The 119,256-nt window shown below is 39.5% G+C and overlaps 6 protein-coding genes, 1 long non-coding RNA gene and 1 pseudogene across 16 annotated transcripts; 7 read left to right on the plus strand and 1 right to left on the minus strand.

Moving 5' to 3' along the window:
- Window positions 1-11,854: 11,854 nt before the first annotated feature.
- On the plus strand, window positions 11,855-29,150 carry LOC147327174 (uncharacterized). 6 transcript variants are annotated; one of them, XR_015129822.1, is made up of 5 exons: window positions 11,855-13,892; window positions 15,286-15,365; window positions 16,541-16,680; window positions 24,256-28,627; window positions 28,852-29,150. XR_015129822.1 is itself a non-coding variant. In XM_086294808.1 (2 exons), exons 1-2 carry the CDS (start codon window positions 22,925-22,927, stop codon window positions 24,294-24,296), a joined length of 786 nt encoding a protein of 261 aa, XP_086150934.1. In that variant the 3' UTR covers window positions 24,297-24,378. The 6 variants fall into 6 exon arrangements, 1 of the variants encoding a protein (XP_086150934.1); XR_015129821.1 differs by having other exon boundaries at window positions 24,256-28,118; XR_015129824.1 differs by having other exon boundaries at window positions 28,014-28,118.
- Window positions 29,151-33,722: 4,572 nt separating this feature from the next.
- Window positions 33,723-35,859, plus strand: LOC147327175 (polymeric immunoglobulin receptor-like). Its single transcript, XM_086297367.1, has 4 exons — window positions 33,723-33,816; window positions 34,893-35,216; window positions 35,371-35,691; window positions 35,852-35,859. The coding sequence occupies exons 1-4, from the start codon at window positions 33,723-33,725 to the stop codon at window positions 35,857-35,859; spliced, it is 747 nt and encodes a 248-aa protein (XP_086153493.1).
- Window positions 35,860-38,365: 2,506 nt separating this feature from the next.
- Window positions 38,366-42,629, plus strand: LOC147327176 (B-cell receptor CD22-like). Its single transcript, XM_086294817.1, has 7 exons — window positions 38,366-38,594; window positions 38,697-38,930; window positions 39,114-39,374; window positions 39,652-39,912; window positions 42,118-42,199; window positions 42,279-42,339; window positions 42,417-42,629. The coding sequence occupies exons 1-7, from the start codon at window positions 38,375-38,377 to the stop codon at window positions 42,558-42,560; spliced, it is 1,263 nt and encodes a 420-aa protein (XP_086150943.1). The 5' UTR covers window positions 38,366-38,374; the 3' UTR covers window positions 42,561-42,629.
- A 12,559-nt stretch (window positions 42,630-55,188) lies between these two features.
- Window positions 55,189-70,139, plus strand: LOC147327177 (sialoadhesin-like). 4 transcript variants are annotated; one of them, XM_086294812.1, is made up of 13 exons: window positions 55,189-55,656; window positions 56,690-56,790; window positions 57,044-57,261; window positions 57,349-57,550; window positions 58,445-58,801; window positions 58,921-59,142; window positions 59,419-59,769; window positions 59,870-60,103; window positions 60,287-60,547; window positions 60,825-61,085; window positions 66,155-66,236; window positions 66,316-66,376; window positions 66,454-70,139. In XM_086294812.1, exons 4-13 carry the CDS (start codon window positions 57,463-57,465, stop codon window positions 66,595-66,597), a joined length of 2,061 nt encoding a protein of 686 aa, XP_086150938.1. In that variant the 5' UTR covers window positions 55,189-55,656; window positions 56,690-56,790; window positions 57,044-57,261; window positions 57,349-57,462; the 3' UTR covers window positions 66,598-70,139. The 4 variants fall into 4 exon arrangements, with proteins under 4 accessions (XP_086150938.1, XP_086150937.1, XP_086150936.1 ...); XM_086294811.1 differs by having other exon boundaries at window positions 57,051-57,261; XM_086294810.1 differs by having other exon boundaries at window positions 56,690-57,261.
- A 5,863-nt stretch (window positions 70,140-76,002) lies between these two features.
- LOC147327178 (B-cell receptor CD22-like) lies at window positions 76,003-83,060 on the plus strand. 2 transcript variants are annotated; one of them, XM_086294815.1, is made up of 9 exons: window positions 76,003-76,315; window positions 76,461-77,624; window positions 77,729-77,962; window positions 78,155-78,415; window positions 78,688-78,948; window positions 79,226-79,486; window positions 81,691-81,772; window positions 81,852-81,912; window positions 81,992-83,060. In XM_086294815.1, exons 2-9 carry the CDS (start codon window positions 77,405-77,407, stop codon window positions 82,133-82,135), a joined length of 1,524 nt encoding a protein of 507 aa, XP_086150941.1. In that variant the 5' UTR covers window positions 76,003-76,315; window positions 76,461-77,404; the 3' UTR covers window positions 82,136-83,060. The 2 variants fall into 2 exon arrangements, with proteins under 2 accessions (XP_086150941.1, XP_086150942.1); XM_086294816.1 differs by having other exon boundaries at window positions 76,003-77,624.
- Window positions 83,061-88,772: 5,712 nt separating this feature from the next.
- On the plus strand, window positions 88,773-96,665 carry LOC147327179 (B-cell receptor CD22-like; the record flags this gene model as incomplete). Its single annotated transcript, XM_086297368.1, has 8 exons — window positions 88,773-88,794; window positions 90,654-90,971; window positions 91,117-91,437; window positions 94,393-94,725; window positions 94,828-95,061; window positions 95,245-95,505; window positions 95,778-96,038; window positions 96,316-96,665. Coding segments are annotated over 8 exons (2,100 nt in total), but the record flags the coding sequence as incomplete, so codon positions are not given.
- Window positions 96,666-97,795: 1,130 nt separating this feature from the next.
- Window positions 97,796-98,456, plus strand: LOC147327180 (uncharacterized). Its single transcript, XR_015129831.1, has 3 exons — window positions 97,796-97,819; window positions 97,899-97,959; window positions 98,037-98,456. It is a non-coding gene; the product is annotated as an uncharacterized LOC147327180 (long non-coding RNA).
- Window positions 98,457-109,638: 11,182 nt separating this feature from the next.
- On the minus strand, window positions 109,639-111,268 carry LOC147327181 (zinc finger BED domain-containing protein 4-like; annotated as a pseudogene).
- Window positions 111,269-119,256: the final 7,988 nt, after the last annotated feature.

A 119,256-nucleotide genomic window follows, 5' to 3' on the forward strand; every position in this document is an offset into this window, starting at 1 on the left:
GGACCTGGCAGAAATATATAGAAATACTATGATTAAGCATAAATACTACATTTAGTAGAAATACTATGTTTTAGCACAAATACTATAAAAAGCAGAAATACTATAATTTAGCAGAAATACTATATTAAGCACAAATCCTATAAAAAGCAGAAATAGGATGATTAAGCATAAACACTACATTTAGTAGAAATACTATGTTTGAGCAAAAATCCTATAAAAAGCAGAAATACTATATTAGGCACAAATCCCATAAAAAGCAGAAATAGTATGATTAAGCATAAATACTACATTTAGTAGAAATACTATGTTTTAGCACAAATAGTATAAAAAGCGGAAATATTGTAATTTAGCAGAAATACTATATTAGGCACAAATCTTATAAAATAGCAGAAATAGTATTATTTAGCACAATAGTAATAAGTTAAACAGAAAAATTGGAAAAGCAAAATGGACAGCTGAAAAAATGCTGAACATGCTGAGGGTCCCTCAAATATACTTGTTAAATGAAAAAATCAGCAAAAAAATGCACAGGGAGAGAGAAGTAAGTTTCTAGGTCAGCCTGGGAGCTGCTGAATTTGAATCCACCAATCAGAGAGCCTATGTACTTTTTCCCGCCAAAACATGTGCCTCTTTTTACACACGCAGCACAGAGAGGCACAGGATTATTGCAGCCTATTTCTCATAGTGAGGACTCCCTTCAAACAAATGACCATAATTTCCAAACCGTAGGGGCTAGAGCGGTCATTCTTACACCGTTTTGTTCAGAAGAGATGGGGGAATCTTCCAGTGTTTACAATTTATCATTAAAATATGAATTATTAAAGATATTTGACTTGTAATGCACCATAACTGAGTAGAGCGAAGCAAAAACTGCCTTGACTTGCCCTCAAACAACGCTTTCTAACTCGAAATCTATTTGGAGTATCGATATCATTCTTTCACCGTAAGAGACAGCAGGCTCTGGTGAACAATCATGGAAATTTTCAGGTCTCTGTGGAAATCCAACAAAAAGTTATGACGAGAGAAAAAAGTGGTTCATTTCCACAGTTTGAAATCTGAAGAAATCTGAGCGAAGGACGAATTTCCTACCCTCAAACAAGTCCAACTCATTTCAGAACGGTAATAGGTGAGAAAGAAATTCTTGAATTGTGAGCGTCAGGGGTGTCTGAAGATATTCGGGGACAAGCCTCATGTCTTAACTTTGCTTCGTTAAGGAGATATGACGATTCGAATATGCCTCTCATTACAGAAATCCAGCGGTGATTTTGAACAAGCTCTCCATTCACTTTATATGGAGAGTTTTCTGACCTTGTGTTAGTCTGAGGAGATTTGCAAAAATTCTATAAATCCCACAACAATGATGGTGACATTTTCTGAAAGCCAGCAAAAATACCTACGTTTTGATGTATAATTTGTGGAAGTTGAGTGAAAATTGAGCAAGTAGCAGGAAGTTGTTCGGACATGAAGTGAAAATTGCAAAACCTTCAGTGGCACACTGGAAGCCAAGAGCATAGCAACCATAACAACACATGTATTTTGTGAAAAATCACAATTTTGCAACTCAAAACTTTAAGAGGCATAAAAGTAAAACAGTAAAAGATTTGAAAAAGCTGAATCATACCTGAATAGCCCAATAATTTGTGAACATTTTAAAGTTTGAATGGTTGTTCTAGGTGAAAATATGAGGAAGTAGTTAAGTTTCAAAAACAAGCAAATTTTAGCAGAATTGCTGAAGTTTCCCATTCATTTCAATGGGACAAATTAAAGGAAAAAAGTGGAATATTTTAAAAAGTATAATAGTTAAAAATAGCAAAAATCGTAGCGTAAATTAGCAGAAATAGCAGAATAGTTTAAAATTTGAACGGTGAAAATCGGCTGAAAATTGTGGAAGTAGTTAAGTGCCAAAAAGTGTACGGAAGCAACTAGAATAATAACTAGAAAAATTTGCATTTCCTGCGAAAATGCAGTGTGGATGCTTAAAGCTGAAGCTGTATGCAAAAAGTAGCTGAAAAAGCTGAAAAGTTGCAGAAATTGTAAAAACTTTGCAGAAGCAAAAGAAGTTTGCTAAAATGGAATAACTTAGCAGAACTGCAATATCTTAGAGGAAACATAATACTTGGCAGAAATACAATAGCATAGCAGAATTTAGCAGAAATATTGTAACTTACCAGAAACATAACTTCTCAAAAATACAAGAATTTAGGAGAAATAGTATAAGATAACAGAAAGAATATATTTAGCCAAAAATACTTAAACATTACAGAAACACTATGATTTAGAAAAATAGTACAACAGAGCAGAAATATTGTGATTTACCAGAGACACTGTGATGAACTATGAATATTGTAATTTTAAATTAAGACTATGTTTTAGCACAAATATTATAATTTGGCAGAAATACTATAATTTAGCAGAAATACTATATTAAGCACAAATCCTATAAAAAGCAGAAATGGTATGATTAAGCATAAATACTACATTTAGTAGAAATACTTTGTTTTAGCACAAATCCCATAAAAAGCAGAAATACTGTACTATGATTTAGTAGAAAGACTATAATTAATCAGAAATACTAAATTTAGCAGAAATACTATATTAAGCACAAATCCTATGAAAAGCAGAAATAGTATGATTAAGCATAAATACTACATTTAGCAGAAATACTATATTAAGCACAAATCTTATAAAAAGCAGAAATACTATATTAAGCACAAATCCTATAAAAGCAGAAATAGTATATTAAGCACAAATCTTATAAAATAGCAGAAATAGTGTGATTTAGCACAATAGTAATAAGTTAAACAGAAAAATTGGAAAAGCAAAATGGACAGCTGAAAAAATGCTGAACATGCTGAGGTTCCCTCAAATATACTTGTTAAATGACAAAAATCAGCAAAAAAATTTATGACTGCCACACAATTACAAATATGTACACATGAGGAAACACACATGCACAGAGAGACACACACACAAGATCCAATTCAGTCAACCAGTCTAAATATATTGAATTTGAATCTTACAATGGGATCATCCCATTAAAAGGCTTTCTCTCTCTCTCTCTCTCTCTCTCTCTCTCTGTCACACACACACACACACACACACACACACACACACACACACACACACACAGGGAGAGAGAAGTAAGTTTCTAGGTCAGCCTGGGAGCTGGTGAATTTGAATCCACCAATCAGAGAGGCTGTGCACTTTTCCCCACCAAAACAGGTGCATCTGTTTACACACGCAGCAGCACAGAGAGACACAGGATTTTTGCAGTCTATTTCTCATAGTGACGACTCCCCTCAAACAAATGACCGTAATTTCCTAACCGTAGGGGCTAGAACGGTCATTCTTACACCGTTTTGTTCAGAAGAGATGGGGGAATCTTCAAGTGTTGACAATTTATCATTAAAATATGAATTTTTAGAGATATATGACATGGATGACTTGTTGACTTAGAAGCCACGAATTCCCCAATATGCAAATTTGAATGTCTGAGACCACATATGTGATTGGCTGGCTGGGAAGCCGTGCAGGCCCTGATTTGTGGATTTGAATTCCTCAGCCCTCAGATATGATTGGCTGGCTTAGAAGCCACGAAGGCCCCAATATGCAAATTTGAATGCCTCAGGACACTTATTTGATTGGCTGGGAAACTGTGCAGGCCCTGATTTGAAAATTTGAATGTCTAAGTCCTCACAGAGGATTGGCTGCCTGGGGACCTGGCAGAAATATATAGAAATACTATTATTAAGCATAAATACTACATTTAGTAGAAATACAATGTTTTAGCACAAATACTATAAAAAGAAGAAAAACTATAATTTAGCAGAAATACTATATTAAGCACAAATCCTATAAAAAGCAGAAATACTATAATTTAGAACAAATAGTATAAAAAGCAGAAATACTATAATTTAGCAGAAATACTATGTTAGGCACAAATCCTATAAAAAGCAGAAATACTATAATTTAGCAGAAATACTATGTTAGGCACAAATCCTATAAAAAGCAGAAATACTATAATTTAGCAGAAATACTATATTAGGCATAAATCCTATGAAAAGCAGAAATAGTATGATTTAGCAGAAATACTGTATTTAGCACAAGTGCCGAAAAGTACCAGAAATACTATGAATTAGCAGAATAGTAATAACTTATTGAAACACAAATGCACAGAGGGACACACAAACACAGGCTCTAATCCAGTCAACCAGTCTAACTATGTTCAATTTAAATCCTACAATGACATGCTGCCAAATAAGGGCAGGGTCCTCTCTCTCCCACTAAACACACACACACACACACACACACACACACACACACACAGGGAGAGAGGACTAAGTTTCTAGGTCAGCCTGGGAGCTGCTGAATTTGAATCCACCAATCAGAGAGGCTGTTTACGTTTTCCCGCCAAAACAGGTGCATCTTTTTACACACGCAGCACAGAGACATAGACCTGCTTCTTTCAGTTTATTTCACATAGTGAGGATTCCCCTCAAACAAATGACCATAATTTCCTAACCATAGGGGCTAGAGCGGTCATTCTTACACCGTTTTGTTCAGAAGAGATGGGGGAATCTTCAAGTGTTGACAATTTATCATTAAAATATGAAATTTTAGAGATATATGACATGGATGACTTGTTGACTTAGAAGCCACGAATTCCCCAATATGCAAATTTGAATACCTGGAGCCCACATACATGATTGGCTGGCTGGGAAGCTGTGCAGGCCCTGATTTGTGGATTTGAATTCCTCAGCCCTCAGATATGATTGGCTGGCTTAGAAGCCATGAAGGCCCCAATATGCAAATTTGAATGCTTCAGGACACATATATGATTGGCTGGGAAACCGTGCAGGCCCTGATTTGAAAATTTGAATGTCTAAGTCCTCACAGAGGATTGGCTGCCTGGGGACCTGGCAGAAATATATAGAAATATATAGAAATACTATTATTAAGCATAAATACTACATTTAGTAGAAATACTATGTTTTAGCACAAATACTATAAAAAGCAGAAATACTATAATTTAGCAGAAATACTATATTAAGCACAAATCCTATAAAAAGCAGAAATAGGATGATTAAGCATAAACACTACATTTAGTAGAAATATTATGTTTGAGCAAAAATCGTATAAAAAGCAGAAATACTATATTAGGCACAAATCCCATAAAAAGCAGAAATAGTATGATTAAGCATAAATACTACATTTAGTAGAAATACTATGTTTTAGCACAAATAGTATAAAAAGCAGAAATACTGTAATTTAGCAGAAATACTATATTAGGCACAAATCTTATAAAATAGCAGAAATAGTATGATTTAGCACAATAGTAATCAGTTAAACAGAAAAATTGGAAAAGCAAAATGGACAGCTGAAAAAATGCTGAACATGCTGAGGGTCCCTCAAATATACTTGTTAAATGAAAAAATCAGCAAAAAAATGCACAGGGAGAGAGAAGTAAGTTTCTAGGTCAGCCTGGGAGCTGCTGAATTTGAATCCACCAATCAGAGAGCCTGTGTACTTTTTCCCGCCAAAACATGTGCCTCTTTTTACACACGCAGCACAGAGAGGCACAGGATTATTGCAGCCTATTTCTCATAGTGAGGACTCCCCTCAAACAAATGACCATAATTCCCAAACCGTAGGGGCTAGAGCGGTCATTCTTACACCGTTTTGTTCAGAAGAGATGGGGGAATCTTCCAGTGTTTACAATTTATCATTAAAATATGAATTATTAAAGATATTTGACTTCTAATGCACCATAACTGAGTAGAGCGAAGCAAAAACTGCCTTGACTTGCCCTCAAACAATGCTTTGTAACTCGAAATCTATTTGGAGTATCGATATCATTCTTTCACCGTAAGAGACAGCAGGCTTTGGTGAACAGTCATGGAAATTTTCAGGTCTCTGTGGAAATCCAAAAAAAAATTATGACGAGAGAAAAAAGTGGTTCATTTCCAGAGTTTTAAATCTGAAGAAATCTGAGCGAAGGACGAATTTCCTACCCTCAAACAAGTCCAACTCATTTCAGAACGGTAATAGGTGAGAAAGAAATTCTTGAATTGTGAGCGTCAGGGGTGTCTGAAGATATTCGGGGACAAGCCTCATGTCTTAAAGTCGCTTCGTTAAGGAGATATGACGATTCGAATATGCCTCTCATTACAAAAATCCAGCGATGATTTTGAACAAGCTCTCCATTGACTTTATATGGAGAGTTTTGAGACCTTGTGTTGGTCTGAGGAGATTTGCAAAAATTCTATAAATCCCACAACAATGATAGTGACATTTTCTGAAAGCCAGCAAAAATACCTACGTTTTGATGTATAATTTGTGGAAGTTGAGTGAAAATTGAGCAAGTAGCAAACAGTTGTTCGGACATGAAGTGAAAATTGCAAAACCTTCAGTGGCACACTGGAAGCCAAGAGCATAGCAACCATAACAACGCATGTATTTTGTGAAAAATCACAATTTTGCAACTCAAAACTTTAAGAGGCATAAAAGTAAAACAGTAAAACATTTGAAAAAGCTGAATCATACCTGAATAGCCCAATAATTTGTGAACATTTTAAAGTTTGAATGGTTGTTCTAGGTGAAAATATGAGGAAGTAGTTAAGTTTCAAAAACAAGCAAATTTTAGCAGAATTGCAGAAGTTTCCCATTCATTTCAATGGGACAAATTAAAGGAAAAAAGCTTAATATTTTAAAAAGTATAATAGTTAAAAATAGCAAAAATCGTAGCGTAAATTAGCAGAAATAGCAGAATAGTTTAAAATTTGAACGGTGAAAATCGGCTGAAAATTGTGGAAGTAGTTAAGTGCCAAAAAGTGTACGGAAGCAACTAGAATAATAATAATAATAATAACTAGAAAAATTTGCATTTCCTGCGAAAATGCAGTGTGGATGCTTAAAGCTGAAGCTGTATGCAAAAAGTAGCTGAAAAAGCTGAAAAGTTGCAGAAATTGTAAAAACTTTGCAGAAGCAAAAGAAGTTTGCTAAAATGGAATAACTTAGCAGAACTGCAATATCTTAGAGGAAACATAATACTTGGCAGAAATACAATAGCATAGCAGAATTTAGCAGAAATATTGTAACTTACCAGAAACATGATAACTTCTCAAAAATACAAGAATTTAGGAGAAATAGTATAAGATAACAGAAAGAATATATTTAGCCAAAAATACTTAAACATTACAGAAACACTATGATTTAGAAAAATAGTACAACAGAGCAGAAATATTGTGATTTACCAGAGACACTGTGATGAACTATGAATATTGTAATTTTAAATTGAGACTATGTTTTAGCACAAATATTATAATTTGGCAGAAATACTATAATTTAGCAGAAATACTATATTAAGCACAAATCCTATAAAAAGCAGAAATGGCATGATTAAGCACAAATACTACATTTAGTAGAAATACTTTGTTTTAGCACAAATCCCATAAAAAGCAGAAATACTGTACTATGATTTAGTAGAAAAACTATAATTAATCAGAAATACTAAATTTAGCAGAAATACTATATTAAGCACAAATACTATGAAAAGCAGAAATAGTATATTAAGCACAAATCTTATAAAATAGCAGAAATGCTATGATTTAGCACAATAGTAATAAGTTAAACAGAAAAATTGGAAAAGCAAAATGGACAGCTGAAAAAATGCTGAACATGCTGAGGGTCCCTCAAATATACTTGTTAAATGACAAAAATCTGCAAAAAAATTTATTACAGCCACACAATCACAAATATGTACACATGAGGAAACACACATGCACATAGAGACCCACACACAAGATCCAATTCAGTCAACCAGTCTAAATATATTGAATTTAAATCTTAGAATGAGATCATCCCATTAAAAGCCTCTCTCTCTCTCTCTCTCTCTCTCTCTCTCTCTCTCTCTCTCTGTCACAGACACACACACACACACACACACACACACACACACACACACACACACACAGGGAGAGAGGACTAAGTTTCTAGGTCAGCCTGGGAGCTGCTGAATTTGAATCCACCAATCAGAGAGCCTGTGCACTTTCCCCCACCAAAACAGGTGCATCTGTTTACACACGCAGCAGCACAGAGAGACACAGGATTTTTGCAGTCTATTTCTCATAGTGACGACTCCCTCAAACAAATGACCGTAATTTCCTAACCGTAGGGGCTAGAACGGTCATTCTTACACCGTTTTGTTCAGAAGAGGTGGGGGAATCTTCAAGTGTTGACAATTTAATATTAAAATATGAATTTTTAGAGATATATGACATGGATGACTTGTTGACTTAGAAGCCACGAATTCCCCAATATGCAAATTTGAATGCCTGAGACCACATATGTGATTGGCTGGCTGGGAAGCCGTGCAGGCCCTGATTTGTGGATTTGAATTCCTCAGCCCTCAGATATGATTGGCTGGCTTAGAAGCCACGAAGGCCCCAATATGCAAATTTGAATGCCTCAGGACACTTATTTGATTGGCTGGGAAACTGTGCAGGCCCTGATTTGAAAATTTGAATGTCTCAGTCCTCACAGAGGATTGGCTGCCTGGGGACCTGGCAGAAATATATAGAAATACTATTATTAAGCATAAATACTACATTTAGTAGAAATACTATGTTTTAGCACAAATATTATAAAAAGAAGAAAAACTATAATTTAGCAGAAATACTATATTAAGCACAAATCCTATAAAAAGCAGAAATACTATAATTTAGCAGAAATACTATGTTAGGCACAAATCCTATAAAAAGCAGAAATACTATATTAGGCATAAATCCTATGAAAAGCAGAAATAGTATGATTTAGCAGAAATACTGTATTTAGCACAAGTACCGAAAAGTACCAGAAATACTATGATTTAGCAGAATAGTAATAACTTATTGAAACACAAATGCACAGAGGGACACACAAACACAGGCTCTAATCCAGTCAACCAGTCTAACTATGTTCAATTTAAATCCTACAATGACATGCTGTCAAATAAGGGCAGGGTCCTCTCTCTCCCACTAAACACACACACACACACACACACACACACACACACACACACACACACACACACACACACACACAGGGAGAGAGGACTAAGTTTCTAGGTCAGCCTGGGAGCTGCTGAATTTGAATCCACCAATCAGAGAGGCTGTTTACGTTTTCCCGCCAAAACAGGTGCATCTTTTTACACACGCAGCACAGAGACATAGACCTGCTTCTTTCAGTTTATTTCACATAGTGAGGATTCCCCTCAAACAAATGACCATAATTTCCTAACCATAGGGGCTAGAGCGGTCATTCTTACACCGTTTTGTTCAGAAGAGATGGGGGAATCTTCAAGTGTTGACAATTTATCATTAAAATATGAATTTTTAGAGATATATGACATGGATGACTTGTTGACTTAGAAGCCACGAATTCCCCAATATGCAAATTTGAATACCTGGAGCCCACATACATGATTGGCTGGCTGGGAAGCTGTGCAGGCCCTGATTTGTGGATTTGAATTCCTCAGCCCTCAGATATGATTGGCTGGCTTAGAAGCCATGAAGGCCCCAATATGCAAATTTGAATGCCTCAGGACACGTATATGATTGGCTGGGAAGCCGTGCAGGCCCTGATTTGAAAATTTGAATTTCTCAGTCCTCACAGAGGATTGGCTGCCTGGGGACCTGGCAGAAATATATAGAAATACTATGATTAAGCATAAATACTACATTTAGTAGAAATACTATGTTTTAGCACAAATACTATAAAAAGCAGAAATACTATAATTTAGCAGAAATACTATATTAAGCACAAATCCTATAAAAAGCAGAAATAGGATGATTAAGCATAAACACTACATTTAGTAGAAATACTATGTTTGAGCAAAAATCCTATAAAAAGCAGAAATACTATATTAGGCACAAATCCCATAAAAAGCAGAAATAGTATGATTAAGCATAAATACTACATTTAGTAGAAATACTATGTTTTAGCACAAATAGTATAAAAAGCAGAAATATTGTAATTTAGCAGAAATTCTATATTAGGCACAAATCTTATAAAATAGCAGAAATAGTATTATTTAGCACAATAGTAATAAGTTAAACAGAAAAATTGGAAAAGCAAAATGGACAGCTGAAAAAATGCTGAACATGCTGAGGGTCCCTCAAATATACTTGTTAAATGAAAAAATCAGCAAAAAAATGCACAGGGAGAGAGAAGTAAGTTTCTAGGTCAGCCTGGGAGCTGCTGAATTTGAATCCACCAATCAGAGAGCCTGTGTACTTTTTCCCGCCAAAACATGTGCCTCTTTTTACACACGCAGCACAGAGAGGCACAGGATTATTGCAGCCTATTTCTCATAGTGAGAACTCCCCTCAAACAAATGACCATAATTTCCAAACCGTAGGGGCTAGAGCGGTCATTCTTACACCGTTTTGTTCAGAAGAGATGGGGGAATCTTCCAGTGTTTACAATTTATCATTAAAATATGAATTATTAAAGATATTTGACTTCTAATGCACCATAACTGAGTAGAGCGAAGCAAAAACTGCCTTGACTTGCCCTCAAACAACGCTTTGTGACTTGAAATCTATTTGGAGTATCGATATCATTCTTTCACCGTAAGAGACAGCAGGCTTTGGTGAACAATCATGGAAATTTTCAGGTCTCTGTGGAAATCCAACAAAAAGTTATGACGAGAGAAAAAAGTGGTTCATTTCCACAGTTTGAAATCTGAAGAAATCTGAGCGAAGGACGAATTTCCTACCCTCAAACAAGTCCAACTCATTTCAGAACGGTAATAGGTGAGAAAGAAATTCTTGAATTGTGAGCGTCAGGGGTGTCTGAAGATATTCGGGGACAAGCCTCATGTCTTAACTTTGCTTCGTTAAGGAGATATGACGATTCGAATATGCCTCTCATTACAGAAATCCAGCGGTGATTTTGAACAAGCTCTCCATTCACTTTATATGGAGAGTTTTCTGACCTTGTGTTAGTCTGAGGAGATTTGCAAAAATTCTATAAATCCCACAACAATGATGGTGACATTTTCTGAAAGCCAGCAAAAATACCTACGTTTTGATGTATAATTTGTGGAAGTTGAGTGAAAATTGAGCAAGTAGCAGGAAGTTGTTCGGACATGAAGTGAAAATTGCAAAACCTTCAGTGGCACACTGGAAGCCAAGAGCATAGCAACCATAACAACACATGTATTTTGTGAAAAATCACAATTTTGCAACTCAAAACTTTAAGAGGCATAAAAGTAAAACAGTAAAAGATTTGAAAAAGCTGAATCATACCTGAATAGCCCAATAATTTGTGAACATTTTAAAGTTTGAATGGTTGTTCTAGGTGAAAATATGAGGAAGTAGTTAAGTTTCAAAAACAAGCAAATTTTAGCAGAATTGCAGAAGTTTCCCATTCATTTCAATGGGACAAATTAAAGGAAAAAAGTGGAATATTTTAAAAAGTATAATAGTTAAAAATAGCAAAAATCGTAGCGTAAATTAGCAGAAATAGCTGAATAGTTTAAAATTTGAACGGTGAAAATCGGCTGAAAATTGTGGAAGTAGTTAAGTGCCAAAAAGTGTACGGAAGCAACTAGAATAATAATAATAATAATAATAATAAAGAATAAAGAGAAACAGGAACTCAATAGTGTGGATGCTTAAAGCATCCACACAATAATAAAGAATAAAGAGAAACAGGAACTCAATAGTGTGGATGCTTAAAGCATCCACACAATAATAAAGTATAAAGAATAAAGAGAAACAGGAACTCAATAGTGTGGATGCTTAAAGCATCCACACAATAAAGAGAAACAGGAACTCAATAGTGTGGATGCTTAAAGCATCCACACAATAAAGTATAAAGAACTAGAAAAAATTGCATTTCCTGCGAAAATGCTGTGTGGATGCCTTACGCTGAAGATTTCTGCTGAAAAAAGCAGAAAAAGTTGAAAAAACAAAAAACATTGCCCTGAGCGAGATTCGAACCTGGCCTTTCTGATCTATAGGCGGCGTCTCACCTTACTGGACCAAACTGATTCTTACAAAGAAGAGGTGGAGAGACTGACAATTCTGGTGAAATTAGCAGAAGCTGCTTAGTATTGTGCTAATAAGAGGTGAAAAGGCTAAACATTTAGCAGAAAAGAGGTGAATCAGAAGAAGTTCTGCTGAAAAGAGGTAAAGAAGCAAAAAGATGAGTTGAAAAGAGGTGTAGAAGTGCTTGCTGAAGATGGCTGTATGTGTAATGACACACTGGAGAGTGTCAAGAAAGCAGAGCGCATGCAAGCAGGGAACATGTGTAGCAACTGTCACAGGTAGGATTCGAAACTCTGCCCCCGGGTCTCACGGCAGCTGCCCTACCCTCTGAGCCAAATGAGTTCTGGTCTCAAGCAAATATATGATGAGAGAGAAAATGTGCACTGTGGAGCAGAAGCTCAAATTAGCAGAAAAGAGGTGAAGAGGAAGAACTTTGTTGTGAAATGAGGTAAAGAAACTGAAATTTGTGCTTAAAACAAGTGAAAAAGCTGAACTCTGAAATCCTGCTAAAACAGTAGTAGAGGCTGATATTTTTCAGCTACTCACTGAGCCAAACTGGTTCTCACGTAACTGAAAAAAGGTGGAAAAGCTTAAAATTCTAATGAAAACAGCAGAAGAGGCTAAGTGCACTGTGGAGCAGGAGCTCTAATTAGCAGAAAAGAGGTGAAGAGGAATAATTTCTGCTGAAAAGAGGTAAAGAAGCAAAAAGCCGAGTTGAAAAGAAGTGTAGAAGCAGAAGTGCTTGCTGAAGATGGCTGTATGTGTAATGACACACTGGAGAGTGTCAAGAAAGCAGAGCGCATGCAAGCAGTGAACATGTGTAGCAGCTGTCACAGGTAGGATTCGAACCTCTGCCACCGGGTCTCACGACAGATGCCCTACCCTCTGAGCCAAATGAGTTCTGGTCACAAGCAAAGATATGATGAGAGGGAAAATGTGCACTGTGGAGCAGCAGCTCAAATTAGCAGAAAAGAGGTGAAGAGGAAGAACTTTGTTGTGAAATGAGGTAAAGAAACTGAAATTTGTGCTTAAAACAAGTGAAAAAGCTGAACTCTGAAATCCTGCTAAAACAGCAGAAGAGGCTGATATTTTTCAGCTACTCATTGAGCCAAACTGGTTCTCACGTAACTGAAAAAAGGTGGAAAAGCTTAAAATTCTAATGAAAACAGCAGAAGAGGCTGAGTGCACTGTGGAACAGAAGCTCAAATTAGCAGAAAAGAGGTGAAAACAGCAGAAGAGGGTGAGATTTGTGCTGATAAGAGGTGAAACTGCGGAACCAATCAGAGGTACTGCTTCTGTCTGCTTCATCAGGCTGTGTACTTGTATGTATTTCTGCCATAGACTGTTAACCAGAATCTGAGGTCCATATTAGAAAAGCTGCTAAAATCATTAAACTTTGCAGAATTGTAATAAATTATCAATATGAATTACCGGTCTGTGATAGTGTATAAATTTGTAGTTAAAAAAAAAACATGTGGGCCAAGGTGGAATCGAACCCACGACCTCTGGTCTGAAGAGCGGTGTCATTACCAATCGCGCCACCTCTAAGGGGGCGGGCGCTTTGAAAAAAAGGGTGATGAGGAGTCAGAATTAGATCGCGGTGAGACGCGAAAAACGCCGTTTTTTGGAGTTACAAAACGTCGTGTAACTCAAAAACTAGGTGGGATAGAAGCATAATTCTTGCACTGGGTGAATCAGCGGACTTTGGTGTACTTTGACTGCGATTTACATAGCTCTTTGTATCTCCGTCGCGGAGATATGACGAGAGAAGAAACGGCTTCATTTTCGGAATTTGAAAAATGAGAGGAGGACAGATTTCCACCCCTCAAACAAGTCTAACTCATCTCAGAACGGTAATAGGTGAGAAAATAATTCTTGAATTGTGAGTGTCAGGAGTGTCTGAAGATATACAGGGACAAGCCTCATGTCTTAACTTTGCTTCGTTAAGGAGATATGACGATTTGAAAATGCCTTCAGTTTCAGTATTTCAGCTCTGAGTTTCACAACCTCCCCATAGACTTTGAATGGGGAGTTTTTAGACCATGTGTCACTTCGAGGCAAATTGTGAAAAAAACGTAACTCTCACAATAATTATAGTGACACTGTCTTAAAGCCAGCAAAAATACCTACGTTTTGATGTATAATTTGTGGAAGTTGAGTGGAAATTGAGCGAGTAGCAAGGAGTTGTTCAGACATGAAGAGAAAATTCAGAACGGACGAGTGTGCAGTGGGAGTTAATTGCATAGCAACCATAGCAACACATGTATTTTCTGAAAAATCACAAAGTTGTAACTGAAAACTTAAAGAGTCATTACATGAAAACGGTAACAGATATGAAAAAGCTGAATCACACAGGAATAGCCCAATCATCTGAGAACGTTTTAAAGTTTGAATGGAGTTTCTAGGTGAAAGTATGAGGAAGTAGTTAAGTTTCAAAGACAAGCAAGTTTTAGCAGAATTGTAGAAGTTTCCCATTCATTTCAATGGGACAAATTAAAGGAAAAAAGTGTAATATTTTAAAAAGTATAATAGTAATAAGTACCAAAAGATATAGCAGTCGAAAGCAGAAATAGCAGAACAGTTTAGAGTTTGAATGGTAAAAATCGGCTGAAAACTGAGGGAGTAGTTAAGCGGCAAAGAAACGGAGCAACTAGAATAATAAAGGATAAAGAATAAAGAGAAACAGGATCTCAATAGTGTGGATGCCTACGGCATCCACCCAATAAAGAGAAACAGGAACTCAATAGTGTGGATGCTTAAAGCATCCACACAAATACACACATAAACATTACAAGACATAAAAACAAGTCAAAGATATTTGCGACAAACAGACCTCAGTGTGACGCATGGTCAGGCTCCCTCTGCTGCACTTATGGACGCACAGGGTACCCCTCTCGCGTCGGGAATTGACGTGAAGGGTCCTCCGATTGAAGAGATTGCCGCGGAAGTGCCTTTTGTCGGTATATTTAGACATTTTCCAAATCACATTGTAGTGACGTATACAGAACACAATAAATTATATAATGTAAACAACTACCTGAAAAACAGGTAGAACGATACTTTTGTATGGTTTATTGCATTTACGGAGGGAGTGATGTATGCTGGGTAATGGCACAGCTAGCTACTGGGTGACTTTATTCACCCGCTTAGGCTGTTATCAGTCCATACAATGGGCGTTATTAGCACAAATCAATCCCATAGATATGGGCCATCTCCTGCTAGATTGTTCAGAAGGTTGTTCTCATCCATCCAGATGGAGGATCACTAACAGGAGCGTGGGAAGACTCCAGAATCCACTCTGGCTGCAAATCGGTGGATATACAGTGTTTACAGGTAAGACCATTTAAACGGACAGCATTTATAGAATGACTATTAAAAGTCAGCGAGTGTCAGTAATGTTAATGTGGTTATGTTAGTAATACACAGAGTGCTAATATAACAGCTTTAAGATGCATTTGTAGATATCATTACGTGTTTTACCGTCTTTATGGTGCTAGCTTAAAGTTACGGTGTAAACGTTAGCTTATATTGGAGTAAAGCTGTTACTGGTTAAACGATGTTAGCACAGAAATATTAGCTTCTGTCATAACTGATGAAGTTACTAGTTAATAAAGTTTCCAGTAAAGTGATTAATCGCAGCCACAGATTGACAGCAAATATCTCGATTAGCTTCAGTGCATCTGTAATAAATATGTGCAAGTTTCAGTGCTTCGTTTAAACTGTATGATACTTATACTGACCCAGGGTCAGTGTAAAATACAATCCTAGCTGTGTGAACAAAGCCTGGCTCCTTTAATCCTGCATGACAAACCTCAGGATGCAGGCTATTATTACTCTTTCCTGCTGGCACACCTGTCACACCTGAGAGTCAGCTAGAAACTTAGTGACGTGGACATCATGCAAAGTGTTGTTAAAGACTAGTGGTTAAACATATGCCATTTTATGACCAGTAGTCAAGGTAGTAAATTAGCTTAACAGCTGCAGGCCATATATTATCCTTTAGTTCTAATGGTGTGCTATGTATGTAGTTTAGTCTCTATTATACTCTTGAATAAAAGAAACATAATCATTTGTAGTTCATTAGACAAAATGTGCATTACTCTGTATCCTTGATCAGCTGTGAATGTCTGACACTGTTTTCTTGAGAATGTTTTACTGCTGAATCATGTGAAGAAGGCCATAAGAGGGAGACTAGGTGTCTGGGCAGAAGAGATAAAACCACATTCTTTACCCCCCTTCCAGTTTCACACAGAAAGACAGGGAGGCAAGGTCAGGAGCCAGGCTCACTAAGAATTAGAAAAACATGTGAAGATGCAGCTTTTATGACAAAGAGGGGGGCTGGGATTAGCTATAAAAGTCTGTGAAAGTTGCCACCATTTTGAGACATGCTGTCGAACCTCTGCAGGCATCTCTCCCGTCCGGACGTTGTAATGCTCTTATTGTGAATTGTACCGAAATAAATGATTGTTGATTGAGCATATATACACCGAGTATTGTCCTTCCTTCAGCCCAAAGATTCAAAGAACTGCGTGTTTTCAACAACTTGGTGCCGTGTGACCCGGATCTTTGGTGTGCTGAGGAGGTGCAGATTTGGCCTTTGGTGAGATCGTGGGGCGAGGCGAACGGAAGACCGGTCTAACAACAAAAGGTAAGCACAGCCTGTTGTATTATACCAAATGTGCATATTGGGCTTTCCAAATTAATCTGTTCGCTGAGTCACATGTATTTTCACAGTAAATTTGTCGGTGTCTGGTTTTTGGCGCAAGATACTAACAACATAAGTTGAGGCTGAATTCCAGTGTGTTAAATAAACTGCTTCTACCGAGATACTAATAACATACTACGTTGGTCTAGATTGCAGTAATCTGCTTCTACCGAGATACTAATAACATACTACGTTGGACTAGATGCAGCCACTTTACCTTCCACATTTAATTTTGTCTAATACTGGCTTCTGTAGCAATAATACATTAGAATTTATTCTGAAGACGCGGCCATTAGTTCAGTACATTGAAGTCGAGGTTTGAAGTTTGTTTATGGTGTCGGTTACGTCCTGGCTCTTGCCGGCTATGAAATAGAAGTTGATTTAAGGAAAAGCAGATGCTGGCTTCACGGTGCGGTTAAACACTGGCAACGCGAGAGCGAAACACGTCCGTAGGTTTGGTTTATGATACGGCCGTGTTCCGGTGATGCGGCCGTGAAGTGCAGTAGTGGTTGGTGCTAATTTTAGTACATTGAACAGAGGCTTGACGGTGGTTTGTGGCGTCAGTCGAGTTTTTTTTTTTAAGGGCTGCGGTCATAAAACAAAGTAAAATTTTACTTGCCAAGAAGTACATAGAGCAAAACCTGGTTTATGATGTCTGGTATAACTTCGGGGATGCAAGCATCACGTTTATGATGCGACTTTGCCCCGTGGTGGCGGTCATAAGCGCAGAGAAAAGGGTATTTTGGTCTATGGTGCAGTGTGCTTTAAGAAGATCTAATAGTTGAGCTCAGAGGTTTCTGTGTAAAATTCCCGCTGAGGAAAAGTGTTGTGTGTGAGTGTCAAAGCGCGCTCTGGGTGAGAGAGTGTGTGTGAAGCTGCGAGGCGCGCTCTGGGTGCTGTCTTGTGGGTAAAGTGCGCACTGAGTGAGAGTGTGAGTGAGGCGCGCTCTGAGTGTGTTTTTGTGTGGAGTGTGAAGCGTGAACACAGTGACAGTGACGGTTAATGTGTTTGATTAGGAGGACATTAGAGCAAATACACATTTTAGGATCAAAGGTTGATGCCTAGTGTACCTGTGGAACATTTGCCTATGGAGTAGCGACCCTCCTGTCCGTGGACGCGTGGCCAGGACCGGCGTTGTCCGGGTGCTGAGGTGGTGACTTGGGGAGGTGAGGGCCCCCGCATAGCCACGGAAATAACACTGGAACGGCCGTGTAATCACTGGTTCACATTTATTTCCGGACTAGAACAAGACACATTTTGCGAACAAACGTTGAGTCTAGATTTAGTAAAGAAATATAAAAAGGTTGAATTCCTCGTTTCAGTGGTTGAAATTGTTGTGTGCCTGTCCCCTGACGAGTGTGAAATTAGAATAAAGAGGGAATTCGGAGCCACATAGAGATAGACGGGCATAATTGGGTGTGTTACTCTGTGGTGTAAACATTTAAAAGTATTAAAAATATAAAAAAAGGAGTGAAAGGGTGAGAAGTGTGTGGTGGTGTGAATATGTCGGGTCTTAAATCTGACATAGAAAGAGGAGAAATGCAGGGTGAGTGGAAAACTGTTGATGAGCAGGTGAAGGAGTTGTTGCGGGCGCTGAGGGTCATGCGACCTGGCAGCGTGGGTGAGAAAAAATCAAAGACTGCAGCTGTAGCAGCGAAAGTCAAAAAGTTGTGTGATAAGGAAGGAGTGAGAGGAGAAACAAGAAGTTCGTTGGCAAAATTACTTCTGGGAATAGCACAGAAGCTCCAGGAAGAAGAACAGGACATTAGTACACAGTTAGAGGAGGCTGCTTTTTGGAACAGGCGCAGATTAGGGAAAAAGTTGCAGGAAATTCAGGAGGAGAAAGCCCGTGTAACAAGGTGGGCTGTGACATGCCAGGGGGTGGAGCACTGGATGAGGGAGAGAAGGGAGGAGCCTGAGAAGCTGATGCTGCCGGCTTCTCCGGTGAAGTCATCGCTCACTGGCTTTCCCCCTCCCTATCAGGCCCCCGCCCCCCTCTACCCTGTGCTGAGGGTGGAGCAGGGCTGTCTCTCTAGTGAAAATGGCCAAGTTTTAGAAGTGACAGGAGGCTATGTAGATTGTGATATATCTAAAGAGCCCAAACGACCTACTCCACCCCCGAGGGGTGAAAGAATAAAGCAAAGCTCCACTTTTGTTAATGAAGAGGGAGCTTGTGGCGGAGTGCAGACACCGCCCATGAAACAGTCTCCCCAGCAGGCAGAGTCTGAAGAAGAGCGGGCTGTGCGGCTGCTTGAAACAGCTATAATAACTCTAGAGCAGCGTCATCAAATTTCTGAGGATGAGGCATGTAGTGGAGTAGTTGTTGCACCACAGGTTGAGAAAGGTGAGGTGTGCGGGCCCGATGGGGACGCATACGAGGGCTGGTTATCAGGCACACTGGATGATAATACACCAGTAAGTGTCTGGGAAAAGCAGAAATTAGATGCAGTGCCGGAGCTAGAAGAGGCCTTTTACAATAGAGCAGCTAGAGAAAAAGCAGGAAGAGGCAGAGTAGTTAAACCCAAACTTCCAAACAAACCACACCCCATGACACGTCGGAGCCAGGATGATAGGGACACTTTGTCTCTGCCGGGATCATTCCCCCTGGTGGTGACCGCTGGGGGTCACATGAAATACAAGCCATACGGGGTGGGTGATGTAACTGCATTGATTGAGTTATTACCTCCTATTATAGACGGAGGTGCGGGGTGGTTGAGAGAATTTGATAGAGCAACAACAGGTGTTCAACTGGCCCTAGGTGATTTCAGAGCTGTGGTGGCCAGATGTGTTAAAGGCACAGCACTGGATGACATAGAAAAAATAGCAGGTACAGCATTGATGGCTGATAGCACCCCGTTTTGCCGTGTTGTGAATGAAATATCTCATGCATTACGTGAAAAATATCCCACTCCAAATGCTGCTAAGATTTTGAAGTTGTTGTGGAAGCCTGATCAAACTCCAAGGGAGTACATAGAACAGGCTAAAGCCACATGGGCCCTTAACACTGGCCAGCATCCTGGTAGAGAGGGGATGCAACAATTGTGGTTTAGAGACGCTGTGTTAAAAGGTGTGCCCGAAAAGGTCAGAGTGGCCATGACTGATAATCCCGACATGGAGGGAGCGGAGTCTCACGTGTGGGAGAAACATCTGGTGCATCGCCTGCAGACAGCTCATGATGAGGTTATGGCTAAGAATGAGGATGCAGATAACATGAAAGAACAATTGTTGAAATTACAGCTGGGTGAAGCGAGGCTAAAAGCACAGGAGAAGAAAAAGGAGGAAAAAATAGCAAAAGTAATGGTAGCTCAAGGTTTCCAGCAAATGGGGACTGATGTTGATCCTAATGCATTGCCAGTAGACACACCGGGACCCGCGCGAGGCACAAATTGGGGTGGCCGTGGGGTCGGTAGAGGAAATTGGGGCTCACGTGGTGGTCAACGGGGAGGAGGCGGCGGCATGGGCAGGCAAAGGGGTGCGCCAAGAGGAGGTTTATATGTGCCAGGGACTGTGTGCTTCAACTGTGGTCAGACTGGACATTGGTTTCGAGAGTGCCCAGAACCACCTCAGCCGTTCAGCAACAACATGCCACGTTCAGCCAGAAGGGGGCGTGGACAATGGTCGGCCCCCAACTCACAGATGGCTCCACCAGGCCAGTATTCAGTGGAATACTGGCAGCAGGGACAATACTGACACACCCCACAGAGAGGCCTGGAAATAGGGGGAGGGGCAGACCCCCTGTTGCCACTGAGGGTTCATGGACGTAACCTGCCCTTTTTAGTGGACACAGGAGCAACGTATTCCACCATTCGTACGGCTCCTGACGACATCCCACTCACAGACACAAAAATCAGTGTTATCGGCTTCTCTGGGGTAACCATGACTTTGCCAGTGACCGTCCCTCTAAAGACGGAGTTAGGACGCCAGTCCTTAACACATTCATACATGATTTCATCACAAGTTCCAGTTAATCTGTTGGGCAGGGACCTGCTCATTAAGCTGGGAGCTACTATCATGTGTGGAGCTGATGGATTGACAGTGACTTTGAGAGATGGCACACAGCTGTCCTGTTTGCAATCAGGAATGAGAGGACAGTGGCTGTTATCTGAGGATTGTGAACGTACAGCGCAGATTTACTGGGCGCGACTGACCACATCAGATGGAATTCTGGCACAGTACCAACTCTGGCGTCCCTGGATAATGTCCATGTCTGTTTACTCTCCCTTGCGTGACCCCTACCACGTGACCTTGTTTTATGATCGCGAACGCACTGAGTGCTTTGAGGAATTGTTTAATGAGTGTTTAGATGAGACAACTTGGGAGCTTAACTCTCAGGACATTTATGTTGGTACAGCTGGAGTGGCAGCGTTTGTTCCACTCCCTGAAGATAAAATGAGTTGGTATAGAATGGGGGATGAAGCGGTTCCCCATGTGTCTTTGGCAGTACACGAGGGTCATCAAGCAAAAGATTTAGGCCCCATGGTGAGAACAGCCACAAGGGCCACAGATTGGCAACAAACACAACTCACTGATGTCTCATACTCACCCAGTTGTAAAACATATCGAATTTCTGTGACTGCTACTGATCAGAGTGTGTTAGAGCACAAATTTTTAAAGCGCACACATGGCAGGGAGAAATCTGATCACGAGGAAGCTGTTAAAGGCTTAACAGAACTCCCAGACACTCTGTGGTCTAAAGGTCCAACTGATGTGGGTTTAACATTTTGTTCACCCATCACATTTGAGTTAAAGGATGACACCCCTATTTGGCGTTCACAATACAGACACAGTCCAGAGGCAGATAATGGGATTGCAGAAACTATTTCAGGGCTCCTACAGGTGGGTGTGCTGGAGTCGTCTTCCTCTGCGTGGAACACTCCGATCCTCCCAGTTGAAAAGTCAGGCACGGGCAAGTATCGCATGGCACATGACCTTAGGGCAATAAACGCTGTCCTTAAGACACAAACAGTACCTGTACCAAACCCCTACACAGCTCTGACTAATTTATCTCCAGATCAGCGGTGGTTCACATGCATAGATTTGGCAAATGCTTTCTTTTGTCTCCCTCTGCATCCATCTTTAAGAGATATTTTTTCATTCACTTACAGGGGCCAGCAGCTGCGTTACACACGGCTGCCGCAGGGTTTTGCCCTTTCACCTGGCATTTTCAATCAGGTACTAAAAAATGCTCTTTCTCCATGTGTTTTACCTGAAGGATGCACACTGATCCAATATGTGGACGATTTGCTGATTGCCGCTAAAACAGCTGATGCTTGTTTTCAAGCGACACTGACGGTGCTTCGCCAGCTGGCTAAAACAGGCTTTAAAGTAAGTAGAGAAAAACTCCAACTTGTCAGAACTGAAGTTACATTTCTAGGTCGTGTGGTGGCGATGCAGACGGTGGGCATGTTGGCGTCCCAGAGGGAAACAATTATGTCACACCCCCAGCCACGTACAGTTAAAGAAATGTTGTCATTTCTTGGGCTCACAGGTTACAGCAGACACTACATTCCTGACTATGTGGGCAAAACCAAACCTCTGAGGGATTTGGTAAGAGAGCACGGCATGAGAGATCTCACAGCTAATCTCAACTGGACCACTGAAGCTGAAATGCGGTTCATTGAATTAAAGCAGGCCCTGTCTCGTGCAGCAGATTTGGCAATCCCCGATTATAACTCTGATTTCTCAGTTGATGTTTCTGAAACAAATGGAGTAGTAAATGGTGTGTTGTTTCAGAAAAAAGGGGGAAAGAGACAAGTACTGATGTATATCAGCATTGGCCTGGATAACACAGAAAAAAGACACCCCATGTGCACACAACATGCAGCAGGGGTAGCAAAAATAATTCAGAAAGTGGCTCACATTGTAAGAGGGCACCCACTGAAAGTGCTCACAACACACAGTGTGGTGGCCTATGTGAACTCACAGGCATTTACAATGACCCCATTGAGACAACAGAGACTGACTAAGATTCTGGAGTCTCCAAACTTGACCTTCACACATGAAGGGATTAACATGGCAGATCAAATGGGGGGGGGGAACACCTCATGATTGTACACAAATAGTAGAGGTTGAAGAGAAAGTAAGATCTGATTTGAGAGCAGAACCGGTGAGTGAGGCAGATGATTACTTTACAGATGGATGTTGTTTTAGAGATCCGAGTGAAGGATTGAAAACAGGCTATGCAGTGATGAAAGGAGTTGGAGAACAGCTGCTGGTGGAGAAATCAGGAACATTAGAAGGGCCTCAGTCAGCACAGAGAGCAGAGCTTATTGCAGTGATAGAAGCTCTGAGATTAGGGAAAGGAAAAAGAGTTAACATTTATACTGACTCAGCATATGTTTTCGGAGCAGCACATGTGGAGTTGGGGCAAAGGAGAAGGGCTGGATTCAGAACAGCCACAAATAAACCGATCAAACATGAGGAGGAAATGAGACAGCTGGAGGACGCTCTGAAAGAGCCTCTGGAGGTCGCTATCATAAAGTGTAAAGGGCATGACGACTCTGACACTTGGGTGGCGAAAGGAAACAGAGCAGCCGACGAGGAAGCAAAACGGGCGGCAGGCTATAAGGAAGGAAAACAAATGGTAAGTATGGGTATGGAATGGGGAGACCTGCCAGCCCAAAAGAGAGAGGACATCGAAAAGGCGCAAGGAGGAGCCTCACCCGAGGAAAAGGCGGTGTGGCAGGAAAGAGGGGCTGTACAATCAGAAGGATTGTGGAGAGGGCCCGACGGGCGACCAGTGCTCGCAGCAGGAGTGGCCCAGGAGAAAATCAAAGAAGCTCATGGGTTAGGTCATGTGGGAGTGGCCCAGATGGAAAGGGATTTGTGTCATTGGTGGCATCCCTACATGAAAAACCTGGTAAGGGAACATGTGAGAGCCTGCCTGATTTGTGGACAACACAATCCGAAGCCCACCGTGAAACCAGAAATGGGTAAGTTTCCTTTGCCAGAAAGACCAGGCCAGGAAATTGTGATTGATTACACTGACATGATAACCGCCGTTCGAGGGTGTAGATATCTGTTGGTGTGTGTGGATGGACTGACTGGTTGGCCAGAGGCGTGGCCTACCCGCAGAGAGGATAGCAAAACAGTGATCAAATGTCTGGTGAATTATTATGTCCCTTGGCATGGATTCCCAGAGAAAGTAAGATCAGATAATGGCACTCACTTTAAAAATCGAGATCTCGCTGAGGTGGAATGTATGTTGGGGTTGCAACATAGATATGGTACAGTTTACCATCCACAGTCTCAGGGAAAAGTGGAGAGAATGAACCAAAATCTTAAAAACAAATTGGCAAAAATCTGTGCACAGACTAACATGAATTGGGTTGATGCTCTTCCCATAGCCTTAATGAGTGTAAGGTGCGCCGTTAATCAGCGCACTGGGTTCACTCCATATGAGCTGCTGACAGGAAGACAATTTCCAGGCCCTGCAGCAGGTGTAAGAGAATTAAGAGAGGAAGTAAAAGTGTCTGAACATGTTAAACAGTTTAAAGCACTAAAAGCTCTTGTCTCTAGTTTCACTACGCAGGTGGGAGATCCAACAGGAAAGGAGGTGACCACGCCAGAGGCGAAGTGGGTGTGGCTGAAGGTGTATAAGCGAAAGTGGGACGAGCCCAGGTGGACAGGACCTTTCGAGGTGACCACTCGAACCTCTCACGCGGTCCAGCTGAGGGGCAAAGGCGACACCTGGTACCACTGGAGCCAGTGTGCAGCGGCGGAGGAGCCTAGGCGATCGGAGAGGCTCTTGGCGAAAAAGGGGGACACGGCTGTGACCCCAAAAAACACAGATCTTAGTATAGAAGGGGCAGAATAATACCCTGATCTGTGTAACGACCAAAGGGTAGTCCACCCCTGAGGTTGAAGAAAGAAGTCGAGAATCACCCGACGAGAAGATAGTATTAGCTACAGTAAAATTAAATTTAAAAGTGCCATAGGCCTAAAGCTATAGTCTACAAGTTATTAGCGAGTATTAAAATGGGGGAGGAAAAGTCTAATGCAAAAATAAAGCTACTGGAGAACTGGAAACTGATGGGAGTGTTAGCTATGATCACTATTGGTGTGCTAACTACTGTTTTTCTGTTGTGTGAGTTGCCCAGTTACAGAACTCATCCACCTCCTCTTCCTCTCGCGGACCCTGAGGCGACCAGCTCTGAGCGCGATGTAGGTGAGAAACCAGATCCTTGTTTGGAGTATTATGGAGGCATAGAGGTGGATTACGTTAGAGGATCCACCACAGCCTTCACTTTTGATCTGTGTTCCGTGATAGACTGTGGAAAGGATCAGACCAGTTGGCGCGGGTACGAAGTGTGGACATGTCATGACATAAGATTCACAAATGCTTGTCTTGTAGGTAAACCCACCGCCACGGGGTACACCCCGTGTGAGGAGTGGGACATGGTGACCGGTTACACCCTCCCAGGATGGGATACACGGGGCCGTTGGGAGGGGTTTGCAATCCAGCGTGATTTCAGTAACACACAAAATCCACTTACAATGTCTATTGGTGGGTGGCAGGTTACACCGCAGCGGTACAGGAAAGAAGATAAAGTGTTTTATTTAGTGTTAGGAGTAGATGTATTTGGGAAAGACCCGAGGGGCGTAATAAAGATAAACTTTAAAGATCCATCCTGTAAATTACCCAGCCACAACGCCACATTAAGCTGTAATTTATCCAGCAGCGACACCGCATCAACCAAAGCCCCACCTTCCGTGTCTAAGGTAACAAAAATGGACTACACAAAGTGGAAACCCCGACAGCTGATGTCTCGTGCCACAGGCTATGTGGACAGCAACCTGTGGTTGGACTGGCTGATTGAAACTACAAAAGAGCAAAAGGTGTCTGATTGTGTGGCATGCGCTACAGCACGCCCACGTTTATTTATTGAACCGGCACCTCTGTATCCAGAGGACCCCTGGGGTTTTGATTGCATGCTCCGACTTACTCGGAGAGCAGTAAATTCAGGAAAATGTGCTCCATTATCTGCTTTATTTCCCCCAATAGATAATAACACCATTCCCGGACCATTCACACCTAGGAAAGCTAATTATACTTGTTTCAATTTTACTGCAGATGATCCCGGAGAGCAGGAGTATGACGCTGGAGAGATCCCGGCTGATTGGTGTGAGGCCACATTTCCAGGAAGAGGAGAGGCAGCGCGTGCGGGCGCCACGGTCGTGGGTACTTGGGCTCGAGCCGGTTTGTACTATTATTGTGGAGGTGGGAGTCTGCATGTGCGAATACCAAATGAAGCGGTTGGTGTTTGTGCCATGGTCAGACTAGGAGCGCCTCTGCTGATAATAGGGGGTAAGGATAATTCTGAGAGGGTAGAGGGACATGCGCGACGACCACCTAGGCGCAGACGTCAAGGGTGGCCTAAAGGATCATCTTGGTCGTTTGATTTAACTGTTAATTCACCCACATATATAGATTCTATCGGTGTTCCGCGTGGCGTTCCAAATGAGTTTAAATTAGTAGATCAGATAGCAGCCGGTTTTGAAAACATCCCAGTACTTTCTGCCTTGTTTCCCGTCACCCCCAACAAAAACGTAGATAGAATTAACTATGTGCACTATAACGTTCTCCGACTGTCAAATTTGACCCGTGATGCAATTCAGGGTTTAGCAGAACAAGTAGGTCCAACCTCTCTGATGGCAGTGCAGAACCGGATGGCGCTGGATATGGTTCTGGCTGAAAAAGGAGGGGTTTGTGAAATGTTTGGACAAATGTGTTGTACTTTTATTCCCAATAATACAGCTCCGGATGGCTCTGTAACTCGAGCACTGGAGGGGCTACGGACTCTGGCCCATAATATGCATGAACATTCAGGTATCGACAATCCGCTGGAGGAATGGATGACTTCTGTTTTTGGGCAATGGAAGGGATTTGTTATGTCAATTTTGGTCTCACTGTCTGTTTTCACTGCTGTCTTAACCACATGTGGTTGTTGTTTGATCCCATGCCTCAGAGCTCTAGTAGTTCGTCTTATTGACAGGGCCGTAACCTCAGGGCCGGAGGGCCGGGGGGTCATGATGCCTCTGTTAAAGGATGATCCTGAGGAATGGAGAGACGTGGACCTTGTGACCCTGGAATGCGTCTTGTAAGTGATCTCTTTGAGAAAAGAGATCAAAGGGGGTGTTGTTAAAGACTAGTGGTTAAACATATGCCATTTTATGACCAGTAGTCAAGGTAGTAAATTAGCTTAACAGCTGCAGGCCATATATTATCCTTTAGTTCTAATGGTGTGCTATGTATGTAGTTTAGTCTCTATTATACTCTTGAATAAAAGAAACATAATCATTTGTAGTTCATTAGACAAAATGTGCATTACTCTGTATCCTTGATCAGCTGTGAATGTCTGACACTGTTTTCTTGAGAATGTTTTACTGCTGAATCATGTGAAGAAGGCCATAAGAGGGAGACTAGGTGTCTGGGCAGAAGAGATAAAACCACATTCTTTACCCCCCTTCCAGTTTCACACAGAAAGACAGGGAGGCAAGGTCAGGAGCCAGGCTCACTAAGAATTAGAAAAACATGTGAAGATGCAGCTTTTATGACAAAGAGGGGGGCTGGGATTAGCTATAAAAGTCTGTGAAAGTTGCCACCATTTTGAGACATGCTGTCGAACCTCTGCAGGCATCTCTCCCGTCCGGACGTTGTAATGCTCTTATTGTGAATTGTACCGAAATAAATGATTGTTGATTGAGCATATATACACCGAGTATTGTCCTTCCTTCAGCCCAAAGATTCAAAGAACTGCGTGTTTTCAACAAAAGACTGCCAGACTCTGTAATACTGCAAATGATCAGTGACTCGGGTTATCACTAAACTTTAAACAGTACCTCTGTGTCTCTGTGTGCTGAACATTTAGGATTGAGTCAGGCTGCATTGACTGTGGGACTTTAATGTGTTAAAAGCAGGTTGAAGACGGCTCAGAAACATTTGAAGATTAAAATTTAGCATTATGGCTGCTGGTGGTTTGTAAAGCCTCTACTCAGCTGTATTTTTGTTACTAATTTATGTTTGTTGTTGTTTAACACAGATTTCAGAAGAGCAAATATGCTTAATAGTTTAACTAGATTTCATTTGTCAGTGTGGGACTGCTGAGTCACCGGAAGAACTCATTTGATTCATTCTCCACATGATGTTCATTTACAGAAATGTTTCACAGGAACTGATTTCTCCCAAAGGGTGAACTAGTGTGTTTCCATAGATTACCTCTGTATGAATGTACTTCTTAAATGAAGGCAAGTGTTTGTCCTTTTTTGTTCCTCAGGTACAGTACGTGATATCAAGGGCAGGCGGTCAACACTGGGGGTAGACAAGAAGCAGACGTACTTCCAAGAGGGAGCTGCAGTGAGGACACAGCCAGGTCACTGAGGTCAGAGATCAGAATCTGAAACAGCTCAGGTTTATATTTTAGAGGTTATAAAAAATCAAAATGTATTATTTAAAGAAACCTTTAAATAATAGTCATAATTATGATTATTACAAGAAATATCAAACATTTAAGTGGATTTTCTGTTACACATATTGTGTTAGCCCTGCGATAAACTGGCAGCCTGTCTTTGTCCTGTATCAGCTGGGATAGGCTTCATCCTCCCGCAACCCTGAATTGGATACATTGTATTCCAATTATGTAATCTGATCATTTACAAACTCAAGGTATCTAATCAAAATGTAAGTAATAATTATAAAATGGGAAAGCAGAAATAAGTGTGACATAAATGTAAATGTGTGAGCTGACATAGAGGACAGCTACATGTAGTCTGAAAAACCTTTGTTGTCAAGTTTGCAGGTATATCAGCACGAGACATTCTTACATAGAAGAGACATTAAAGTCTCTAACTCAGCGAAGCATTATTGGTCCCGTCTGTTTGGATAAATATAGTAAGTTGATGTATGTCCATTTATTGACACATTTCCTTAAGTGCTTATCCAGCTCAGGATCACAGTGGAGCTGCAGCTGGATATGTTCAGTAAATAAACCTTCCAAAAGTTAACAATAAACCTGCATCCATGTACGTTGTTGTCCACAGGATGAGAAAATCAAACTGGAAGACTGTGGAACATGTTAATAAATGTTTGTGTGTTTATGCCTGTGTCTTTCACAGGAGGCGCTGGAAGGTTTCCCTAATAGTTCCTGGTGAATCAAAGCAGAACCATAAAGGTTGCTGGACTGCATGATGGCCTTACCCCTGAGCAGTCATCCTGTTAAAGGAGGAACCAGTTAGAAGCTGTTTTCTTTTTTTTTTTAAATGACATCAGAAACAGCAGTATGCGACATTACGTGATGGCAGAGCTTCAGTTCATCCTTTGTCATTTTTTTTTTTTTTTTTTTTTTTTTTTTTAATAAATAGGACAGGGGGAATGAATGAGAGAAAGAGGGGGAGAGAAAGAAAGAAAACCAAAGGGGAGAAGAGACGGTGAGAAGGGGGGGGGAAGAGAGAGAAAAAAAAAAAGAACTCCTGGGTCACCTGTATGGAGAAAAAAAACAAAAAAACAAAAAAAACAAACAGAGGAGACAGCAAACAACAAAGAGCAACATAATAATAGAGAAAACAAAGCACCATCACAATAAACTAGCTAGTCATAGATATCAATATTTACTAAATAATAAACGATATTGTGCAGCACGCAAGACAGACAGCGCACAGTGTGCTTTGAGGCAGCAGCCAAGAAAGCTTTAGTCCGCGTCTGTGAATACCCATGTGTGCATACCTGTGTGGATCAGCATGCTTGCATTCCAAAGGTTTCTCCATGTAATGATCTGCTAGGGAGTGTGGGGGGGCCACAGCCCCGTCCTCCAGGGTGTGAAGCGGGTATGGAGGAGATCAAAACTCCAGACATCCAGAGGCCCCCAGAACACAAGAGACCATGGAAGACCAACAGAGGGGCAGCCGCGCCACTGTTCCAGTAAGAGCTGAGGAGAGTCCCAGATGAGGGCTCGCCCAGCAGCCGCGGAGCAGAAGTCAGGGGGAGTTGCAGTGACGCGCCCGTGAGCTCCGCCGGCCCCCAGCTGTGCCTGAGTGACCGAGCCCCAGGCCGAGAGGCCGGGGGCACCCCACCTCCAAAGGGGCCCGAGCGAGCCCCAGGCCCCAGGCCCCGACAAGCGGCCGCCAAGGAGTGAGCCGGTGTGTACCCGGACGCCCACCCCCAGACACAAAGAACCACCAACACACCGACACCTGAGGGAGTCCGCCACCGGCAGGGGAAGTGGTGGTGGGTGGAGATAGGCCTCCAAACCTTGGAGGGCCTGAGGTGTCCCCAGAGAGGTGGCGTCTGATACCCAACCTGACATATAGACACAGACATACAGGCACACACAGACACAAACATCCATTCCCACCCTCATGCTCTCATATGCACTCACTCCACACTCAACCAACGTGGAGACAGACATAAAGAGACGCTGTACACACAATCACACTCCCCAAGCGTACTCTACAAACCGGGTCTAGGTACCCTTGCCCCTGGAGGGGGGAATTGCACCCAGACCCAGGTGGTGTTACCCTTTTCCCTGCGGTGGGGAGAGGCAGACCACCCCGACTCCGCAGCAGCAGGGAGGCCCCACACCCCAGACCGCAGTCGGACGGCCAACTCCTCCTACTAGCCCTCCCGCTCCAGCAGGCCGCAGAGAATGGGGGTGGGAGAAGACTCCAAACCTCCCTCCACCCGCTCATTGTAGTGTTGATGCATATGTGTTCTAAGGTGCAATTAAAACCCAGGAGGGCATGGAGCTACCTGCCAAGGAGCAGCAGGTAAGCGCATAGTCCCTCCTGCTAGCCCTCAATGACTAAGTGTATTTAAAATTGAGAGGTGGGCAACGACGTCAGGGGTGAGAAGCTGTTTTCAAAGTAGCTGAGCAGATTTCATCTCAAGTAAGCAATTAACTGTTTGTTCGTTTGTTCTGCCACTTAAAGAGCATTCAAGGATGTCTTTTGAGTGTCCAGTTGAATTAATTCTACTGGCTCTCATGGTCATTTGTTATTATAGACATATTTTTCATCTTCATCCAGCTATTTAGTAAATTCTATCTATTTAGTAATATCCGTCAGCTATAAAATGTAATATAAATATAAAAATATCTAAATATCTCCTGTCCTTTATGTTTTAATGATGTAAGTCTGTTATCATGTTACATTAGCATTCCTCACATATCAATGAGATGCTGTACAGTACAATCCTACTGACACAGCAGAGGGATAACGACGGCTATTCAACATCGTTACACGACACATTCGAGCTGCATGACACAGACAAAGTGACTAAATCATCTTTTTGTGGTTTGTTGTCTTCAAACCAGCAGACAAAGCCGATGGCAGAAGATGTGAGAGAAGAACTTCAGGCCGTGGACTGAAAAGGTATTTTTTTCTTGTTATCAAAAGACATTTGGAGTGACGGCTTCTACAACTGGTTGTGCTAAAGTAAAGCTTACAGTCTAAGAAATCACAGTGTTGATGTTCAGCACAAAGAGAAAAGCTCACTTGTTTGAATTTATTTACAATCATAGTTTTATAAATTCTGACTGTAAACAGCTTTTACAGCTTTGATATTGTTTGACACTCGATATCAGGTTTAATTTAAAGGTTTCTGTGTCCCAATGAGCCATTTACACTGATCAGTGTCAGTTTAACTGTAACACATCCATTATTTAGATCCAGCAGAGAAATAACTGAATGTAAAAAATGGCAGCCCTCAGGCAGGTTTATAGAGATATATGCATGCATTATGAAATTTATGCATCCCAGATAATTGTTATTCATCTAGTCATGGCAGACCCACCTCTTCCTCCCAAGTTAACTGCAACCCAAAAGAACTAGTGGGGCTATTTACACACTCACAACCAGTGTGGGGTAAAAAGAGCCACCAAAAAGCTGTCAGCCACAGATGTGCTATAAGAGTTAGAAACTCTACTTATGGAGAAACTTTCTAAGTCTAACAGAGGACAGGTACTCCTGCCCAAATAACATGATATAACCCCACATACAGCCCAGCCATAAAGTGAACCAAGTCATTTAGTTAAAGACAGCATGGGACCAAATGCATGTAACCAGCCTGCATCAACCTGACATTTCTTCCTCCTGAATTAAATGAATGAATGGATGAAAGTTAAATGACTACAAACCTAAAGCCACTAGTTCCCACACTGGAGCTCCCTGACACTGTGTGTTAACCGTATTTAGCTTGTATCAACAGTTGTAACAGGCCAAGCCACCTGAGACACTGCATTGAATTTGTTCCTGTCTTAATGATTTCAGCTGACTGGTTTCAGCTCAGATGTTCCGCTTTTTCATTTCAGTAGATCAAAGCAGCTCGTGCTCCTTCTGCTTCCAATTTAGAAGAAGAAGAAGGCGAAGGCTTCAGCAAAGTGGCGTTCATGGTCTCAGTGAACAGTCACGGTCACACACTGCATGTGGTTTTAAAAGCAACATGTCTGTTCACCACAACAATGGAGATGTGTAATATTAGTGCAGCTACGGTTTGTTTTTGAACATCAGTTCTGTTTTCTACTTTGATCACTTAGACCAAAAAAGTGTTGTTTTCAGATTCTTTCTTTTAAATCTATAAAGCACCTGCTCATTTTTTTTTATCACAATTAGTTTCACATAAATGTTAGTGTTTCCTTTATGATCTTTTAATGCTTACACTACACTGTACATGTCTACATTAGAGACATTTCTGTTACCTGTTTCTGTTGACTCAGAGTTGTGAAATGTTCTTTTATTTGATGCACAATATGAAGTTCATAATTTTCTTACTAATAAAATTCTAATGACAAACATGAACAGCTGTGCTTATTTCTGAGACATGAGTTTTTGAATGTGTTCATATTTAGACAGTGTGCATCTGTCTGCTGAAACTGTAATGGTGAACCTGAGGTGATGGTCAACAGAAGGCAAATATATATCAATATAAAACAATATTGAAGTAATGTCTTTACCCTCTGCAGCGTGTGGACGCAATCACCTTATTCACTGTAGTAAACATGCACCGCTAGCTCACGTGACTGACTGTCTCCATGGTTACATCGTATATTATTAGCTATGTAAACAGCTTCCATAGATACCGCCATAGCTCTCTGCAGCTGTAACACTTAAACACTTTGCAAATCATTTCACGTTTTTGATAGTTATGAAGACAGAATATGTTTTTAAGGTCATGCTAGGCGGTTGCTATGGTGGTTGCTGTGGACTTGGGTGGACCGCGTCCGATTCCTGTTATTAGCTGTCCGCCGTAGGAAGGCTGCGTTCCATTTACAAGTAGTGACAGTCTGCCGTAACTCGAACTCAAACCCCGCTTTCTTTAATTAAAGGCCTTTTATAGCCGTTCATGACACGCACACACACACATAAAGCACTTTGCCTCACCATGAGAATGCAAGTTTACCTAACCTAACCTTAAAGTATCTGATATAGGATAGAAAAATGAAGCAACCAGAGATTTAATGATGAAGACTCTGGGTTCTGTAGTTCACGTTTTACAGTCCTGAATGACTCTTTGCATATGATTTATTGAAGAGGACTTTAGAATGCACTTTACATTTAGACTGTTGCTGTTTCATTTTTTACATTGTTGCAGTGTTATGTCATGAATAAGGTTCACCTGCTGGGGGTTTGATGGATCAGCTGGACAATACAGTCAAAGACAGACTTCATTCATCATATGCAAGAATCCTAGTTGGATTTTTGTTGTCACTCGTGTTTTTGAACCAAATATTGAAAACAATTCTGACAGACTGGATACCTGGTCAGGGTGTACATTACCTTGTACTCAAGCATCCCAGGACAGAGCCCTGCCCCACCATGAGCCTGGGTGGATACGTGGTTATAATATAAAAGGACCGATACTGAATATGAATATTTCATGAAAATTGAATTATAATACAAATTAGTAATAAGGGTTTCTCTGCGCCCTTATCTACCCCATACTCAAAGAGCTGCGGGCAGAGAGGGTGACAGGAGAGGATGGCACTGAAGAGAAGATGCTCGGTTTCTGGAGTCTCCTGGTCCTGTCAGTAGGATGCATCTGCTGTGTCTTCTCGTGGATGCTCACCTACCTTGACTCGTTCCAGCCTGGTATGGATTTCCCAACACTGCGGACAGTGGCCCACGTCAGAGACGTTTAATATTGATTACATGTGTCTGAATTGCTAACCCTAACCCTAGCTCAACAGACCACAATGCCCTGGACTGTCAGTATTATTACATGCTGTGAACATAAGTACCTTTGATCACAGTTTAAAAGAGAAGGAATATTGAAAAAAAGATCAACATTGTGATATTATTTCTTCCAAACTGACCAGAAACATGCTTGTCATACTCTCACAGCAAAGGATCAGACTCACTGTGCATGACAGCTCGGGCCAATGATGTCTGTTAGATTGTCAGTTGTTTAGTGCTTCTGTACAGTTAGGGTCACCGTCTCTATTTCAGAATAATTAATATGCGGAAAACACAAAGTTGATTGTCTTCCAATATTCTAGCATAATTAAAAAACTTTGACTTTGTAAGTACATATTATTAGTCCTAATGCCAGCATGATTCTTCATAACTCCTGCTTTGAAATACTGAACTTTAAAATTGACCTGATGAAAGATAATTCACAGTGGCACTCTGTCAGGATCATTCTGACTGTAAGATCACTGTATTAATCTGAATCCTTCTGAAATGTGCTGTGAATGAATGCTGATGCAACTCACTGTGGGAAAGCTGTTAATAAAATGAATCTGTGACACATGCAACACGTTCACAGAGGAAGAGGACACAAAGGGAGGACACGCAGAGGCTGTGTTGAAGTCAGAAATCCAAATCTTTATTAAAAAACAGGCGGCGGTAACAAACAGGAAGACAAGCAGTCCATCAAACAGTCTACAGGGTCAAACATTCAGAGAATTCAAACAGCAGTAAAAAATAACCGGACACTGAAAAACTTAAAGCAATGTGTGACGCAATAAAAGGAAGCAGCGCAGTATATTCACTGAATTATCATCAATTACAAAAGAGAAAAACAACGATTTCTAAGGATTATTTTCTTAAATGCAGTTAGAGTGTGGCTGGTAAAGATGGAAATACACAACAGATCATATTTTTTCTTTCTTATGATTTGCTTTGAGAACGAGCTGGCTATTCACAGTGAAAATCTTGTCCAACAGGTACAGCTGGGTCTTCCAGCATTTGGGTTGTACGTGAAGGAGAGGATCTTTCACTTTATAATCTTTTCACTGTGTCTGGAAACACAAAGTTCTTCTGCAAGGAAAAATGTGAGCGAGCAGAAAACATCCTCATTAAAACAGATGAAACCACAGCTCAGAGCGGCAGATACAGCATTAAATACAAAGATGCAGCTTCAGGAAGAGGAAGCCTGACTTTTACCATCACAAATATGAGAAAGTCTGACTCAGGAATGTACCGGTTTGGTTTGGGTAAATCTTCAGCTCCAGATTCATACTCAGACTTTGAGGTCAGAGTTTCAAATGGTGAGTTTCTACTAAAAGTTACTAAAGTCAAAATTGGGAAACCAATCACCTACTCTCATACCTCCATAAACTCTCAGGCCAAATACAGTCCTATTTAAACTCAGTCACTTTATGTATTTATTATATAATTCATGGATGTTCATCTATTTAACAGAAATTGCTAAAAACTCTAGAGTCTCCCGTGCACAGAGTGAGGGAGAAGAAATCTCATTTCCATGTGCCACTGCTGTCCAGGCACAGAGGAAGTTCCTTTGTAAGAATCCATGTGAGAAAGAAGGAAATATCTTCATTGACACAACTAATGACAAAGTTCAGAATGGCAGGTACAGCATTGAATACACAAAAGGATCTGGGTTTGAACTTCTAGCAACCATCAGACATCTGACCAAGTCTGACACGGGACAGTACAGGTGTGGTTATGGGGACCCTTTATCTCCTGATTCATATGACACTGAAATTATTTTGGTTGTAGATGGTAAGTTTCTTTTCATAATAATAACAATTCTTGATATGTTCATCCTATAGCTTGTTGTTAAAATCTTGCAAATTAGGGATTAGATTAAAATTCATAGTAAAAGATGCCAGTCTTTCTACAATTCTCTCTGTTTTGTCCTTTTTCTGCCCGTCCTTTCCAGCACTGTAGCAATCAGAATTATTGTTTGAAGACCAGGAAAAATGCCCAACAGATTTATTTTACCAAGTGGACCATCCTGGCTTTTGATATACTGGTAGATGGTCAGGTGGCCAGGAGAGGAAAGAGGTGCAGTGCTTTCCCTGCACCTGTAAATTGTTATTATAATTTTTTAATTATGATTAAAATAATCCCACTATTGTCCTCTCTCACCTATTCACAGACATTTGGGACATTATTGGACACAATATTCATTGTAATTGGGTCTTTTTCAGTTACGTTGTTAAATATATATGCCCCCCTGGAAGCGATATTTATTTCTTTAAGAAAATTATAGACATGATGGTTACAGAGACAGTAGGTTTTCTAATTGGTGGAGGAGATTTAAATATACATCTATAACCAAAGCTAGATATTTCCAATAGAAAAGCACAGAATACCAAAACATTAATTAAGAATATAAATACATTGATGAAGGAGGTGGGACTAATTGATATATGGAGAAACTTGCATTATACCTATTTTTCCTCACCGCACTTGTTATACACAAGAATAAATTATTTTATTACCTTTGGGGAAAATAAAGATAGAATAAACACTTGTGAAATTGGAGCAATAGACTTAAGCGACCATGCACCAGTATACCTGTCCATTGATTTAAACCTGCAACCAAAACTCAATAATTGGAAATTAAATTCAAGCTTACTGAATGATCCACACTTCAAAGAACAAATTAAGAAAGAGATTCACTTCTATATGGAAACGAATGATAATGGTGAGGTGTCTCCTCCTATTCTGTGGGATACTTTAAAAGCTGTCCTGAGAGGGAAAATTATAGCAATATAAGCAATTATAAAAAAAAAGATGAGAAATAAAAAATTAGAAGAGCTGCAAAATAAGTTAGAAGAATTAGAGAAAAGGCATAAAAGAAAAACAACACAGGATATATTGGAGGAAATCATCAAAACAAGAAATGAAATAAATGATTTGACTACATATGAAATTAAATTTTTTTTTATGTTTCTTAAACAAAGGTATTACGAGGGAGGATCTAAAGCAATGAATGTTTTAGCCTGGAAACTAAAAAAGTAAATAGCAGATAATACAGTTCACAAAATTAAACATCCAGTGACAAAATTAATAAAAAATAAACTAGGAGAAGTTCAGAGTGCATTTGAAACATTTTATAAGACTCTTTATGCTAATAAGACAGAGAGTAGTATAGTTGAAATGAACAGTTTTTTAGACTCTCTCGATTTACCAGTACTGAATGAAGAACAGAATAAAACTTCGATTGAAGATATAACAGAAAAGGAACTAAGAAGAGCAATAAGGAGCTAAAAGAAGAATTAATACCAGTGATGCTTCTCACACTGAATTGGGTCTTAAAGAAGGCTCAAGTACCTTTTAGCTGGAAAGAAGCAATTATCTCTGCTATCCCAAAAGAAAACAAGATAAATTAGAATGTGTGTCATATAGACCAATATCTGTTCTTAATACAGATCATAAGCTGTTTATATCTATCATGGCTAGACGATTACAAAAGTTCTTACCTAGTCTAATTCATAATGATCAAACAGGTTTTATTCGAGAGCGCCAAATACAAGATAATGTACGGCGGACACTACAAATTATTAACCATATTCGACAGAATAAAGTAGAAGCAATGGTAATCAGTATCGATTCAGCATTCGATTCAGTTAATTGGAACTTTCTTTATGGAGTCTTGCATAGATTTGGCTTGCATGAAATAATAATTAAGACAATACAGGCACTTTATGATAACCCTACGGCAAGGATTAAAATTAATGGCTACCTATCAAATAGTATTAAGCTGCAAAGAGGAACAAGGCAGGGCTGTGCGTGCTCACCATTATTATTCACGTTATATCTGGAACCATTGGCTCACTATATATGGCAAAACAAAGAAGTAGAAGGTATTAATATCCATGAGAAGGAGCATAAATTATGGAGTGCCAGGACTGCCATAATGCATTAATTAAATACACCATTAAATAATTAATTAAATGTGGCAATAATTAATTAAAATTGGAATTAATTAATTAAATAAATAGTTATGACACATGTAATTAATTAATTAATTAATTCCTTTTCTATTTTTCTTTCTTTTTTTCATTTTTCTGTTTTTCTTCTTTCATTCCTTTTGTATGGATATTTTAGTTAGAAATAAGACCCCAAGTAATTGGGTCTTTTTCAGTTTAAACCTTTTGCAAACATATATGAGATTCTTGACAGGTTCCAGTCACACTTTAAAGAACAGTATTATGCTGTATTCTGTCTTGTTCTCTATGAAACATGTCTAAATGGAATCTTAGAAATTGAATTCAGATCTATGAAAGTGAATATAAATAAGTCTGCTTTTTGATTTTTCTATAATGGGCTCTGTGTTACAGTGGTGACTTACACTTCTACTCAGGTCTGTGCTTTCAAAGGATCAACAGCAGAAATACACTCCAAATTCAGATACCTATCGACTATAAATGACATAAAGACAAGAATCCAGAAAATGTTCTGGTTTACTACAGTCAAAGATAATGAGCCTGTGGACCTGAAAACAGATCCAGAGTATTCAGGTCGAGTTCAGTATCAGTGTGAAAACAATGACTGCACTCTGAGAATCTCAGACCTGAGAGAGAGCGACTCAGCTGAGTACAAGTTCATGCTCATAACAAACGATCCAGGAGGGAAATATACTGGATCACCTGGAGTCACTTTGACTGTTACAGGTAAAAAATATTTGACTGGAATTCACGTTAAACATTTCCATGTGTATTTGTGCAGATGTTGAGATATTTCTGATATAATGTCATTGTTTTTTTTACTCCCAGATCCACAGCTCCAGGTACATGTGAGGAGATCAACAGTAAACTCTTATTCTAACTGGACAGAGCTGACATGTCACAACAACTGTCAGCTACCCGATCAATCTTCCTACATCTGGTACAGGAATGGACACAAACTTTCATCAGACGAACAATATTTACAGCTGAACACATTTGATTCTGCAGACCGTTTTTACTGCGCTGTGAAAGGATATGAGATATTCCCTTCTCCAACAGTGTGTGAGTTCACTACTTTTTGTTTCATTAAGAGAATTATATTTAATTTTTCTTTATTTACGTGAATGTGTCTGTATGTTAGTTTTAGTCAGAGGCCTTTCTTTTGGGAGGTTTACAATGTTTTCTTTTTAGAATATAAATTTCTAAAATTTGGTTTTGTTGTCATTCTTATGTTTCCTCCTCCAGATGCTCCAAAGCTTCCCTCTGTGTCAGTGAGTCCCTCTGCTGAGATAGTGGAGGGCAGTTCAGTCACTCTGACCTGTAGCAGTGATGCTAACCCAGCAGCTAACTACACCTGGTACAAGGAGGATGTCATCAACCCTCTCAGTTACCAAAACCAACATGTTTTCAGCTCCATCCTGCCCTCTGACTCTGGAAAGTATTACTGTACAGCTGATAATGACCTGGGACAAAAGAGATCTGAAAGCAGGACTATTGATGTGAAATGTGAGTAAAATACATTTATAAGCTTTAAATTCTTTGTTCTCAGTTGAACAGTTAACATCAACTTTAGAGATAAGACTTAATTCATCATCATGAAGAGTGAAAACAGATTTACTGCACAATCATGTCTGTTTATTACAATATAAGGAAGTTTGACAAGGAAATAAGTAAGGTTTCTGAATGTTACCTTTTATAATTTTTGTAGTGTTGTGAGAAACCTGCAAAGACTTGAGTATATTTATAACCAACCATGTTGTCATTGTCCTTATTTCTCCTCCAGATGCTCCAAAGCTTCCCTCTGTGTCAGTGAGTCCCTCTGCTGAGATAGTGGAGGGCAGTTCAGTCACTCTGACCTGTAGCAGTGATGCTAACCCAGCAGCTAACTACACCTGGTACAAGGAGGATGAAAATTTACCAAAAGCATTTGGACAGAACTTCACCGTCACCAAGTTCAGACCTGAACACAGTGGGCGTTATTACTGTGAAGCACAGAACAAGCTGGGACGTCATAACTCCACCTTACAGCAGACCATTGTGCCAGGTAATCATTTATATTTACATACTGGATACACTCAGAAAGGAGTGCAGTCAAAAAGTCAGGCACAATCTACATTCATGCACTATGGCTAATTATTGGATGGCACTAGAATTTATAATAACAGATCACTGTCAAAATACCTCAGCACAGATAAAACTGTATTGCTACCTAAATGTACACATGTACAAGTATTTATTTTGCCAAAATGTTTCCTCTTCAGTGTTGTATGGACTCATAGTGCTGCTACAGATAATTAAACCAGAGCTGATTTTAAAAACTTTGCTCTTTTGAATCTACACTAATCCACCATCATCTTTAAAAGCATATGTTTGTATGGTGCCTGTCCTGTGAGGGCCAAATATCTCAAAATAATCATTAATGAGTTCAGAAAACCAGGCCTGCAACTTGATTTACAAAGATAATTTAAATATATTAAAAAGAAAATACCAGCTGCACCTGTAACTGTTCAACTTGCCTGTGTGGTTAAACAGAATATGGCAGGAGTCCCACTGTCTGCTGTCAAGGCTTTCCTTATTCATGTGCTAAAGAGTCCTAAGAATCAACATTGTAACTTATCTATCACGATGACAAGAACCATGTTTATTGCTAATGCTAGTCCTGTTTCCATGCAAAAAGCAGATTGTAACTGATCTCAGAATACTGAAAGCAGAGCCAGTGACATTTTAACCTCCTGTTAAAAACCAGGGATTTATCCATAATGCCCATGTGCACCCAGCCAGATAAAGCTGCAGGCCACTCAGCTTGAAGTGATTTTTAATCGAATGCAGACGAGGCTATGAAATTAAGATGTGCTACAGTTTTCAGTGGAATAAGGGGGCGCGCCCAGTTAACCCTGTTTTCAGAGACAATAGCCAACTGCTGCCACTGTAAAGAATGAATGTTTATTGTAGGCTTTTTACTTTACAGTATAAAGTGCATTTAGACAACTGAAATGAGACCTCTAAAAGTTGATTCTGTTCATCTGGACGTAGCGTTTTGTGGGAGAAATGTTTCGTCACTCATCCAGGTGACTTCTTCAGTCTCAGCTGACTGCAGGTTTCCCCAACCTTATAAACAGTACATTTGCATAATGACTGAAACCAGCCCACTGAAGGAACAATGGGCTGGGAGGTCAGTTCCTTAATCATAATTATGCAAATTCTCATGACCATTCATCAGCAACCACTGACCAAAATCAGCTTTTAGATGTCCCCCATTACTGATGTAAATCTCACAGTCTAAGAAAGCTAACCTGCCACTTTTCATATCCTCCCTGGTGAATTTGATGTGTCGGTCCACCGAGTTAATGTGATCCGTGAAATGTGGTACGTCCTGAGATTTGATTTTCACCCAGGTGTCATCCACATATCTGAACCAATGGCTTGGTGGTGTTCCAGGGTAGGATAGCAAAGCCCTCTTTTCCATTTCTTCCATGTACAAATTGACCACGATGGGTGAAACTGGTGAGCCCATGGTACACCCATGTTTCTGCCTGTAGAACTGACCCTTGAAGACACACATGAAAACACAGTTCCAAAAGCAAACACCCTTGGTCGATGCTGAGAGGGGTCCTGTTGCTGAGGTTGGTGTCATCCTGTAATCTCTTACAGACTACCTCCAACGCTTCCGGGACTGGGATGCAAGTGAAGATGTAACGTCGTAAGAGACCATGGTTTCATCTGCCTCCATAATGACATCTCTCACCTTCTCAACACAATCCAGGGTGTTCTGGATGTGGTGTACAGAGCTGCAAATCTTAATTTACATACGGGAACTGACCTCCCAGCCCATTGTTCCTTCAGTGGGCTGGTTTCAGTCATTATGCAAATGTACTGTTTATAAGATTGGGGAAACCTGCAGTCAGCTGAGACTGAAGAAGTCACCTGGATGAGTGACGAAACATTTCTCCCACAAAACGCTACGTCCAGATTAACAGAATCAACTTTTGGAGATTTACTTTCCTGGGTGATTAAGAATGCATCAAGACAAAACTGACATGAGAGAAACTTTATGATAAAACACTGTTTGAGATTAACAGAGTGAGGTCACGTTACTCTGGTGTGTTTAAGTAGATTTCTATTTTTATTTTTCACTGGAGAAGAACTTGGCTTCTGTAGCCTAAAACTCCAACACTGTTCAGGCCATACACAGGTCGAACGTTATGGAATACTCAATTAACTATTAGTGCTTTACTTTGATCTTGATCAGGAGCAAAGAAAATAAAAGCTGCTGGAGTAACTGCTGCTGTTCTCCTGTCCGTCACATCCCTCCCTGTCTTCCTTTGGATTCGGTGAGCAGATCTGTCGCATTAAACTTTTACTTTTCAGTCATTGTGTTGTTCTTTTGTTCATTATCATTTCACTCCTCAGAAAAAAGAGGAATTCCAAGGAATCATCCAAGACTGAAGGCAGAGCAGACAACAAAGAACAGGTGAAACCAGAAATATAATTGCAGTAAAAAAAATCATCATTCACCATTCTAATCTAAGATCATTTTTTTCTATGCAGTGTCTCTCTGATCAGGAGGAGCCACAGGAACAGGATGATCTTCAGTATGCCAGCATCCACTTCTCTAAAAACCAGGCAGATCCTCTCTACAGCAACAGCAGTTCAGCCCCACAGACACCTGGAGGAACAGAAAGTTACACTTAAAAACTGAAAACTATTTGAATGAAAGAGTCCAGGCAACTAATCAGTCTTCCTAGATTGTATCACATCATCTCAACGAGAATAAATGTCTTTAAGTTGTTGAACTTCATGCAGATCGTACATGATTTAATTACGCTCACCGCAGAAACATAAAATAATTTTTTTAATTACAAGTTTGACTCTTGTTAATATAAAAACCACCTACTTTCACTTTTTTGAGTTTACTGTGTTACACCGCTATTAAATCAAATTAAAAAGTACAGCCCTGTGGTGAGCAGCTCCTCACATAATACGATGAGCCTCGCTAGAAGATTCAAATGAATATCTGGGAAATGCATTGCCTGCTTTAGCGTTCTTCTTTTGTTTTTAAGCTTGTTTTTTTTCACCATCATAATATAATTTCATGCTACATACTCAGAATCAACTAATTTCTGTCTATGAACCAAAAGCCATTGATGAAGAGGATCCATCCAGACTGCACCCTGCAGTCAACAAGATGTGGTCAACAAAGCCAAAATCCCCATTAGCAGAAAGAAGCTGCATCATGGGAGGTTTGGTCTGTTCACTCAGTGAGCATCACAATTTAGCCAGCATGGTGGCTACTGGAGCTAGTTTCATTTTCACAAACCAAAATAATCTTTTGCTGCTCTTTTTCTTTCCTCATCACTTGTAGAAAAATACACGTATGTGATCAAACATGATTATCATAGTCTGTTTTCTGATGTTTGATATCCTGATGTATTATTATCATAATCACATTTATTTCAAACTGCACAAAGAAATTGACTTTTTAAAACGATTAACTTTTTAAACAAATCATTAAATAACACCTGATTTTTCAATAGCACTTCATTACTCTGATGTCTCACAGTGATATATATGGTTTATAAAACATTATTCTGCTACACCTCAACTTCTATGTGACTTTAATTTTCCGTGGTACTTTTTTTGCATCAATAAAATTGTATAATATCAGCTTATGTCATGTTAATGCTGACTGGCTATTTGATATAACAGATCCAAACAGAGCACACTGTCTGGATCTAGGTAAAATGGTGAAATGTGTTTGTTTTGAAAGAAAATTACAAAAATAACATTAAATTCCTTACAAAAAAATATAAATTATAGTGATTAACAGAAATATTCACAACAAATTCTCTGTAAAAACTCCCTTATGTATTGTCACAAACTGGGTCAAAGGGCAAAGAGAGAGTTCATAGGTACATCTTTAACTGAACTCTTTGTGTCATGATAGTCCCATACAGTAGAAGACAAATTACTAAAATCATTTAGCTACATTTATTTCTAAATTTACTGCTATATTTTGTGTTCTGTGCAAATGAACGCTGTCAAAACCACCAACACAAAGCACCAAAAAATGCCTTGAAACATAAACAACATACATTATTAAAGTGACAGAACTTCAGGTTACAAAAAGACACAATCACTAATTCGTGAGATACACGAGTCTCACAATAAATCCACACATGTTGGGATTTATCATAAAGACAACACTAAATGCATTTGTACAGCTAGCTTTCTTCATAGACAAAAATAGACACGTGTTTGGATAAGAAAAAATAACTTCACCAAACATGGTGGAGGAATTATTATGGTATGTGTGGCTGCCAGTGTTGATGATGTGACTGTGGACATAAGCAGCAGACTGAATTCTGAGTACAGGTATACACTCTCTTCTCAGATTCAGCCAAATGCTGCAAAACCAATTGGATGGTCCTTCAGATTGCAAATAGATAATGAATCAAAGCATATTACAAAACCAACAGGAGAGTTTCTCAGTATTCATCAATGGCAAAGTCACCAGCTGATCTTAACACCTAGGTGCATCCTTTTCAGTTACAGAAGACAAAACTGAAGTCAGAGAGACCCACAAAGAAACAGCTACTAAAGGTGGCTGCAAGAAAGACCAGGCAAAGTGTCTCAAGAGAGGAAACTCTTAAAGTGTTCCTGATTTTTTTTCTTTCTTTCTTTTGTTTTACTGCCCTCTAGTGATAAAATGTTAGCTTGGAGCTTTGAGTTTCATCTCTCAGTACTCTCTCTCCCTGAGTGAAAAATCCTTTAAAGAATTTGGCCATTCAAAATAAATAAACTTGTTTGTATATTGATAACAAACACCTTAAGGTCTGATTTAATTCCACAGTAAACACAGACCTTGCCCCAAATCCCCCCCTAACCAGGCTAGCCCACAGGTCACATGACCACTACTTAACTAGAAACCATGCTTTTTTTTCTTCCCCTGTCATATATAATGAGTAATACATACAAATCATTTCAGTACATAGGTATGATCCCCAATGTCCTGTTCGGAGAGCAATTACTTTCTAGCTGTCTGATTGGATTTTTGTTTTTAATAAATCAGTCTCATGATTGTGAGCCCCACCTAATGTGTAAACAAATGGAAGGCAGGCAGGGTAGTGAGGTGAGGAGACCAAAGACATTACTGCCAGGCAACCCTACATCTGATATGGCTCCCCAGTACCATTCCAGCCTTCCACTAGCACCTATAGTGGATCCTGTTGTGTCATTTGTAAGTATAATTGTCTTTATGTAGGTGAGTGCTAAGCTAGTGCTATGTAGGGCAGCAGATATCGATTGTTCAGATAAGAAATACTTATGTCTTATTAATGAGCAATAATAAAAAAAGAGAGTCTTTTAAAATGAATTGCTCATTGACTTCCATTTCAGACATTGCAATGTTTTAAATTTTAACTGGATATAATGGTTGTCAAAAACAACAACAACAACAACTAAACCCCTTTAGGTAATTTAATACCAACCATATCAATTTTTTTTAAAGAAAACCATTTTTAAAGCAAAAAAATCAAAGATCAAAGTCATTGCAATCTAAACTAAGACATAAAAATGTACATTTATCTTCTTAGACAGCTTTCTGACATTAATGAGGTAGATTAGGCATGTTCTCATTTTTATGAGTTTTTGTGAATGTGTGTGTCTGCAGGTTTAAGTGTACAAGTAAATAAAGGAGTTTGTGCCTATAACCCTTTAAAGGAGTATCTGGTGGCTGCAATGAAGAAAAGCAAGCAAACAAAAAAAATATTAACACAATTTATATAGCACACTATTTTACATTATTTTACTTTCAATCTAAAAAATGTTTGAAATGAGTCTTTTAAAATGAATTGCTCATTGACTTCCATTTCAGACATTGCAATGTTTTAAATTTTAACTGGATATAATGGTTGTCAAAAACAACAACAACAACAACAACTAAACCCCTTTAGGTAATTTAATACCAACCATATCAATTTTTTTTAAAGAAAACCATTTTTAAAGCAAAAAAATCAAAGATCAAAGTCATTGCAATCTAAACTAAGACATAAAAATGTACATTTATCTTCTTAGACAGCTTTCTGACATTAATGAGGTAGATTAGGCATGTTCTCATTTTTATGAGTTTTTGTGAATGTGTGTGTCTGCAGGTTTAAGTGTACAAGTAAATAAAGGAGTTTGTGCCTGTAACCCTTTAAAGGAGTATCTGGTGGCTGCAATGAAGAAAAGCAAGCAAACAAAAAAAATATTAACACAATTTATATAGCACACTATTTTACATTATTTTACTTTCAATCTAAAAAATGTTTGAAATGAATATGGTCTAATACACCCAAAGCCCTCCTTTAAACTCACCACTGTTTGCTGCAGGTACTGCTACAGCACTCCTACTCTGGAGTTTATCACATCAGTGCACTCCTGAACAGCGGACTTATTTTTGAACAGTAATAATAATTTTTTGCACATCAGGTCATCCTGCATACTAAGCCAACATATTGAGGTCATAGTTCTTTTGCACACATCTCTGTTTCACACTTTAATATTGTCTTCGTTTTGTCTTCATTTATTTATTTGTACTATTTGTATTTTATATGTTCTATTTCTATTGTATATATTAATTGGCATCTCTGTGGGCACAGCAAAGAAAGAATTTCATTGCACAAAAAAATCCCTTTTTTTCTTTGAATACATGACAATAAACACTTTGAATCTTGAATCTCTTGAATCGACAGAGCTGCATGTTAAACTAAGATAAGATGAACAAACAACTTCTGTTGAGAATTTTTTATAATCGAATTATTCAAATTACTCCGTGAATTGTTGCAGCCCCATGCATTAAAAGACGTGAGACAGGTGGAGGACGATCCCACTCAGTGGCAGACCGGCTGTCATCCCATCCCATTGACCCAGCACCCAAGGGAGGCCATAGCTTCAAGGAGTACAGCAAAGGGCCACATTTCAGCCTGACAGCTTGATCATCTGGATGGGGAACTCTCCAGATTGTAAGTTACCAGAATACTGGAGATGTCATAGGATCTAGTAAATATTCCAGTAAAAGCTGACGTACTGAAGCAACTTCTTTACTCAAAGAATCTGACATTTAGAAAACCGTTACTCCCTTCTTGCTTCCTCTTCTGTAGTGCTAGCCAGATTTTGCTAGAAAATTTTAAATTGGATCTATTTAAATATTACAGCTTCCCATCCCACAGCCAAATAAAGGAGATGTGGAAATTTTTTTTAGTCTGTTACAGATAAAAGATAAGTTTATTGTATTTTTTGACCGAACAGGTACTCTTATGTGTTCTGTCTTGCAATGTAAGAGACGCAGCAGCAGATTAGAATCAAGTATAGAAAGACTTTATATATTTTCTACATCACCAAATTAATACATGGATATTCCCTGGACAACGTAACACAAAGTTTGCGCTCCATTCACAGGTTTTAGCAAAGTACACATAGCAACCTCCACATATAAAACATATTCCACCAGTAGAGAATCTGTAATGCACATAAAATAAATATAAGAAACTGTCATCAATCGCAGAACAGTAACCAGACTCCTCTATGGCTCTGTGGCTGAAGAGTTCACTATATACAAAACTTACTCATCATCAAGCCAGTCTATATCTGGAAAGAAATGTTTCAATATTCACCTCTCAGACTCACCAACATGGCCACCCACTGATGGCTCCAACCCTGGCGAGCTGCTCCCCCCATCACCCTCTCTCCACATTCTCCAAGTAAGGACTGATTGAAATCTCAACAATCTGTTCACTTTTCAACATACATCAAGATTTATACACCTGAGTCACAAACCCAGAATCCCTGTGATGTCCCCATTTTTACTTTATAATGAATATTATTACTATGGAAGGAGGGTTGGACCGAGCATGACAGAGAGAAGCAGTGTAGTTTGAGATTCTTTCTTCCCTTAGAGAAATCACACAGGCTGGCGGCCTTACTGCAGACAATAATAAAAGGCACTAATTTACATGAGGAACAGATCATCATAGAGAGCAAAACGAAACAAGTCTACCACCCACAGTGAGCTGATAATCTGGAGTCCGTGCTGATCCTTTCTTAGAGCAGTTTATTGCACTGATGATTAGCAGGTGACCTGAAGAAGAGGACAGAAGGAGAGAGTGACAAATCATGTTTATTTTAAACTGGTCTGGTGTACATTAAGATTCAAGAAGTTTATTGTCATGACATCAAAACACAAGTGGTTATACAGAGCAGAGCAATGGAATTCTTACTTTAAGAGTTCCCTTCACACAACTAAATAAACATCTAACTAAAATAAAGAATAAACTTAACTCTGAGCATAGAAAATAAAAAATCAAGTAAAACAAGCACTTGTTGCTTATGTAACTATGTGTGAGTGTAGTCAGAATTTAAAGTGCAAGTAGTTATGCAACATCGTCACAGTGGTGATACCTACAGAATATGCAATATTAAAATTGTATTGTATGTATTGTATTATATTGCATATAAATGTACAAAATTTGCGAATTTACAGGTCAAAGATAATCACTGTTCAACAATAAGTCAGTGATTCAGTAGCCTGATGGCCTGTAGATAGAAACGGTCTTTTAGTCTGGTTGTCCTTGCTTTCACACTCCTGTAGCATCTGCCAGATGGCAGGACTGTGAACAGTGTGTGCTGTGGGTGGGTGATGATGCTGTGTGCCCTTTTCCTGATCTGAGTGTTGTAAATGTGGTGTAGTGGTGGGACGGGTACTCCACAGATGAGTTGTGCCATTTTAATGACACGCTGGAGAGCTTTCCTGTCCTGAGTGGTGCAGTTCCCATATCACACTATGATGGAGTTTGTCAGGATACTCTCCCCACTGGGCATCCGTAAAAGTTGCTGAGCAGTTTGGAGGTTAATCCAAATTTTCTCAGTTTCCTTTGGAAGAAGAGTCGTCTTTGAGCATTCGTGATGATCCGCTGTGTGTTATGGGTCCACGTGAGATCCTCACTGATGTGGTTGCAGAGGAATTTGAAGGTCTTCACCCCTCCACCTTTACATCCCTTTGATGTAAAGTGGGGGGTGCTGGTCTCTCCTCATCCTCGGGTTAATAATTATCTCCTTACTCTTCTCAGCATTTAAGGAGAGATTATTTTCCAGGCATCAGGACACCAGCTGAGCCAAGTCGTATCCTTCAAGCTTCAGTCTGTACTGCCTCTTGGCTTCCCTCATGGATCTACGTAGGTCATATGTGGCCTTTTTGTAACCCTCTGTGTCACCAGGGACAAATGCAGTGGAGCATGCATGCAGCATGGAACGCAGCTCACAGTTCAACCATGTTTTCTGATTTGGATACGTTTTATAAGGACTTGGTGAGGACAATATTATCAATGCATGTGCTGATGTAGCTGGTAACCACTGATGCATATTCCTCTAAATCCACAGAACAGTCCTCTCTCAAGGCAGCAGTCTTAAACAAATACCCCAGTTTGTAGCATCAAAGCAGTCCTGAATCAGTCTCTTCACTCTAAACTTTAATAATTTTACTTACTGACGGCGCTTGTTTGAGGAGCCTGCATCCTGGATAGAGGGAAACAGAAAAGTGGTCGGACTATCCAAAATGGGGGCGGGACACTGCCTTGTATGCGCCCCTTACTCTGCAGTAGACGTGGTCCAGGATGTTGTTATTCCTTGTCGGAAAGCTCACGTGTTGATGGATCTTTGGAAGCACAGTCCTGAGGTTGCAGTGATTCAAATCCGCGGCAACAACATACACGGCATCTAGGTGGGCGGTCTCGTGTTTGCTGACGACGTCGTGCAGTAGTTCACGCGCTGTGGTCCGTTTGGACCGCGGCGGTATGTAGACAGCCAACAGAAACACAGCGTTGAACTGCCTTGGTAAATAAAATGGTCTGCACTCCGAAGTCCGCACAACTGTGTTTCTCCACCGCCTTAGTGTCCACACACCATCTGTTGTTGACGTAAACGCATACACCTCCAAGGCAGATGTGCGGTCTCCGTGATGCCCCGAATGTGTCTGTAGCTGAATGCCTGAGTGTGGCGTACTTGCCGTATTTCCGTAAAAATCAGAGCACAACATTAGGCAGCGGTGGTCATGTGGCTCTAGCCTTCAGTTTAACATGTAGCTCGCCTCTCTTGTAGTGATGTGTCATAAGCAAGAGTGAACTCCCATCGAGTGAGAACAGGTGTTGTGCCAAAGTACGGTGGCTGGGAAGTGCAAAGCGCAACAAATTAAAAAACGGCAACAAATTAAAAATCCACAACAAATTAAAAAACGGCAACAAATTAAAAAACGGCAACAAATTAAAAATCCAATACAAATTAAAAAACCGCAACAAATTAAAAATCCACAACAAATTAAAAAACCGCAACAAATTAAAAATCCACAACAAATTAAAAATCCACAACAAATTAAAAAACCGCAACAAATTAAAAAACCACAACAAATTAAAAATCCGCAACAAATTAAAAAACCGCAACAAATTAAAAATCCACAACAAATTAAAAAACCGCCACAAATTAAAAATCCACAACAAATTAAAAAACCGCAACAAATTAAAAATCCACAACAAATTAAAAAACCGCCACAAATTAAAAATCCACAACAAATTAAAAAACCGCAACAAATTAAAAATCCACAACAAATTAAAAAACCGCAACAAATTAAAAATCCTTGACGGAAAGGGATTGTCTGAAATACCGGAAGTGGAGAGTGATGTCACGAGAGGGGGCGTGGCCAGAATTTTTGGTTGAGGCGCCATGTTTCTGGGCCGAACAAAGCGCTAGCGAAAGAGGAGCGAAAGTACACGGATAACACCAGCTATGGTTCGTACTTGCTGTGCAGTCGGTTGTAAAGTTAGATCGCACGACCGGCAAGGGAATAAGGTTGAAAATGGTTTATCTTTTCATTCTTTCCCCACCTGGAAGCAACATGAGGCAGCTCATGTATCGGATGTTACCAAAAGAAGGCGTCTAGTCTGGATAGCAGCTGTGAGACCAGCTGATATCCAGTTCTCTTCCTTCTCCAAATATCTGTTGGTGTGCTCCAGACATTTTCATTCCGGTAAGTTATAGATATGTTCATATCACTCTTTATCGGTCTTTTAAGTCTGACATCACTAGCCATGTCTTGGCTCAAACTCCCAAGAGCACCTGCAGGTCCATAAATCACACGATCACTGTGGCATCACTGAGTGTTGAAAAACTATCTAAAGTCTTTCATCTGTAATAAAATGATCAGCGTTCTGCTCTACCATGTGTAACAATTGAGTTTATCATCCAGGCATCCATGAAAACGAAATTAGCAGGAAGTTAGCTCGCTAGATTCCATCTAAATACAATATAGCATGTCCTAACTGAGGGATTTTGGAAACAAAGTCAAACGTACAGCTCTGCTATCACTTCCAACATAAATGAAGACAGAAAACTAAACAGCAGTGACGTTTGTAGGGTACTGAAGTTTGGCTAGCTGGTGTAAAACGATGTGCTACGTGACCGTTAGCGACACAGCTATGTTAGCATAATATAAACACTAACTTTTTCCACTTGATAAAAGTTATCGTGAGGATTCTCGGTGGTCAGGAACAAATGCTGGTGGCAGGATGCTGTAAACGGACCAAACTTCAGCCAGGAGAACAACTGAGATAATCCATCCACAAGGATGAATAGGATTAGTCATTCATATACTGCTGCATGGGCTGGGCTGTAGCTACATCGTAAGGTTTTAAAAACTGAGCTTTCAAATGATTAGTGGTGATAGAAGCAGTGGGAGGCCAACAGTGATCACTTACTGTTTTTAGGAGTTTTTTGAGATTAAATAGAAGACAATACAAAACATTAAACATGTTAACAACACAAAACCCATATTAAACGCAGACTACTTCAGGCCTGGAAGCAGGATTTGTCACGCCATCACTTAAAGACCAGATAGCCTATTAGTTTTCTTTTCGATGCACTCTGAGGTCATAGCAAATTAGAAAAAAAAAACATCCTAATGAGTGATTTTGCAGAACTACGTGCTATTTATAGACTTGCTAATTATTTGGCATTATTGCAGCAGACCAGCCAATGAAATGGATGAAACATCGTGACTGGGTTCCAGCGCTACACAAGGGACCTGCTTCAAACATACCACCATGCCAATCAGATTACTTCTTCCATGTGAGGGTGAAGAGGTGACCCTTCTGGATAAGATGGTGAAGGTTTGCTGCCGTTTTGATGAACAGTGTGGTAGTAAAACCAGGGGAAAATGAAACTTGCTCCTGTTAAATATTCTTAAGTCTTGTGCTGTATAAATAGCGGTAACTTTTCAGAAGATAAATTGAAGTAATTGATAGTAAATTAAGTAGTGTTAGTAGTGGGTGATATCGTGTAAATGCTGTCATGATTTTGTGTAAACATTTTGTCTTTTATAAACTATAAATGACATGGATTCTACATTGTAACTGATGTGATGTTCTATAATAAAAAAGAGGCAAAAATTAGTTTGTTTCTTTATTGAACTTTTGAACAGTGGTACTCAGTCAGTACATATTCAGTAAATGCAAATTATTTACATGGCAGTGCACTTCAGGCATAAATCTAGACCCTTATATAAAACATTATGGGTCATTCCCACAACCCACAGCTTTACTGTGCTCCAGCAAAGTATCCAATAGCAGTGACAACTCCTCCACAGTAGCAGGTGGGATTTTTCTTTTTTGAGGACGGCTCCTTATACCTTTCAATACGGATGGTCTGTTTATGTTTTGATCCAGAGCCGTTTTTGGGCAGCTGAAGAGGAGAAGTCTATCTTATGGCCAACCTCTGGCTGTATCTTGGTCATATTACCCAGCAAAACCCAGTATGCAGGTTCATCTGTAACAGCCCTTGTGCCACAGATCCGCATTGTTGCTTCTACTTTAAAAAGAAGAACAGCGACATGGCTGCAGGTCTCCACGACTCCGGCCATACAGGTGCAGTGGGCGGCTTCAACCTTCCCTGTGATGCTCACAATGACCCATGGCTGCAATGCTGGTTCATTCAGTCTTTGAGAGTGCAGTACCTGAAACATACAAGTTACTAGTTAATTTAAAGACATAGACTCTAATGAGCTAAGGCCAACATAAATGTGTTTTATCTACTTTCAAATCCATTTATCATAAATGTAACAAAGTGTTTAGAAAGTTAGCACATACATGTAATTTTCCATTTTTTTTATGTATCCATCTATAGAACGCTGCATGTTATATTCCAAATCTGCCTGTTCTCTTTCAGAAACCTGACTTCAGAAAATGAAACTAAAGTATGTAATCACTTTATGGAGAAAGCATAAAGTTTGACTTTAGGTGACAATTATGGACACGTAATATGATAAGGAGATTCTGCAGGTCATTAATCAATGTATTATAGTAAAAAATGTATTTTTGTGACAAAGGACAAACACGGAAGCAAGATATGTAATTAGGATTATTTCTAATAAATATAAATAAATAATTGCAATTTCTTTAACCACTGAGAATAACTAAATCCTTCAGGACAATGTCACATCAATGCACTGAACTCACTATGGCTACGTTCACACTGCAGGTCTTAATGCTCAATTCCGATTTTTTTGTCTGCTTGTTCACACTACAAATAAAATGTGACAGCAAACGTGCTCCTTTGTGAACCCTCAAAGTGGCCCACATATGCAAAAGCAGATGTCACACACAACACGCTCTGTTTAGACCCAGACCAAACAGTATTGTTTGACTGATGGCCCTTAAATATAAAGACTTGTTTCAGACTTTGCTTTAAGTTATTTTGTTATTTACATATGGCCTAATAATTATCCTTATTGCAATTTTAGAGAGGAGCGGTGCTTCAAAGGATATGCAGATTTCTGTCAGAATCTGCAGATTATACAGTATAAATAAAATGTTCATGTTGTCTTCCCAACAGTTTCACTAACATCTACACGGGATGGACACGAAGCACCGTTGTTCCTGACCACCGAGAATCCTCACGATAACTTTTATCAAGTGGAAAAAGTTAGTGTTTATATTATGCTAACATAGCTGTGTCGCTAACGGTCACGTAGCACATCGTTTTACACCAGCTAGCCAAACTTCAGTACCCTACAAACGTCACTGCTGTTTAGTTTTCTGTCTTCATTTATGTTGGAAGTGATAGCAGAGCTGTACGTTTGACTTTGTTTCCAAAATCCCTCAGTTAGGACATGCTATATTGTATTTAGATGGAATCTAGCGAGCTAACTTCCTGCTAATTTCGTTTTCATGGATGCCTGGATGATAAACTCAATTGTTACACATGGTAGAGCAGAACGCTGATCATTTTATTACAGATGAAAGACTTTAGATAGTTTTTCAACACTCAGTGATGCCACAGTGATCGTGTGATTTATGGACCTGCAGGTGCTCTTGGGAGTTTGAGCCAAGACATGGCTAGTGATGTCAGACTTAAAAGACCGATAAAGAGTGATATGAACATATCTATAACTTACCGGAATGAAAATGTCTGGAGCACACCAACAGATATTTGGAGAAGGAAGAGAACTGGATATCAGCTGGTCTCACAGCTGCTATCCAGACTAGACGCCTTCTTTTGGTAACATCCGATACATGAGCTGCCTCATGTTGCTTCCAGGTGGGGAAAGAATGAAAAGATAAACCATTTTCAACCTTATTCCCTTGCCGGTCGTGCGATCTAACTTTACAACCGACTGCACAGCAAGTACGAACCATAGCTGGTGTTATCCGTGTACTTTCGCTCCTCTTTCGCTAGCGCTTTGTTCGGCCCAGAAACATGGCGCCTCAACCAAAAATCCTGGCCACGCCCCCTCTCGTGACATCACTCTCCACTTCCGGTATTTCAGACAATCCCTTTCCGTCAAGGATTTTTAATTTGTTGCGGTTTTTTAATTTGTTGTGGATTTTTAATTTGTTGCGGTTTTTTAATTTGTTGCGGTTTTTTAATTTGTTGTGGATTTTTAATTTGTTGCGGTTTTTTAATTTGTTGTGGATTTTTAATTTGTTGAGGTTTTTTAATTTGTTGCGGTTTTTTAATTTGTTGTGGATTTTTAATTTGTTGTGGATTTTTAATTTGTTGCGGTTTTTTAATTTGTTGCGGTTTTTTAATTTGTTGTGGATTTTTAATTTGTTGCGGTTTTTTAATTTGTTGTGGATTTTTAATTTGTTGTGGTTTTTTAATTTGTTGCGGTTTTTTAATTTGTTGTGGATTTTTAATTTGTTGTGGATTTTTAATTTGTTGCGGTTTTTTAATTTGTTGTGGATTTTTAATTTGTTGCGGTTTTTTAATTTGTTGCGGTTTTTTAATTTGTTGTGGATTTTTAATTTGTTGCGTTTTTTTAATTTGTTGTGGTTTTTTAATTTGTTGCCGTTTTTTAATTTGTTGCGGTTTTTTAATTTGTTGTGGATTTTTAATTTGTTGCCGTTTTTTTATTTGTTGTGGATTTTTAATTTGTGGCCGTTTTTTAATTTGTTGCGCTTTGCACTTCCCAGCCACCGTACAGAGCTGTACGGACTCCACACTGGTGAGGCACGCTTTCTGTAGCTCTTCTCCCTGTACTAAATTATCCATAAAAATTCGGTGTATTTGTCTTTGTTAAGTATTGGCTCCTAGGGTTAAAAGCTCTCAAAGTGTTTTCAATCGCTTTGAGTGAGAAAAATGATATTTGGAACTGCGCTTTATCTGTTGTATCATCCGTTTGTGTGGAACTGACTTGTGTTAAACAGGGTGAGGAGAAGCCTGCTGCCGCTGTGTGACACTGATTTTGCTGCTGCACTCTGTTTTATAGGTATGTGTAAATGTGTAGTTTTTGTTTTATGTGTATAATGAGCTCATGTCCCGAGGCTGTGCTCTGAGCAGTATCTTCAGCCATGTTGGGAAGAGTTAAAAAGTTGTTTGAATATGTATTATGCAATTGACCTATTTTAATGGGAATTTGAATGTTATACGTTATTGTTAGTGATTCCAAAATTGTCTCTGTTTTACCCCACTGTAATATTTGATTTTGAAGTGGCGGTTGTGAAAATTATTATTTTGATAAGTTGTATTTTCTTTTATATGATGCAAGCAGAGCTGTACGGACTCCACACTGGAATAAACCCTGTTTCCAGCCAGTCCGTGTCTGTTGTCACAACGCAGTCGACCATTTCACATCTGCTACACTTACATCACTGTCATGAGACATTCTCGCAAAAAAAATCACGGTTTTAGTAACGCAGTAACGCAGCGTTCCTATGGGAAAGTAACGGTCATCTACCGTTTTTGCAATAGTAATCCTTTACTTTACTCGTTACTTGAAAAAAGTAATCGGATTTCGTTACTGCCCATCTTTGCTGAGGACAGACTGTTTGGCTGCTGAGTTAATACTTAAATGTACAGAAATATACAGTTAACAGTTGGTTTAAATAATAATGGATTGCACTCATATAGCGCTCTTTGAGACCCTCAAAGCGCTTTACAATTCCACTTTATAATTCCCCTCTGGCCTTCACCAGTAGGTGGTAGGTGAAGTGTCTTGCCCAAGGACACAACGACTGAGAGTGTCCGAGCCGGGGCTCGAATCGGCAACCTTCTGATTACAAGGCGAACTGCCAACTCTTGAGCCACGATCACCCTAAATAACAATAATAATTATTATTATTTGATGCAAAAAAAGTTTATAAGAATCATTTTATATATTTTTCCATAGCTTTACATTTGAATTTAACAGTTCAATCTTTCAAATCACAGTCGATTTATGTAAATTTAATGATATTCTAGAAGAACAGTACAAAACTGTAAAATACACAGTAAATACTTTTATATTACAATTTGTTTTACAGTGTGGTGGACAGCCACTCTGAGTACTTGAGTCCAGGGGTGTTGTGGCCTGCCGGCTGGATTTGGTAGGATCGCAACACAGAAGAAAGCTGCAGTTCAAAAGGTCTGGACTGAGCTCATGGTGAACTTTTCTGATATCCCAAAGTGTTTCTCTGCTGTACGTGACCCTTGAGTACAGGCACTGAATATTGGCCACACTCATTAGCACTCGAATAGACAATAAATACAGTTGGTGTTTTGGGCACGTCGCAAACACGTCTGCCACAATGGGCACCATGATATTTAAGTGACACTCAATGCATTCCTCTTTCTATATCTGCCTTACTCTCCCCTTACCTGGTCACTGTGTGTGTGAGTGAGTAGGTTTATCCTGGAGCTATGAGATCCTCTGAAGGGCGAGGCCATTCAAGGCCTGGTTCCCACTGGATTCCTGGCTGACTCATCAAACAAAGACTTAACTACATTACTTAAAAACCGGTTCATCTCTCCATTCCTCATGAGAGAGTTAGAGCAGGATTGTAAACATGTTCCTTATTTTGGTCCTCAGACTTGACTTTGCTTCTTCTTAAACACGGTACTGAACTTTAAGCTCTTTCAGATTAATCACATATACAGAGGGTACAGTCAGGTGTATTTTAACAGTTTCTGCTTTTACTTACAGACCTCAGGAAAAAGCCACGTTTGACAGCTCTTTGAAGACAGCTCCATTGTGGATTGTATTTAAAGGTGTTGCTGGGACTCATTTACTTCAAATACACATTATCAACCAGCAGTTATGTTTTATGGACTTGGAGAGATGACAGGAACAGCTGTAAGTTTAATTGCTGCAACCTGTGGACTTCTTGTCCTTCTCAGCTTAACAGGCAAGTCTACTTTACAGTATTTATTCTAACATCAAACAGAAGTGATACAGGAAAAATATTTATAAAACCACAATGTTTCTCTACTGCATTTTGTTCTTAAAACAGACAGTTTTATATATTATCTTTGTAGCAGTGTGGTACACTTGATGTAGGGTGATAAACTGCAAGCTTAAAATGTGCACCAATCATGGAAAAGTGATTAGCACAATCTTATTATTTGTATAGACACACACATTCTATCTCTCTCTCTCTGAGTCCATACATTCACACATACACACAGAAGTTATCTTGGATTATATTACTATTTCAACTTCAATATTTACTGGTGGAAATTATATCAAAGAAGTGTCTCCTCTGATATAATTTTAATAAAGCAAAATCTTTTAGAAAAGGAGCTGAATGTTTATATTATAATTTTTAATTATAATTGCAATAATCCCACTATTGTCCCATCTCACTTAATCACGGATATTTGGGACATTATTGGATCCAACATTCAGTCTATCATAAAAAGCAATAATCTTTCTGGTGCAGCACTTTCTTATTTTAATCAACAACAAAAATAACAAAAACAAAACAGAACAACCCCCCCAAAAACATCATGACAGCTCAGTACTCTCCGGTTTTGACCTTTAAACGCTCATCTAAAACCTTTATTTCAAAGATTTTGGAGGTGGTGGGTCTTTGTCAACTTAAACATTCTGCAGGGATATATGAGATTCTTGATGGGTTCCAGTCTGATTTTAAAGTAGTTCACAGCACAGTATGGTGTATGTTGTATAGTATCTTGTTTTCTATAAAAAAATGTCTAAATTGAATTTGGGTCTATAAAAGTGAATATAAATAAGTCCAAGTCTGTTTTCTGATTTTTTTCTAACAAGCTCTGTGTTACAGTCGTTCTGGGTCAGGATGTCTGGGGAGTGACTTACACTTCTACTCAGATCTGTGCTGTAAAAGGATCCACAGTGGAGCTACGCTGCACCTTCAGATACCCATGGACTATAAATGGAAGAAATACAAGAGTTGTCAAAAAATTCTGGTTCATCAGAGACGAAAATAATGAACCTGTGGATCTGAAAACAGAGTCAGAGTACAGAGATCGTGTTGAGTGTCAGTGTAAAAACAACGACTGCACTCTGAGAATCTCAGACCTGAGAGAGAGCGACTCAGCTGAGTACAAGTTCAGATTCATAACAAACGATCCAGGAGGGAAATATTCTGGTGTACCTGGAGTCACTTTGACAGTCACAGGTAACATGTTCATCCACTCGTTTACTATTTTAAATCCAAGTGTTTGCTGTGAGTGTGTTTGTGTGTTTTATCTGAATGTTGTCAGCTGAGCTTAATGTTCTTTATTTACTAATGGGCAGATCTGCAGGTGCAGGTGAGCAGATCAGCTGTCAGAGGTGTTTCTAAGTCAGCAGATCTGAAGTGTGAGAGCAGTTGTCCTGATAATCTCTCCTACATCTGGTACAAGAATGAACGGATCATCACAGGACAAACATCTAATCTTCATCTAAACTACCTGGATCCTACAAACAGGATTTCCTGTGCTGTCAGAGGATATGAGAACTTCCACTCTCCTTCAGTGGGTGAGTTTATGCTTTAACATAATGCCATGTTGTGGAGCCGTGTGGCAAATGAGCTGTAGATTTTATAGGTTTTCATAAGGGTAACACCACTGGTTTGTATTTTCTGTTGATCACACAACCTGTGTAGTCGGAGCTCATAAATAGTTATCCTACACTGAGGTCACTGAAGGGAGAAGACTTTCTCATGGACTTATGCTGAGGCCTTATCACATCGTTTTCATTTCTGTCCTCGGATGTTGTGACTCTGACTAATATCCAACTCTCTCTGTCTCACAGTGGTGAAGGATGTCTGGGATGTGAGTTACTCTTCTACTCAGGTCTGTGCTCTAAAAGGATCAACAGCAGAAATACGCTGCACCTTCAGATATCCATCGACTATAAATGGAAGAAATACAGAAGTTGTCAAAAAATTCTGGTCCATCAGAGATGAAAATAATGAACCTGTGGACCTGAAAACAGAGTCAGAGTACAGAGATCGTGTTCAGTATCAGTGTGAAGACAACGACTGCACTCTGAGAATCACAGACCTGAGAGAGAGCGACTCAGCTGAGTACAAGTTCAGATTCATAACAAACGATCCAGGAGTGAAATATTCTGGTGTACCTGGAGTCACTTTGACTGTCACAGGTAAAATAATTTTCAGTGGAAGTAACTTTAAACATTTATAAGCTTTGCAGCTGTCTGTATGTTGAGTTGTTTTAATATAATATCTGTTGTTTGCTCCCAGGTCCACAGCTCCAGGTACATGTGAGGAGATCAACAGTAAACTCTTATTCTAACTGGACAGAGCTGACATGTCACAACAACTGTCAGCTACCTGATCAATCTTCCTACATCTGGTACAGGAATGGACACAAACTTTCATCAGACGAACAATATTTACACCTCAACACATTTGATTCTGCAGACAGTTTTCACTGTGCTGTGAAAGGATATGAGCAATTCCCTTCTCCAACAGTGTGTGAGTTCACTACTTTTTGTTTCATTAAGAGAATTATATTTAATTTTTCTTTATTTACGTGAATGTGTCTGTATGTTAGTTTTAGTCAGAGGCCTTTCTTTTAGGAGGTTTACAATGTTTTCTTTTTAGAATATAAATTTCTAAAATTTGGTTTTGTTGTGATTCTTATGTTTCCTCCTCCAGATGCTCCAAAGCTTCCCTCTGTGTCAGTGAGTCCCTCTGCTGAGATAGTGGAGGGCAGTTCAGTCACTCTGACCTGTAGCAGTGATGCTAACCCAGCAGCTAACTACACCTGGTACAAGGAGGATGTCATCAACCCTCTCAGGTACCAAAAACAACATTTTTTCAGCTCCATCCTGCCCTCTGACTCTGGAAAGTATTACTGTACAGCTGATAATGACCTGGGAGAAAAGAGATCTGAAAGCAGGACTATTGATGTGAAATGTGAGTAAAATACATTTATAAGCTTTAAATTCTTTGTTCTCAGTTGAACAGTTAACATCAACTTTAGAGATAAGACTTAATTCATCATTATGAAGAGTGAAAACAGATTTACTGCACAATCATGTCTGTTTATTACAATATAAGGAAGTTTGACAAGGAAATAAGTAAGGTTTCTGAATGTTACCTTTTATAATTTTTGTAGCGTTGTGAGAAGCCTGCAAAGACTTGAGTATATTTATAACCAACCATGTTGTCATTGTCCTTATTTCTCCTCCAGATGCTCCAAAGCTTCCCTCTGTGTCAGTGAGTCCCTCTGCTGAGATAGTGGAGGGCAGTTCAGTCACTCTGACCTGTAGCAGTGATGCTAACCCAGCAGCTAACTACACCTGGTACAAGGAGGATGAAAATTTACCAAAAGCATTTGGACCGAACTTCACCGTCACCAAGTTCAGACCTGAACACAGTGGGCGTTATTACTGTGAAGCACAGAACAAGCTGGGACGTCATAACTCCACCTTACAGCAGACCATTGTGCCAGGTAATCATTTATATTTACATACTGGATACACTCAGAAAGGAGTGCAGTCAAAAAGTCAGGCACAATCTACATTCATGCACTATGGCTAATTATTGGATGGCACTAGAATTTATAATAACAGATCACTGTCAAAATACCTCAGCACAGATAGAACTGTATTACTACCTAAATGTACACATGTGCAAGTATTTATTTTGCCAAGACGTTTCCCCTTCAGTGTTGTATGGACTCATAGTGTTGCTACAGATAATTAAACCAGAGCTGATTTTAAAAACTTTGCTCTTTTGAATCTACACTAATCCATCATCATCTTTAAAAGCATATGTTTGTATGGTGCCTGTCCTGTGAGGGCCAAATATCTCAAAATAATCATTAATGAGTTCAGAAAACCAGGCCTGCAACTTGATTTACAAAGATAATTTAAATATATTAAAAAGAAAATACCAGCTGCACCTGTAACTGTTCAACTTGCCTGTGTGGTTAAACAGAATATGGCAGGAGTCCCACTGTCTGCTGTCAAGGCTTTCCTTATTCATGTGCTAAAGAGTCCTAAGAATCAACATTGTAACTTATCTATCACGATGACAAGAACCATGTTTATTGCTAATGCTAGTCCTGTTTCCATGCAAAAAGCAGATTGTAACTGATCTCAGAATACTGAAAGCAGAGCCAGTGACATTTTAACCTCCTGTTAAAAACCAGGGATTTATCCATAATGCCCATGTGCACCCAGCCAGATAAAGCTGCAGGCCACTCAGCTTGAAGTGATTTTTAATCGAATGCAGACGAGGCTATGAAATTAAGATGTGCTACAGTTTTCAGTGGAATAAGGGGCGCGCCCAGTTAACCCCGTTTCCAGAGACAATAGCCAACTGCTGCCACTGTAAAGAATGAATGTTTATTGTAGGGTTTTTACTTTACAGTATAAAGTGCATTGAGACAACTGAAATGAGACCTCTAAAAGTTGATTCTGTTCATCTGGACGTAGCGTTTTGTGGGAGAAACGTTTCGTCACTCATCCAAGTGACTTCTTCAGTCTCAGCTGACTGCAGGTTTCAATCTTATAAACAGTACATTTGCATAATGACTGAAACCAGCCCACTGAAGGAACAATGGGCTGGGAGGTCAGTTCCTTAATCATAATTATGCAAATTCTCATGACCATTCATCAACAACCACTGACCAAAACCTACTGATCAAAGCCCACTGATCAATGGCCATGAGTACCATTCACAGAGAGTTGGGGAATGGCTGCAATCACAGCAGTGTAAGATGCTGACAGATGAACCCTTAGGCCCCCTCCTCAATTCAGAGATGGTCTTTCCCTTTTCATGTAAATGGCCTCCTTGACTCCGCACTCAAACCAGCGTTCTTCCTGTCCAGGATGTGTACATCCTCATCCTTGAAAGAGTGTCCACTGGCCTGTAGGTGTAAATAGACTGCAGAGTCCTGGCCTGACGAGGTAGCTCTTCTGTGTTCGCCAGAGGTTGTTTGGGTTCCCCGATGTATAAATCCTGGCAATCCTTCTGGCACTTAAAATTAACAGCGTACACTATGTTAATCTGTTTGTGACCCGATCCTTGGGGTGGACCAATTCTTTTTGGCACAGCGTGTTTTGGGATTTAAAAGCCACAGAGACCCGGTGTTTAGACAATATGCGTCTCAACTGTTCCGATACTCCTGACACATACGGGATCACTACAGGTTTTCGCTTGGGCAGCGGTTGTCCTTCTCTCCTGGATCAGCTGGAGCTTTTTTAGGTGCCTTCCCAGCTTTGACAAAAGTCCAGCTGGGATAACCAGATTTACTCAGGTCCTTCTTGATGTGCTGTTCTTCTGCCTCGCTGGCCACTGTGTTAGTGGGGATGGTGTTCACTCTGTGTTGTAGCATCCTGATGACACTCAGTTTGTGCTCCAGTGGATGATGAGAGTCAAACCTTAAATACTGATCCGTATGCGTAGGTTTACGGTACACGTCAGCTTTTAGATGTCCCCCATTACTGATGTAAATCTCACAGTCTAAGAAGGCTAACCTGCCACTTTTCATATCCTCCCTGGTGAATTTGATGTGTCGGTCCACCGAGTTAATGTGATCCGTGAAATGTGGTACGTCCTGAGATTTGATTTTCACCCAGGTGTCATCCACATATCTGAACCATCCACATATCTGCTATCCTACCCTGGTGGTGTTCCAGGGTAGGATAGCAAAGCCCTCTTTTCCATTTCTTCCATGTACAAATTGACCACGATGGGTGAAACTGGTGAGCCCATGGTACACCCATGTTTCTGCCTGTAGAACTGACCCTTGAAGACACACATGAAAACACAGTTCCAAAAGCAAACACACTTGGTCGATGCTGAGAGGGGTCCTGTTGCTGAGGTTGGTGTCATCCTGTAATCTCTTACAGACTACCTCCAACGCTTCCGGGACTGGGATGCAAGTGAAGAGAGATGTAATGTCGTAAGAGACCATCAATCAATCAAAATCAAAATTTATTTATATAGCACATTTTTAAGACCGAAGTACACCAAAGTGCTTTCCATTAAAATCGCAGTACAAATAAAATCACAATAAAATATAAATTACAAATATATAAAATATAAGATAATTACATAATCTAAATACAGAGCCAGATGTAAATTACCCTAATTCGCCTTAAATGCCAGATCAAACAAATACCTTTTTAAACGTGATTTAAAAGACTGAATGGAATCTGACGCGCGAATATGAAGAGGGAGAGTATTCCATAGCCTGGGTGCAGCAACGGCAAAGGCACGGTCTCCTCTGGTCTTCAGCCGAGACCTAGGTTGCACCAAGAGCAGTTGGCCCGATGATCTTAGTGCTCTCTGAGGGCTGTACAGACAGAGGAGATCAGCTAAGTAGTCAGGTGCCATATTGTTCAAAATTTTATAAGTAAACAATAGAGTTTTAAAATCAATTCGATATTTGATAGGAAGCCAGTGTAAATTTTTCAGAACAGGGGTGATAGAGTCAAACTTTCTAGTGCCGGTCAAGAGACGTGCTGCGGCATTCTGGACCAGCTGCAGACGCTGCAGAAGAGAAGATTGTAGACCCAAGTAAAGTGAGTTACAATAGTCCAGTCTTGACATAATGAAAGCATGAATGAGTTTCTCCATATCTTTGTGTGGTATGTAGGGTTTAGCCTTAGAGATTAGGCGTAGTTGATGAAAGCTAGTTTTTACCACAGTAGAGACCTGTTTGTCAAGTTTGAAGGAACTATCCATGAAAACTCCAAGATTCCTGGCAGTATCAGTAAGGTAGTTAGCAACAGGCCCAAATGTGTCAGAAACCATGGTTTCATCTGCCTCATAATGGTAAATGGCCTGTATTTGTATAGCGCTTTTCTAGTCCCTAAGGACCCCAAAGCGCTTTACACAACCTGTCATCCACCCATTCACACACACATTCACACACTGGTGATGGCAAGCTACAATGTAGCCACAGCCACCCTGGGGCGCACTGACAGAGGCGAGGCTGCCGGACACTGGCGCCACCGGGCCCTCTGACCACCACCAGTAGGCAACGGGTGAAGTGTCTTGCCCAAGGACACAACGACCGAGACTGTCCAAGCCGGGGCTCGAACCGGCAACCTTCCGATTCCGATTAATGACATCTCTCACCTTCTCAACACAATCCAGGGTGTTCTGGATGTGGTGTACAGAGCTGCAAATCTTAATTTACATAATTAAGATTAAGGAACTGACCTCCCAGCCCATTGTTCCTTCAGTGGGCTGGTTTCAGTCATTATGCAAATGTACTGTTTATAAGATTGGGGAAACCTGCAGTCAGCTGAGACTGAAGAAGTCACCTGGATGAGTGACGAAACATTTCTCCCACAAAACGCTACGTCCAGATTAACAGAATCAACTTTTGGAGATTTACTTTCCTGGGTGATTAAGAATGCATCAAGACCTTCGGAGGTGGGGTGCCCCCGGCCTCTCGGCCTGGGGCTCGGTCACTCAGGCGCGGCTGGCTGCCGGCGGAGCTCACGGGCGCGTCACTGCAACTCCCCCTGGCTTCTGCTCCGCGGCTGCTGAGTGAGCCCTCATCTGGGACTCTCCTCAGCTCTTTCCGGGACAGTGGCGCAGCTGCCCCTCTGTTGGTCTTCCTTGGTCTCTTGTGTTCTGGGGGCCTCTGGATGTCTGGAGTTTTGATCTCCTCCACACCTGCTTCATGCCCTGGAGGACGGGGCTGTGGCCCCCCCACACCCTCTAGCAGATTATTACATGAAGGAACCTTTTAAAAAACAAAAAACAAGCGCGTCCATGCTCACAGGTGTACACACGGGTGATCACACCCACAAACTACACCCTTTTTGGCTCCTACCTCAAAGCACACTGTGTTCTGTTGATCTTATGTGCTGCACAATAATGTTTAATATTTAGTATTTACTGTCATATTCCCATATATCATTGTGATGTTGTTTATTCTATTACTCTTGTTCTCTTCTGCTTGCTTTCTTTTTTCTTTCTCAGCAGGTGACCCAGGTGATTGATATATGCATTTTTTTTTCTCTGCCCATTCTGTTGGTTTATGTTTTTTGCCCTTCTCCCCCGTCCCTCTTCTCAGCTGTTTCTCTTTCCCTCTTTCTTTCTCCCCTTCTTTCCCCCAGTCAAGTCTGTCCCGTATTCAGTAAGTGAAAATAAAATAAACAATAAAAGGTGAATCAAATGGACCATTACGGCAAGGCTGGGATGGTCAGTTTGGTAAAGTAAATCCGTTGGGCATCTTTCTTTGCCTTTAGACAACAATTCTGAGGGCAAAAGAGCCAAACGGGACAGGCCAAAAAAAAAAAAAAAAAAAAAAAAAAAAAGAATGCATCAAGACGAAACTGACATGAGAGAAACTTTATGATAAAACACTGTTTGAGATTAACAGAGTGAGGTCACGTTACTCTGGTGTGTTTAAATAGATTTCTATTTTTATTTTTCACTGGAGAAGAACTTGGCTTCTGTAGCCTAAAACTCCAACACTGTTCAGGCCATACACAGGTCGAACGTTATGGAATACTCAATTAACTATTAGTGCTTTACTTTGATCTTGATCAGGAGCAAAGAAAATAAAAGCTGCTGGAGTAACTGCTGCTGTTCTCCTGTCCGTCACATTCCTCCCTGTCTTCCTTTGGATTCGGTGAGCAGATCTGTTGCATTAAACTTTTACTTTTCAGTCATTGTGTTGTTCTTTTGTTCATTATCATTTCACTCCTCAGAAAAAAGAGGAATTCCAAGGAATCATCCAAGACTGAAGGCAGAGCAGACAACAAAGAACAGGTGAAACCAGAAATATAAATGCAGTAAAAAAAAATCATCATTCACCATTCTAATCTAAGATCTTTTTTTCTATGCAGTGTCTCTCTGATCAGGAGGAGCCACAGGAACAGGATGATCTTCAGTATGCCAGCATCCACTTCTCTAAAAACCAGGCAGATCCTCTCTACAGCAACACCAGTTCAGCCCCACAGACACCTGGAGGAACAGAAAGTTACACTTAAAAACTGAAAACTATTTAATAATAATAATAATAATAATAATAATAATAATAATAATAATAATAATAATAATAATAATTTGAATGAAAGAGTCCAGGCAACTAATCAGTCTTCCTACACACATGTGATTGTATCACATCATCTCAACGAGAATAAATGTCTTTAAGTTGTTGAACTTCATGCAGATCGTACATGATTTAATTACGCTCACCGCAGAAACATAAAATAATATTTTTAATTACAAGTTTGACTCTTGTTAATATAAAAACCACCTACTTTCACTTTTTTGAGTTTACTGTGTTACACCGCTGTTAAATTAAATTTAAAAAGTACAGCCCTGTGGTGAGCAGCTCCTCACATAATACGATGAGCCTCGCTAGAAGATTCAAATGAATATCTGGGAAATGCATTGCCTGCTTTAGCGTTCTTCTTTTGTTTTTAAGCTTGTTTTTTTTCACCATCATAATATAATTTCATGCTACATACTCAGAATCAACTAATTTCTGTCTATGAACCAAAAGCCATTGATGAAGAGGATCCATCCAGACTGCACCCTGCAGTCAACAAGATGTGGTCAACAAAGCCATAATTCCCATTAGCAGAAAGAAGCTGCATCATGGGAGGTTTGGTCTGTTCACTCAGTGAGCATCACAATTTAGCCAGCATGGTGGCTACTGGAGCTAGTTTCATTTTCACAAACCAAAATAATCTTTTGCTGCTCTTTTTCTTTCCTCATCACTTGTAGAAAAATACACGTATGTGATCAAACATGATTATCATAGTCTGTTTTCTGATGTTTGATATCCTGATGTATTATTATCATAATCACATTTATTTCAAACTGCACAAAGAAATTGACTTTTTAAAACGATTAACTTTTTTAACAAATCATTAAATAACACCTGATTTTTCAATAGCACTTCATTACTCTGATGTCTCACAGTGATATATATGGTTTATAAAACATTATTCTGCTACACCTCAACTTCTATGTGACTTTAATTTTCCGTGGTACTTTTTTTGCATCAATAAAATTGTATAATGTCAGCTTATGTCATGTTAATGCTGACTGGCTATTTGATATAACAGATCCAAACAGAGTACACTGTCTGGATCTAGGTAAAATGGTGAAATGTGTTTGTTTTGAAAGAAAATTACAAAAATAACATTAAATTCCTTACAAAAAAATATAAATTATAGTGATTAACAGAAATATTCACAACAAATTCTCTGTAAAAACTCCCTTATGTATTGTCACAAACTGGGTCAAAGGGCAAAGAGAGAGTTCATAGGTACATCTTTAACTGAACTCTTTGTGTCATGATAGTCCCATACAGTAGAAGACAAATTACTAAAATCATTTAGCTACATTTATTTCTAAATTTACTGCTATATTTTGTGTTCTGTGCAAATGAACGCTGTCAAAACCACCAACACAAAGCACCAAAAAATGCCTTGAAACATAAACAACATACATTATTAAAGTGACAGAACTTCAGGTTACAAAAAGACACAATCACTAATTAGTGAGATACACGAGTCTCACAATAAATCCACACATGTTGGGATTTATCATAAAGACAACACTAAATGCATTTGTACAGCTAGCTTTCTTCATAGACAAAAATAGACCCATGTTTGGATAAGAAAAAATAACTTCACCAAACATGGTGGAGGAATTATTATGGTATGTGTGGCTGCCAGTGTTGATGATGTGACTGTGGATATAAGCAGCAGACTGAATTCTGAGTACAGGTATACACTCTCTTCTCAGATTCAGCCAAATGCTGCAAAACCAATTGGATGGTCCTTCAGATTGCAAATAGATAATGAATCAAAGCATATTACAAAACCAACAGGAGAGTTTCTCAGTATTCATCAATGGCAAAGTCACCAGCTGATCTTAACACCTAGGAGCATCCTTTTCAGTTACAGAAGACAAAACTGAAGTCAGAGAGACCCACAAAGAAACAGCTACTAAAGGTGGCTGCAAGAAAGACCAGGCAAAGTGTCTCAAGAGAGGAAACTCTTAAAGTGTTCCTGATTTTTTTCTTTCTTTCTTTTGTTTTACTGCCCTCTAGTGTTAGCTTGCAGCTTTGAGTTTCATCTCTCAGTACTCTCTCTCCCTGAGTGAAAAATCCTTTAAAGAATTTGGCCATTCAAAATAAATAAACTTGTTTGTATATTGATAACAAACACCTTAAGGTCTGATTTAATTCCACAGTAAACACAGACCTTGCCCCAAATCCCCCCTAACCAGGCTAGCCCACAGGTCACATGACCACTACTTAACTAGAAACCATGCTTTTTTTTCTTCCCCTGTCATATATAATGAGTAATACATACAAATCATTTCAGTACATAGGTATGATCCCCAATGTCCTGTTCGGAGAGCAATTACTTTCTAGCTGTCTGATTGGATTTTTGTTTTTAATAAATCAGTCTCATGATTGTGAGCCCCACCTAATGTGTAAACAAATGGAAGGCAGGCAGGGTAGTGAGGTGAGGAGACCAAAGACATTACTGCCAGGCAACCCTACATCTGATATGGCTCCCCAGTACCATTCCAGCCTTCCACTAGCACCTATAGTGGATCCTGTTGTGTCATTTGTAAGTATAATTGTCTTTATGTAGGTGAGTGCTAAGCTAGTGCTATGTAGGGCTGCAGATATCGATTGTTCAGATAAGAAATACTTATGTCTTATTAATGAGCAATAATAAAAAAAGAGAGTCTTTTAAAATGAATTGCTCATTGACTTCCATTTCAGACATTGCAATGTTTTAAATTTTAACTGGATATAATGGTTGTCAAAAACAACAACAACAACAACAACTAAACCCCTTTAGGTAATTTAATACCAACCATATCAATTTTTTTTAAAGAAAACCATTTTTAAAGCAAAAAAATCAAAGATCAAAGTCATTGCAATCTAAACTAAGACATAAAAATGTACATTTATCTTCTTAGACAGCTTTCTGACATTAATGAGGTAGATTAGGCATGTTCTCATTTTTATGAGTTTTTGTGAATGTGTGTGTCTGCAGGTTTAAGTGTACAAGTAAATAAAGGAGTTTGTGCCTGTAACCCTTTAAAGGAGTATCTGGTGGCTGCAATGAAGAAAAGCAAGCAAACAAAAAAAATATTAACACAATTTATATAGCACACTATTTTACATTATTTTACTTTCAATCTAAAAAATGTTTGAAATGAATATGGTCTAATACACCCCAAGCCCTCCTTTAAACTCACCACTGTTTGCTGCAGGTACTGCTACAGCACTCCTACTCTGGAGTTTATCACATCAGTGCACTCCTGAACAGCGGACTTATTTTTGAACAGTAATAATAATTTTTTGCACATCAGGTCATCCTGCATACTAAGCCAACATATTGAGGTCATAGTTCTTTTGCACACATCTCTGTTTCACACTTTAATATTGTCTTCGTTTTGTCTTCATTTATTTATTTGTACTATTTGTATTTTATATGTTCTATTTCTATTGTATATATTAATTGGCATCTCTGTGGGCACAGCAAAGAAAGAATTTCATTGCACAGAGAAATCCCTTTTTTTCTTTGAATACATGACAATAAACACTTTGAATCTTGAATCTCTTGAATCTACAGAGCTGCGTGTTAAACTAAGATAAGATGAACAAACAACTTCTGTTGAGAATTTTTTATAATCGAATTATTCAAATTACTCCGTGAATTGTTGCAGACCCATGCATTAAAAGACGTGAGACAGGTGGAGGACGATCCCACTCAGTGGCAGACCGGCTGTCATCCCATCCCATTGACCCAGCACCCAAGGGAGGCCATAGCTTCAAGGAGTACAGCAAAGGGCTACATTTCAGCCTGACAGCTTGATCATGGGGAACTCTCCAGATTGTAAGTTACCAGAATTCTGGAGATGTCATAGGATCCAGTAAATATTCCAGTAAAAGCTGACGTACTGAAGCAACTTCTTTACTCAAAGAATATGACATTTAGAAAACCGTCACTCCCTTCTTGCTTCCTCTTCTGTAGTGCTAGCCAGATTTTGCTAGAAAATTTTAAATTGGATCTATTTAAATATTACAGCTTCCCATCCCACAGCCAAATAAAGGAGATGTGGAAATTTTTTTTAGTCTGTTACAGATAAAAGATAAGTTTATTGTATTTATGTGTTCTGTCTTGCAATGTAAGAGACGCAGCAGCAGATTAGAATCAAGTATAGAAAGACTTTATATATTTTCTACATCACCAAATTAATACATGGATATTCCCTGGACAACGTAACACAAAGTTTGCGCTCCATTCACAGGTTTTAGCAAAGTACACATAGCAACCTCCACATATAAAACATATTCCACCAGTAGAGAATCTGTAATGCACATAAAACAAATATAAGAGACTGTCGTCAATCGCAGAACAGTAACCAGACTCCTCTATGGCTCTGTGGCTGAAGAGTTCACTATATACAAAACTTACTCATCATCAAGCCAGTCTATATCTGGAAAGAAATGTTTCAATATTCACCTCTCAGACTCACCAACATGGCGACCCACTGATGGCTCCAACCCTGGCGAGCTGCTCCCCCCATCACCCTCTCTCCACATTCCCCAAGTAAGGACTGATTGAAATCTCAACAATCTGTTCACTTTTCAACATACATCAAGATTTATACACCTGAGTCACAAACCCAGAATCCCTGTGATGTCCCCATTTTTACTTTATAATGAATATTATTACTATGGAAGGAGGAAATGCGCGCGCGTGCACACACACACATATTATAAACCCTCTGGTGACTGTTAACATATATGTGTAACGAGTATTTGAACCATTCTGCTTGATTTAGCTGCTGTCAAGTTTTAGCAAACAATAGCTGTAGGGCTCAAGTGTTGGACCGGGCATGACAGAGAGAAGCAGAGTGTAAATGGTAAATGGCCTGTATTTATATAGCGCTTTACTAGTCCCTAAGGACCCCAAAGCGCTTTACATATCCAGTCATCCATACATTCACACTCACATTCACACACTGGTGATGGCAAGCTACATTGTAGCCACAGCCACCCTGGGGTGCACTGACAGAGACGAGGCTGCCGGACACTGGCGCCACCGGGCCTTCTGACCACCACCAGTAGGCAACGGGTGAAGCGTCTTGCCCAAGGACACAACGACCGAGACTGTCCAAGCCGGGGCTCGAACCGGCAACCTTCCAATTACAAGGCGAATTCCCAGCTCTTGAGCCACGATCACCCGTAGTTTGAGATTCTTTCTTCCCTTAGAGAAATCACACAGGCTGGCGGCCTTACTGCAGACAATAATAAAAGGCACTAATTTACATGAGGAACAGATCATCAGAGAGAGCAAAACTAAACAAGTCTACCACCCACTAATGATGTGTCGGTCGCGAACGAAATGGCTCTTACACAGACACAGAGAGAGGTATGAGTTTTCTTCAGTGTATTTCTGACATTCAGGATTTCTCTCGAACAAATGGCCATAATTTCCTAACCGTAGGGGCTAGAACGGTCATTCTGACACCGTTTTGTTCAGAAGGGATGGGGGAATCTTCAGGTGTTCATAATTCATAAATAAAGTATAAATTATTGAAGATATATGACTTGTAATACACTGTAACTAAGTAGAGGCGAAGCAAAAACTGCCTTGACTTGCCCTCAAACAACATTTTGTAAATCGAAATCTATATCAGCATCAAAATCATTCTTTCACCGTAAGAAACAGCAGGGGTTGGTGAACAGTCATGGAAATTTTCAGGGCTCTGTTGAAATCCATCAAAAAGATATGACGAGAGAAAAAAGTGCCTCATTTACAGAGTTTGAAATCTGAAGAAATCTGAGCGAGAGACAAATTTCCTACCCTCAAAAAAATGTAATTCATGACCAAACGGTAACAGATGAGAAACAAATTCTTGAATTGTGAGCGTCAGGAGTGTCTGAAGATATATTGGCACAAGCCTCATGTCTCAACTTTGCTTTGTTAAGCAGATATGACAATTTGAAAATGTGTCTCATTAGAGAAATCCAGCGGTGATTTTGAACAAACTCTCCATTGACTGTCTATGGAGAGTTTTCAGAGTTTGTGTTGACATTTTCTGAAAGCCAGCAAAAATACCTACGTTTTGATGTATAATTTGTGGGGGTTGAGTGGAAATTGAGCGAGTAGTAAGAAGTTGCTGGGACATGAAGAGAAAATTCAAAAAGCTCAAGTGTCCACTCTGAGTTAATTGCACAGCAACCATAACAACGCATGTATTTTCTGAAAAATCACAAAGCTGCAACTGAAAACTTAAAGAGGCATTAAATTAAAATGGTAACAGATATGAAAAAGCTGAATCATACATACATGAATAGCCCAATAATCTGAGAATGTTTTAAAGTTTGAATGGAGTTTCTACGTGAAAGTATAAGGATGTAGTTAAGTTTCAAAATCAAGCAAGTTTTAGCAGAATTTTGGAAGTTTTCCATTCATTTTCCATGCCTGTGAGGCATTCACACAACTACACACTCCAAACACGCTGAACCAGCGGTCCCCAACCCCTGGGCCTCGGACCGGTACCGGTCCGTGAGTTGTTTGGTACCGGGCCGCGAGAGTTGAGGCTCAGGTGTGAAATGTCTGGTTTTCAGGGTTTTTATCGGTTTTCAGCGTTATTTTGTTATCGTTTTTATCGTTAACTCGGTTTTCCTGGGTCTTTTCACGTGTGTTATGAATAAAAAAAAATTTTCGGTACCAGTACTAGTTTTATTTTGTTGTATTTCTCCGCGACACCTTAAAGGCCGGTCTGTGAAAATATCGTCGGGCATAAACCGGTCCGTGGTGCAAAAAAGGTTGGGGACCGCTGCGCAAAACTCGCTCTCTCTCTTTTTCTGCTCTCTCTCTCTTTCTCCTAAAACTTCCCCTGGTTTTTTTGGGGTTTTTTTTGGCGGGGTGTTGCTCATAAGCAGAGAGTGCTGTCCTTAGACAGTAAACGTGACGAAACTATTGAGGAAAAAACGCAGCGTATATATTGTCTATCATGACTCTGGTTTTACGTGGCCTATCAATACAGTTTATAAATTGGTATATATCACCTTGTTGCTTTGTCTTTAAGGGGTAATGTGATTGGCTTACCACGACTATTTTATTCTTCCTCAGTCAAACAGCAGCACTCATGCCATTGTTTTGCCCCCTTAGCTACAGGTGTTGTGCTAGACAGTGATCGTGATTACCGTCCGCGGGAGCGTGCAGCTGCTTAAAGCTGTAGCGTCCAGATTACTTACAGCTACTTCCCCGTTAGTAACGCTGTTACTCGTAACGCCGTTATTCCCATCACTGACTACCACACACCAAATCTGGTCGTTGGTACGACCTGGCTTGTGTAGCCACTAGATAACAAAAGCTCAACACTGTGCTTAGCATCCTGGAGCACTTCTGTTGTGTTTTGTACGTGTTTTGGAGTTTGTACGTGCTTCGGGGGTTTGAAGATATTTGTAGCTTATTTTAGGAGTTAGAAATGTGTGAGATAGAATGTAGAATAGTGTAGAGACACTGACACTGCCCTGGATGTAATAAAGGCCTGAACGTGTCATAAAATTAGGAGTAAACTTGATATTGTATTTGTTTTAAATGTTATATACCTATGTGGTATGTGACTTTTGTTGCCATGATGCCAGGTCTCTCTTGGAAATGAGATTTTTAATCTCAATGAGATTTTTTTTACCTGGATAAATAAAGGATTAATAAAAAAGGAGACCTTCCCCCACCTTGAGCTAAAAAAGTAAGCCAGAGAGAAGTTATAGCTGAGTGGAAATTCCCCAGGGGATGCCTGGTGTTTGTAACCTGATAATTGTGGTCTGGAGGGGAGACACATCACAAGTGAGTGAGTGAGACGGTAGACAGCAGTGAGGAGGAGAGTGCGAGTGCATCGCAAAAACACATCTGGCTGCAGTTTGAAGAAGAAACAGATACTAACTAAGAGGGGAAACCTCTTGAGGTTTGTCCTCAAGGCCTGGTTCCCACTGGATTCTTGGCTGACTCATCAAACGAAGACTTAACTACATTACTTAAAAACCACTTCATCTCTCCATTCCTCGTGAGAGAGTTAGAGCAGGATTGTAAACATGTTCCTTATTTTGGTCCTCAGACTTGACTTTGCTTCTTCTTAAACACGGTACTGAACTTTAAGCTCTTTCAGATTAATCACATATACAGAGGGTACAGTCAGGTGTATTTTAACAGTTTCTGCTTTTACTTACAGACCTCAGGAAAAAGCCACGTTTGACAGCTCTTTGAAGACAGCTCCATTGTGGATTGTATTTAAAGGTGTTGCTGGGACTCATTTACTTCAAATACACATTATCAACCAGCAGTTATGTTTTATGGACTTGGAGAGATGAGAGGAACAGCTATAAGTTTAATTGCTGCAACCTGTGGACTTCTTGTCCTTCTCAGTTTAACAGGCAAGTCTACTTTACAGTATTTATTGTAATGTCAAACAGAAGTGATACAGGAAAAATATTTATGCAACCACTTTTACTTTTTTCTTTAAAAGAAAAAGAAAAAAAAGAATTTTTTTACAGACAACCCCAAATCAAAAGAGTTAGGACGGTATGTTATGAAAATGAAACTGAAAACAGTATTCCAATAGTTCTTGCAACACATTTAAAAAAAAAGTTGGAACATCCTTTAGAAAAGGAGCTTAATCTTTTAACATTTTTTATTATAAGAATGTATTATTTTTCAGTCTTTTCTCCATGTTTCTTAGTTTCCTCAGTCATATTTCCCTCTGTCTCTCGCTCTCTCTTTGTGTTCTCACTCTCGCTGTCTCTCTGTTTTTAGTCAGACTCTCATTGTGTGTTTCTCATACTTCCCAATTTATGTTGACAGTCTCTTGTCCCGTGTACATTGTGTTCAATTTTGCTTCCAAAGTCTCGTCAGTTAATTTTTTTCAGCTGTGTTCCCCAGATGTGGCAGGCAGGTAGGTTAGGACCCAAATGTAAGACTCTCTGTCCTGATTCTCTCCTGTATATTGGCTCTCTCACTCTGTCTGTTGTTTTGATCTCCCTCTTGCTCTGTGCATCATTTGTTTAGAGCCTGCAGTGTTTGTATCCATGAGTATCTGCCAGTTAAGTTGGATTAAGTTATTTTTAATTTCCAGCAATGAAGCTGTTGTTCAGTCCAGCCTGATAATCTTACATTTGAGTCCTGACCTACCTGCCAGCCACACACAGCACTTCATGACATTTAAAGCTTCCTTTCTATGTAACCTCAATATTCCCATCAGTTTCCCCCTAAATATTTTATTATACAAGTTGTACTGATGAAAATACACAACAGATCATATTTTTTCTTTCTTATGATTTGCTTTGAGAACGAGCTGGCTATTCACAGTGAAAATCTTGTCCAACAGGTACAGCTGGGTCTTCCAGCATTTGGGTTGTACGTGAAGGAGAGGATCTTTCACTTTATAGTTTTTTGACTGTGTCTGGAAACACAAAGTTCTTCTGCAAGGAAAAATGTGAGCGAGCAGAAAACATCCTCATTAAAACAGATGAAACCACAGCTCAGAGCGGCAGATTCAGCATTGAATACAAAGATGCAGCTTCAGGAAGAGGAAGCCTGACTTTTACCATCACAAATATGAGAAAGTCTGACTCAGGAATGTACCGGTATGGTTTGGGTAAATCTTCAGCTCCAGATTCATACTCAGACTTTGAGGTCAGAGTTTCAAATGGTGAGTTTCTACTAAAAGTCAAAATTGGGAAACCAATCACCTACTCTCATACCTCCATAAACTCTCAGGATAAATACAGTCCTATTTAAACTTAGTCACTTTATGTATTTATTATATAATTCATGGATGTTCATCTATTTAACAGAAATTGCTAAAAACTCTAGAGTCTCCCGTGCACAGAGTGAGCAGGTACAGCATTGAATACACAAAAGGATCTGGGTTTGAACTTCGGGCAACCATCAGACATCTGACCAAGTCTGACACGGGACAGTACAGGTGTGGTTACGGGGACCCTTTATCTCCTGATTCATATGACACTGAAATTATTTTGGTTGTAGATGGTAAGTTTCTTTTCATAATAATAACAATTCTTGATATGTTCATCCTATAGCTTGTTGTTAAACAAACAAAATGTTGCAAATTAGGGATTAGATTAAAGTTCATAGTAAAAGATGCCAGTCTTTCTACAATTCTCTCTGTTTTGTCCTTTTTCTGCCCGTCCTTTCCAGCACTGTAGCAATCAGAATTATTGTTTGAAGACCAGGAGAAATGCCCAACAGATTTATTTTACCAAGTGGACCATCCTGGCTTTTGATATACTGGTAGATGGTCAGGTGGCCAGGAGGGGACAGAGGTGGAATGCTTTCCCTGCACCTGTAAATTGTTATTATAATTTTTTAATTATGATTAAAATAATCCCACTATTGTCCTCTCTCACGTATTCACAGACATTTGGGACATTATTGGACACAATATTCATTGTAATTGGGTCTTTTTCAGTTTAAACCTTTTGCAAACATATATGAGATTCTTGACGGGTTCCAGTCTCACTTTAAAGAACAGTATTATGCTGTATTCCGTCTTGTTCTCTATGAAACATGTTTAAATGGAATCTTAGAAATTCAATTCAGATCTATGAAAGTGAATATAAATAAGTCTGCTTTCTGATTTTTCTATAATGGGCTCTGTGTTACAGTGGTGACTTACACTTCTACTCAGGTCTGCGCCTTCAAAGGATCAACAGCAGAAATACACTCCACATTCAGATACCTATCGACTATAAATGACATAAAGACAAGAATCCAGAAAATGTTCTGGTTTACTACAGTCAAAGATAATGAGCCTGTGGACCTGAAAACAGATCCAGAGAATTCAGGTCGAGTTCAGTATCAGTGTGAAAACAACGACTGCACTCTGAGAATCTCATACCTGAGAGAGAGCGACTCAGCTGAGTACAAGTTCATGCTCATAACAAACGATCCAGGAGGGAAATATACTGGATCACCTGGAGTCACGTTGACTGTTACAGGTAAAACAATATTTCACTGGAATTCACTTTAAACATTTCCATGTGTATCTGTGCAGATGTTGAGATATTTCCGATATAATGTCATTGTTTTTTTTTACTCCCAGATCCACAGCTCCAGGTACATGTGAGGAGATCAACAGTAAACTCTTATTCTAACTGGACAGAGCTGACATGTCACAACAACTGTCAGCTACCTGATCAATCTTCCTACATCTGGTACAGGAATGGACACAAACTTTCATCAGACGAACAATATTTACAGCTGAACACATCTGATACTGTAGACAGTCTTTACTGTGCTGTGAAAGGATATGAGCGATTCCCTTCTCCAACAGTGTGTGAGTTCACTACTTTTTGTTTCATTAAAGGAATTATATTTAATTTTTCTTTATTTACGGGAATGTGTTTGTATGCTACTTTAGTCAAAATCCTTTCTTTTAGGAGGTTTACAATGTTTTCTTTTTAGAATATAAATTTTTTTAATTTGTTTTTTTACGACCATGTCGTCATTCTTATGTTTCCTCCTCCAGATGCTCCAAAGCTTCCCTCTGTGTCAGTGAGTCCCTCTGCTGAGATAGTGGAGGGCAGTTCAGTGGCTCTGACCTGTAGCAGTGATGCTAACCCAGCAGCTAGTTACACCTGGTACAAGGAGGATGTCATCAGCCCTCTCAGGTACCAAAAACAACATTTTTTCAGATCCATCCGGCCTTCTCAATCTGGAAAGTATTACTGTACAGCTGATAATGGCCTGGGACAAAAGAGATCTGAAAGCAGAACTATTGATGTGAAATGTGAGTAAAATACATTTATAAGCTTTAAATTCTTTGTTCTCAGTTGAACAGTTAACATCAACTTTAGAGATAAGACTTAATTCATCATCATGAAGAGTGAAAACAGATTTACTGCACAATCATGTCTGTTTATTAAAATATAAGGAAGTTTGACAAAGAAATAGGAAGGTTTCTACATATTATTATTTTATAATTTTTGTTGTGAGAAGCCTGCAAAGACTTGAGTATATTTATAACCAACCATGTTGTCATTCTTATGTTTCCTCCTCCAGATGCTCCAAAGCTTCCCTCTGTGTCAGTGAGTCCCTCTGCTGAGATAGTGGAGGGCAGTTCAGTCACTCTGACCTGTAGCAGTGATGCTAACCCAGCAGCTAACTACACCTGGTACAAGGAGGATGTCATCAACCCTCTCAGTTACCAAAACCAACATGTTTTCAGCTCCATCCTGCCCTCTGACTCTGGAAAGTATTACTGTACAGCTGATAATGACCTGGGACAAAAGAGATCTGAAAGCAGAAACATTGATGTGAAATGTGAGTAAAATACATTTATAAGCTTTAAGTTCTTTGATCTCAATTGAACAGTTAACATCAACTTTAGAGATAAGAGTTAATTCATTATCATGAAGAGTGAAAACAGATTTACTGCACAATCATGTCTGTTTATTACAATATAAGGAAGTTTGACAAGGAAATAAGTAAGGTTTCTGAATGTTACCTTTTATAATTTTTGTAGCGTTGTGAGAAGCCTGCAAAGACTTGAGTATATTTATAACCAACCATGTTGTCATTGTCCTTATTTCTCCTCCAGATGCTCCAAAGCTTCCCTCTGTGTCAGTGAGTCCCTCTGCTGAGATAGTGGAGGGCAGTTCAGTCACTCTGACCTGTAGCAGTGATGCTAACCCAGCAGCTAACTACACCTGGTACAAGGAGGATGAAAATTTACCAAAAGCATTTGGACAGAACTTCACCGTCACCAAGTTCAGACCTGAACACAGTGGGCGTTATTACTGTGAAACCCAGAACAAGCTGGGACGTCATAACTCCACCTTACAGCAGACCATTGTGCCAGGTAATCATTTATATTTACATACTGGATACACTCAGAAAGGAGTGCAGTCAAAAAGTCAGGCACAATCTACATTCATGCACTATGGCTAATTATTGGATGGCACTAGAATTTATAATAACAGATCACTGTCAAAATACCTCAGCACAGATAGAACTGTATTACTACCTAAATGTACACATGTACAAGTATTTATTTTGCCAAAATGTTTCCTCTTCAGTGTTGTATGGACTCATAGCGCTGCTACAGATAATTAAACCAGAGCTGATTTTAAAAACTTTGCTCTTTTGAATCTACACTAATCCATCATCATCTTTAAAAGCATATGTTTGTATGGTGTCTGTCCTGTGAGGGCCAAATATCTCAAAATAATCATTAATGAGTTCAGAAAACCAGGCCTGCAACTTGATTTACAAAGATAATTTAAATATATTAAAAATAAAATACTGGCTGCACCTGTAACTGTTCAACTTGCCTGTGTGGTTAAACAGAATATGGCAGGAGTCCCACTGTCTGCTGTCAAGGCTTTCCTTATTCATGTGCTAAAGAGTCCTAAGAATCAACATTGTAACTTATCTATCACGATGACAAGAACCATGTTTATTGCTAATGCTAGTCCTGTTTCCATGCAAAAAGCAGATTGTAACTGATCTCAGAATACTGAAAGCAGAGCCAGTGACATTTTAACCTCCTGTTAAAAACCAGGGATTTATCCATAATGCCCATGTGCACCCAGCCAGATAAAGCTGCAGGCGACTCAGCTTGAAGTGATTTTTAATCGAATGCAGACGAGGCTATGAAATTAAGATGTGCTACAGTTTTCAGTGGAATAAGGGGCGCGCCCAGTTAACCCTGTTTTCAGAGACAATAGCCAACTGCTGCCACTGTTTATTGTAGGCTTTTTAATTTACAGTATAAAGTGCATTTAGACAACTGAAATGAGACCTCTAAAAGTTGATTCTGTTCATCTGGACGTAGCGTTTTGTGGGGGAAACGTTTCGTCACTCATCCAGGTGACTTCTTCAGTCTCAGCTGACTGCAGGTTTCCCCAACCTTATAAACAGTACATTTGCATAATGACTGAAACCAGCCCACTGAAGGAACAATGGGCTGGGAGGTCAGTTCCTTAATCATAATTATGTAAATTCTCATGACCATTCATCAGCAACCACTGACCAATATCAGCTTTTAGATGTCCCCCATTACTGATGTTAATCTTACAGTCTAAGAAGGCTAACCTGCCACTTTTCATATCCTCCCTTTTGAATTTGATGTGTCGGTCCACCGAGTTAATGTGATCCGTGAAATGTGGTACGTCCTGAGATTTGATTTTCACCCAGGTGTCATCCACATATCTGAACCAATGGCTTGGTGGTGTTCCAGGGTAGGATAGCAAAGCCCTCTTTTCCATTTCTTCCATGTACAAATTGGCCACGATGGGTGAAACTGGTGAGCCCATGGCACACCCATGTTTCTGCCTGTAGAACTGACCCTTGAAGACACACATGAAAACACAGTTCCAAAAGCAAACACACTTGGTCGATGCTGAGAGGGGTCCTGTTGCTGAGGTTGGTGTCATCCTGTAATCTCTTACAGACTACCTCCAACGCTTCCGGGACTGGGATGCAAGTGAAGAGAGATGTAACGTCGTAAGAGATCATGGTTTCATCTGCCTCCATAATGACATCTCTCACCTTCTCAACACAATCCAGGGTGTTCTGGATGTGGTGTTCAGAGCTGCAAATCTTAATTTACATAATTAAGATTAAGGAACTGACCTCCCAGCCCAGTGTTCCTTCAGTGGGCTGGTTTCAGTCATTATGCAAATGTACTGTTTATAAGATTGGGGAAACCTGCAGTCAGCTGAGACTGAAGAAGTCACCTGGATGAGTGACGAAACGTTTCTCCCACAAAACGCTAAGTCAAGATTAACAGAATCAACTTTTGGAGATTTACTTTCCTGGGTGATTAAGAATGCATCAAGACGAAACTGACATGAGAGAAATTTTTTGATAAAACACTGTTTGAGATTAACAGAGTGAGGTCACGTTACTCTGCTGTGTTTAAATAGATTTCTATTTTTATTTTTCACTGGAGAAGAACTTGGCTTCTGTAGCCTAAAACTCCAACACTGTTCAGGCCATACACAGGTCGAACGTTATGGAATACTCAATTAACTATTAGTGCTTTACTTTGATCTTGATCAGGAGCAAAGAAGATAAAAGCTGCTGGAGTAACTGCTGCTGTTCTCCTGTCCGTCACATCCCTCTCTGTCTTCCTTTGGATTCGGTGAGCAGATCTGTCGCATTAAACTTTTACTTTTCAGTCATTGTGTTGTTCTTTTGTTCATTATCATTTCACTCCTCAGAAAAAAGAGGAATTCCAAGGAATCATCCAAGACTGAAGGCAGAGCAGACAACAAAGAACAGGTGAAACCAGAAATATAATTGCAGTAAAACAAAAATCATCATTCACCATTCTAATCTAAGATCATTTTTTTCTATGCAGTGTGTCTCTGATCAGGAGGAGCCACAGGAACAGGATGATCTTCAGTATGCCAGCATCCACTTCTCTAAAAACCAGGCAGATCCTCTCTACAGCAACAGCAGTTCAGCCCCACAGACACCTGGAGGAACAGAAAGTTACACTTAAAAACTGAAAACTATTTGAATGAAAGAGTCCAGGCAACTAATCAGTCTTCCTAGATTGTATCACATCATCTCAACAAGAATAAATGTAACAAAGTTGTTGAACTTCATGCAGATCATACATGATTTAATTACGCTCACCACAGAAACATAAAATCTTTATTTTATTTTTTCAAATTACAAGTTTGACTCTTGTTAATATAAAAACCACCTACTTTAACTTTTTTGAGTTTACTGTGTTACACTGCTGTTAAATCAAATTAAAAAGTACAGCCCTGTGGTGAGCAGCTCCTCACATAATACGATGAGCCTCGCTAGAAGATTCAAATTAAATATCTGGGAAATGCATTGCCTGCTTGAGCATTCTTCGTCTGTTTTTAAGCTTTTTTTTTCACCATCATAATATAATTTCATGCTACATACTCAGAATCAACTAATTTGTGTCTATGAACCAAAAGCCATTGATGAAGAGGATCCATCCAGACTGCACCCTGCAGTCAACAAGATGTGGTCAACAAAGCCAAAATCCCCATTAGCAGAAAGAAGCTGCATCATGGGAGGTTTGGTCTGTTCACTCAGTGAGCGTCATAATTTAGCCAGCATGGTGGCTACTGGAGCTAGTTTCATTTTCACAAACCAAAATAATCTTTTGCTGCTCTTTTTCTTTCCTCATCACTTGTAGAAAAATACACGTATGTGATCAAACATGATTATCATAGTCTGTTTTCTGATGTTTGATATCCTGATGTATTATTATCATAATCACATTTATTTCAAACTGCACAAAGAAATTGACTTTTTAAAACGATTAACTTTTTTAACAAATCATTAAATAACACCTGATTTTTCAATAGCACTTCATTACTCTGATGTCTCACAGTGATATATATGGTTTATAAAACATTATTCTGCTACACCTCAACTTCTATGTGACTTTAATTTTCCATGGTGCTTCTTTTTTTTTTGCATCAATAAAATTGTATAACATCAAGTTATGTCATGTTAATGCTGACTGGCTATTTGATATAACAGATCCAAACAGAGCACACTATCTGGATCTAGGTAAAATGGTGAAATGTGTTTGTTTTGAAAGAAAATTACAAAAATAACATTAAATTCCTTACAAAAAAAATATAAATTATAGTGATTAACAGAAATATTCACAACAAATTCTCTGTAAAAACTCCCTTATGTATTGTCACAAACTGGGTCAAAGGGCAAAGAGAGAGTTCATAGGTACATCTTTAACTGAACTCTTTGTATCATGATAGTCCCATACAGTAGAAGACAAATTAGTAAAATCATTTAGCTACATTTATTTCTAAATTTACTGCTATATTTTGTGTTCTGTGCAAATGAACGCTGTCAAAACCACCAACACAAAGCACCAAAAAATGCCTTGAAACATAAACAACATACATTATTAAAGTGACAGAACTTCAGGTTACAAAAAGACACAATCACTAATTAGTGAGATACACGAGTCTCACAATAAATCCACACATGTTGGGATTTATCATAAAGACAACACTAAATGCATTTGTACAGCTAGCTTTCTTCATAGACAAAAATAGACACGTGTTTGGATAAGAAAAAATAACTTCACCAAACATGGTGGAGGAATTATTATGGTATGTGTGGCTGCCAGTGTTGATGATGTGACTGTGGATATAAGCAGCAGACTGAATTCTGAGTACAGGTATACACTCTCTTCTCAGATTCAGCCAAATGCTGCAAAACCAATTGGATGGTCCTTCAGATTGCAAATAGATAATGAATCAAAGCATATTACAAAACCAACTGGAGAGTTTCTCAGTATTCATCAATGGCAAAGTCACCAGCTGATCTTAACACCTAGGAGCATCCTTTTCAGTTACAGAAGACAAAACTGAAGTCAGAGAGACCCACAAAGAAACAGCTACTAAAGGTGGCTGCAAGAAAGACCAGGCAAAGTGTCTCAAGAGACGAAACTCTTAAAGTGTTCCTGATTTTTTTCTTTCTTTCTTTTGTTTTACTGCCCTCTAGTGTTAGCTTGCAGCTTTGAGTTTCATCTCTCAGTACTCTCTCTCCCTGAGTGAAAAATCCTTTAAAGAATTTGGCCATTCAAAATAAATAAACTTGTTTGTATATTGATAACAAACACCTTAAGGTCTGATTTAATTCCATAGTAAGCACAGACCTTGCCCCAAACCCCCCCCTAACCAGGCTAGCCCACAGGTCACATGACCACTACTTAACTAGAAACCATGCTTTTTTTTCTTCCCCTGTCATATATAATGAGTAATACATACAAATCATTTCAGTACATAGGTATGTCCCCCAATGTCCTGTTCGGAGAGCAATTACTTTCTAGCTGTCTGATTGGATTTTTGTTTTTAATAAATCAGTCTCATGATTGTGAGCCCCACCTAATGTGTAAACAAATGGAAGGCAGGCAGGGTAGTGAGGTGAGGAGACCAAAGACATTACTGCCAGGCAACCCTACATCTGATATGGCTCCCCAGTACCATTCCAGCCTTCCACTAGCACCTATAGTGGATCCTGTTGTGTCATTTGTAAGTATAATTGTCTTTATGTAGGTGAGTGCTAAGCTAGTGCTATGTAGGGCAGCAGATATCGATTGTTCAGATAAGAAATACTTATGTCTTATTAATGAGCAATAATAAAAAAAGAGAGTCTTTTAAAATGAATTGCTCATTGACTTCCATTTCAGACATTGCAATGTTTTAAATTTTAACTGGATATAATGGTTGTCAAAAACAACAACAACAACAACAACAACAACAACAACAACAACAACAACAACTAAACCCCTTTAGGTAATTTAATACCAACCATATCAATTTTTTTTAAAGAAAACCATTTTTAAAGCAAAAAAATCAAAGATCAAAGTCATTGCAATCTAAACTAAGACATAAAAATGTACATTTATCTTCTTAGACAGCTTTCTGACATCAATGAAGTAGATTAGGCATGTTTTCATTTTTATGAGTTTTTGTGAATGTGTGTGTCTGCAGGTTTAAGTGTACAAGTAAATAAAGGAGTTTGTGCCTGTAACCCTTTAAAGGAGTATGTGGTGGCTGCAATGAAGAAAAGCAAGAAAACAAAAAAAATATTAACACAATTTATATAGCACACTATTTTACATTATTTTACTTTCAATCTAAAAAATGTTTGAAATGAATATGGTCTAATACACCCCAAGCCCTCCTTTAAACTCACCACTGTTTGCTGCAGGTACTGCTACAGCACTCCTACTCTGGAGTTTATCACATCAGTGCACTCCTGAACAGCGGACTTATTTTTGAACAGTAATAATAATTTTTTGCACATCAGGTCATCCTGCATACTAAGCCAACATATTGAGGTCATAGTTCTTTTGCACACATCTCTGTTTCACACTTTAATATTGTCTTCTTTTTGTCTTCATTTATTTATCTGTACTATTTATATTTTATATGTTCTATTTCTATTGTATATATTAATTGGCATCTCTGTGGGGACAGCAAAGAAAAAATTTCATTGCACAAAGAAATCCCTTTTTTTCTTTGAATACATGACAATAAACACTTTGAATCTTGAATCTCTTGAATCTACAGAGCTGCGTGTTAAACTAAGATAAGATGAACAAACAACTTCTGTTGAGAATTTTTTATAATCGAATTATTCAAATTACTCCGTGAATTGTTGCAGACCCATGCATTAAAAGATGTGAGACAGGTGGAGGACGATCCCACTCAGTGGCAGACCGGCTGTCATCCCATCCCATTGACCCAGCACCCAAGGGAGGCCATAGCGTCAAGGAGTACAGCAAAGGGCCACATTTCAGCCTGACAGCTTGATCATCTGGATGGGGAACTCTCCAGATTGTAAGTTACCAGAATACTGGAGATGTCATAGGATCCAGTAAATATTCCAGTAAAAGCTGACGTACTGAAGCAACTTCTTTACTCAAAGAATCTGACATTTAGAAAACCGTCACTCCCTTCTTGCTTCCTCTTCTGTAGTGCTAGCCAGATTTTGCTAGAAAATTTTAAATTGGATCTATTTAAATATTACAGCTTCCCATCCCACAGCCAAATAAAGGAGATGTGGAAATTTTTTTTAGTCTGTTACAGATAAAAGATAAGTTTATTGTATTTTTTGACCGAACAGGTACTCTTGTGTGTTCTGTCTTGCAATGTAAGAGACGCAGCAGCAGATTAGAATCAAGTATAGAAAGACTTTATATATTCTCTACATCACCAAATTAATACATGGATATTCCCTGGACAACGTAACCCAAAGTTTGCGCTCCATTCACGGGTTTTAGCAAAGTACACATAGCAACCTCCACATATAAAACATATTCCACCAGTAGAGAATCTGTAATGCACATAAAATAAATATAAGAGACTGTCGTCAATCGCAGAACAGTAACCAGACTCCTCCATGGCTCTGTGGCTGAAGAGTTCACTATATACAACACTTACTCATCATCAAGCCAGTCTATATCTGGAAAGAAATGTTTCAATATTCACCTCTCAGACTCACCAACATGGAGACCCACTGATGGCTCCAACCCTGGCGAGCTGCTCCCCCCATCACCCTCTCTCCACATTCCCCAAGTAAGGACTGATTGGAATCTCAACACTCTGTTCACTTTTCAACATACATCAAGATTTATACACCTGAGTCACAAACCCAGAATCCCTGTGATGTCCCCATTTTTACTTTATCATGAATATTATTACTATGGAAGGAGGAAATGCGCACGCGTGCACACACACACACACACACACACACACACACACACACACACACACATTTTATAAACCCTCTGGTGACTGTTAACATATATGTGTAACGAGTATTTGAACCATTCTGCTTGATTTAGCTGCTGTCAAGTTTTAGCAAACAATAGCTGTAGGGCTCAAGTGTTGGACCGGGCATGACAGAGAGAAGCAGAGTGTAAATGGTAAATGGCCTGTATTTATATAGCGCTTTACTAGTCCCTAAGGACCCCAAAGCGCTTTACATATCCAGTCATCCATACATTCACACTCACATTCACACACTGGTGATGGCAAGCTACATTGTAGCCACAGCCACCCTGGGGTGCACTGACAGAGACGAGGCTGCCGGACACTGGCGCCACCGGGCCTTCTGACCACCACCAGTAGGCAACGGGTGAAGCGTCTTGCCCAAGGACACAACGACCGAGACTGTCCAAGCCGGGGCTCGAACCGGCAACCTTCCAATTACAAGGCGAATTCCCAGCTCTTGAGCCACGATCGCCCGTAGTTTGAGATTCTTTCTTCCCTTAGAGAAATCACACAGGCTGGCGGCCTTACTGCAGACAATAATAAAAGGCACTAATTTACATGAGGAACAGATCATCAGAGAGAGCAAAACTAAACAAGTCTACCACCCACTAATGATGTGTCGGTCGCGAACGAAATGGCTCTTACACAGACACAGAGAGAGGCATGAATTTTCTTCAGTGTATTTCTGACATTCAGGATTTCTCTCGAACAAATGGCCATAATTTCCTAACCGTAGGGGCTAGAACGGTCATTCTGACACCGTTTTGTTCAGAAGAGATGGAGGAATCTTCAGGTGTTCATAATTCATAATTAAAGTATAAATTATTGAACATATATGACTTGCAATACACTGTAACTGAGTAGAGGCGAAGCAAAAACTGCCTTGACTTGCCCTCAAACAACATTTTGTAAATCGAAATCTATATCAGCATCAAAATCATTCTTTCACCATAAGAAACAGCAGGGGTTGGTGAACAGTCATAGAAATTTTCAGGGCTCTGTTGAAATCTATCAAAAAGATATGACGAGAGAAAAAAGTGCCTCATTTAGTTGAAGTTGAGTTTGAAATCTGAAGAAATCTGAGCGAGAAACAAATTTCCTACCCTCAAAAAAATGTAATTCATGACCAAACGGTAACAAGTGAGAAACAAATTCTTGAATTGTGAGCGTCAGGAGTGTCTGAAGATATATTGGCACAAGCCTCATGTCTCAACTTTGCTTTGTTAAGCAGATATGACAATTTGAAAATGTGTCTCATTAGAGAAATCCAGCGGTGATTTTGAACAAACTCTCCATTGACTGTCTATGGAGAGTTTTCAGACTTTGTGTTGACATTTTCTGAAAGCCAGCAAAAATACCTACGTTTTGATGTATAATTTGTGGGGGTTGAGTGGAAATTGAGCGAGTAGTAAGAAGTTGTTGGGACATGAAGAGAAAATTCAAAAAGCTCAAGTGTCCACTCTGAGTTAATTGCACAGCAACCATAACAACGCATGTATTTTCTGAAAAATCACAAAGCTGCAACTGAAAACTTAAAGAGGCATTAAATTAAAATGGTAACAGATATGAAAAAGCTGAATCATACATGAATAGCCCAATAATCTGAGAATGTTTTAAAGTTTGAATGGAGTTTCTACGTGAAAGTATAAGGATGTAGTTAAGTTTCAAAATCAAGCAAATTTTAGCAGAATTTTGGAAGTTTTCCATTCATTTTCCATGCCTGTGAGGCATTCACACAACTACACACTCCAAACACGCTGAACCAGCGGTCCCCAACCCCTGGGCCTCGGACCGGTACCGCGAGAGTTGAGGCTCAGGTGTGAAATGTAAATAATTTTTTTTTTCGGTACCGGTACTAGTTTTATTTTGTTGTATTTATCCGCGACACCTTAAAGGCCGGTCCGTGAAAATATTGTCGGGCATAAACCGGTCTGTGGCGCAAAAAAGGTTGGGGACCACTGCGCTAAACTCAAAACTCGCTCTCTCTCTTTTTCTGCTCTCTCTCTTTCTCCTAAAACTTCCCCTGTATATGACTCTGGTTTTACGTGGCCTATCAACACAGTTTATAAATTGGTATATATCACCTTGTTGCTTTGTCTTTAAGTGGTCATGTGATTGGCGTACCACGACTACTTTATTCTTCCTCAGTCAAACAGCAGCACTCATGCCAGTTTTGCCACCTTAGTTCCAGGTGTTGTGCTAGACAGTGATCGTGATTACCGTCCGCGGGAGCGCGCGCAGCTGCTTAAAACTGTAGCGTCCAGATTACTTACAGCTACTTCCGCGTTAGTAATGCTGCTACTCGTAACGCCGTTATTCCCATCACTGACTACCACACACCAAATCCGGTCGTTGGTACGTCCTGGCTTGTGTAGCCACTAGATAACAAAAGCTCAACACTGTGCTTAGCATATGCCCATCCAAGCTGAGTCAGCTTGGATGGGCATATGCGGTTTGTCCTCAAGGCCTGGTTCCCACTGGATTCTTGGCTGACTCATCAAACAAAGACTTAACTATATTACTTAAAAACCACTTCATCTCTCCATTCCTCATGAGAGAGTTAGAGCAGGATTGTAAACATGTTCCTTATTTTGCTCCTCAGACTTGACTTTGCTTCTTCTTAAACACAACACTGAACTTTAAGCTCTTTCAGATTAATCACATGTACAGAGGGTACAGTCAGGTGTATTTTAACAGTTTCTGCTTTTACTTACAGACCTCAGGAAAAAGCCACGTTTGACAGCTCTTTGAAGACAGCTCCATTGTGGATTGTATTTAAAGGTGTTGCTGGGACTCATTTACTTCAAATAAACATTATCGACCAGCAGTTATGTTTTATGGACTTGGAGAGATGAGAGGAACAGCTGTAAGTTTAATTGCATACAACTCCAAATCAAAAGAGTTAGGACGGTATGTTATGAAAATGAAACTGAAAACAGTATTCCAATAGTTCTTGCAACACATTTAAAAAAAAAGTTGGAACATCCTTTAGAAAAGGAGCTGAATCTTTTAACATTTTCTATTATAAAAATGTATAATTTTTCAGTCTTTTCTCCATGTTTCTTAGTTTCCTCAGTCATATTTCCCTCTGTCTCTTGCTCTCTCTTTGTGTTCTCACTCTCGCTGTCTCTCTGTTTTTAGTCAGACTTTCATTGTGTTTCTCATACTTCCCAATTTATGTTGACAGTCTCTTGTCCCGTGTACATTGTGTTCAATTTTGCTTCCAAAGTCTCGTCAGTTAATTTTTTTTCAGCTGTGTTCCCCAGATGTGGCAGGCAGGTAGGTTAGGACCCAAATGTAAGACTCTCTGTCCTGATTCTCTCCTGTATATTGGCTCTCTCACTCTGTCTGTTGTTTTGATCTCCATCTTGCTCTGTGTGTCATTTGTTTAGAGCCTGCAGTGTTTGTATCCATGAGTATCTGCCAGTTAAGTTGGATTAAGTTATTTTTAATTTCCAGCAATGAAGCTGTTGTTCAGTCCAGCCTGATAATCTTACATTTGAGTCCTGACCTACCTGCCAGCCACACACAGCACTTCATGACATTTAAAGCTTCCTTTCTATGTAACCTCAATATTCCCATCAGTTTCCCCCTAAATATTTTATTATACAAGTTGTACTGATGAAAATACACAACAGATCATATTTTTTCTTTCTTATGTTTTGCTTTGAGAACGAGCTGGCTATTCACAGTGAAAATCTTGTCCAACAGGTACAGCTGGGTCTGCCAGCATTTGGGTTGTACGTGAAGGAGAGGATCTTTCACTTTATAGTTTTTTGACTGTGTCTGGAAACACAAAGTTCTTCTGCAAGGAAAAATGTGAGCGAGCAGAAAACATCCTCATTAAAACAGATGAAACCACAGCTCAGAGCGGCAGATTCAGCATTGAATACAAAGATGCAGCTTCAGGAAGAGGAAGCCTGACTTTTACCATCACAAATATGAGAAAGTCTGACTCAGGAATGTACCGGTATGGTTTGGGTAAATCTTCAGCTCCAGATTCATACTCAGACTTTGAGGTCAGAGTTTCAAATGGTGAGTTTCTACTAAAAGTCAAAATTGGGAAACCAATCACCTACTCTCATACCCCCATAAACTCTCAGGCCAAATACAGTCCTATTTAAACTCAGTCACTTTATTTATTTATTATATAATTCATGGATGTTCATCTATTTAACAGAAATTGCTAAAAACTCTAGAGTCTCCCGTGCACAGAGTGAGGGAGAAGAAATCTCATTTCCATGTCCCACTGCTGTCCAGGCACAGAGGAAGTTCCTTTGTAAGAATCCGTGTGAGAAAGAAGGAAATATCTTCATTGACACAACTAATGACAAAGTTCAGAATGGCAGGTACAGCATTGAATACACAAAAGGATCTGCGTTTGAACTTCGAGCAACCATCAGACGTCTGACCAAGTCCGACACGGGACAGTACAGGTGTGGTTACGGGGACCCTTTATCTCCTGATTCATATGACACTGACGATATTTTGGTTGTAGATGGTAAGTTTCTTTTCAGAATAATAACAATTCTTGATATGTTCATCCTATAGCTTGTTGTTAAAATCTTGCAAATTAGGGATTAGATTAAAATTCATAGTAAAAGATGCCAGTCTTTCTACAATTCTCTCTGTTTTGTTCTTTTTCTGCCCGTCCTTTCCAGCACTGTAGCAATCAGAATTATTGTTTGAAGACCAGGAAAAATGCCCAACAGATTTATTTTACCAAGTGGACCATCCTGGCTTTTGATATACTGGTAGATGGTCAGGTGGCCAGGAGAGGAAAGAGGTGCAGTGCTTTCCCTGCACCTGTAAATTGTTATTATAATTTTTTAATTATGATTAAAATAATCCCACTATTGTCCTCTCTCACGTATTCACAGACATTTGGGACATTATTGGACACAATATTCATTGTAATTGGGTCTTTTCCAGTTACGTTGTTAAATATATATGCCCCCCCTGGAAGCGATATTTATTTCTTTAAGAAAATTATAGACATGATGGTAACAGAGACAGTAGGTTTTCTAATTGGCGGAGGAGATTTAAATATACATCTATAACCAAAGCTAGATATTTCCAATAGAAAAGCACAGAATACCAAAACATTAATTAAGAATATAAATACATTGATGAAGGAGGTGGGACTAATTGATATATGGAGAAACTTGCATTATACCTATTTTTCCTCACCGCACTTGTTATACACAAGAATAAATTATTTTATTACCTTTGGGGAAAATAAAGATAGAATAAACACTTGTGAAATTGGAGCAATAGACTTAAGCGACCATGCACCAGTATACCTGTCCATTGATTTAAACCTGCAACCAAAACTCAATAATTGGAAATTAAATTCAAGCTTACTGAATGATCCACACTTCAAAGAACAAATTAAGAAAGAGATTCACTTCTATATGGAAACGAATGATAATGGTGAGGTGTCTCCTCCTATTCTGTGGGATACTTTAAAAGCTGTCCTGAGAGGGAAAATTATAGCAATATAAGCAATTATAAAAAAAAAGATGAGAAATAAAAAATTAGAAGAGCTGCAAAATAAGTTAGAAGAATTAGAGAAAAGGCATAAAAGAAAAACAACACAGGATATATTGGAGGAAATCATCAAAACAAGAAATGAAATAAATGATTTGACTACATATGAAATTAAATTTTTTTTTATGTTTCTTAAACAAAGGTATTACGAGGGAGGATCTAAAGCAATGAATGTTTTAGCCTGGAAACTAAAAAAGTAAATAGCAGATAATACAGTTCACAAAATTAAACATCCAGTGACAAAATTAATAAAAAATAAACTAGGAGAAGTTCAGAGTGCATTTGAAACATTTTATAAGACTCTTTATGCTAATAAGACAGAGAGTAGTATAGTTGAAATGAACAGTTTTTTAGACTCTCTCGATTTACCAGTACTGAATGAAGAACAGAATAAAACTTCGATTGAAGATATAACAGAAAAGGAACTAAGAAGAGCAATAAGGAGCTAAAAGAAGAATTAATACCAGTGATGCTTCTCACACTGAATTGAGTCTTAAAGAAGGCTCAAGTACCTTTTAGCTGGAAAGAAGCAATTATCTCTGCTATCCCAAAAGAAAACAAGATAAATTAGAATGTGTGTCATATAGACCAATATCTGTTCTTAATACAGATCATAAGCTGTTTATATCTATCATGGCTAGACGATTACAAAAGTTCTTACCTAGTCTAATTCATAATGATCAAACAGGTTTTATTCGAGAGCGCCAAATACAAGATAATGTACGGCGGACACTACAAATTATTAACCATATTCGACAGAATAAAGTAGAAGCAATGGTAATCAGTATCGATTCAGCATTCGATTCAGTTAATTGGAACTTTCTTTATGGAGTCTTGCATAGATTTGGCTTGCATGAAATAATAATTAAGACAATACAGGCACTTTATGATAACCCTACGGCAAGGATTAAAATTAATGGCTACCTATCAAATAGTATTAAGCTGCAAAGAGGAACAAGGCAGGGCTGTGCGTGCTCACCATTATTATTCACGTTATATCTGGAACCATTGGCTCACTATATATGGCAAAACAAAGAAGTAGAAGGTATTAATATCCATGAGAAGGAGCATAAATTATGGAGTGCCAGGACTGCCATAATGCATTAATTAAATACACCATTAAATAATTAATTAAATGTGGCAATAATTAATTAAAATTGGAATTAATTAATTAAATAAATAGTTATGACACATGTAATTAATTAATTATTGACACATTTAATTAATTATTTAATGGTGTATTTAATTAATGCATTATGGCAGTCCTGGCACTCCATAATAAATTAGCCTGCTATGCAGATGATATTTTAATATTTTTGGGTCAACCATCAAACTCTCTACCTAAATTAATGCAGTTATTTGAATACTTTGGTCGACTATCAGGATATAAAGTTAATATGAGTAAAATACAATTGCTTAAGTACAACTATATTCCATCAGAAGAAATTAAAAATAAGTACCAATTAGCATTAAAAAACGCAGGCCATTTTTTGATTTTGACGGTGTTAACTACTAGAAGACTAGAGGAAATATTAGTTATATTAATGGAAACAAAAACACACTCCTTACATGCCTTTTGTATTTTTTTTCTGTTTTTCTTCCTTTTCTATTTTTCTTTCTTTTTTTCTTTTTTCTGTTTTTCTTCTTTCATTCCTTTTGTATGGATATTTTAGTTAGAAATAAGACCCCAAGTAATTGGGTCTTTTTCAGTTTAAACCTTTTGCAAACATATATGAGATTCTTGACGGGTTCCAGTCACACTTTAAAGAACAGTATTATGCTGTATTCTGTCTTGTTCTCTATGAAACATGTCTAAATGGAATCTTAGAAATTCAATTCAGATCTATGAAAGTGAATATAAATAAGTCTGCTTTTTGATTTTTCTATAATGGGCTCTGTGTTACAGTGGTGACTTACACTTCTACTCAGGTCTGTGCTTTCAAAGGATCAACAGCAGAAATACACTCCAAATTCAGATACCTATCGATTATAAATGACATAAAGACAAGAATCCAGAAAATGTTCTGGTTTACTACAGTCAAAGATAATGAGCCTGTGGACCTGAAAACAGATCCAGAGTATTCAGGTCGAGTTCAGTATCAGTGTGAAAACAATGACTGCACTCTGAGAATCTCAGACCTGAGAGAGAGCGACTCAGCTGAGTACAAGTTCATGCTCATAACAAACAATCCAGGAGGGAAATATACTGGATCACCTGGAGTCACTTTGACTGTTACAGGTAAAAAATATTTGACTGGAATTCACGTTAAACATTTCCATGTGTATTTGTGCAGATGTTGAGATATTTCTGATATAATGTCATTGTTTTTTTTACTCCCAGATCCACAGCTCCAGGTACATGTGAGGAGATCAACAGTAAACTCTTATTCTAACTGGACAGAGCTGACATGTCACAACAACTGTCAGCTACCCGATCAATCTTCCTACATCTGGTACAGGAATGGACACAAACTTTCATCAGACGAACAATATTTACAGCTGAACACATTTGATTCTGCAGACCGTTTTTACTGCGCTGTGAAAGGATATGAGATATTCCCTTCTCCAACAGTGTGTGAGTTCACTACTTTTTGTTTCATTAAGAGAATTATATTTAATTTTTCTTTATTTACGTGAATGTGTCTGTATGTTAGTTTTAGTCAGAGGCCTTTCTTTTGGGAGGTTTACAATGTTTTCTTTTTAGAATATAAATTTCTAAAATTTGGTTTTGTTGTCATTCTTATGTTTCCTCCTCCAGATGCTCCAAAGCTTCCCTCTGTGTCAGTGAGTCCCTCTGCTGAGATAGTGGAGGGCAGTTCAGTCACTCTGACCTGTAGCAGTGATGCTAACCCAGCAGCTAACTACACCTGGTACAAGGAGGATGTCATCAACCCTCTCAGGTACCAAAAACAACATTTTTTCAGATCCATCCGGCCTTCTCAATCTGGAAAGTATTACTGTACAGCTGATAATGGCCTGGGACAAAAGAGATCTGAAAGCAGAACTATTGATGTGAAATGTGAGTAAAATACATTTATAAGCTTTAAATTCTTTGTTCTCAGTTGAACAGTTAACATCAACTTTAGAGATAAGACTTAATTCATCATCATGAAGAGTGAAAACAGATTTACTGCACAATCATGTCTGTTTATTACAATATAAGGAAGTTTGACAAGGAAATAGGAAGGTTTCTACATATTATTATTTTATAATTTTTGTTGTGAGAAGCCTGCAAAGACTTGAGTATATTTATAACCAACCATGTTGTCATTCTTATGTTTCCTCCTCCAGATGCTCCAAAGCTTCCCTCTGTGTCAGTGAGTCCCTCTGCTGAGATAGTGGAGGGCAGTTCAGTCACTCTGACCTGTAGCAGTGATGCTAACCCAGCAGCTAACTACACCTGGTACAAGGAGGATGTCATCAACCCTCTCAGTTACCAAAACCAACATGTTTTCAGCTCCATCCTGCCCTCTGACTCTGGAAAGTATTACTGTACAGCTGATAATGACCTGGGACAAAAGAGATCTGAAAGCAGAACTATTGATGTGAAATGTGAGTAAAATACATTTATAAGCTTTAAGTTCTTTGATCTCAATTGAACAGTTAACATCAACTTTAGAGATAAGAGTTAATTCATCATCATGAAGAGTGAAAACAGATTTACTGCACAATCATGTCTGTTTATTACAATATAAGGAAGTTTGACAAGGAAATAAGTAAGGTTTCTGAATGTTACCTTTTATAATTTTTGTAGCGTTGTGAGAAGCCTGCAAAGACTTGAGTATATTTATAACTAACCATGTTGTCATTGTCCTTATTTCTCCTCCAGATGCTCCAAAGCTTCCCTCTGTGTCAGTGAGTCCCTCTGCTGAGATAGTGGAGGGCAGTTCAGTCACTCTGACCTGTAGCAGTGATGCTAACCCAGCAGCTAACTACACCTGGTACAAGGAGGATGAAAATTTACCAAAAGCATTTGGACAGAACTTCACCGTCACCAAGTTCAGACCTGAACACAGTGGGCGTTATTACTGTGAAACCCAGAACAAGCTGGGACGTCATAACTCCACCTTACAGCAGACCATTGTGCCAGGTAATCATTTATATTTACATACTGGATACACTCAGAAAGGAGTGCAGTCAAAAAGTCAGGCACAATCTACATTCATGCACTATGGCTAATTATTGGATGGCACTAGAATTTATAATAACAGATCACCTTCAAAATACCTCAGCACAGATAGAACTGTATTACTACCTAAATGTACACATGTGCAAGTATTTATTTTGCCAAAATGTTTCCTCTTCAGCGTTGTATGGACTCATAGCGCTGCTACAGATAATTAAACCAGAGCTGATGTTAAAAACTTTGCTCTTTTGAATCTACACTAATCCATCATCATCTTTAAAAGCATATGTTTGTATGGTGTCTGTCCTGTGAGGGCCAAATATCTCAAAATAATCATTAATGAGTTCAGAAAACCAGGCCTGCAACTTGATTTACAAAGATAATTTAAATATATTAAAAATAAAATACTGGCTGCACCTGTAACTGTTCAACTTGCCTGTGTGGTTAAACAGAATATGGCAGGAGTCCCACTGTCTGCTGTCAAGGCTTTCCTTATTCATGTGCTAAAGAGTCCTAAGAATCAACATTGTAACTTATCTATCACGATGACAAGAACCATGTTTATTGCTAATGCTAGTCCTGTTTCCATGCAAAAAGCAGATTGTAACTGATCTCAGAATACTGAAAGCAGAGCCAGTGACATTTTTAACCTCCTGTTAAAAACCAGGGATTTATCCATAATGCCCATGTGCACCCAGCCAGATAAAGCTGCAGGCCACTCAGCTTGAAGTGATTTTTAATCGAATACAGACGAGGCTATGAAATTAAGATGTGCTACAGTTTTCAGTGGAATAAGGGGCGCGCCCAGTTAACCCTGTTTCCAGAGACAATAGCCAACTGCTGCCACTGTAAAGGATGAATGTTTATTGTAGGCTTTTTACTTTACAGTATAAAGTGCATTGAGACAACTGAAATGAGAGAAACGTTATGATAAAACACTGTTTGAGATTAACAGAGTGAGGTCACGTTACTCTGCTGTGTTTAAATAGATTTCTATTTTTATTTTTCACTGGAGAAGAACTTGGCTTCTGTAGCCTAAAACTCCAACACTGTTCAGGCCATACACAGGTCGAACGTTATGGAATACTCAATTAACTATTAGTGCTTTACTTTGATCTTGATCAGGAGCAAAGAAGATAAAAGCTGCTGGAGTAACTGCTGCTGTTCTCCTGTGTGTAACATCCCTCCCTGTCTTCCTTTGGATTCGGTGAGCAGATCTGTCGCATTAAACTTTTACTTTTCAGTCATTGTGTTGTTCTTTTGTTCATTATCATTTCATTCCTCAGAAAAAAGAGGAATTCCAAGGAATCATCCAAGACTGAAGGCAGAGCAGACAACAAAGAACAGGTGAAACCAGAAATATAAATGCAGTAAAAAAAAGCATCATTCACCATTCTAATCTAAGATCATTTTTTTCTATGCAGTGTCTCTCTGATCAGGAGGAGCCACAGGAACAGGATGATCTTCAGTATGCCAGCATCCACTTCTCTAAAAACCAGGCAGATCCTCTCTACAGCAACAGCAGTTCAGCCCCACAGACACCTGGAGGAACAGAGAGTTACACTTAAAAACTGAAAACTATTTGAATGAAAGAGTCCAGGCAACTAATCAGTCTTCCTAGATTGTATCACATCATCTCAACAAGAATAAATGTAACAAAGTTGTTGAACTTCATGCAGATCATACATGATTTAATTACGCTCACCACAGAAACATAAAATCTTTATTTTATTTTTTCAAATTACAAGTTTGACTCTTGTTAATATAAAAACCACCTACTTTAACTTTTTTGAGTTTACTGTGTTACACTGCTGTTAAATCAAATTAAAAAGTACAGCCCTGTGGTGAGCAGCTCCTCACATAATACAATGAGCCTCGCTAGAAGATTCAAATGAATATCTGGGAAATGCATTGCCTGCTTGAGCATTCTTCTTCTGTTTTTAAGCTTGTTTTTTTTCACCATCATAATATAATTTCATGCTACATACTCAGAATCAACTAATTTCTTGTCAACAAAGACATAATTCCCATTAGCAGAAAGAAGCTGCATCATGGGAGGTTTGGTCTGTTCACTCAGTGAGCATCATAATTTAGCCAGCATGGTGGCTACTGGAGCTAGTTCTCTAGTTCTTTTGCTGCTCTTTTTCTTTGCTTATCACTTGTAGAAAAATACACGTATGTGATCAAACATGATTATCATAGTCTGTTTTCTGATGTTTGATATCCTGATGTATTATTATCATAATTGCATTTATTTGATAAACTATCAACTTTTTTAACAAACAATTAAATAACACCTGATTTTTCAGTAATCTTAACACTTCATCAGAGTGATATAAATGGTTTCTCTATATAAGGCTACGTCCACACGTACACGGGTATTTTTGAAAACAGAGATTTTCCGTTTTTGTTTTAAAAAATAATCCCGTCCACACGTAAAGGCAGAAACGAAGGAAAACGCTGCTAGGAACATGCCAAAGCAACAGGTGGCGCTATATTCCTACCCATGCAGAAATGTTGGCCAATCAGAAGTCTAGAAGCCTCGGTGGGAAAAAGTAAACAAAGATGGGGCATAGAAGCAGAACTGAGTCCTATGTGTGGAGGGACAGTAACTGTGTGTGTATATGTAAGCATTTAAACACTGCAGAGAGTACAATTAACAGTAATAGTATTGTAGAAATTAATTTCACCGAAACAATAACGTGGCGCACAGTTTGACGTCAAAAAATGCGCACACCTTTGACGCTGCGTTTTCTCCGTTTTTCTCGTCCACACGTAAACGCAAAAACGGAGTTTTCAAAAATATCCACCCTGGCAGGAGATTTTAAAAATCTCCATTTTCAGTGACCGAAAACGCAGTTTACGTGTGGACGAAAGGTGCAAACGCATAGAAAAATCTGCGTTTTCAAAAATACCCGGGTACGTGTGGACGTAGCCTAAGAATACACAGAAGCAGAAACAATACATTTTGTTTGAAGTAAATATTATAATTAATCATCTTATAGAAGTTATATATGTTGGTACACTATGTAGATTATAGGACAAAGAAGCAGTTGTCAAGGACGAGTTCGGTTATATATACACAGATATACATACGTTACAATTACTTTAGTATGATGGGATTTCAGAGAAACTGTTCAAGTTGCTGTTTCTATCAGGAGAGGAGAGAGAAGAAGCCAGAGCAGAAGTGAGGTGTAAATTGTGCAGTAATATTAAGCTCTTGGTATATTCCATTGAGAAACAGTGAGTGCGAATTAGACTGACCAGAGTTCTTTAGGGCAGGAGAGGGTGGCAAGTGAGTATTGCAGGTAAGTATCCAAGTATAACAAAGAATGCACACTTGCACTGCAGAGCCAGGGGTGCATATTAATGTTGTGAACAGGAAGGATGTCTGGTTTCACTGACCTGATTTCCACAATTTGACCACAGCAGAAAGTGATCAAATAAAGTAGAATGTTCTGAGTGAAACATCTTCTACTCTTCTGTATTTTCTTCTGCTTATTCAACAGACTTTACTAACATGTGGAGCCTAAACATTTTATTCTGCATGTTAACTCCGTGTAACTCTGGGCTTCTTGTTGATTCAAAGTGCTGCTGTTTTAAAAAGAGGATGTTTTTTTGATGATTGGCCCTGAGATATCCAGAAATGTTCACAGGATTCAAACCATCAATAATCCAGATATTCCCAAATGTGATGGCCAAACCCATGGCCACACTCTAAAGTCAGTAACTCTTGTATTTTCATTTCTTCATTTAAACACAGTAACACACTTTAGTTTCCAATAACTTTATTGATTGGTTTGGATACATTTGTTCTATTTCTAAGGGTGCACATTTAGTTTGCTTATGTATTCATACCACTTCATTAGTTTGATTTTTGACTAACCTTTGTCAAAAAAGGTTTAGGTTTAAGTGGTTTTTGATTTTCTTCTTTGGTGTTTAGTTTATTAACAAACCAGACGATACTGCACTGTTTGTTATTTACAATTGTGTTTTGTTTAGTTATCCCTTGTGTGTCACTATGGTCTGATCAGCCATTATATATACCCTTGTGTGTCATTTCATGTTTAGGTCAGTTATGTTTGTTTGGGCAGTCATTAGAGTTGGATGTCTTGAGACCGGTCTTGATCTCGAGACCACTTTTACGTGGTCTTAGTCTTGTCCTGGTCTCGACGGACTTTTGTCTCGGTCTTGTCTTGGTCTCGCTGTCTCAGTTTTGCTGTCTCAGATGAACATAGTGGTCGGGAGATTTGGAGTCAACAGTATCCATGACACACAACGTAACATTCGATAATGGGTCATGCACAAAACCATCAGCTCTAAGAGCCGTGCTTAGAGTACTTTGTTGGGAATCAGAAGAGTCGACTCCCATTGAGCGAGAGCCGGCTCCTCACTTAATTTCCTTTCGCTGCTCAGCTCTCACACAGCGACACACAGTGGCTCGCTGTGCTCAAATCCCTCCATATTGGGGCATATTATTATTTCGCCTTTCGCGCCCCTCAAACACAACTAAATGCAACCCATTAGATTGAGCAGTATGCCATATCAGTAAGTTACAGAAAGGTCAGAGACTTCGTCTGTCATAACATTGACCACAAAGAGTTTTCGGTAAATGCAAAAAGAAGCATTTGGCAAAATGCAGATTTTGCAAAGTCTCCTTGACCGATACAGCCGGGACTACTTCAACCTTCACCAGACACCTGGAGCGCAAACACCCTCAAAGGTAAGCTAGCCAGTAGCCAGCTTTCCATTTTCAAACTCTTCTGCCTACCTTTCCAACCTCAGATGACCAGGTCATGTTCATGTAATATTGTTATTTATAATGTGTTCTTCAAGCGGTATAAATTATTTAGGGACAGAATTTTTGCAACTTTCTCTGCAGACTTAACTTGTGAAGATCAGAGATGGGCAGTAAAAAAATAATCAGATTACAGTAACGTGTTACACGTAACGCGTTACTGTAATCTGATTACTTTTTTCAAGTAACGAGTAAAGTAAGGGATTACTATTGCAAAAACGGTAATTAGATTACCGTTACTTTTCCGTAGAAACGCTGCGTTACTGCGTTACTAAAACCGTGATTTTTTTGCGAGAATGTCTCATGACAGTAACATAAGCGAGTGCGACGTTCATGTCAACAGCTGTGTGCAGATCAACAATGGATAATATATCGAGTGTGGGAGAGAGTATGAGTATGCAGCGTTTAAAGCGTGGAAGTACTGACCTTATTTTGAGTTTGATTCCATAAAAAGTGACAAAAACATTAGTGTCCGTTGTGCGTGGGAAGAAAAAACATTTTTACAGCGAAAAAAAACCCTAAACAAGCTCCGAGTGCACAACGACGTAATGGGAAACTCACAGAGAAACTCGTGGATTCTTCAACAAACCGCTGCGGCACACCTGCACCAGGGCACACCTCTGCCTGCCCCACTCCTGCTTTACAGGTGAAAATAGAGCAACAGGACCGCTGAGTCTTTGACATTATTTATTTTCTGCTGTGTTTTACTTGCATCTATTTGAAAGACTGAGTGTAAACACAAAAAATATTTTATGTTATGTGCTGAAATGTGCAGAAAATAGGTTTAAATGTTAAACAAATTTATTCAAATCAGAGAATGGTGCATATAATTTAATTTTTGCTTGATGCATAAAGTTAAAAGATTTAAACTGATAAAACAAGTTTTAAAAAGAGACTTTTCCATTTGATTACATTTTGTATGATGGATTATGCAGAAAAAGTAGAATTGGGCTGAAAGCTCTATCTCTTTATTACCTATTCAGGTTGTAAATCGTGTTTTTAAAAAGTAACTAAGTAATCAGTAAAGTAACGGGATTACTTTTTTGGGGAAGTAATCAGTAATTAGTTACTGATTACTTTTTTCAAGTAACTTGACCAACACTGGTGAAGATTGTAACTAACGTTACATGCTATGTACAGGTAGCTAGCACTAGCACTGGCTATCACCTACTTAAATAGTTTTCACTAACTTTAGGTATTTTGGTGAATTCATTGAGCAGAAATATATCGAAACCATTTCAGTGAGCACTTTAAGAGCTAGTATGGTGTGGTTTGTTGTCGACTTTAATGGGCATATTTATGTGGTTGCTGACTCGTAAGGAAGGACGGGCGTTTCAAGAGTGTCCCTTTAACATTGCTAGGCTAACAGCGGTATTCTCAACAGTGAAGCTCAGATCAGAGCAGTCTATGGCTTTGGTCCAGATAGCTCAGATGGCAAAACTGAGTCCTAAAGTTCTAAAATCGAACTTAAGGATCTTTGACTATGACTGTCTTAGGTGTTTTCTACTATGTTGCCCTACAAAACCAGTCCAGTGTGTAGGGGCTACTGCAACATGTCATTATTAGACAGTTATTTTGTATTGGTGTAACTTCAGACTTTATTGAGTAGTTCATTTCTTGTCAATACAGCTGTGTCTGATAGCTGACTGACATGAGGAGGCTTAATGCAATATGCAAAGTTAATGCACAGACATTTTGTCTTTTGCAGATTTAATTCAACTGTTTTTCTGTTCTTGTTATTTAAGGTCTTGCAACCCTGAACACTCCAGTATTTTCATTATTACTAGTTGTGCCTAATGATCTATAAATGTGTCACACTGGATTGGGTTAGGTTATTTTGTATGCAAAGATCTGCCTCATTGATAGATTTAAAATCACTGTGCTTGTAAGATACAGTAGTTTGTTGTGGTTGAATAGAAACAGATGTTTTACAGATTCCTATTTCCCTGTTTTGTAGGTACTTGGAGTACAGATCTGCAACATCAGTGATAGCGGTCAATCCCACACAGCCTCAATTATCATTGTTTGCTCCAAGCATCCACTTATTTTGCCCAAATTCACCCAGGCAACAGGCCATCACCTAGTCCATCCTACAGGACTTTATAGTTGGATGCTCTCTCCCCCTGACTATCATTGAGAATCCACATTTTAGACACTTCCTGAATGTCCTTCAAATACAGCAAATACACTCCTGTGTCTAGGACCACCTTGACAGAGAGGCTGACATAAAGCCCTGGATATCCAGCCAAATGCAGCAATAACAACAGACCTCTGGTCTGACCGGAGGCTTCGGTCTTTCCTGGGAGTTACTGCTCATGTTGCCTGCAAGAACAAGGACTCTTGCTGCTGCTATTGTGCTGTGGTGTATCGCCCAAATAGCTTGCTTATGTCAGAGTTCAGCGACTTCCTGTCCTCCACTATGCGGTTGTCCAGACTGCTTTTAGTTGGGGATTTTAACATACATGTTGATGACAACTCTGACCTTGCCAGAGGTTTTATCAACATTATGGATTCTTTTCATTTTACCCAGCATGTGTCAGGCCCCACACATAACAAAGGACACACACTGGACATTGTTTTTACTTTGGGTTTGAATATTAATTCTATTTGTTCTGAGGACATTTTTATCTCTGATCATCACTGTATTCTTTTAACACATCTTCTCATGAGCCTTTGTCTCCCGTTCACAGGACAATTATCTCGCGCATTATAAATTCCTCTACAGCGGAGAGTTTCTCGCTTTTAATTTAACTCTATCCCCGAAAAACGGTGTTGATTTCTTAACAGATGTATTTAATATCCATAATAATATCCATATAATGTTTTTCAATTTTAGATTAAATCTGTCTGGTTAAAATGAGATCAGTTTCTGTTTCTAAGTCCTTACCCTGGCTAAATGACAATATCTGCTCCATTAAACGCGATTGTCGTAAAGCTGAGCGCTCATTCTGCTGAGACAGCCCTTCTTGGAGTTTCCAGTGACATTCTGATGCAAAACGATGCTGGAAAATGTTCTGTACTCCTAATGTTGGACCTCACGTCAGCCTTTGACACCGTTGACCATTACATTTTGCTTGAAAGGCTGAAATACTGGGTTGGTGTATCTGAGTCTGCCTTAGAGTGGTTCTCTTCGTATCTCTGTGAATGATACTTTTTTGTGGCGGTCTCTAAGTACAGGTCATCTTCCACGTCCCTGTCCTATGGTGTGCCACAAGGTTCTGTGTTGGAGCCCTTATTGTTTTCAATATATCTACTTCCTCTCCAGCATATTTTGAGCCCCTTCGAGGACATTTGCTACCACTGCTACGCGGATGACATCCAGTTATACATTTCTTTTATACCTGAAAATGTTTCTAAGCTGCAGATTCTAAATGAGTGCTTAGAATCCATCAAATGGTGGATGGCTGACAACTTCCTCCAACTTAATGAAGAAAAGACTGAAGTCCTTGTATGTGCTCCGGACAGACATGTACCTAACACAAGGCGGAGAGTCCCATAGAGTAGTATAGAGTCCACACTTTTTCCGTCAATTGTTCCGTCGGTCCTGCTCACATCTCCAATGGTTGTACACGTTGTCATTAACGTGGCTTCACTCCACATCAGCCACGCCGCTTTGCTCGCTAAAACACCGTGTCAGCACATAAGGACGCTGTCATAGCCTGTCAACGACGTTGATTAGCTGCGTATATACGAATATGAATCACATCATTGGCTGGACTATGGGATAAGGTGGCATCGTTCTGATCCCATACGGGAGCAGCCAGTCACTTATTGACTAACACTGCAAAACAGAATTGTTAAAGTTTCAATTTTAATTTCAATTCAGGTACTTTTTTTTTTTTTTTGTGCACAATGCAGATTTTCTGTGTGCAGAGACCGTGCCAGCAGTGCGCAATTGCGCACGTGCGCAGCTTAGAGGGAACATTGGTCAGGGCACTGAAAAGACCCTTAGAGAAACAGTTCTCTGGAATTTTTTAGGCAGATTTGCATGGATGAAGAGGATCCAGAGGAGCCGTTTAGCCACCGGATCTACTTCCTTGCCACCATGCTCGACCCCCAGTTTGGACTGACCTGGGTAGATTTGGATGTCCAAAATGGTGAAACCGGATCAGCACTGAAGAGGTTCAGAGATGACCTTAAAAAGTAATTAACAGGTGGCTGTATAATAATAATTATTTATTGTTATTGTTGCACTTATTAACACTGTCTTTGGTTTTACAGCACCATTAGAAGCATCCTGTCTAATCCTGTCTTTGTGTGTGTGTGTGTGTGTGTGTGTGTGTGTGTGTGTGTGTGTGTGTGTGTGTGTGTGTGTGTGTGTGTGTGTGAGTGAGATGCATCTGCAGCACCAACAAAAGAAGACACAGAATTATCGGACAGTGACTCAGCACCACCCCCAAAACAATGTCTTCTTTCACGCTATAAGGCATATTGGCAACTGTCAAGCCTTTGAGTCGCCGAGCAGCTGAGTAGGGGAATAATGTTAACGCGCCCACTGTTCAAAACGTAAGTCAAAGTTCCAGGTTAAAAACTCCTTTATTTGTTATCAAATCCTTAAAATCTGTAGAAAAACAGTGATCAAAAGACATTCTAAGCTTGAGCGGTCAGCAAAAGTCGACTTCCCCCATCACCCACTCATTCACAAAAATTCCCTCGGGACGTGAACAGGTGATATAGCAATCACTATTACTATTACCGACACCACGTGACCCAAAGCTACGCCTATCCACAACAAGGCATTTAGGTTGCAACGCAGCACAAGCCAGGACTCGAGCACTGATGCACAAATAAGCAAGTACCTAGACAGCATAAATGACTGTGACTGTGATGCACTCACCTTTTGGTCAAAAAACAAAGAGCGTTTCCCTAGTCTACACACTGTTGCCTTGAAGGTCCTCTCAAGCCCTGCTTCTTCTGCCCCAGTTGAGAGAGTTTTTAGTAGTGGAGGCATTCTAATGAGACCCCACCACGCATGGCTAGGCTATAAGATGTTGCCATCTTTAGTTTTCTTGAAGTGCAATCAATCACTGTTTTAAAATGTGAACTGTTTTCTCTCCCTCCTCTCTGAAAATATGCTGTTTGTTCATTAGATATTTTTTGTTCATAATATTTGTTCATAAGATATCTGTTATTTGTCTGTGTTCTATTGTTCCTGCCCTACTGAACAACAGGCTTGATTTCATTGGCAGTGTGTTGTAATCACATGCCACTGAAGACATCAAGATGGCAGAATCTTTTAAGCACTTGTTCTTATTCTTATTAATGCACAATTTCTATTGCTATGTAATATTTGTAGTTTGCATCTGATTAATGTGAGGTGTGCATGTGCATAAGTAAATGTTTTTCAACTCGGTCACTCACACCAAACAAAAGAGCATTTTGTGTCAAGTATATAAAAAATGTAGCCTAAAAAACATTACAGATCTATGCAGTATATTAATCACTTATATAATTTTTTACATAAAGATAACATTAAAAACTCACGTCTCATCATGATTGATGTCTCAATCAGAGACATTATTCTATTTTTTCCAACACATTCCAGACATTCTTGTTTGATGAATTTCCAACAGTTTAGGTTCAAACATATTTTACATTTTTCTCATCAGCTGCAGTTTGAGAAAAGAAATCTATAATTGTGAAGAAAACTTAGCAGTGTCTGATTTAATGTGCCTTATTTCCTGCTGAGGCTCCACTTCTCACTGTGTGTTTCTATGAAGTCTTGTACATTTAACATATTTTGTACTCTAAAAATCCAAACACAGTTTGTAAATATGTTCATGTTTCCTCCTCCAGATGCTTCCTCTCAAAAGCTTCCCTCTGTGTCAGTGAATCCCTCTGCTGAGATAGTGGAGGGGGCCTCTCACCCTGCGATTGTTAGGATATTTTTAAAAAGGGGATTAAAAAATAAGAAAAATGTAATAACAGAAAGTCATTTTTAGCTGTTTAGACCATCTTTGCCTGCTTATGCCAACAAACAATGTTGGGGTGTAACGGAATACATGTACCAGCATAACAGGGGGGTATTTAAAATACAAAATATGAGTAACTGTATTCCGTTATGTGTTACCGTTTAAAAAGGTGGTATTAAGAATACAGTTTGTACACTCAATATGTAAATGACACGGCTGTCTTTTCCTGTGTCAGGCTGTCCCCTCTCTATTTGTGGTAATTCCATGCCGATGGAAACCCAAACAAAACACGCATTAAGAGGCTCTAATGCCGGGGTGTCAATCTCGGGGCCCATGTCACCTTTACTTGCGACCCACATAATTTATGTGTTTTTGCCACACACTCGCACTCTCCTCCTTAAAGCTGTCTCACTCACTGAGGGGTAGTGATCCTGATCCTGAAATATCGATACTTCCAATACCAACGTTTCATGTTGCATGATCAATTCCCATATGAAAATATCAATATCTAATGTAATTACATTTGATTTTATCATAAAAATGACATACAGAGAAAATTAAACTCAGCAATTAACAGGATAGTCAGCAATACCCTGTTAATAGGTTATTGCTGACTCTCATTCATGTGCGTGCTACGGCTCCGCATGAGCGTGAGCCAATGAGAGTCCCAAGGCACTTTAGACCACAAAACATGCAATCTTGACTTTGTTCACAGATCATAACTGCATTTACGTTCAACATAGAAATTGTGCTTTGTGCGATGTATGTGTGAAAACAGTTAAATAGGGATGGGTACCGGTTCTGACGTAAATGGTAGTAACCAGACCAAAAAGCAGCGCACATTTCGGTGCTTTATATCGGTGCTTTTTTTCCTGAAATGTCATACACTTTGGATTCTAACCAATCATTTTATAGTTAACATTGTTATCTTTTTACAAAAAAAACAGCTAAACATGAAAGGTTTTTGGACAAAGTTTGTGTTCTCCATTCTTTAAGCACCGGTTCAGCACCGTTTCAAAAGTACCGGTTTGGTACTGGTATCGGATAAAACCTAAATGATACCCATCCCTACAGTTAAATACTGTGGCAACACGACAAACCTCATTAAAAAAAAATGGGGTGCCGCTCTCACTCAATGGGAATTGGCTCTTCTGATTCACTACATTGTTATGATTTAATCTTTGTTTTCTGAGTTACCTTTGTTGCAGCTGCTCCAGTTCCTTGATTGAAGAGGCAAGAGATGGAAAAGGGGCAGAGCGAGCTTTAATGGAGGACTGCAAATTGTCTCATTCCATAACTCGGGACCATGGGGGGGTTTGGAGTTCATTATGTTAGTTTCAGTTAGGTTTTGTATGTTTTTGTCACGGCTGGGGCAGCAGTCGTGTGGTGGAGTTAAATGAGGACCCAAGATGCAAGAAACGTCTAGATGCAGGTGAGCGTTTTATTTACAAATGGTGAAATATACACAGAAACGAGGGTGGCGAGGACTGCACAAAGACAAGAACCTAAACTGGGAAAAACTAATAAACCTGGAACACGAGATGGAACAGAGAGACACACGGAGAGATACCAACTAACGCAGAGAAACACAGACGACGCGACGAGGAGCACAGGCAGACACACACTATAAATAGGTAATCAGGAAATGGCACACAGGAGGGGACACAGCTGGAACTAATGGGCATAACGAGACACAACCAAGTAAAACAGACTGTTTTACTACATGACTCGTGGACACGAACAGAGCACAGAGGAAAGACACAGGTAGGGCTGATAAAACACTTGAGCACTAAACACAAGAACCAAACCCTAAGAACTAATACCAAAATTAGAATAAACACTAGTGATGGGTAGATGAGGCCTCGTGAAGCGTTTCAACACATTCCCCAAACTGTATCGATACTGTGTCGACACAGTGTTGCTGTTTTTCTCCATACTGACACCTGCTGGACCTTAAAAATCATTGCAGGCAACTTACTTCAGACTTGCAACAGACACTAATTCAATGACCTAGTCATACTTGTATACACTGTAAGGTATTGTACTGTCCATGGAATCATTTTATATCTTTTACATTTCAAATATTGTAGACATCTTTAAAATATATTGTGAATGTCATTAAGTGAAAATTAGAATGAAAGTATTGTAAATGTAATTTTACCCATTTAAATGTAATTGACTCAGAGTTTATTATAAATTTTTATTCAGAAAAATAAGTTTATCCAATGTTTTTGCATTCAGTCTATTGTGGTTTTTTTTACACTATTTCCCCAGCTTTGGAAAATACACGTTCACTGTAATGCCAGGTGGAAAAGGTTAGGATAAGATGTTCGTTAAAGGATCCTCTGATCGTGGAATGTTTCTCTCCGCCAAGTAGCGCTGGACCTCAGTGATGGAGTCTGCTGTTGCATTGTTTGTTTGTCTGCCAACTTCTTCATCGAGCCGATGCCACGGGTTTTCTGAAATAATAAAAAATTAATGCCGTTTTAGTTTTTGTCATCTACTCCAAATTAGTACACATTAGCATCAAAATAAATGTATGAATAAGCTGATAATACTGAACTTGCCTGGAACAGGTGACTGCTCTGATGAAGGTCCAGGCTGTGGCTCAGATGTTGTGCGGGCAATTACTGCAGCACACTCCACTTTTAGGCAATTGACTGCCTCGCTACACTTGGAGGAACTACGAAATCCGAGTTTTTTAAATCTGGGGTCTAAAAGTGTTGAGAGGGTCAACACACTTAATGACTCCAGATTAGAAGCAGTGTCTGTGACACGATGCCTAAGTTGGTCATGGAGATGGGTGGCAGCTTGTGTGTGTAGATGTAAAGAGTTCCGCTCAAGTGCACAATATAGCATTTTCATCATCGGGATTACCTTTGATCCTGAAACTCTCCTCAGACAACTCCACTGTGGCCTGATGGAAAGGGGCCAACACAAGAAGTGCTTCCCTTATGATGTTACATTCATCAGTCGTAAGTGGACTTAAATCTGTTGGAAGAGAAGCAAGAGATACCCAGACTGCTTCTTTCTCATCATGTAGCCGTGACAGCATCTGATATGTGCTGTTCCAACGCGTTGGTACCTCGTTGATAAGTTCCAAGATGGGCCGTCCCATCTGCTGCTGCACTTGAGCAAGCTTTTCTTTGGCTGTAGTGCTGGATCTGAAGAATGATACGATTTGTCTAGATTTATCTCTTATGGATGAAAGTTCAGGGATTTGATCGCATGATTTCTTGACTAATAAATTGAGTTTGTGTGCAATGCAAACTGAATGTCGAATTTGGAGCAATAATGTTTGGTGCTGCATCGGTCACAAGACACCTTACCTTATTTGTGATGGCCCAGTCATCCATCATGCCCTTTTTGAATTGGGCCAAACTGTCTGCAGTGTGACTTTGTGGAAAGTGTTTCACACCCAACACAGATGTACACAACTGCATTTTCTCATTAATGTAGTGACAGGTAAGAGCCAAGTAAGCCTCCATATTCAAAGAGGTCCACAGGTCGGCTGTTATACTCACTGCCACAGCTTGCTGTACTTCCATTTTCACTCGTTCGAGTTCCTCCGTATGTTTTTTGGCTATCAATTCCTTTATGGTCTGAAGATGAAACAAAACTAAATCAGTATGCAGTACAAACCTTTCTGGTTGGCAAAACATATGATGGATCAAGGACCTGAACCAGCTCCCTGAACCCCTCACTCTCCACAATGCTAAGGGGTTGGCAGTCCTTTATAATAAAATTCAGGACTGCCTGGTCCAGAGCAATCTTCCTAGATGCTTGATTTCAAAATAATAAAACATTAATTTAAAAAAAAAAAATGATAAAGCTGCTCAATGTCTATATAGGCCTACCTGTGTTCATTCTTGGTGTGTTTGTCTCCTGATTTTCATGTTTTGCTCTGTAATGCCTAAACATTGAGGAGGTGCTTTTGTTTGTGTACGAAAGCTCCGCAGAACAGATGCGACATTTAACCTGCAAAAAATAAAATAAATATTTTACACTGCAAGTCACAATGCTGTTTTTCCTATTCTGATAGATTACACTGAAACAAAGGCAGACACACAGTTAACTTATTTGCAGTTAAAAGATCGAAATGATCCCACACAGCAGAAACTTTTCTTTTTCTTTCGGGCTCCATTTTGTTGTAGAGGGATATGTATTTTTTTTTCTTTGTGAGAGTAATTTTGGATTTTTTGGTGGCGACTCATTCCGTTGACAGATGCTGATGCGGTACCTTTTAAACACAGTTTGGCGTGTTGGCAATGAGCGATACAGCAGCTGTATCGATCACGTGGCTTTTTCTTAAAGGACACACTATAAGGTATTGTACTGTCCATGGAATCATTTTATATCTTTTACATTTCAAATATTGCGTCAGTGTTGCTGGACCCATCACTAATAAACACAAAAAACAAGGGTTGCTGGGTCAAATGACCCAGGATCATGACAGTTTTACCCCCTTTTTGTGGGCTGATCAGCCACTATTTAAGTTTCCCCTATGTCTCGTTAAGTTACCTCAGTTTTTTTGAGTTATCAGTATTGTTTGTCAACTTTGAGTAGAGTTCTGTTATTTTGACCTCTTTTATGGGCCAAGATTTTGATTCTTTTTGCATGATTTAACCAACTATGTTTTTGGGTTAAATAAAAAAAATCCTTTCTTGGCCTTTAACCTGTGCCTAAGTTTCCGTCACTGCTCCGTCCATCACAGTATCTGATCGATACTTTGTTTCTCTCCCCCTTAAGTTCAGTAGGTATAACTAAATTGTATTAAATAAAGTTTTTAAAATTTTAATTTCAATCACAGCTCACACCCTGTATTTTCACTTCCCGGCAGACTCAAGACTATTTTGTCATACACTCTGGCAAACCCACACATGTGGTAAAACTGTGGGCAAAAGTGATTTTTGTCATGGCTGTGTGCAGGCAGGCAGGGGGATAGGACCCAAAATGCAGGACTCGGAGGCAGACGTGAACTCAAAATACACAGCTTTATTGCTGGAGCAACGGAACAGAAACTAAACTAAAGTGAGAATACAAAAAAATAAACTAAGCAGGCAGATGACCGGAACACACAGATAACCTGAGGATGCGACATGACACTGAGCAAGGGCAAACACAGGGCTAATATACACAGGGAAGTAATCAGGGAATGGAAGACAGGAGGGAGACACAGCTGGGAGAGATCAAGGCTAACGAGACCGGGGGAGCAAAGCTGGACACACTGGCATAGTACACAACCTTTCAAAATAAAACAGGAAACAACAAACAAAGATGCAGACTAAGAAACACGGACTTTACACGGGCAGAATTAAACCTAAACTAAACATGAGACACAACCTAAGAGCTAATCCCTCACCAAGAATAACTGAAACAGATCTATAATAATAAAAATTAACAAAGCACCAGAGCATCAGAAAATAATCCATAATGCAAAAATAAACCAAAACATAAGAAACTCAAAATGCTGGGTCAACACTGACCCAGAACCGTGACAATTCTTTTCTTGTCCTTGCCTAAGTGTGCTTGCTTTTTCTTTTGGGTTTGGTTTTTTTCAAGTTACTCATTACTTTCAAAGTAACTAGTTACCAGGGAAAGTAACTTTGGTTTTACTCAGAATTCTTCTATAATTGTGTTGCTTCCCTAACTGGATACCAGCTTGCTTACATGTTAGCACTATCCTGCCACAAGTGCACTGTGCCACCTAATGGCCTGAACCTAGAATGGCAGTGTAGTAGTGCGAGTGCAAGTTAATGATGAAATGAATGGAACTAAATTTGAAATTAACAATGTTTGTTTTATGTCTCACTTTTTTATCTGTCTGTTTTAAATCGATTTCTATTGTTTCAAACCGCTATAAATCCAAACACATCATTTTGGGGTTGATGCAGCAGTGTTATAAATCTAATCATTGTACATAGTATCACTAGGAAGAAGCAGTGGATCACAAAACACCACATACAGTGTGTTGAAACTTTTGAAAAGTATATTTATTTTTGCCATTGAAATGGGTAGAAAGTTTACTTTTAGCAGTGCCAACATTAAACTGTGCCTCAGACCATTTAGGAGCTGTAGGTATCAAAATAGTGCAAAAAATGGTTCAACGTGAACACAGTGAGGTTTGTCCATTCTGTGTAAGCTGAACTGCACCAACTGCAGACCTCGTGTTCAGTAATGATGGGCAAACAAATTATGGCAATAAATGTAGTTTACTGATTTGAGATAACCTGCACATGATACTTGTCTTGCTGATGCTGAATGCTCTCATGATACAATTGTTTACCAGTGTGAAGTTTGATTTCACTTCCAGATCTTGTTTTCCAGGCTATGATGGTGTGTATGCAGGCTCCTAGCAGAGCCAGGTTTTGAGGAAACTTAGTATGCAAAACACACTAACATTTTTTATTGCAGTGTTATAGGTCCGGGGTGGTGCTGCTCCAGAGGAGGAGACGCCTTGATGTTGCCTGGGACATGCTCTGGCTAACCTTTTTCTTTAAGACAGGAATCTAGGGTTGATGAGTTGACTCATGGGAGTGTCCATGCGTCAAGAGGAGGGGTCCAGAATTACATGAATTACATGAAACTATGTTTTCTAAATTAGGATTTTTGCAGTGATTTGTGTGATTAACAGTTCATTTACAGGTATTGAGCCTATGCAAAGTGTTGCATCCATGTTCAGATGAGGCTTTGATGGCCTATAAGTGAAGTTCACTGAACTAAGGAGTGTCATTTGATGATGGTTGACATGCTTTCCAAATAGACGTTTTTCCTCCTAGCAAGGAAATATAGGTGCAGCAGTCAGAGTGTTGCTGAAAGGAATCTCCTGAGAAATCTTCAGAGGCCCAGTGAGAAGCAAGAACCATTCCAGGCATAGCTGACAGCCCAGGCAGTGGTTGAGGTCAAAGGTCGAGCTGGATGGGGACCACGAAACTGCGTTGGAATGAGAGCTGTGCCAAGGGGGCTTTCCAGAGGCCAACAGAGGAGATTGTGGACAACAGATGGGAACCTGAAGGATGAGGGGAGCGTGCCACGCTCCATCGACAGCGCAGAGGGAGTTCGAGGATGGCATCATGATTCTGTGAAAAGCACAGGAACCAGAAGCTGTGGAGGTGATGACAGCAGTTTCCTATGAACATCACCTAATGCTGTGTCACTGTACTATGCATACGATGACACTCTGAAGACTGCTGGGATCATAAGAACAGTAAGATGACTGGATCCAACACCCTTTCCACAGAGGAATTTTCCTGGAGAGGATGGACAACTGAGGAGTCATAAGTATCCCCCACAAGATAAAGGCCTGAAGTGAGGTGATGGGGGTTGATAAAGGCCATAAAACAGGAGGGCTGACGAGGGCTGAGGCCTGCAGCTTTCAAGATAGCTGAGACCCATGTTTGAATGTCATTCTACATACATTTGGACTCTGGTCCTGTGGACAGTGATGGGAACAACTGGAAGGGACATCTACGAGGCACTGCAGAACTTAACTGCTCTGCAGAAATATGTGGCAGACCACACATCAGGAGGAGACGCGTCACAAGGCTGGATAGCCTGGTTGACATCTGGACCATGGTGGAATATGTTCTTAAAGTTTTGACTCCCATTCTTACATTGTTGGCATTGTTTTGCTTGGTTATAGGTTGCATCCTGCCATGTGTAAGATCGATGGTGAATAAAATGATTGCTAACACCTTTACCAACTTTATATTGTTGCAGCAGAGTGACATGGATGCTAAGGCTAATGTGTGTGTATGAAATGAAGCCTGCACTGAAAATGTTGACAAGTGGTGTAGAGCTGAAGATATATATACGCCGTATAGCCTTAAAAAATGACAAAAGATCAGGGGTGGGCAACTCCAGGCCTCGAGGGCCGGTGTCCTGCAGGTTTTAGATGTGTCCTTGATCAAACACAGCTGATTCAAATGGCTAAATTACCTCCTCAACATGTCTTGAAGTTCTCCAGGGGTAATGAACTAATCATTTGATTCAGGTGTGTTGACCCAGGGTGAGATCTAAAACCTGCAGGACACCGGCACTCGAGGCCTGGCGCTGCCTACCCCTGGTTTAGATGAACTGCTGGACTTACAGACCAGCAGGTTTAGGGAAGTCATTTATGGGGTCACACACTGACCCACCACACATACACACATACTTACACAACGCACAGGCAAGGTACTCTTTGTGTGTATGTATACGTCATATGTTAATGAACCTATGTATGTTCATGTGAGCTCAATAAAAGAACAATGTTACGGGGAAGCGGACGAGGGCGACTGGGGTCAAGTGAAGGAACGTCGCTTGTCGTAGTTCTCTCCCTCATGCATGAGTAACACGAAGAACTTTGCCTACTTGTGTCTTGCTTTTGCTGTGTAATCAAATTGTCCTTAACGTTCCAGCGAATAAGTTTACGCTACAAACCTATCATTAATATTTCTAAATTGTATAATTTTGACAGGATATAGTTTTATGAAGAGCAAAATATTTAAAGTTAAAGTTTATTTTTTTAAGTTTATTTAATCTGGAATAATATTCCTGTCTGTTTTTATTCATATTTATGTTTAAAAAACATTGTTTTTCTGTGTTCAATAAATGTTTATCTTGTTTGGCCCCCGACCTAAAGCGTGCCTTAAGTTTTGGCCCCCTGTGCAATTGAGTTTGACACCCCTGTTTTAAACCCTTTGGAGAGAATGAAATGTAAGTCGTCCTTTCTTTATCCAGGATTCAAATGTTTTTAGGGAAAAAGTCTCATCATATGTGCACCATCTGAAAGTTTCAGCATAATTTGTATTTTATATAATTTGACAACTTTCTGCCATAATTTCAATGTAAAACTTTTCCAGTTCAATTTTATGTCTAATTTGTCTGCAGGAAATCCATCTGCAATAACTGCTTGAAGTGTAATATTGGTGCATAATTCAAATTCAGATTTTTTCCATTATCCTTGTAGTCTTTGTTGTCCTGCAAGGTAGTAGTTTCTTAAGCATGGTAGAGCCATCCCTCCTCTTTCTTATCCTTGCTGCAGAACACTGAAATGATTCTAGGTTTCATAACCTGCCAGATGAATTAGGAAATCTATTTGTCCCACTCTGTAAACTCATTATCACTTACTTCTACCGACAGTGTTCAAAAATATATAAAAGATAATATATAAAAGACGAGGAAGGATATTCATCTTCATTTTTAAATAGTATAAGGTTCCATCTTTGAGAGTTTAAGTTTAAATAATCAGCAATTATATCAGATACAATGTCAGGCACATACCACAATGTGCCCGTGCACATTGTGTAAAAATATCATTTTGCACAATTATAAGTGAGGGTGGAAGATGATCGTAACAGATGGCAGAGAGAGGGGAATCTTTCCCTGACATTTGCATGCTTTTTTCAAACAAACATGATCGACATAAACTTGTGCAGCTATTCGCTGTGAATGGCAGGTGTGGCCATTCATTCCTTTGAAGCACTGCCTCGCTTTTTCTGTCATTTCCACATAAATTCTATGTTTACTTTAAAACTCCCTGTTATTGATGTGAGTTAATGTGAGTCTTAAAGTGTCTGACCTGAACCACAATGTTAGAAAGTTGTGTCCAAAAGAGGAAAGTAAAAATTGTTTTAAAAATACTCAGTCAGTGAAAATAGCTGACAGTGATATGACCCGTACCACATACAGGAGAAGACCCACAACATTGTCAAACTCATTTCTTTTTAACAAAACAAGCCAGAGATGTTTCAGTGTGAGAATAAAACCTGAAGTCTTTCCAATTCTGTATTTATGTTTACAGCCTTACATGCAAATTCTTACATACAAAGCAACATTTTTACATTTAATTTTAAATCTTTACCAAGGACATAATAAAAATGCAAAGGCATAATTTACAGTGGTTCCCAGCATTAAGCACCACTTAATGATCAAAATAACAAAGAAGGTAGAAAAACAAATGTATTTTTGGTTCATCAGGCTGAGAGTGAGAATGACTTGAAGGGATTTCACAGTTATGTACAAGAATTACAGATCCTTCCATCGTCATTTTTTTTTCTAAAATGTATCTTGAATAAAAACACTTTTGATAACAAAACAAATACATGCTAACTTGTTTTGACTAAATATGATGATGTGGGAACTTTCAGGCTAAATATCTTTAGCCTGAGTCTCTGTCACGGTTCTGGGTCCGTTGGACCCAGTATTTTGAGTTTATTGTGTTTTGGTTCACTTTTGCATCATGGATTATTCTTTGTTTCTCTGGTACTTTGTGTTTCAGTTATCTTGGTGTTTTGGATTGTTTCTCATTCTCTTGTTGTGATGTTTATTATTATTATTATTATTATTATTATTATTATTATTATCATTATTAGAGTTTCATGTTTCTATTATCCATGTTTTAGGAATGGTGGTTTCATGTATAGTTCAGTTCCATGTTTCATTTTCTGTCTCTGTGTTGAGTCCATGTCTCTGAGTTGTGATTCATGTTTCCTGTTTTATTGTGAAAGACTTTGTCTTATGTTGGTGTGTGCAGCTTTGTTCCCCATGTCTCGTTAGCCCTGATCTCTCCCAGCTGTGTCTCCCTTCTGTGGCCCATTTCCTCATTACTACCCTGTGTATTTAAGCCCTGTGTTTTCCCATGCCCAGTGTCGCGTTGTACCCTCAGATTATGCCTGTGTGTTTTTGGTTTCGGTGTTCAGGCCGCACTTCATGTTTTGTTTTCTGGCCAGCAATAAAGCTGAGGTTTTTGAGTTGCATTCCGTTTTCCGAGTCCTGCATTTGGATCCTCCTCTCTGCCTGCCCGCACACAGAGCCCTGACAGAACGACGCGACCAGTATGGATCCAGCGGACTCACTTTTCACCTCTAAGGGAGAGAATCTCGCGCACCTATGGGATTACTGTCGGAGGATAATCCACGCTGCGAGCCCCTACACGAGGCATATGGAGGTAGTGTTTTTTGATAATTTCTTGTCGTCTACTGCCTCCACCGTCAGTTTTCTGCACATAAACGGACTTAAGCAAATGATAACAGCTCTAAGAGCGAGGCTAGCCTTTGAACTGTTTGGCATGGGCGGCCCAGGGAAAGAAGATTCAGCCGTTCTCCTGGAGGCCCTCGCCACTTGGTACTCTCAGCGACAGCAGCATTTTTTGCCACGGTTTATCACCAAATCATTTGATCCGTCCCTGAGGAAGAAATGCAACCCTCGCCATCATCATCCAACCACACTTCCATTCTCACCTGTAGTAGGGACTGGTGCAGTTTTCATTTCCACACCTTCAGCTCAGTTTTCCGATCAGCAGCCACCTTCAGCTCAGTTTCCAGTGTCACCTGGTCAGCAGCCGTCTGTAGCACAGTTTCCAGTGTCACCTGGTCAGCAGCCGTCTGTAGCACAGTTTCCAGTGTCACCTGGTCAGCAGCCGTCTGTAGCCCAGTCACCAACTCCACCACCACCACTATCACCTCAAGTTCAGTTATCCATGGCTCAGTCGCTACCTCAATCAGACTTTTTGCAGACTTTATTACAGTCCATGGCCCAGTCAGTAGCGCAGCTAGTGCAGGAATCGTTAGCTTTGTCTTCTGCTAAATCAGCCTCTCATCTCCACCCTCAGTCAGGGGTCCCTATTGCCTCTGGCCCTGCATCTACTCCAGCTGGAGGGCCCGAGGAGCCCGTCCAGCCTCAAGTTTCGTCAGCTGGGGGTTCGGGAGAACCCAGCCGGCCTCATGTTTCGTCAGCTGGGGGTTCGGGTGAACCCAGCCGGCCTCATGTTTCGTCAGCTGGGGGTTCGGGTGAACCCAGCCGGCCTCATGTTTCGTCAGCTGGGGGTTCGGGTGAACCCAGCCGGCCTCATGTTTCGTCAGCTGGGGGTTCGGGAGAACCCAGCCGGCCTCAGGTTTCGTCTGCTGGGGGTTCGGGAGAACCCGTCCGGCCTCAGGTTTCGTCTGCTGGGGG

Source organism: Aulonocara sp. 'chitande type north' Nkhata Bay, linkage group LG6 (assembly GCF_057382095.1).
Source record: "Aulonocara sp. 'chitande type north' Nkhata Bay isolate Kocher_YH1m ecotype deep benthic linkage group LG6, A_spYH_male_GT1.1, whole genome shotgun sequence".
Taxonomy (NCBI): domain Eukaryota; kingdom Metazoa; phylum Chordata; class Actinopteri; order Cichliformes; family Cichlidae; genus Aulonocara; species Aulonocara sp. 'chitande type north' Nkhata Bay.

Coding starts and splice junctions, on each gene's coding strand:
- LOC147327174 (XM_086294808.1), top strand. CDS start 22,925: ATGAAAGGAGTTGGAGAACAGCTGCTGGTGGAGAAATCAGGAACATTA. Junction 23,670..24,255: donor CACCGTGAAACCAGAAATGG/GTAAGTTTCCTT, acceptor TCTTGTCTCTAG/TTTCACTACGCAGGTGGGAG.
- LOC147327175 (XM_086297367.1), top strand. CDS start 33,723: ATGCTCGGTTTCTGGAGTCTCCTGGTCCTGTCAGTAGGATGCATCTGC. Junction 33,817..34,892: donor CCTTGACTCGTTCCAGCCTG/GTATGGATTTCC, acceptor CTTGTCCAACAG/GTACAGCTGGGTCTTCCAGC. Junction 35,217..35,370: donor TGAGGTCAGAGTTTCAAATG/GTGAGTTTCTAC, acceptor TCTATTTAACAG/AAATTGCTAAAAACTCTAGA.
- LOC147327176 (XM_086294817.1), top strand. CDS start 38,375: ATGTTCTGGTTTACTACAGTCAAAGATAATGAGCCTGTGGACCTGAAA. Junction 39,913..42,117: donor ACAGCAGACCATTGTGCCAG/GTAATCATTTAT, acceptor GATCTTGATCAG/GAGCAAAGAAAATAAAAGCT. Junction 42,200..42,278: donor CCTGTCTTCCTTTGGATTCG/GTGAGCAGATCT, acceptor TTCACTCCTCAG/AAAAAAGAGGAATTCCAAGG.
- LOC147327177 (XM_086294810.1), top strand. CDS start 57,463: ATGTTTTATGGACTTGGAGAGATGACAGGAACAGCTGTAAGTTTAATT. Junction 57,551..58,444: donor TGTCCTTCTCAGCTTAACAG/GCAAGTCTACTT, acceptor TCTGTGTTACAG/TCGTTCTGGGTCAGGATGTC. Junction 59,143..59,418: donor CTTCCACTCTCCTTCAGTGG/GTGAGTTTATGC, acceptor TCTGTCTCACAG/TGGTGAAGGATGTCTGGGAT.
- LOC147327178 (XM_086294816.1), top strand. CDS start 77,405: ATGTTCTGGTTTACTACAGTCAAAGATAATGAGCCTGTGGACCTGAAA. Junction 77,963..78,154: donor ATTCCCTTCTCCAACAGTGT/GTGAGTTCACTA, acceptor TTCCTCCTCCAG/ATGCTCCAAAGCTTCCCTCT. Junction 78,949..79,225: donor CAGAAACATTGATGTGAAAT/GTGAGTAAAATA, acceptor TTTCTCCTCCAG/ATGCTCCAAAGCTTCCCTCT.